This window comes from Hipposideros armiger, unplaced genomic scaffold (assembly GCF_001890085.2).
Source record: "Hipposideros armiger isolate ML-2016 unplaced genomic scaffold, ASM189008v1 scaffold_184, whole genome shotgun sequence".
In the NCBI taxonomy this organism is placed as follows: Eukaryota; Metazoa; Chordata; class Mammalia; order Chiroptera; family Hipposideridae; genus Hipposideros; species Hipposideros armiger.
The window spans coordinates 1,175-145,353 of record NW_017731534.1 but is presented as its reverse complement, the minus strand read 5'-3'; the positions used below and the strand labels follow the sequence as shown (position 1 = coordinate 145,353).

The 144,179-nt window shown below is 39.3% G+C and overlaps 2 protein-coding genes across 2 annotated transcripts; both read right to left on the bottom strand.

The window, feature by feature from the left end:
* Positions 1-13,963: 13,963 nt before the first annotated feature.
* On the bottom strand, positions 13,964-16,234 carry LOC109388164 (NKG2D ligand 4-like). Its single transcript, XM_019652665.1, has 4 exons — positions 16,193-16,234; positions 15,285-15,548; positions 14,756-15,032; positions 13,964-14,087 (listed from the first exon to the last, which is right to left on the bottom strand). Exons 2-4 carry the CDS (start codon positions 15,535-15,537, stop codon positions 13,964-13,966), a joined length of 654 nt encoding a protein of 217 aa, XP_019508210.1. The 5' UTR covers positions 15,538-15,548; positions 16,193-16,234.
* Positions 16,235-39,523: 23,289 nt separating this feature from the next.
* LINGO2 (leucine rich repeat and Ig domain containing 2) lies at positions 39,524-138,580 on the bottom strand. The gene is made up of 2 exons (XM_019652664.1): positions 138,525-138,580; positions 39,524-41,690 (listed from the first exon to the last, which is right to left on the bottom strand). Exon 2 carries the CDS (start codon positions 41,653-41,655, stop codon positions 39,835-39,837), a length of 1,821 nt encoding a protein of 606 aa, XP_019508209.1. The 5' UTR covers positions 41,656-41,690; positions 138,525-138,580; the 3' UTR covers positions 39,524-39,834.
* Positions 138,581-144,179: the final 5,599 nt, after the last annotated feature.

Below are 144,179 nucleotides of genomic sequence, written 5' to 3'. Positions count from 1 at the left end.
GACATAATATTGCCAAAAAAAAAAAAAAGAGTACAGAACCTCAGAAATTCTATCTGTGTCCTCAGAAACAGCCTTATTGCATTTTATTTTATTATTATTATTTTTGCTCTTTCAGCCATTTATTTTTATTTACAGTTTGTGTTCGATGCAAATCAATTTCATAACATGAGAAGTTACTATGACTCAAAGCATAAATACACAACACAATATACAATCCAAAATAGATGTACAGCATTCAGGTATGAAACTAAAGGGAATGTTCATTCACACACACAGGAGCTTGTGATCTGTTGGATATGGCGTTCCTGTGTAGGTTTCTGAAGATGAAAAAAAAATGACTTTGGTTTCAAGATTACTGTGGCCATATTAGGTGCTGGAATATCTTAGCATCAGTATGTGACCATGCGAACAAAAGACTTGAGGGAGTGTCTATTTTTAAAAAGGTTTCTGTGCATTGAGGCAGTTGTGAAAAAATTTACAGAATCAAGCCCACATTAGGCTTAGGATCAGGTTCTATTAAAAAATAATGAATGAGGACTGGCGGAGTGGCGCGTTGGTTGGGAGCTGGCTTGGGGCGTGGGAGGGCCCCAGTTTGGATCCCACATGTGAGGGCTCGTGACTGCTGCCCTCTGCAGCTGGGATGCGGAACAGCGGCTCAACCTGGAGCTGGGCTGCTGTGAGTCGCTGGCGACGGTGTGGGCTGCGGCCCCTGCTGCAGTGGGTTGTCATGGGCTGCCGTGTGTGGCCAGCGGCCTGCATGAGCAGCCTTCAAGCTGCCGTGAGCGGCCGTCCAGAAGCTGGTGACTGATCTGCCTCGCCCAGGAAGAGCACAATGATGGTGCCAACTTGGGCCAGTGAAGCAGCGTCCTCCACAACTAGACTGAAGAACAAAAGGACAGCAACATGTCTGTTCCCCTACCCCCAGTCCCCCAGTCCCCCAGCTCTGTTCTCATCCCCAAATTCCCCAATAAAAATATTTTTAAAAAAATAAAATATATAAAAAAATTGAATGATAACAAAGTGTTCCAAATGTGGCTATTCTGATTCATAGTTTTTTTTTAAAAAAGTATATACACAGAGAAAATAAAAGTTTTTCTGAATTTAATTAGGTAAGCTTCTAGTCTTCATTCCCCAAATATCTGATTTATAGTTTTGGCTCTTTCACATATTCACCTCTTCGATTTTAAGATTTGTCAATTTTACCTTCAAAACATACTGTTTTTTAAATTGTGAAAAGTATCCAATGTATGCAGAAACAAAAAGCACTTTGAAATTAGTTGAGTTCAGTGTATGTCTACTCTTTGGAATTAGTTTAGCTAAATGAATCCAGCACTCTTGAATAGGAATAAGCGATATGTATATATGCAAAATTTATTCATTATACTTGGATTTGGGGTACATTCCAATCCATCACTGCTCTGGCACATGTCAATTACTGTATAAAAAGTCAAATGCAATGTCCAATCCAAAACCTCAAAGAGTTCAGTTCCCAAGAGAACAGAGATAGTTTAACAATGTAAAACTCAATCCAGAGTTACAAGCACACTCAATTAGTACTGTGACACAATACACCGAGGATTTGCCAGAACACCTGGAATTTCCTTCTAATGTACATATAAATGGAATCAGGGGAGCTTTTTGCATTCCCTAACTGTTTTATGGCCTTGTGTCTTTAATGAACCAAATGAAAGCTGAATCTGTTCCAAATCGCATCCTTTTTCTCTAGATAAGATACAATCTATTTGTAAGGCAGTTTTGTGTGTCCATACTTCTTAAGCCACATTTAAGGAAATCATCTCTTAACTAATACTGGATGTGTCTCTCTTCCTCTCCAAGAAACTCCAGCAGATTTAATATTGGCAATCATGTAGTCAAGCCCTGCCCATTCTCTTGAAACCAATGAAATCTGAGATCCTCAACATTTCCTGTGTCAATAAAACAAGGTGTGGAATTAGCAGATTCGAATACGACCTGTTTTTTCCTAATCACACTTGGTGTCTAGATGCTATCATTGGGTTGGGTTTAGAAGATAGGAAAGTACAGATGTTTCTTGGCCTGAGCCTCTTAACAGTAGAGATGGAGGAGGGAGACCGAGATCAGGAAGAGACTGGCTGTTGACTGCAGTGACCAGCGCTCCTTGCCTTGGTGGTGGCATTCCCTGGACTTGTGGTAGTGGAGGTATTGTGGGAGGGGTTACTTGAAGGTGTTACAATAGTTGTTTGATTTGTATAAATCTGTGTGGGTAGGAGCAGCGCCAGAAGAAGCAGCCCCAGTCCAGCCTGGCTACCATCGCTCTGCCCATGTCTGCTTAGTCGCTGGGCCACACAGCTCACTGGATGTGGGGTGTGTGGAGAACCGCCGGCTCACTGCATTTTCAACAGAATGAAATTATGTTTATGATTGTTTCCTTCAGTAACTTATTACCCTGTAGTGATTTATATAAATATCTCTAAAATCTTAATTACTTTGGAGTTTTGTTTTATAACCTAGTAGAGAATTCAGGGCATTTCACTATTCTTGCATGTTATAGGGTAAATATTATCAGTGATTCTGCTAGATTTCTTGTGGAAACATCAGTTTTAAGGATCACTCTTAAGTTAATAAGTATCATGTGCCATTTTTGAACATTATCCTGATACTCTGCACACAAACAAATATCTTGGGACTTAAGCAATGACAATCTTTCTGATTTTGCCTCCATTCCCCCACCCCCAGCAGTGACTTTCCTGGGACTGCCCCCCCCCCCACCACCACACACACAGACAGTCCCCTTTTCAGTGAGAAGTCTTTACCACAGAAACATCTATACTTCTCAAAGTTGTTTTATTTCCCCATCGACAAAGGATCACTATTCAGAACAAATAATGAGCTCTTACAAATAAATAATAATACTAATTCCCCTAAATTTGGGTGAATGCTTTGGGCTGTTCACAGATAGTGAATAAGCCTGTGAAAAGACTGAACGTGTTCCATATCATCAAGATAAAGCAAAAGAACAATGGATACCCTGACACACCCATCACACCAACAAAATTTCAGTGTCTCTGTAAGAAATGGTGTACAGGAATGAATGGAAAACAGGAGTCCTCTGACATTGTTAGTAGGAGTAAGAATTGAATCACTCCTTTCACATCTATTTCACCACATCCCAACAGGGAATGAGGGTTTATCCTACAACACAGAAATGCCAGTGTTGGTCCCAGGCTGGTAGACAAGGACCAAAAAGCATGTAGGTATCTGGTTGTTTATTCTAGTGTATCTGGTTGTTTATTCTAGTGTATCTGGGTTGTTTATTCTAGTGTAGTATGTCATTGCAAAAAAATAAGATATTCTACAGTGACTCACCATGCCGATGAGGGAGAGGAGGGAGAAGCTGGCAAAGGCTGGAAGGACATCACGAAAAATGGGGGACATCAGTGTGACAGCACTGTCATAAGGTTCAGGAAGAGAAGTATTTTGTACAGGACTCACAACTTCTGTATCAGTTTATGATTTTTTTCAAAAGTTTTTATAGTTAATAAAAGTGGGAATTTAAGAAAATGATATTTTCAGAATTTGACGTTAGAAGGTAAATAGCTCAACAAAAACAACGTAGACCCTGCCGCTCCCCCTTGTTCTCTTCTCACCCTTCTGTGCTTCTCCCTCTACCTCATCAGCGTGGTCAGCCCAGGCCCTTGTAGAGACACAAGCATCTCAGGTCTGGAATGGGAGGTGTGCAAGTTCACTGTTAATAGATCCTGACCATCACTGTGATGCAGGAGCTTCCAGGTAACCAAGTCAGAGAAGAGGGCTTAGCAGCTCTGAGACAGATCAACCCTCTAAGCCCACTGTGTGTGTGTGTGTGTGTGTGTGTGTGTTCCTAATGACTTTCCTGCTTGAAACTCATGACTGCCAGAGGGGTTTTCCATACAGTTCCCTCTCTGTCCCATTTCAGCTCCTGAAACCTCTTCCTCTCCAATACTCTAAGGTCAGGCCACTTAGGCCTATCCGCTGGTTTCCACCATCGTGCCTGTGGACTTTCTGTTGTGGCCCAACTCTGTCAGGTGTCTGGTTCCCACTGGCCAAGAGCCTGTGGGTCTGAAAAGATGGGCACAAATATCACCTCCCGTTAAGCCTTCCTTTTCCTCCTGTTTTAGACTTGGTTCTCCAGGGAAACAGATCATGACGATGTGGCAAGATAGACATGCAGATGCGTAGATTTATTATTAATATAAAGTATTGGCTCATGTGATTATGTAGGCTGTCAAGTCCAAAACCCGCAGTGTAGGCCGGCATCCTGGAGCCCAGGAGAGCCAGTGGTGCACGTGAAGTGTGAAGGCAGTCTGCTGGAGAATTCCCTCTTCTGTGGGCGGTCAGTGTTACTGTTCTTTTCGGGCCTTCACCTGATTTGACAAGGCCTACCAACATGATGGGGGCAATCTCTACTCAAAGTTCACCCATTTATTACACGTCCGCAGGCTAAATTAATGATCTCTGCTCCCCTCCCCGGTGTTCTAACACTCAGGTCTATGGTAAGGGTATCACACTTGGTAAGAGGTGCTTGTACATTGGTGTGCTCCACCGATCCTGTGTTCTTTGGAAATACAATGTGTCCCTCTGTCACATTTGTAAAACAGTGTCTATTCCATGCTGATGATCAATCACCTGTCATGAGCTGAATTACCTTGGGGAAGCTGAGGGAAGTTTCTCCTCATGCATGGGGCTCACTGATACCACAACCATCTGTGGCAAACCATCCCTGAATCCATGGCTACAACCCCACTTCCACTCAGTTTATCACTATGATCACTCTGGGCATCCCTAACACGTAGCCCCTAATGGATCTTTGACTTTGTCCTTATAAAGGCAGCGGGTATTGTGGGCAGAAATGAGGTTGGCGTCTTGTGGCCACTGGCTGCTGGGGAGGTCTTAGCCTGGTGTGAGGACTGGAGAGTCCCTGAGTCCCACTGTGCCTCCGTCCAATGAGCCTTTTCTCCATTAAATGAGCAAAGTAGACTAAGAACTCCTCTTCCACACTTTCTCCATGTGAAGATGATGTGCTCAAGTGACAATAAGTCCCCCTGTCCTAGGCTGTGGGCAAGTGTTGAAGGCCTATGCCAGGACACAGGGCCTATCTCTACTTGAACCCAGGGAACTGGATAGCAGAAAACTGTAAATTAAGGTATAAAGGAGATAGAAGGTTTTGGATTGATTCACTAGAGTCTCTATGCAGGAGGGAACTGTGCTGGGTGATTTGGAAGACAAGAGACACAGAGAGAGTGGGCAGGATTCAGGATTGGATCCGGCCAGATTTTGGTGGGTCCAGGTAATCTGCATGTAGAAAGAGAGTCTCATGCATACTGATGGGGGTCAGGAGCCCAGGTTGAATCTCTGGGAGGGAGTAACCAGGAAGGGCCTGGTAGGCTAAACCCATGAGGCTGGGTTAAGTAGACAAGTGAGTGGGAGAACACGAGGAAGGCAGAAGCCTGACATTAGAGACTGACAGGAAGGCCAGAAAGAAGGAGAATGGACCTCTGTGGACACCTGGGCATCCCTCGCTCACCCTGAGTGCATGCTTCTGAGCCCCCAACTCCCAGCAGACCACAGGAGGTGGTGCAATTGGCTCCTGAAGCGATTTTAATGGAGGTGGACTCTAGATCATATTCCCAGAAACAGAAATCATGTACCCGGATGAAGTTCTGGCTGATGGGTCTGTGCTAGTTTCTGCATCTGTTTCCACAGTTGTAACATAGGAAACACTACCTCAAGGAATGAAAACAGATTAAGGAGATCATGCCAGTAATCCTGAGCTAGCATGTGCTGAGGACCACCACAGGTCTCCTAATTGTTCAGTCTTCCCAGAAGCCATGGGCCAGGGTCTTTCCTGATGAGATGGGCCATGCACTGCAGGCCATAGTACTTCTTCTGTCACTTGAAGTGTCTTTGAAAATGCAGAAATAAAACCTATAGACGAGGACCCGCTTAACAGGAACCAGGCGAGTTTTTCAGACTCAAGAGGCAATGGTTTTCCTGTTGATTACAATGATTATTCCCAGAGTAGCCTGATGTTTCTTAAATGTTGGTTGGATGATGCATGAATGATTGAAATAATGAGACAAGTGTGAGCATGAAAAGGTCAAAGAGGCTAAAACCGCCATTTGCAGTTCTGGAAGCCTTAAGTGCCAGGTGACCCTTATTAGCAGTCACCAGGTGGCAGGTGGCACAGTGGGTGTTTTGGAGTCTTTGTCTGCAGGAGAAACTTGGAAATATAAATTCTGACCTCTGTACCCTAAACTTGTCCAAAGATAAGTTGGGAAGGGGGTGGTGCAACCCAGAGGGTCGCAGGCAGGGGCGACACTTGGGTTTCATTTCCTCCTCGGACCATGTGGACATGGCTCTGCCCCATAGGAGGGTCGCCTTGGGCTCCAGGTAGCGATAGCGTGGGCTGCGGGCACCAAGTTTAGTCTTATGCTCCAGGTCCCACTACCACTACTCGATTATATCTGGGCAGCACTGGACAGAGTTCGTCCATGGACGTTGCAGGGCGAGAGGGGCATTAAGACCGACAGGGTCTGGGTGCCCACCGGGGTTGGGGAACCTTCCTGCCTGGTGGCGCCGCCTGCCCCCACTTCAGTCCGCTCCGCGAGCTTGTTTTCTTCTCTGCGGCCCATGCGGCGCCGGTTGTCACCCACCACAGGGAAGGAGAGGGTAGATAAGAGGCCACACGGTAGAAAAATTAATGTTTTCAGACGGGAATGGAGGGAGTGAATGGCGGGAAATTCTGTGAGAGCACCCACTGTTCGTATCTTGCACTTCTGAGGAGGTGGGAGCCTCAGCTCCAGGATCCCGAGAGTCAGGACAGGGGCATTTCCGCATGGTCATGGCCCGAATAACCGTATGACCCAGTGGGGACATACAACTGCTTGCACAACTTTTTCACACAGACTGCATTATCCCACTGCTCTCCAAATTTGAACTTCCCAGTGCATTCTTTTGGGGATCACCAAAATCGCAACACTAGGTTCTCACTACACCAGACACCCCTCGGCCACTTCCCCTCGTAAGTCACTGCACCTCCACCCAGCTCAGCAAACTCTTGCACTGTCCATTTTACCCTGTCCCCATGAACCCCAGTGTCTCCAGCTCCTTCCCATCTCTAAGTGGCCCTAACCCCTTCCTCCACCAAATGGCACCTTATCCCCCTGCCCTAAGGACATGCCCAGTGAAAGCCTCCAAACCTGCCCCACAGAACCCAGAGTAGGAGGGACAGGAAGCACAATTTCCCAAATTGTGACCCTGGGAATGATGGTAATTGGGACACTCTGACTTTACCCTTGGGTTCCAACCATATTTTCCACCTACTGGGGAGACAGCATCATATAAAGTTCATAAATTTAGGCAGGAATTGGCAAACTTTTTCTATAAAGGGCAGATTGTGAGTATTTTTGTCTTTACAGAGAGAGCTCTTGGTACCTGTCTCTGTATCAGCTATGCACATCTGTCTGTGATGCAAAAGCAGAAAAGACAACATGCAAAGGAATGGGGAACCAGATTTGGCCACTGTCCTGGTTTGCTGACTCCAGATGTAGGGTATACAGGGTGTCCCAGATATGGGTGCCCCCATCCCTTAGAGAATCACCTCCTCTGTTTGTTGAAGAGCCAGAAACGTGCCCTATTCTGCCTGTGGGTTCTGGGTGGAGTGAATATGATGGGATGTAAGTCCCACAAGTATGGACTACTGCTAATCCTTTCTGTAGACTGGATTCCTTGCCCTCAGGGGGCCTTTGAGACACTGCATGAAGCCATAGATGTGTCCTGAGGGTCATGCTGGTGCAATATTTCTGGTGTCAAGATCAGGGCCACCTGCTTCTGTATCTCATTTGGTCCCTGTGACCCTGCTCATGCCAATTCCAGAAAAATCACTTCTATCTTATGACCTCTGGGCCTACCTGACCCAAGGACTTAGTGTGCTGACGAGCCCACCTCATGATGGGCAGCTCTGATATCCCATGAATGGAGGCCTCATCTCTACCAGGCCCCAGGACCAAACCAGGAGCCACTTTCAAATGTGTAGATGCCCCTGCTGCAAGTGGCATGGCCCTGCTCCTGACCGATGGGTCTGTGATGCGATTCTCCACTTAGGATGCCATGAAGTCCACATAGCACCTTGTCCTACCACTGATACGTCCAGTGTCATAGGTTTGTGGAGCATGGACCCCAGTGGCAGGTCCAGCCACATTCATTCATGTATTGTGTACAGATGCTTTTGTGCTGCAGAAGAATGGAGTAGCTGCTGCTGACTTAGGATCTGCAAAGCTTAAAATATTTAATAGATACCCATTTACAGAAAGTTCAGACGAGACCACTATTAAATGGGATGAGAATAGGGCTTCTGCCTCTGCATCCTTTAGCTTAGGGTTGCTGCTAATCTCCATCATTTCATCCAGGATATGATACCACACTAGGTTCAACCTGCCTCAGAAGTTCTGGATTATCTGCTCCATGTAGTGTAGCCATTCTTTTCCCCAAAGTCCCAAGACCCATCCTAGTAGCAGATAAGCACCATCTCCCAGGGCTGTGCTAAATCCCAGGACCCATAATTGTCAACTCTCCCTTCTCCAACTTTTGGTTCTCTCCTCACCCTACACCCACCATCATCCAGTTTCCTCAGGAGCAGCCTGGACACCATCCCCCCAGAGGGCATGGGCTAGTTTCTGACAATCCTGTGGCATGCTCAAGCCAGCCTGGCATGTCCCTGCTGTGGTTATGAGCTGACTCATGCTGGGTGTTGACCTGGTAAAAAGAGAAGACATATCCTGTGTGGTTTTTTATCAGGCAGACGCCTCCTCATCCTGCTCAAGCAAGGGAGGGGCACTAGCTTTCAACTGGTGAAGGGAATGGCTGTACTCTACATCCTGTGACCACATAAATATAGATATAGATGATATAGATATAGATATAGATATAGATATAGATATATAGATATATTGATATAGATAGTTGGTCACATATATAAAATTATAGTTGACATTCATTATTATTCAGCTTCAGCTTCAGGTATACACTACAGTGGTCAGGAATCTACACTGTCCGTTAAGTGGTCTCCCTAATAAGACAAGTGTCCATCTGACACCCTACAAAATCTTTACAACATTATTGATTATATTTTCTGAACTATCTTTCATATCCTTGTGGCAATCTTGTGGTTACTGATTATGTTTTCTAATCCCCTCAACCTCTCCCTCATCCCCACCCCTCCCCCATCCAGCAACCCTAGGTTGTCTCTCTATATCTCTGAGACTATTTCTGTTTAGTTTGCTCATTTATTCAGTTCTTTAGATTCCACATATAAGTGAGATCATATGGTATTTGTCTTTCTCCGTCTGACATATTTCACTTAACATAATGTCCTCTAGGTCTATCCATATCGTTGCAAATGGTATGATTTCATTCTTATTTACAGCTGAGTAATACTCCATTGTATAAATGTATCACAACTTCTGAATCCAGTCGTCTATTGATGGGCATTTTGGTTGTTTCCAAGTCTTGGCTATTGTGAATAGCGCTGCAATAAACATAGGGGTGCATACATTTTTTTTCGAATTAGGGTTTTGAATTTCTCTGGATAGATACCTAAGAGTGGAATTGCTGTGTCATAAGGTAGTTCTATTTCCAGTTTTTTGAGATACCTCCATACTGATTTCCATAGTGGCTGCACCAGTCTGCTGTCCCACCAGCAGTGCACCAGGGTTCCCTTTTCCCCACAACCTCACCAGCACTTGTTTGTTGATTTATTAACGAGAGCCATTCTGACCAGGATGAGGTGGTATCTCATTGTGGTTTTTATTTGCATTTCTCTAATAATTAGTAAGGTTGAACATTTTTTCATATGTCTGTTTGCCCTCTTTAGAAAACTGTATGTTCTCTTTAGAAAACTGTCTCTTCATATCCTGTGCCCATTTTTTAATTGGGTTGTTTGGTTTTTTGGTGATGAGTTGAATGAGTTTTTTAAAATAAATTTTGGATATTAACCCTTATCAGATGTATCATTGACAAATATCTTCTCCCATTCAGTAGGATACTTTTTTGTTTTATTGATGGTTTCCTTTGCAGTGAAAAAACTTTTTAGTTTGATTTAATCCCATATGTTTATATTTTCTCTTACTTCCCTTGCCCAAGGGGAGAGATATCAGTAAAAATATTACAAGGGTAATATCTGCAGATTTGCTTCCTATTTTTCTTCTAGGAGTTTTATGGTTTCAGCTCTTATATTTAAGCCTTTAATCCAGTTTGAATTTATTGTTCTATGGTGTAAGGAGGTGGCCCAGCTTCATTTTTTTGCATGTGTCTGTTCAAATTTTCCAGCACCATTTATTGAATAGACTGTTTTTACCCCACTGTAAATTCTTCCTTCCATTGTCATAGATTGAATGACTGTATAGGTATGGATTTATTTCTGGGCTCTCTATTCTGTTCCATTGATCTATGTGTCTGTTTACATGCCAGTACTATGCTGTTTTGATTACTATAGCCTTGTAGTATAATTTGATATCAGGTATCGTGCTACCTCCCACTTGGCTCTTATTTCTCAAGATTGCTGTGGCTATTTGGGGTCTTTTGTGGTTCCATATAAATTTTAGGATTATATTTTCTATTTCTGTGAAAAATGTCCTTGGTAGTTTAATAGGAATTACATTGAATCTATATATTGCCTCAGACAGTATGGACATTTTAACTATATTAATTCTTTCCTTCCAGGAGCATGGTATGTGTTTCCATTTATTTGTATCTTCTTTAATTTCTCTCTTCAGTGTCTTATAATTTTCTGAGTACTGGTCTTTTACGTCTTTGGTTAAATTTATTCCTAAGTATTGTACACTTTTTGAAGCAACTGTAAATGGGACTGTTTTCTTAATTTCTCCTTCTGATAGTTTATTATTGGTGTATACAAATGCAACTGATTTCAAAATATTAATTTTGTATCCTGCTACCTTACTGAATTCATTTATCAGTTCTAATAGTTTTTTGGTGGAGTCTTTGGGGTTCTCTATATACTGTGGGTTCTTTTTAGGAGCACAGTAGCCATAGGTGTGTTCTGCCATCCTTCCTTTCCCTCCTCACCTCCTGACATCTCTTCCTCACTGCACATACTTTTGGACTACTCACTGTGGATTTCCTGCTAGCCCCAAACATGAGGAAATCATAGTGTTTCCAGACCTTTTCTTCTTATTGTTCTCTTTTCCAACAATTATTTTTTGTTTTCATCTCACCTGGTCTATTTCTGGAAATCCTTCAATTCCACCTCAATATCAGCTCCTCAGAAAACTTCTCTACCACGTTCCTCCTCTTCTGTCACAGCAGCATTGGCAGGTCATATTGTAACTTTTGCTTCCCCCATTAGCTCTATGACCTCCCTGAGGACAGTGTCCAGCCCCTCTATCACTGGTCCAACCCCAGGGCTTGTCCCTACAGCTGCCACACAGAAGAGGGGTAGAAACTGTTTGCATTGTTGGATTACCTGAGGCAGCAGGAGCTGAGTGGGTATCTCCTGAGATTCAGGATCTGGACAAGGCTGTCACTCTTGTGCTTCCATTTCAGCTCCCACCATCCATGTTCCCAGGCACAGACCAATCTAAGGCCAAGTCCATTACACCCAGAGCCTGAGTCCCCTGAAATCTACTAACTTGCTCAATTCTCCTTGGCATCCTAGGCAGAGTGCTTTAGAGTACCAGCTACTTTGTGCAGAATTGAGAGGGAAGCAAAGGGAAGACAGTCTGGAGTCAGGATAGGAAAGGTGAATTCCCAGCCAACCTCTGCCCCATTACCTGACCACCTCACCCTGGAAATTAGACCAGGGGAGTAGGAAGTATGAGTCAGTGTTCTCCTGAGACACAGATTCAAAAGGCGATACAGAGCTAGAGCTAAAGTACAGATAGAGATATAGTTACAAAAAAATGTTATGAGGGATTAACAATGAATTAGATATCTATCTGTGAAAAAAAGCACCTTTGTGGGTGTAGTGGGATCTGGCATCATATGCTAAGGGACACAGGAGAAGTCTCACCCACCTGTGCATCAGGCCGAGGAACCCCTGGAGACTCCTCTTTCTGCAGTTGGGGAAAAAAAACCTTGGAGAGTGCTGACCTGTGTAGGTACCAGTGGAGGAGAGAATTTGCAGAAGTGCAGCGTTCCCTTGGGTGGACTCCAGCACTTATGGGTCCTTCAAACATCCCTACCAGGCGTGTGTGGAGATTGGGAGAGCAGCCAATGGCTGCTGTTTCCTGCGGGTGGTAGCCAGTGAGCCAGTGTGTTTGAGGTGCCAGGCCTAAGCCTTAGGCAGTACCTTGAATCCACATGAAGACATAAAGAGCACAGTAAAGGTAACTACACAATAAGTATGAAAGATAGTACAAATGTAGGTTTCTTTGCCTATCTGATGGAAAAGACAACTGCATCAGGAAACATATTAAACCTGTTTGATGGGTTTATAATGTATGCAGATGAAATTTGTATGACAACAAGCACAAAAATCCATCGTTTGGGATTTGACAAACTCTTGGAAACCATTTTCTGCTTCTTGCTGGTTGTGGAAGTGTTATCCCTGCAAAAAGTTGTCAAGATGCTTGAAAAAGTGGTAGTCGATTGGTGAGAGGTCAGGTGAATATGGTGGATGAGGCTGAACTTCTTAGCTCAATTTGTTCAACTTTTGTAGCATTGGTTGTGTGACATGTGGTCGGGCATTGTGGAGAAGAATTGGGCCCTTTCTGTTGACCAATGCCGGCTGCAGTTATTGAAGTTTAAGGTGCATCTCATTGATTTGCTGAGCATACTTCTCAGATGTAATGGTTTCGCTGGGATTCAGAAAGCTATAGTGGATCACACTGGCAACAGACCACCAAACAGTGACCACTACATTTTTTTTTTTTTTTGGTGCAAGTTTGGCTTTAGAAAGTGCTTTGGAGCTTCTTCTAGGTCCAACCACTGAACTGGTCATCTCCAGTTGTCATATAAAATCCACTATTCATCACACTTCACAATCCGATCGAGAAATGGTTCATTGTTGCTGCATCGCGTAAGATAAGATGGCACTTCAAAATGATTTTTTTTTAATTTGCGATCAGCTCATGAGGCACCCACTTATCGAGTTTTTTCACCTTTCCACTTTTCTTAAATGCTAAACAACTGTAGAATGGTCTACACTGAGTTCTTCGGTAACCAATGATTGCTCTCAATTGGTTGTTGTCAACTTCCGATGGCTGGCCACTATGCTCCTCATCTTCAAGGCTCTCGTCTCCTTTGCAAAACTTCTTGAACCACCACTGCACTGTACATTTGTTAGCAGTTCCTGGGCCAAATGCATTGTTGATTTTGCGAGTTGTCTCGCTGCTTTACGACTCATTTTGAACTTGAATAAGGAAATCGCTCGAATTTGCTTTTTGTTTAAAATCATTTCCATAGTCTAAAATTTATACAAAAGAAATAGCCAGTAATAAGTCATTAGCAAAAAAACATAAAGTGAGAAATGCACATTAAATTGATGTATAACATAACCATATTCAAGAATGTATTCCAATATCAAAGGCAAATTTCAACAATGCAAAAACTGCAGTTACTTTTGCACCAACCTAATATTTTTTTTCATCAAAAGTTGATGCAAATCCTGAGTTACATTGAGGCAAGACAGCATCCACCCCAGGCTTTCTAGACCTCTGTTCCTGCCCCACACAGGAGCAGGGACTTGGTTTTACCTTCCCTCATGGCACTATGGGGCTGCCTATAACTACCTCCTCTCCCCAAGCACAGAGTATCCCCAATCATACTGTGGAGTGTGGGAGCTCAGCGCAAAGAAAGTGCATCATTTCTACATATAAATGGATCAAGGGACAGGGACAGGTGAGACCAGGGCTCACCTCTTTCAAGTTCTTACCAGATTACATCCTGCTCCATGGCCAGAGTCAGTCTGCTTCTAAGCTTCCATGGTGACTTATTTCCTCCATATCTCTTGACAATGAAAATTAAGCCTGAGCAGATGATGAGTGTTGAGAAGATCCATACAATTGACTTGATGAGTGAAGACTGTTGGGTATCTGGGGCCTTTAATAATGGTGCTAAAACAAAGAAAAAAACCCCAAAACCTTGTCAAACCTAAAAATACACCTTCCTTAGCATCTACATCCCCTAGTCAGCACATGTCAACCCCATATTTACTGACTTATTATGTGACAGCCCCTCGATTAGGTCCTGTGGTCTAAAGATGAACAGGGGTTGTGCCCTGTCCTCAGGGAGCTCACATTTCTACTGAGGGAGACAGCAGTTGTCCATCTGATTATCACGTAGTTGGACATGTTTATGTGGGTAGACCTCTTTGAGGGTGACAGAATTGGGGGTGCTTAATTCTGTCTGAGGAAGGAACTGAAGGCTTCATAAGAAGTGACATTTGAGCTGGTTGAAGAATAACTATAACAGAGGAAGAAGGGAAGGCCTGGAAGCATAATGCATAGGGATTTGGGGACCATCTAGCAGTCCAGGATGACTGGATCATTGGTTAATTGGAGAAAGGGGACTCCTATGCTGAGGGAGGTGGGATGGGAAAGAAGGATGCTGGGAAATTGATTGTATGGCAGTTGCTGACTCTCCAGACAGGAAGTCCATCAAGAAATCAACCAGTCGATCCAACCATAAAATTTCCCATTTCACACACATACTCACACCCACACAGAACAGGCATTAGACCATTAAAGAGAGCTACTGCATCCCCCACATCCTGCTCAGTTACCTGTGGGCTCCAGCATTTCCCCCCCAGTGTTCTAAGAGATCTTTAAGCAAGTAACAGCAATCTCCCCGTGAGATCTTTTTGAAATTCTCTGCCAGGTTCCTGTTGTTTTCCCAGTCCTCCTGGATTCCTCTGGCTCTAGCATCAGTGACTGTCCAGTTCATGTTCATCGTGTCAAGGAGAAGTGCAGTCTGTCCATTGAAGCCAAACTGCCAGGACGCACCAATGCATGCTCCTGACTCATGCTGACAGGACAATTTGGTCTGCAGGGTGGGAGGACCTGCAATCCCACACACACAGACGTCATCCTGACCCTTGAGAGCTCTACCGTCTCCCAGTAGGCCAAGTGTGTCTCTGCACAGTTAGGAGCCTGTACTGTCTCCACGACTTGCCCTTTATTCCCATCAGGTCCACCGTGTCTCGGGTGGGACCAGAGTTCAGTTCCTTTACCCAAAGCCCTTTCCCTGCCTGTGCCCCACTCCTTCCCTCTCCTGCTGACTGTCTCCATCTCCCCGCCCCTCCCCTCACTTACCCCTGTTCCTGGTTTTCTCCAGTTTGATGTCAGGCAGGATCATCCTGAGTTCTTGTCCCACTTCCTTCAGCATGTGGGTCAATTCTGTCCATGCTTTGGTGGCATTTACCTTCTCTCCCAGGTAACCCAGAGATTGGACCTTGTTGCTGTCACTGTCATACTGAAGGAAAGGCCTTTGATCCACTGAGCCCTGGACTTCACACCAGGGCTGTCCAGGTCTGGATTGCCATTTGACAGTGAAATCAAGGCACATTGAGTGAGCACCTGTGAAAGAAAAATGCAGGTGTGGCCCTGGGGACTCCCTCTGAAGGGCCTGGCTGCTGAGGGAGGGGGCCTGCATTTCAACCCCCTCCACCTTCTGCATCCTTAGTCCTGTGACACCTTTAACTGTCTGAGGTAGTAAAATAGTCTGATGCTGCCATGGACCCCAGGTGCACACACTGTTACCAGAAGGATTCATCTGACATGTATTTAGTGACATCTACCAAAGTTTGAATTACAAAAATACAAGACAGTGTCTGTGCTCCTGGGACTTAATATCTACGTGAACAGGCAGGACTTTTGAGGGAAAGGGAGGAAAGACCCCATAGGACACATGCCAAATTCATGATGGGTCCTGGGTATTCAGGACAGGCTTCCTGGAGGAGAAGCTGGGACCTGGCAGGAGAGGGAGAGCTGCCACATGTGAGTACAGGACCAGGCTCAGTACCTTAGTCTGGAGCCCCTTGTGAAATGGGGGTAAGTAAAATCCTGGGGAGCCAGCCCACTATACCACGCACTTACCCACCTTTAGGAGGACCTGGTCATGCACCCACTTTTCTGGAAACCTGCATGAAGCCCCTCACCTTCAACACCTGCTCACCTCCCCTCCCTCTCCAAGCCAGGTCTGGAGATTTCAGAACACTCACGTAAATCTGAGGATGTTCTACCAGAAGCTTCTACCAGGAGCAGTTGTGGCAAAAGAAGACAAGCATTAAGAGATGGTAGCGGTTCTTGTTTAGCCTGTTGTGGAGTTACCTAGCTAGGTGTGGCTGGGTGTATACAAATATCCTCATCAGGGCATGCCCAAAATCGTCACTCCCAGACTTATGAGAACAGACATGCTGAAATCTTATCTTGAATAGCAGTTTTGTCTCGGGTAAGTTTTGCAAGTATTGACAATACAATTACTCATATAAAAAAAGGTTAATTCACCTTGAATATTGGAATTTATCATAGGCTTTCCAGCCTGCCCTCCTTTACAGGAATAATCACAAACTATAAAATATGCAAGGATTGAAACAGAGTGTATGACACTCATATAAAGATGGTTGTGATTTAAGAGACAGGAAATGTAATTATGTGCTGCTGAAGTTCTTGTCCTTCTGAGAAGGGCACAGTAAATATGAAGTTCCCACAACCTAGGCAGTGTACAGTGTTGCTATAACTTGTTGGAAAGATCTCAGGGATCCAGCTTGATAACCACCTTTCCTGACATCGCTCTTTGTGAACTGCCGTAAATAGATTTATATTTATTTTGTGTGTTGTTGAATCAGTGAATAAGTGAATAAGTTCCAAAACTCATGCGGAGATAATAGGTTACCTCTGTTCTTTACATCCAGGATTTCTGGGTAATGTCTCTTTCCTCTTTTGTTCCATCATGAATCCACATCAATGTTCTCCAATTTATGGAGCTAAATGGGAAACATAATCACCAACAATACACCTAATATAAGTATTAAGGGAAAAGAAGAGGGAAGAGAAGCAAGCAAGGACACACAAGTAGACGTACCAGCTTGTTTCTCGAGTGAGTCACAAGGCCACAACTGGCATTTGCTGTTTTCATTTGTTAACCCTTCTATAGTCCTTTTTCTCTATCCAATATCTCATACAGTCAAGGTTCCTTGCCTAGTACAGTAACCTAAATATTATTTTTTGGAGAAGACAAAATTTGTGGTTGTCCTACCTATGTGTGGTTTGAGAGAGTCTGCCCTTAACATTGGTAGAGAGATACAGGAGGTGGTTTAAGGTATCCTCTGGGTTCAAAATCCTTGTAGCCCCCACTGTGTAGCAGCAACAGTATTTCCTGTTATTGTCAGTATCAATCACCCCAACCAACACCATGACCACCTTATTTGCATAAGGTATGCAAAGGTCCATACTGAAACTCAGCTTTCATGTAGTGGAAATATCTGTGCCCTAGTAGAAATGTCCCTCCCATAGTTATTAAACCTGTGAACTATTGGAGTGCTGAATATTAGATTAAGATATAAACATTTTAAGTACGGACCATTAAATGTATCATCAACAGTGGTTCAATTCCCAGCCCGAGCTGAGCAGCAGCTGAGCTGCCAACAGGTGGCAGGATGGCTCAGCTTAAAAAAAAAAAAAGGAAGAAAAGAAGTACTATCAACACTTCTGCTTCGTTCCCATATGTGTTATTTTGATTGTGGGTGAAAAGACATGATATATTGGCCATTGGTTCAGCCGTATACATATGCTATAAGACATCACTCCAACTCTAAGATATTTCCTCCCAGCTGGGACTATATCCATTTTCAATGACCTGGTTTAATATTCTTCAATATTAGCCTCTTTTGGATAATGAGGTATGTAATAAGACCTCTGGCTTCAGACAGGGTTTAAGAGGGAGAGGCTGGTTGTCACAGAAGTCATCTCTAAGTGATTTAAAATTGATTGAGTATTAAATCATGAGAAAACATTTGCTAGATAAAGGGAGGGAGGGGCAAGAGTGTTCCAGGTAGAGATTGTGGTGGGAGGAAGGATAGTGTTTTCGAGAAACCTAACAGTGAAAACAGTATAGTGAAGTACAAGATTAAACCAAAGAGAAGTATGACTTGAGGGAAAAGAGGGTGGAGATATAGGTGGGGACCAGAGAATATAGAGCCTTATAGGCCATGGTAAGTATTTTTGGTATTTGTCCTAGGATGACAGGAAGCTATAAAAATGTTCTGTGTGTGTGTGTGTGTGTGTGTGTGTGTGTGTGTGTGTGTGTGTACAGAAGTGAAAACGTTTGACATCATCAGATTTGTTCTATAAAACATCCATTTTAGCTATGGCATGGAGAACACTTTTTAAGGGTGCCAAAGAGGTTATAAGGAAACTAGTTGGGGAACCACAACAATAGTATGAGAAAAATGGTGGTAGATTGGTGGCATGAAGACTGGGATGAGTAAATGGAATTCAGGAGATTTTCAGAATGCATCTGAAGACAGCAATAGATGCATTGACCCAAGGAGGGAAACTAAAGTGGGGACCAAGAAATTAAATTTGAGGTTGAAGATCTTAAACAGTTAACAGTGGAATAGAGGAGGATAAAAATGTATAGGAGGCTGATCAGAGAGAGGAAGGAGGAAGCCAGAAGTGATTTCTGTCATGGAAGCCAGGGGAGTGTGTTAAGTGATGGGTGTGGTGGGCAGTGTAAATGCTAGTGAGAGGTAAGGGAAGATAAGCACTGAAAAAGGTCCTTGGATTTAGTGCAGTGAGGCATTGATGATTCTTAGCAAGGGCTGCTTGGTGGATGGATACAAGTGGGAAAATGAGTGGGAAGTGAGGAAATAGAGATAAAGGGATAACAAAAAAAAATTCTGTTGCAGGGGAAGAATGTGGTTTAGCAGATAGTGGTGTTGTTTTACTGGGAGACTTTTGTGACAAAGGACCCTTCATAATATAAATTTACTGAAATAACAGATAATATTTAAATAAGGAGGGGCTGGAAAGTTCTCCTCTTGTGACAGAGGTAGGTGGGTGTCCCTGTGGAAGTACTAGAAGTTGCATAGCAGGAAACTGAGCAGTTCCTGTTTGATGGCTTCTAATTTCTATTAAGTGGAAGTAATCTGCTGAGAGTGAAGAGTAATGGGGAAAAGATTGGAGATTTGAGAGGAGTTTTGAAATTGCTATTAGGGAGAATGGAAGAGTGAGATGATCATAAAAGGGAAAAAAGAACCATAGTAGGGCTGCTGGGCAGTGTTGGTAATTATGAATCTATAGTTAGTACCTGAATGGGTAGGCTGAGGGCTAGATTATCGAGACCCAGAGCTAAATTACAATGTATTTATCTAGTCCAGTGATTCTCAGACTGTGTCTAACAGGTCTTTTGTTAAATACCTAAAATGTGAGTAGGCATATTGTTAAAAACAAAACAAAACAAAAAACCAAAAAAAAAAAAAAAAACCAGCAAGGGCCTGGGAGGAACTTAAGGAATTCTGCCTCGGTCTCCTTCACTTGTAAATTCATAATGTACTGCATGGTCGGTGAGAAGTCTTAAAACGATTAAACTTGGGGCGGCTGGTTAGTTCAGTTGGTTAGAACACAGTTCACATAACACCAAGGTTGCCGGTTCGGTCCCCACATGGGCCACTGAAATGCTCCCTCTACAACTAGATTGAAACAACTACTTGACTTGCAGCTGAAGGGTACTGGAAAAACACACTGTTCCCCAATTTAAAAAAAAAGCAAACAAATAACAAAAAACCGACTCACCTTACTAATCTGCATTTAAACCAATTCCACAAAGAGAGGTCTTCATGTCTGGCCCCTGCCTGATGACCTTGCCACTTGTCAGTCTCCCAGCCCACCCCTTGCTCCCCATTCTCCTGGACCATTTGCATTTCTTTAAAGTACTCAGGCCCTTCTCTTCTCAAGTCCTGTGCACAGGATGTTGCCTTAGTCTGGAACATCCTTTTCCCCACCCACATTTCATATGACCCTCTCCAGATAGATACCACTTATGTCAGAAATCCTTCCTCGAATCTCCCAAGCTTCATGTCAGCAGTTTGTTTATCTGCTCTCCTGTTGTGAGGTCATATCACCCTGACTCCCTGCTTGCTTGTACTTTCTCCACTGGACTGTAAAGTAATTGAAGCAAAAAAAAAAAAAAAAGGCCTTCCTTAGTGCTGTCTCCCCAGTACTTAGCACAAGGTTCATACATAGGACACGGTGACTGGGAGCCAATGATGAACGGGCCTTCCTTGCACCTTGGGCAGGGGTTGGGGGCATGCGTGATTGCTAGAGACTCCACATCAGGCGGATCTGGCCCGGGGTCAGGTCACTGAATCCGCAGGCTGTGTGCTGGTCCTGGAGCTTTCTATTTCTGTAGTTAATATCTGTCACTGTTACTCTACACACAACAACTGATATGCATGCACCCACACATGCATCCCTGAACGTATACCTATGTCGATACACACATACGTGCACACAGTTTTCATTCTCTCTTTCCTTAGCTTTTATTTCCGTCTACTCCATTCGCCCCAGATTCCGTATGAAGTTATGGTTGCTTCCACCGTCTTCATACTCATCTTGATCTCTTTCCGTCCTCTTACAGCACTTCCCATATCCATTCCTCTGGGCCTTTTGCTCTTTCATTTTCTCTTTTATTTCTGCTGCTTCTTTCCAGGCTGCTTCAAACGCCTCCCAGCAGACTTCCAAGAGGAATACGCATGCTCGCTTGAGCGGTGCAGATGTTACACAATGGCGGCGGTCGGTGCTTTTTCTCCCCCTACAGGGACTAGATGCACACAGTGTTTCATTGCTAGTTCTTTGTAATAGTAGTGCACAAGCAGAATGTTCATCAGTTATAGCAGCAGAACTAATTAAAAGGCATGCATTATACATCTTGCGGACACATTCTTCATTAGCATAGATTCTCAGCATTACACATTCATGTCAGAGCAAATTAAAAGAAAAAAATTAAAAATAAAAAGACATACTTAAAGAGAACCGGACATTTTGGTTTCCCAAGGCTTTTGTTGAACATGTCCTTGTGAATTCAGAAGTCCTTTTAATTTATATGAGTCATTTTAAAAGGAAAACACCATGCCCCACTTTTATATACTAAAAAAACCGCAATGATCCTTAAAATGATGAAGTTAATCATGTACTTACCCCCTCAAAAGCTTAAATAGTGTTCAGAGAACAGGTTTCTGGAAACAGAAATAAACTTTTAATTTACCTCTTCTGTAATAGCTCCTAACAGACATTTGATTATACCAGGGGTGCCAAAAAAGTTATATACACATGACTTGTATTCATCTTTTGTTATTGGTATATATTGAGTATTACAAGTTTAATAGAGTTTTTTCCTTTCGTAAAATGTGTATACATTTTTTTGGTACCCTGTTTATATAGTTCAATAACTAGACACTCATATTTGCAATGCTGTTGCTTTCAACTCAGTTCTTATTCCAGAGCCCTGCATGGTCAATAGCAAGATCTGCCTCAAGTCACTGGAAAAGGGCACCTCAGAATTTCCCTCCAGCCCCCTCCAGCAATTTGACTTCTTCCTTTTGAGGATACGGTAATTCATGCTTTGCATGACAGTTTGGTCCAGGACTATATATCATCTTTGTTGAAAGAGTTGTCTTGTGCATTACCAGTTCTCATAACTTGCTTTATAGGCACCTTCACATGGAAACTGATCTGATAGATAGCAGAAGTGATGATGGTAGGGGTGGCCAGGCATCCTTAGTCACTGAGCCAGGTAATGTAATGATTGGATTCTGCTTTTAACCATGAGTATTCATATCACTTCTAAATTTCTTGCCTCCTTCCAAAACAGGATTCAAGAGCTTGAAATACCTAGTTGCCTACACTATTATAAGAGCTTTTCAACTTGTCGCCCTAGTGTCAATCTTGACCCATAATCAATTTTCCATGCAACAATCCAAGTGAGGTTTAGAAAATGTAAATCAGATCACATCACACCTCTGAATAAAACTCTCAAATGCTTCCCATCATTTAGAAGAAAATGCAAAGTTCTCTAAATGGTCTACCAGGCCCTACTCGATTTGATCTCATCTCAATCTCATTTCTTACCACTATCTGTCTTTTCTGCTTTGCTGTAGTTATACTGCCATTCCTGTTGTTCTTTGAACATATCAAGTTCCCTTCCTTCTCAGGACATTTACATATGTTTTTCTTCTTTTTTCTGGCAGTCTCTTACTCCAGATGTAAGCATGTTTTGATCAGTCAGTACTACCAGCTATCTATTCAGGTGTCTCCTCAGAAAGGACTTCCCTGATTACCTTATTAGAACATCAAGTAGCATGGCTATTATATTGTATATTTAAATGTTTTCTCTCTTCTCTATAAAAATATGAGTTCTTATGGTTAGGGGTTTCACCTGTCTGGTTCAGTGTTTTTATACCATGGTCTGGAAGAGTGCCTGTTACATTAAAATTATTTGCTATGTATTTATTGAATAAATGAGTGAATGTTCTTGTCTGCAGTCAAATGAGTACTGGTATTTGGATTTGACCAGTCATTAAACTCAAAAGGACCTGTTAGGCACATGTAATGTGAGAGCCTGAGAGGAAGTTACACAGGATGATGAAAAATATTGCAAACAAAGAGTATAGTAGTATTGTAGAATAATGATGTGGGGTCAGGTGGGATCTGAGTGTATTTCACATAGAAGGACAGAGTGACAATCTCCACTCTAGATGCTTTTATTAAAACCCAGAGTGGTTTATGAGGGTTCAGGGAAAAAAATCCTTGCCTTTCCTATTACTCAAACTGTAAATTATACCTCTCTGATATCACTACTTATATAAAAAACCTCAAAAAGTTACATTAATTTTTGACTCAACAATTCCACTTCATATAATTTAGCTTATGGAGGTAATTATGAACATGAGTAAAGATTTATCTCCAAAGACTTCTAGTACACTGTCAATTATAAGAAAAAAAATGGAAACAACCTAAATATCCAACAATAGGGCATCAGTTAGCTAAATTACAGTACAGTTAGACAATGGAATTCTGTGCAGCCATTTAAGATGGAAAGAGATTCATAATAAAATCTAAGTGAAAAAGAAGTTTATGAAACAATATGTACATTATATATATGCTTATATTGAGTTAACCACCTAAATGTTAACAGTAGATAGCTCTTCATGTTAAAGTTATTGGAAATTTTAAGTTTTCTGTTTCCTATCTATTTCTTAATAGTTCTATCACAAATATTTATTATTTGTGTTATTAAAAGCACACACCAATAGACCCCACAAAAGGTGAATGATTTGTTAAAGAGCTTCATGCAGGTAAGCTACTACTCCTTGTCTATAAATATACCTCCTCATGATATGTCCTGTCTTTTAGGTTAGACACCCATTTGTCCAATGCATTGATGGAGCACCTACTCTATGCCAAACTCTGTATTCGGCTGTCCCTCCACCGTGGGATGTTGACTTCACACACCCTTCACAACTATTGTAAACATTTCCATAGGGCAAAGGAGAGACTCTCACATATTACTTGATCTCCTTTTTCTTGCAGATACTTCTAAAATGGAAAGTGTCTGTATGCCAAGTCGTTTCACTTTGGACAGTCCACTGTAACAAGATTTTTTTTTTTTGGCCTGGGAGAGCTGCTCTTTGGTAGTAAAATCGAACCTTTGGCCTTCAACAGTCTTTGTCTGAGGTCTTCTCCTCACTATGTCACTAGACTACATGTTGTGCCCAGCGTCCCAGGTCATAGCTGAACTGCCTCCCTAGTTTTCTACCTTACAAAGTTGACCAAGGTGGGAACATAAGGTAACCTGCTAAATGGCTTCCAGACAGAGCAGTAGCTAAGAAATAGGCAGTGACTTGGTATCCCCTTTTTCAGGTATCTTATTTAATACCAGATCCCCAGAGCCTAGCGTATTAGCTGACACAGGGTAGGTACTCAATAAATCCTTGCATGAATGATTTACAGAAAGGCCAGCTATCAGCTCAGTTGTTTCTAATCTCACTGAAATACCCAAGAGTGGAGCCCTTTCTATGGGTTACTCCATATACCAACCCAGGGACGTGTGAAAATATAAGGCATTTGGGAAGCGTACTGTGTGTAATAACTCTGAGAAATGAAAGTATACTCTGACAAAATGACAGAGATGAGAAGGCACATAAATAATCCATGTTGCATTGTAAGATGGCAGAAGCACCCAAGGAAAGTCGGCCTTGTCCATCCTTAACATGCAGGCCTCTAATTGGAAACCTCAATCATATATTATGCTTTCGGTGTTGGAATCACTCTGTCATTCTGCTTCTCTGTCCCCAAGTGAGATGAATTTCCAGTGGCGTGCTTAGACTGCTTTACCGAACACCAACAGGCAACCACTATTAGTGATCTTTATTCTCCTGGTAGTTGGAAGGGGGTTTTCATCCTCCCGGGGGTGACGGCAGTGATGATTGGGTCAGACTGCCTGATGGTGTCCATCTGCATCGTTAACCTTTAAGAGGGGAGAGCAGTCTCTCCCCCTCTCTTTTCCCACTTAACAGAAGTTTCCAGCCTGACTCAATACCCAGAGTTCCCAAATTAGGCAAATAAGCTCCTGTGTTTCATTAACCCCAAACTGACCTCTCATCTCAAAAACAACTGGAGTTCTGCAGAACAGACAGAGATGATTTGGGTTCCCTCTACCTACGGGTGGCACAGTCTAGTTTTATCTTTTGTTTTAACGTCAATTCTAGGAAAAGCCCATTCTCATGCAGAAAAATATGTCAGAAAAAAAAATCCAGACAACTCTGTTGTATTTGGAGCTCCTAACCCATTTCCCAAACAAGCTAATAAAAAGAGGCTTTATTAATATGAGAACAGGAGAGTTTTGCAGGTGATGAGGAGCAACAACCTTTTTCCCTGCGGTGGCTGTGATGGCAACCACTAGCTGATAACTTCAGAGGAAGAAAAATGCCCCTTTGCCCTTTAAGACAGTCAATAAGCTTTTACAAGCAGGCATCCAAAGAGTACACTGTGCTATCATTCAGTTTTTAATTAATACCAAATTACAGCTGCACTTTCAAAGCATCCCTTGTTAGGTCCACATTAGCAGTAAGAGCGTTCACCAGATAGATGGATGTTATTGCAAAGGATACCGGGGGAATGAATAAGAGATACAGGGTGGTGGTGGTGGGGAGTGTATGATGGGGGGAGGAAGCACAAAAAATGTAAGGAATTTCAACTAACAGCAAGAGGGCACTGGAAGATAGTTAGGGGCAGCCTTGTGAAATGATTTAAGGTTTTGCTTTACTCAGGAAAGTTTCAGAGTGGAGAGGCAGCATGGCCAGTGGAAAGAGGATGGATTTTGGAATTAGACAGCACCAGGAAGAAATCCTCTCAAGTGGTAAAGATAGTACTCATTTCTGTGGCTTCTGGGACGATTAATGAGCTTGTTCTTGTAAAGTTCCAGGTACATGGTATCTGGTAATTGGTAACCATTACTGCCTCTAGTTTGGGTGTGTAAATTTCAAGGAGGACCATTTAGACTGACCTGAGCAAGAGACTTTTTTTTTTTAACGAAGGTTAACATTGAAGGATATAATTCCATCATGATCACTACAGAGGGTTTTCTCAGAACCCTTGTCTGAGGTCCTGAATGAGAGGGGTGAGGGGGGAGGCAGGTTATTTCTGCTTTGGGAGCTATTTTGCTGGCACTTCACAAAAGGCCCTGGAATGTGTAATGGAGAGAAAAAGGTAGGAAGGAAAGGAGAAAGAGGTGGAGGACGAGGAGGAAGAGCGGGAGTAAGAAGGGATCTTAGTGGGAGCAGTGAAACATTTTAAATCTCTATTTTAAAACCTAGTTTATAGTTTTGAAAAGACCAAGAGGAAATATGCTGTAATAATAACTGATTGCTTTAAAAGATGGGAATATAAAAGATTCCTTTCCCAACCTTTCTGTATTTTCCAAATTTTCTGCAGTGAGCCAGCATATATTACTTTTATAATTAGAAAAAATAAAATGAATGACCCCTTGTTCATTACTTCAGCATCACATGTCTTGTTCTGGACCTTTGCATGAGTAATGTTTGAGGAGCTTAGCTAAATGGTCAGAGGCACACAAATAGGATGCGAGGGCTTTAGAAATTCAAGTGTCGGCCTCAGAAATCACAGCCAAGACAGCCTCCTGACCCATTTACTGTTCACAAAAGGTAACGAACAGAATGTTTCAGATGAGGGAATCCAGCTTAGTGCACACAAATCTAATCTTTGAAAAAGGAAAGTTGCTTTACAGGGGAACTCTGACTCTTTCTCCCTGAGTTCTCCCCGATTTTTGCAACATTTTATTCCTGTATGTCCTCTGACACAGCATTTTGGTTCCCTGGGAACCTCATGAATAAATTGGACAGATGCTGGCTTATCACCCAGGGTATGTATGGATCTCTGGTTGTGCGCTATCTGCAAACCCAACAGCAACAGCTGCAGGGGGACTTGTGGGCACCAGGAGCAAGTTTGCATTTAGGCAGCTATCTTCTTCAGACAGACGTTTCATTCACCAGGACTCTTCAGGTCCAGCACATGGTCTCAACGACTGCTGTAATGCTTGTTCAGACAAGAACACATCGATTAACATTTCCACATCAAAGTAACCATGGAGCACAAGCCCAGAGCCCATCACTTGGCTCACGTGGGGAGCCAGGCTACACACTGAAAATGACACAGTTGGCCTGGAATGTGAGCACATTTTGAATCATGAGGAGAACACTGTCATGTCTTTTTCCTTGGAAATGGAATCTGGATAATGTTTTCATTTGTGGGTGGGGTAGGGAACTCAGTCAAAAGATAACTTAGTGTTTGAGAGGAGGACCAGATGAGGGATGGGGGTCCCAGAAAGAAGTAAGTTAATTAATGATATTGAATAAGAGAGAAAGAGATTTAAGAGGTTAAGATTTTTGAGAAATGAGAACATAGCTCTTTGGAGGATGTTGTGAGAAATCAGATGGCACAGCTCTTTAAGGGTTTTAGTGATGTAGCATGAACAATCATATGTAATTGCCCCCAAATTAGTGACAATTGTGCCAGAGCCTGGACGAGTCAAGGAGTAGTAAAGCAAGTAAAACAAGGAGCAGAATCTTTGCTGGTTGTTGAAATCCTTTTTCATTTTATTTTGACTTGTTTATATTGACTTCCCTAACATGCCTTGCTGATATTATATACTGTCTCTTGTGCTATGGTGAATAAAGACATGTAGCAATTTGATTAATATGCAGAAGCTAACTGCTGTGGACTGAATTGAGCTTCCCCCCACCCCCAATTCATATGTTGAAACCCTTGCCCCCAATGTGATTGTATTTGGAAATTGGACTTTTGTGTGTGTGGGGGGGGGGGCAGGGATTAAGGTTAAATGAGGCCATGGGGTGGGGTCCTAATCTGATAGGATTGGTGGGCCTTATTAAAAGAGAGAAAGGAATATCTCCCTCTTCCCCTGTGCATGCACCAGGAAAAGGCTATGTGATGACACAGGAGAGAACTCTCACCAGACACTGACCCTGCTGGCACCCTGATCTTGGACTTCCCAGCCTCCAGAAATGTGACACATTTCTGTTGTTTAAGCCACCCAGTCTATGGTATTTTGTTATGGTAGCCCAAGCTAAGATACTAATGATGTTTGTTTTCTTTTAAAAATTAAAGTTTCTGTAAATTACCACAGCAGAATCTTGGCCAGAGATTGCTATTATAAATCAAGCTCAATTATCTTCATCTAATTTTTAAAGTTTTCTAACTGACAGAAAGAATATCTCCTGGTTATTTCCCATCACCAAGTGACACTTTCCACCCGAAAAAAAGAAAGGTCATGTTACCATATACCTTGGGTGGCCTATTTCTTCACACCCATCTGTCTATGTAATTCCATGGTCAGCATTGAATGCTGCAGGTCCCCAGAATGGGATCTTTTTTACTTTTTTTCCATTCTAAATCTTGAACAATTTCATTTTACTTTTTCCCAAGTATATATAATAAAGAACTGAGCTATGCCGATGAATGTAGGAGAAGAAGGCTAATCTTCTCTTATATGATTAATAATGCAACGCTATTAATGAAACATTAAAAAGATGAAGAGAAGAATTAATGATGTTTTAGGATACTCAAAAACTAAATACTATTTTTTTAGGAAAGTATTTTATTTTTGTGTCTCAACAATGAAATTCATAACGTTTTCTGATAAGACAATTTAAACATACAAATCAATTACAACAATGTGCTTATCAGCTGCCCCCACCACCACCCCTGTATTTTAAAACAACTGACAGTTTTGAAGGACACCAAGACAATAGGGCTTAGCTAAACAATATGGCAATTAAAAATGGCCCTCTAGGAAAATAATTACAATAGTCGTTGAAAAGAATTTGTCCTTTGAGCAAAACAGACTGCATGAAAAGAATCATCATGAAACAAGGACTGTAGCTTCCCTTCCCATAAAAGGGAAAGGAGACGTATGTTAAAACAATGGTAAAGAAAGCTGGGGAGTCAGACTGAAAACAACAGAAAGCCCTAGGCAATAAATTTCTCCAATAAAATGCATCCCCTTGAAGATATCTATTCAAACTCTTGTTTCATATTGAAATAAATAATGGTTCCCCCACCCCCAGCACCTGGAAGTGAATCATTTTATTAATCTTTCTTAAAATGAGCTTAGTAATTTTTTTCCAAGCCAGCATCTCTCAAAGAGAAGAGGAAATTTGTGATGAATCGTGTAGATTTCATGTAGAGGTCATATTAAAGATAAATCCAGCCAACTGATGGTCAAGGCTGTTTTAGATTCTAATAGTAAAGGGACTAGACATATCCTGGCAGACCTGGGGCTCCAGAGGGAGAGGGGCTCCTACCCAATGACTTTGTCTAACCACTCTAAGTCCTGTAGCACCTTTGGAATAGGCCCCCAATTCCACATACCATTCCCTCATGCTTTCACGGTAAGCCTCACAGTACCCTTGTGAGGTAGGTAGTGTTATGGTCATTTTGAGAGATGGGGATGCAGAGATGTTAAGTAGCTTGTCCATAAAGAAACATGAATCCAGTGACAGAGTCCTGGGGACTCTTAATCCAGATACTTGTCTTCTTAGTACTTATAACTATTCTGACTCCCTGAGAGTGGATTATTAAAGCAGGTAGGTCTTAAAGCCAGATTAGTGCCTGGCCAGTTGGACACTAAGGCCCATCTCTAAAACACATGATTTGGATGACAGAATGAGAAACAAGTTGTAGGCAACATGGAAGCCAAAGAAGTTAATGTGGAGAAATGCAAGATTAAAATTTGGACCATAATTTGAAACAACCTCATTTACTGATGTGCTGTTAAGATGCTACAAATAATAATGGATACTCACAGTACATGTTGCATGATTAAATAGTGGGATGAATGAATGAATGAATCAAAATTGTGCTTGGATAAGTGGAAAATTAAATTTTCTACATATTTTAATATAGAAGATGGAGAAATCTGATTTCCAATTTCTAATCAAGAATAAGAAGGGAAGAAAGAGCTAAGTAGATTCCTGAATTTTCTATGGGCATGAACTTAAACTAATACTTGCAGCATTTAAAAGGATATAAATACACAGCTATTTAAAATAAATTTTAATATAGAATTTGTATACTTATTGGTTTGGAACCTAAAGTATGAAGGTCTATATTAGAGGCAGCGCTGCATACATAAACACCATCCATTTTCCTTCACAATGAAATTCTCTTGCATATACCTACTTTCTCATTGCCATTCATTTGAAAATCTTGTGCTCTGCAGTTCTTATCAAATGCTATTTTGAAAACATACTCTACTAAAACAATGAACTATTCTTCTCTTGGTTCACCAGTCAGGGTGCACTTTTGTTATATTTCATTTCTGTGGACCCATTTTTTCACTCCAGAAGACTCAGGACAGAAAAAAGCTGCTGTATATTGAAACCGCCTTGTGTTAATATGAGAAACATTCTTATTCAGTGCCTTGGAAGGCTCTTAAGACCAGGAAAGTAGAGGCAACTGGATTCCTCAGGTGTTGCTAAAATAGAAGAGCTTATATAAATCAGGGTGATGGGGCTGATTTGGTAATCTCTCTGTGTCGCACGCTTGTTCTGTGCTTAGCAAATTCATTCCCAGTAGGATGTTTGAACTGATAGTGAGGCTTAAAGAAACTCTGGAAGCAACGGTATGGATTTATATGTGTGTGTTTAAAGAAGTGTTTATCTAACTTTCATGACAGCCCTGAATGTATATAATAAATGTAACCTATTATTCTTTCGTACATCCAGCTAATAGCCCGTAGCTAAAGGAATAGATTAAATGTAGCGAATTGCTTCTGTGCTATGGCACTAGCATTCTTGATCTTTTGTGATTAAAATATGACTAGTGATATTACTAGTGTAGTTAGAAAGGGTCATATAAGTGTTACCTCTGTGGGGTCTGCTAAACAGAGGTATCTCACACTGTGACAGTGAACAAAGTTACTCAATGTAGATCTAACTTCTGCAATCACGTACAAGATTTAGGTCTTTCAAGCAAAGAGGTGACCTATTTAGCAGATTGTTAGTTTTTCGTGGAGACTCTCCTTGGGTTTTCATGTCTCAGCTCCTGACTTCCTAGGGATTGAGTTCTGTTATAGTTTTCCTTATTAGAAGCCAAACAGAACAGTGAGAATCTGTAGATAAGCAACATATTTTCCATCTGCCTCTTCTTTTCCCTTATTTTCTCCATATAGTTCTTAGTAACACGTGTGTGTATGTGTGTGTGTGTGTGTGTGTGTTTGTTTGTGTGTGTGTGTGTGTGTGTGTGTGTCTGGCATTAAAATACTCATACATGTACTGCTTAGAGCGATTTACTGACATGTCCTGACTTCCCGATTTACCCAGTTCAGAGTACTATGGAATGAAATAATGCCTACATGGCTATTCCAAGGGCTTTCCTTCTCAATCCAAATTTTTTGATAGAGGGTCATAAGTTTTGCATTTGGTTGTTTGTAAGAGTTGATGAAAGGCACCAGAGTGACAAGTCCTAGAAGGCAGTATTTTCCAATTTTCCACCAAACTGGCAGAATTCCTGGGTGAATTTCCCCTCAGGAATCCTATTAAGCTTTCTCTATTTCCTCCTTCACTTGGCCTTCTTCCAGATTAATCTGCACATCCTGAGTTTTAGGTCTGACAATGAGGTAATTAGGAAAAGAATATTGGGTTCTATAATAAACCTATCTGCATTCAAGGGAGTAGGTCGGAACCCATAACTTTTATTTTGATTCCATCAAATGACACGGAAACATTAACAGGCAGCTAGTTGGAGCAGTATGCTTGTGAGGGAAACATGGGGAAAAACAAAAACTCCCAGAAACACAAAACTATGAGGGGATTCTAAGTTGATGAAGCAGCAGCACATGGGCAGGGTGTCTTTATGAGTACAGAGCTAGAAGATATGCTGCTGAGTTAAAAGTATGTTGAGCTTTCATTTAAAAATCTGACTTCATTATATTACCTTTTCCCCATTGTTTAAACCCTGAAGTATTGGAACCACCTTCTCCCTTATCATTGAGTTTACTGGACAACCTAACTTGTGATATCTCCATTGGCTGAGTTGTATACCCAATACATTCAAAACTGCCATAGTTTGCTGTGTATAATGAGCACTTTTTTTGCCCAAATTTGTGAGGGAAAAATAAGGATGTGCATTATACACAGGTAGTATTAATTCTGTTTCCCTGAGAGTTTGGGCTAAAAAGCTGGGTGCGTATTATACACGGGAGCACATTCTACATGGCAAAATACGGTATATTCATAAAAAATTGATCTTTGTTTTAGTCATGCTAGTTTAGTAGTATAAAATGAAAGCCCACTGTCAGAGATGTGACTCTTACCCAAGCAGCTCTAGCATTACCAGAAAGTCTTCAAGGGGAAGAAAATCCCTCTTTGATGGCAAGCTCTTCATTTTGCAATTGAAGAATAGCTCAGGGGGGATTTTGTGAATCTCTTGCTAGTGGTCTCAGCATTTGAGTATTTGCTGCTGTCTGGAGGTGAGTCCAGGCTTTTTTGTCATTTATCAATGACAAACATTTCCAGTACCCTTCTTGTGAGCTTTGTACTTCCTCCTCCACTACTCTCTCTTCACTGGAATGCATGTAACAAGATACGGTGTGTGTGTGTGTGTGTGTGTGTGTGTGTGTGTGTGTGTGTGTGTGTGTGTAGATGATACTATAGGATGACAGCTACTTCAGCACATCTCCCTAAAGCCCATTCCCTTAAGTACCAAAAGTAAAGAGAGAGCACCTTCGCTGTCAACAAAAAGATTGCAAATGTGTTGTTTTTACGTTAATTCTTTTCCTCTTCAACACTACACAACCTTCTTTCCCCCTTGTTCCCAGTTAGCCTGAAGATGAGATAAAAGATTTTTCTCTTATTTTTTTGTGCCTTCCTATCATACACGATTGTCTTGAATCATTGGTAGTTGAATAAAAGTTGGCTGAATAAAAGCCAACTCAGAGAGAAAAACTAGCTGCTGCTGATGGATGTATGTCTTGCTGAGCTTGTCTTCAGTTCTTGCTCAAATATGTTTCAGGCTTAAAGTCATGCCCATTACTTGTTCATGAAACCAAATCAAAAGAATTTGGGATAATTGTGCAAGTCATACAGGATTCATCTTCACTAAAGTAGAATGTCTTTATGGTGTGGTTGCTGTTACCTAGAGTTGGATATCCAGCAGGTGAAACCACGGTCCCTTGGTAATTTTGTCCCAGAAGAGCCTGATAGCCTGACCTCTCGACCCTCTGAGTGATCTCCACCCACCATACATCAGATTCAGATTCTGACTGGAGATTATTTGTAGATGATTTGATCTAATAATAGTGCTGAAGGCAGATAAGCAACCTCAGGTTCCCAGAAAGGCTCGCATAACCTACCTCTCTCAATAAGGAATTATTTTCTAATGTATTAACTCCAATTGTCTTTTATTATGTTTCGTTTCTTAGTAATACCCCAATATATTTAACTGAGATGTCAGATGCTTAAGCCCTTTACATCAGTAAAGAAAACATGTTTTCTTAACTTATTTTACATATTAATAAAATAAGTTAACTTATTTTTACATGTTAAAAAAAACATGCCCACAACAATAAATCATTAATAACAGTCAATGAGACACAAATTTAAATCAGTATACTTTTGTCATCAGCACTAATTTTTTGAGAACAAAAACAAGCTAACAGGCATTTAAAAAGTTTTGTAGTTTGTTGGTTTAGTAGCTTTCAGTCATGGGATGTTCCCAGAATAAGATTTGATAAAAGACATCAAAGAAAAACACAGACACACATTCTGTTTCTTCTTTTCCCCATCCTGCTCAAGCTTATCAATGTTTAAAGCAGTTACATTTTAAACACCTAAAAAAAAATCAAACCACCCTCCCCCACGTATTTATATATGTATATATAAACAATAGCTTTTTAATTAATTATGATTTGGGGCATTCCACACCAAATGAAAAACAAAGGAATACAACTGACTTGGGTATCAAGCAACCCGTGTGTGTGTGTGTGGTACACCTGATTTTATAACTGGGGAGGAAAAGAGCATATTTTCTTACAAATAGCATCTAAACAAAATTTGTTCATAACTCAATTCCTATCTCTTGCTATTGCGTAGATATGTATATGAATCAGTGTGTTGCTGGACACACATTGTTGGTAAGATTGAATTTTTTTTGCAAGTCTTAATAACTTGCTTAATCATTATTTGTTAATTATGTGGTATTGTAGTTTATATGGATTATGTTGTGGTGGAGATTAAAGGCATTAAAGCAATTCAGAATAGGAGGTATGCAATAAAATGAGGAATGTTAGCATGGCAACCAAATTTCTACTTTTTTTTTAAGTTTTTTTTTTTATTGGCCCTTGTAGAATAGGCACAAAATCTTTGACCCATTTTTCAGCTCGGAAAATTATCTTTTGAACTTTATTGGAATTAATATAGTTAACCAACTGACTAGAATATAAACTTGCATTTTTGTTGTCTTTTAATGTATATATTACATATTAGAAGTCCTTAAGATATGCAGGGCTCCATGATTATGCCAGCTCCTTTCTCATTCTGTTAAGGCTATAAATAAAGCTGCTATTTAAGGCTGGCATTATATCAACCCACCTGCTTCTAGGAGAGGAAAAATCAGAATCATTCAACCTGAAGATTGCTGTCAGTTTGTGATTATGCGAATAGTAGGTCTTAACTTTTAACGTGTTATGTGAGATAGGCTGGAGGTGTTTTTTTTTTTTTAAAGCAATTTCCAGTTTAAGTTACCCAAGAATTTCTGAGTACCAATGAAAGAAGACTTATCCCTGGAGAGAGCCTTCATTGATGAGGTATGACAGCAGCTGGAAGGTGACAGTGGTTAAGGCAGAGCTGGAGAATGACGGATGGGGAGATGGGGCAGGAATGAGGGGAATACCAAAGCTCTCCTCTCCCTGAGGGCTGACTCAGGAGAGCTAGCAGGCTCTGCTCTTTTCCTCCTCCTGCTCAGGATGTTCTCCAGGGAGACGGGGTTGGCGATGGGAGAAGAGATATCAGAGACCTTGGCAACAGGAGAAGGGCAGTCGGGGGCACATGTCAGCTTGTTTTGATCAGATTCCCATATTTTGAAAGGGGAACATCAGCTCCATGCCTGTTTTAGAAAAATAAACTTTTTACAAACTTCTTACTCATATCTTTTTCCCCCCCTTTTTCTGCAAATATTTTTTATTCTGGACAATCTGCTGAAAAGCTCACACAAGATAAGCAGTTTCCAGTCCCTAATTTTTTTTTTAAATATGCAGCTACATTTACTGTTCCCCAAACAGACAAAGCAACTTCAGATTTGAAAACCTATCATTAATTGTTAATTTAAAGCATAGTTTATTTGGCTAAATCTTACATGTCTAGGCTTGTGGCCTTTTGACCCAGTTTTTGATTGGTAATGTAGCTAAATATCATAGCTAACAAGCTAGCATTGTGATTTTGTGGACTTCTGTGAAGCTATGGTTTCCCTGTTGTACTTGTGCTGGAGTGAGAATGAGAAGGCTCTTTGGGGAATGGCTTTTGAAGGAGTTAAGGGAAGAGTAAACTACGAGAGTCATGTCAAGTGTTTGCCAAAGTACCAAGAAGCACCCTCTGTTGCCTAACCAAAATGTGTTTTAAAATCAACAAGTCAGATACTTCATTCCTCAAGGCAGAACAACTTCAAAACTCCTCAGTGAGAAAATATCACAGATTTTATCAGAAAGGATGAAGTTTCCAAAGCAAAATGTTGGAAAGTCAATAGGAATAACCAGGCACATGATGTCTAATGCGGAGTGTTTCTAGGACCTTAATCCCAGTAATAAAGATATTTACCTAATTACTGAGTAGAATGAATGGCTTTGGCCCCAAAGGTTTCATTACTAGGCTCACATGCCACAAAATCCATTTGGAATAGCTCATGTGAGTTACATAAAGGTGACCAGGATATAGGGAATAGGTATAAAAAGATACTCAGGAAAGTTAAAGAAAAACATAATCTCCGACTTTTCTTCAGTTTTTTCTTCAGTTAGAAAAGGTTAACTATATAAATTAGTAATGAAGGGAATAGGATTAAAATGGATCCAAATGTCTTCCTCCAACCTTTCTTTAAACTCTTGATATGTCTTTTTGTCAGGTCCCAACCTTCTAAGTTGAAAATGATATATTTTTTTCTTTCCTAGAAAGCCTCAAGACATATTCTGTGTTGTTGAACAGCTTCTAATCACAATCCCTCAAGTTAAAATAAATGTCTTGACATAGAGACGAAGAGAGACCCTGGATGGGTAAGTTAATTTACATGGGGCACTACTCACTTTTTTGTTTCCAGGATCAGATCCTTTCCTTTGTACCTTCTAATATATAAATATATTTGTTCCTACTTGAGTCATGGAAAGTAATAAAAGTCAGGTTTCAATGCAGGTGAGATTTAAATAATCGTTGTTTTTTTTTAAAGTCATAGAAGATTGTAATTCTGGGCTCCTCTGAGAACTGAGGAGAACAGAATATTTGGCAGAACAATGGAAAAAGAACCTGCCTTGAACCAGTAGACCAAATTCTGAATGTCTTTGTACTATTGGGGAGTTGGCGATAAGCAACATTTCTGAGAAACAAGCAAAAACAGAGTTCTGACAAATGTCCTCAGGAGCTAGGAAGTACAGATCTTGGCAATACTTGGTTTACATCTTCAAACTTTGAGAATATTTGGAAAACTTACAAATACAATGAAAATGAAATACGTTAAAAAATGTAATGTGAGAATTGGAAAAGCAGAAATCCCTCGCCAGGAGCACATTAGGCCAAATCATTTTGTGAGTTGCCATACTCTATTGACATGTTTTTCAGACATTTGGGGACGTGGATCAATTGTCTCAGACCACTAGGGATCTTAGTCACAGAATTGTTCTTTTTAGAGATTTAATGTCTAGAGGGAATAATACTTTTCTAAAAATGCTTGATATACACAGACAAAGAACTGGTCAACCCAGACACTAACTGCTGAGCCAAATAGCTGTATTTCTTCTTAGGCGGCAAATCCTCTGGGCAGAAAATGACTCAATGATGACTGCTAAAGGGAAAATTTGGCCCATGTGCTGGTCTGAGCTGTTAGTCTCTACCATAGTCTAGTTTGTTCTAACAAAAAGGTAGAAGCCATAAGACAAAATTTCGCTTGTGAAACTGGATACTAGAGCCCCAGAGCTACAGTCAATGGAACCCAAGATCAGAGCCTTGCAAATATATTAATATAAAAGAACCCAAGATCTGCATCAATAGTGAGAAAGTGAAAAAATTAAGTGGCCATTCAATTACCTATAAATACATTACTGTGATGCTTCAGGCAGAAAGTAGAAGATTCTCCTAGAAATACCTGGCCAATACATTTTGATGATCAGGTCACTTATACAGGGGGTATGTTCTTCATAATCTATTGGAGCCCAATTCTAATACATAATTTTACTTTTATTAGAAACATTGGTTTAAGAATACTTTAGAGTAGTACTACTTTTGTCTATTGTTGACCAAACTGGGTTCCGCAAAACTCGTTTTTCAAGATGTTAACAGTTACAATATGAAAGAAAATGCTTCATGCTTAAATAAGTTGAGAAACCACAAGGCAAACAATATTAAACAGAATTCTTGTTTACAGGAGTTTTCAGAGGATTTATTAGGCTCATAAAGACTTTGAATTTCCAGGAGGTGTTTACAGAATGCAGCCCCAGCCATTTTCCAACTTATTAGTCTATGGGATCCTCTTTTGGAAGAATGCTTATTAATGTCTTAAATAACTCTTTTTCCATGGATCAGAGTATGGAAACCCCTGAGAGAGTATAATCTCTCTTCTTCCAATGGAATAATAATTAGCTTTTTAAACTAAATCTTTTCACAGATGGGTTAACTTTAATCCAATTTCATTTGACTAAGCTATTTTTGGTCAATTTTATTTTGACAGAAAATAGCAGTTAAATTACAAAGCCCTTTTAGCAATTTCTCAATATTTCCTTTTTTGTTGTTGCTCAATTAGTTAAGCACTTACTCCGTACAATATTGCAAAATTTAAAAAGTATTTTCTATTAACTTTTGGAAGACTATTTCTCCACTTTAACTTAGTTCTTTTTGAATTTGAAAGACCCATTTCTTTTGCACACAAGTTGTAATTTTGATAGAATTTACAGATCTTGATTTGTATTGTTAGATATAAATAAGGTAATTGCCACAGGTGGAAGTGAATTTGTAAAAGATATATGATAATCATCAGGAAAGTCAAATGGAAAATGATTTAAACAGGCAATTCTTTGATCTTTCTTATCTCATTTCCCACCCTTTATTAAGGGAGAAATGGGTTTAGCCCTGCTGCTATCCAATTGGCAAAACAATTTCTAGACTTGTCACTTTTTTATTGGGGCAATTTAATTTTATTGAAGTTGCTCACAATTTTAAATATTAAAACAAATACCAGCTTTTTGAAAGTCAAACCTCCAATCTGATATGTCAAGGAACAAACCCCTTCTATTCCAGTTTATGTGCTATCTGAAAGAGGGCTCATTTTCAGTTCCCTCACAAAATGTGCAAAGTGTAGAAATTTCCTATCTGTTCTGTGCTGATTAAATAGATCACATTCCATGAATACACTCTATATTCAATGCTTTCTCAGGTCATATGAATATATATGCTGTGAAAAGCATTCACTCAACATTTAGCCAAATGGAATTAATTATGTTTCATTTGAACCAGATCATTGGTGGCAATGGCATGCCATTTTTTTCTAACTGTATTTTAACTTTGACTAACAAGCATTAATACAAATTGAATTAAGCAAATATCCTTGGGTTGGAGGGGTAAACGTGTCAGCACAATTGAACGTATTTATAGGGGTATTATCTTAGTTTTTCCTCATTAGGGAAAAAAATTGGTAAGTGCTTTTTAATCCACCTTGTTTCACCTCACCTCTTTAAAAACAGGACAGATTCCTCTTGGTCTACACAGGACAATTTTCAAAATAAAAACCAATTATCTACTTGATAAGAAAGCAGAAGAAACCCTGAAGTTGCAGATTCAGGGTAATGCTTTGGGTACAGTATTTGCATGGACATCAGCGTGGCTAGATGTCTCTTTTGACAGGTACCAGTCCAGCCTTCAGACAGCTGCCATGTTTTAAACAAATTCTTAGCTGCCTGGATCCCCCGGTTGGTTATGCATGGGTCCCCATGGCTGGTGCTGGCATCTGAGAAGCACCCCTCCTTGTCCAGAGAGTTTTTGAATTTCTGAATTCTTGATCTTAACTATGATGTGACCATTACCCTATGGTATATAACAGTTATCTCCTCTCCCATTTTCTATGAACCCCTTAGCAGTAACAACTGAGGCAAGTGAAATCGAGTTGTTGTTAAATGGATCGTTCTCCTTAACACCTACCTTGCATTTTACAGGTATGACTAGTAGCACACCACCTTCTGGGGAAATCAAGGGCTTGGTTACAGTAAACTGGTCCAGTGTGATATCACAAGTATAAAAAATATTCCATTCTGTATCAAAACTAGGCACATGCCTTTATTTATAGTAACAGAAGTTAACAGAGTTGAGCAGTTTTGCCTTGGGTCCTGTTTCTTGGCATCCTACATGAGACAAATGCATCTTTCAACATATCTCCTCCCACGATTCCGGGGATCTAGTCTCAGGGTTATCTGTATATAAAGGAAGGTGAAATCACACTTGGATCGATAGTGGTGAGTAACGAAAAGCACAACCTCTCATTCATATTGCTTTAAAACATATACAGCATATATGTTTCAAAAAAAAAAAGGAAGAGTAGAGAATATATTGATTTCTTTGTGGTGTTGAACCAACAATATGGTATGATGCAAGGATTTAACAAATAATCATAGATACAAATTTTTTTTGTAGAGTATGTTTTAGACAAATGTGTCTTTTTAATATGTAAATCCTACATTGTAGGTTGTTCCTTTTAATTTTTTCTTTTGTTTCTGCAGTGGTAGAAAATGTTGAATAACCATCCATGAGCATGAGCCAAAGGTTCAGGTTTGTTACTGAGATCCCCAGAAGGCCAATATTTGCAATGCAAACAATTAGTATCCTATTGTGTGAAGGGCTTTGACACATGCCTGCCTGCCTTTAGGTGGAGTGTCTCCATAAGAAGTCCTCCTGCTTCTGTGGACCCTGCTTTGACACAGGGGCAGCTGCACTAAGCTGCCTTTTTAACCTAGTAATTTCCTGTGTCAGGCTGTCCTACTGGTAACCGACAATGACACAGAAACCATAGCGTGAGTGGTAGACCCTCAAATCATTTTCATGTTGAACCTCCTGGCTCCAGCCACCTCCCCTTCCACAACAGCACCATTGTTTTTTCGGGGCACATACTCAAGGTCAATGCTGTTTTTGTGCTTGCCTTTCCCTCGGCTCCACACAAAAAGGAGGAGAAAACAAAATAAAACCACTCCCAGGAATGTGAAACAGCCCATGGCTGTAGACACCAGTATTGTTTTAAGGTCCAGGGAGAAAGTATTGGCATTGGTGCCATTGGAAACGGTGTCATTGGAGTCCGTCATGTACATAGGGGTCCTGTTCGCATAAAGGAAGCGGTCTGAAGTGAATCCTTTCACAGTTAAGGAGGCTGTGAAGGTGTCGTTCCCAGCAGCGTTGCTAGCAATGCAAACATACATCCCACTGTCTTGATCCTGGGCAAAGCGGATTTCCAAAGTGCCATCGCCCAACACGGTGGCTCTTCCATTGGACTTGGTGGTGATAAAACGCCTCCGAGGCGTCACCCAGGAAATCACAGGCTGAGGATCTCCGTCAGCATTGCATTCTAGCTGGACCGTCTGTCCTTCATCCACCAGCAGATGCTGCAGCTTCTTTTCACGGATTTTGGGTTTTTTGCAGGTGAAGTAAAACGAAAGGGCAGTGCTATGGAAATCCTTGAATGACTTCTCACGGATGGTGTCTGGGCCAGCACACATGGGCTGCTGGCCCCCGAACTGCAGAGTGGGGTGCCGCTGCAGGATCCAGAGGAGACGGCAGTCACAGGCCAGTGGGTTGTTGTTAATGCTCAGGACCTCCAAAGCCCTAGGGGAGGAGAAGACGTTCTCTTCCAAAGTTTCCAGTAGGTTCTGAGACACATTGAGCACGCGGAGGAAGCGGAGCCCTTGGAAAGAGTGAGGCTCAATGGTGCGGAGCTGGGCCCCCACGATGTGAAGCTCTTGAAGGCGGATCAGGTCAGAGAACATCCCTGCTTCAATAGTGCTGATGGGATTGTAGGAGAGGTTCAGGTGGGTCAGAAATACCAGGTGTTTAAAGGCAAGGAAGGGGACAGTGGACAGGTTGGTATTGGTGATCGAGAGAGAGGTGAGGTTGAGACCATAGAGGCTATTGGCAGGCATCATATCTAGTAAAGGCCAATAGTCAATCTCCAGGTGTTTCAGGTGGAACAATCTTTTAAAGGCATACACGGGCATATTGTTGATATTGAGATGCTTCAGGTGCAGGCTGATGAGGCTGCGGAGGTGGGAAAGGGCTTCTGTTGGTACCGCGGTCAGGTTGCATTTCTCCAGGGTGAGCTGCTCCAAGCTAAGCAGCCCACTGAAGGCCCTGTGTGATATATACACCAAATCATTGTCCCCTACTTCTAGAGACTTCAGGTTATGCAAATCCTGGAACATGTAGTCCAGTAAGATGACTATCTTATTCTCACTAATGTCTAGCTTGGTGAGGTTGGACAGTCCCGTGAATACCCCCAAAGGGACCAATTTTAGGCGATTGCCTTTTAGGCGGAGGGAACGCAGGTTAAAGAGATTGTTAAATGCTCCTGGTTCTACATTGGCAATGATGTTGTCACTTAAGTCTATCTCTTCGAGTAGAGGATAGGATATGAATTCTTCAGGGTTGACGCTTTTCAGTCTGTTCTTGCTGAGGTCCAAGATTTTGGTCTCGATGGGAATGCCCTCCGGGATGGCGATCAGCCGCCTCCTGTGGCAGCTAACAGATTTGTTTTGGGCAGAGCACTCGCAGCGAGCCGGGCAGCCAATGGTGGACCCCATGAAGACTAACACCACAGCCAGACCCAGGAACGGCTGCCAACATGATATGGCCGTGTGAAGCATGACTCCACCTCTTCGTCTACACCTTGGTCACGGGCCTGCAGGAGAAGGGGCAAAAGAGGGAGGAGGAGAAGTTAGGACATGGAGTGGCAAAGGGTCATAAATAGGGCAGCAAGTACAATGGAAAGGACTCTGGATTTGGCATTACATAGATCTGGACTTAAACCCCAGAGCTGCCATTATTAGCTAAACGATCTTGGATAAGTTACTTCACCTTCCATCACTTCAGTTTTCTTGGCTATCAATGGAAATAATGGGATGATAATAGTAGCTTCCTAGAGTTACGGCAATTGCAGTATTTGACAACTATAAAGAGATTCATACAGCATCTGGCACAGTTGGTGAGGCAAAACGGCATACATTTCACAAAAGGCGCTATTTTGAACTCAGGTGACAAAAGCAGAGGTCAATGACTAAGAGGAAACCTATTCAGTTTGAATCAGTGCCTGTGTCTCTAATGTTTGGGACATCATCCTCTGTTCAAAATGAAGCTAAAGAAGCCCCATTGAACATCAGACCATGAGGTTCAAGGGACAAAACAAGTTCTATTCAGTGTAAGAGGCTGGGAGGTTTTTCATATATACATATATATACAATTTTAAAAAAGAACTTCCAATTAGAAGGCATACCTCTTTCCAAATTCAGCAAATTCTGAATTATGAAAGGATTTTTTTCTGAGGGAAACAAAAATCCTCAAAATCTCCCTGTATTCTTTGTGTTTATCAATCATAGAGATGAGGTGGAATCAAGACACCAAAATAGCTATGGTGATGAAAATGCTTTCTTTAAGTTTTTAGGTTAAAATATTCAAGAGTGGGAAGAATCCTAATTTTAAGGACCACAATGGTCTTAACTAATAAATGAGCTATCATTGTTTCATATGCAAATTCATAGCCAGTGAACTCCTTAACTGAAATTAAATAGGTATCAAATGAGATCAGCAGTGAGTATGTTTTACTTTTTTTTTTTAAGCTGAGCCATCCTGCCACCTGTTGGCAGCACAGCGGCTGCTCAGCTCGGGCCAGGAATCGAACCGCTGTTGCTCAGAGCTCAAACCCTTGAGCAAGCTCTTAACCAACTGAACCACGTGGCCAGCCCAGAAGTGAGTATGTTTTAAATGTAGGTAGTTAAGCACATGTGAATTTACTGCTCAACTGAATAAAAAGAGGTGCATTGTTGAGCTGTGCTTCTCAACCTGAGATCCCCAGGGGTACACTTCATCCACAAGCACCATAAGTTTAAAACAATGCTATTAGATAAAAAAGTATTTGATAAACTTCAGTGTTCACTCCTGAATTGTAAAAGAACAATTAGCAGTAGTATAATTCTCCAATCACAGTGTTTACATATGTCTATGTCAATATGTATAGCTATAGCTAGCCACATCTAGAAAAATCTATCCATAAAATAAATACCTAGGACCAACCTTAATGGTGAATAACTAGAAAAATGCCCCTTGAATGTAGAAACAAGGCAAAGATACAAAGTGCTAGCAAAATAAATTATATAGGGACCTATATCAGAGTGACAATTATTGGAAAAGATGTAGTAAAACTATTATTGTTTATAGACCAAATTAATGTGTGTCTTGAAAACCAAAGGAAATCAACTGAGAAGTATTAGAACAAATAGGAGAATAAATGAACATGTTATGAAATATAATTATTTTCTCATATATAAAATAAAGAAAATATTATTGTAAAAAATGATTTCAGCCACAGCATATCTGAAAAATAAAAATCAAATTCCTTAGAATAGTTGCATTTAGGAATGCCATTTTGCTATTGGCTATTTGTCACTTACATTTTTTATTCCTTTCTTATCTCATTCTGTTTTAATCAGTTTTTAGTATTGCATTTCAATTCCTCTTTTGATTATATGTATTTATTTACATTATTTTTATTTGTTTCTCTAGGAATTACGATGTACATCTTTAATTTATCACAATCTATTTAGTGTTATTACCAAATTGCTCCAGGTAAAATATATTGTAGACTTGCAACAGTGTATTTCCATTTACACCCTCTGACCATAATCCTTTGTGGAAAGAGGTATAGCATGTTCTGTGCAAAGAAAACAGTATATACACAGGGCTGGAAATAATGGAGAACACTCTGATGGGAGAATTAAAGTAGTCCAGAATGGTTGGAGCAAAAACAAGAGAGAAATCGAGAGAATAGAGGCTGAAGAGATAATTAGGGGAATGATTTACAAAAGGTTTGTAAATTGTGATAAGCAGTTTGCACTTTGTCCTGAGGGCAACCACAAGCCATTAAGGTGTTTCATGCAAAAGGATACAATCAGATTTACATTTTGGGAAGATTAATCTGACTGCAGCATGAGAATCAGACTTGCAGGAGGAGAAAACTTGAAGCTAGAAACTGAGGAAGTCTATTGCACTAATTCCAGCCAGAGTAAAAGTGGTCACAGGCACAGGCACAGGGGTGGGTAAATGGACAGATTCGAGGGGTATTTTGAAGCAGTATAGAAATGCGTTAGTTATGGATTGGCAGTGAGGAGAGGAATAGGCGAAGATGATTTCTAGCCTTTTGTCAACTGGATGGGACCTGGTGTCATTGACTGAGATAGCAAACTTAAGAGCAGTAACAAAATGAGGAATTCCTGGTGCTCTCAAATATGTCCCTCACTGGGCCAAGATGTGTGGGTTCCCTGGGCAGATTGATTTTATAGTCCTTGAAAATAATATTTCTCAAATAGCTTTTAGCATTTCTTTGGTAGGTAGGGCAGGGCAAATATATTTTCTATTGCAATCATATGACTCTATGTTCAAGATCAAGATTTTATTATACACTGTACTTTTCAGTTTATTTTAAATTGATAATAGCGTTTTTCTTTCAATAGATTCCACCGGAGGGTACAGTCTTCTCTGATAGTGTTTGCTCAATCTCCATAGCACTTAGATAAGGAGATAACTGACATTCTATTTCTGATTTATTTCAGTAATGATTTAGGGAAAGGTTATTTTATTGTGTAAATCTGGCGCTGAGTGTTTCTAACTAACATGGAGATGACATTATCTAATTCAATCATGGCTTCACCCTAAACAGAAAGGCGTACAATTTAGGTGGATAGTATCTGGTATTTTTTTTCCTTAAAATTTGGTTATTTTGGTTCCAGTCAAAGTGAAGGACCATCATGGATAAGTATCCAGTAAACAGGCAGCAGACAAACTCTCTTCAGATCTGGAATACCTCCCCAGTTTTACCACTGTCTTGGCTAGGCAGAAGTTGATAATTGGGGCCATAGCTCATCATGGTTCTTTGATGTAGTTTGGAAACTGTGTAGGAAGGTTGTGCTTTATTATTCTCATCACAAATATTTCTCAGTTTTAGGCTAGAAGGGCAAACTGCTGACTCCATTTAGCTTTCACTGTCAGCAGAAGTCGTGCAATCAAAGCTTTCTCATAATGTCTGACTGTGACCAAGGTTTGACAAGCTGAACTTCGTTTCATTAAGAATAGAGCAGGAAACTAAACTCTGTAGGGAGCTAACTAGAGACTTTTCATTGATTCTGATCAAAGGGACTCTCAGGCACAATAATTATTACCTTTTTAAACCTAGCATGTGAAGTTGGATATTTTCATACTTTTTTTGGTGTGCTGGGTATTTATTTTATAGCCCATCCTATTAGTGAAAGAAACACAAACAAAAATGTCAGGAAGTGGACTTAAAGAAGCAACGGGGAAGAATAGAACTGCAAAAATTTGGACTCAGAAATACCTGGCTCAAATTCTGCGTTTGACATTTGTTAGCTGTGGGACAAAGGTAGGCTGATGACATCTATGATTTTTATCATCTCCTGTTAATTTGTTATAAAGCAGGGTAAATGTGAGGATTGTAGGTGGTATATGTAAGGTGCTATGTGCATAAATATTACTGCTGGTTTTTTTTTTCATTTACAGTTGACAGCCAACATGATTTTATATTAGTTTCAGGTGTACAGGACAGTGGTCAGACATCCACATAATTTACAAAATGATCCCCCCAATAAGCCTAGTACCCACCTGGCACCATCCATAGTGTTGACGAAAAATATCCAGCCTAAGAGATAATTTATAAGAGTTTATTTGAGCCAAACTGTCAACAATTGCCAGGAAGCAAAATCTCAATGGATTGAGAAAATGCTCCGCAAAATGGCAGCTTGCAGTTTATTTTATACATAAAGTCAAAAGAGGAAGGTTACATGAAATCCATTAGTGATAGATTAAGGGGGTGGGAGAAAGCAAAGTGGGGAAATCTTCGCGATTGGATAAAGGTACATTGGAGAGACAGGTACTCCTCCCACACAGGTGGGTGCAGGATAGCTAACAGTTCCCTTCTTACAGCACATAGAGATGGTAATCAGGAGACAAGCATGATAATGAGGAATTTTGCAGTTTCCAGTTCTGGTCTGGGAAAAGGATTAAAGATGTTATCTTAGGTGCAAAAAGACAAAGAACAGGCCCTCTGAAAAGGCACAGATTAATTTAATGAGGAAGCTCCAGATGTGACTTTGGCACCACGGCCCACCTTAGTTAAGAATTTTTATGTTCACACCATCCTCTGTGGTTCTTTTCAGGCTCCTGAGCTTGTCAGATGTCAACATGTGGCCCCTTTTCCATCCACAATAGTTATTACAATATTATTGACTATATTCCCTATGCTGTACTTTATACCCCCATGACTATTTTGTAACTACCAATCTGTACTTCTTAATAAATAATGGCTGCCAATATTATAATTTTTTATGTGGTAATGGTTTGGTATGTTGAAGCAATATCCAGTAGGACAGAACACATGGCAAAGAAAGATGTGTCTTTCCTCTGAGGACAGATTAAGAGAACACTGGAGAAAGGAGGTCCTCGAACAGATGATCAGTGATAAAGAGAAATAGATTGGTAGAATGGAGAAAGAGGAATGGAGAGTTTCAGACAGCCATCATTTCAAAAACCACAAGTAAGAAAGGAAAGAGGTAACGGCTGTTTTGTGTTGTTTAAAAAGAAAGTTTAGAAGAGAAACAGCTGCTTTGATGGATGATAAGGTAATGATAAATTGCTTAGCCTGGGAATTCTATGATTAATTTAGTTCTCTGACTGGCAACTGAACAAGGGCACAGAACAATAAATGGATAGCACAGAAATCTCGTTAAACCTTCACACTAGCTAATGATAAGACTTTTTTTTTCAGTAAAGCTATTTCCCAAATGGAGAGAGGTCGGTGATGAGGGAAGTGAGGTGGGGGCGGGGGAGAGGAAGTTAAAGATTTAATGAGTAAAGGTATCCAAAATACATTTGAGATGACTTCTAGGTCTCTAAAAGTGTAAATTCAGAAGTACTGGCCTGTGCCTCAATCAGATAATGGAGAGTTGTGAAAGTTTTATAAAACTAAGAGAAATCAATTTTAGTATGAGGAAGTCTTGAAAGTCACCAGGGTTATCTAAGTTCTTTGAAGAACCCAAGCAAACTTGAGATTGAACCCCCAAATTCCCTGCCTGGTGGGAAACATTGGATTTGAACTATCTTTCTATAGAGTAAAATTTATCATTCTACATCATTTCCAGTTACCCTCCAAAGCATTGTATTTTTTACCTTTTTCTCCCTCCTCATTTTTGGTTAAGGAGGAAATGAAAACTTTCAATAGTAAGGCTCAACTTTAAGAACATTCAAAATGGAGACAGAAACAGCCAACATGGAAAGCCAGATTTGGAGATCATCCAGTGGGTTTTACATCATAAGAAGTTATTTTTTAAACAAAAATTACAAATGTAATAATAAACTTAGTCAGTGGGTCATGTAGGTAGGTAAACCATTACCCACTATTGTAGATACCTCGCCAGTAATCATATGCAGATTACCATTTCTGTACATAATTGAAGGTAGCATTTTGATTTCTAGTTACTTGGATAGGGACTATTAAATGCTTGCAAATCTCACTTGGTTTGAATCCTATATAGATAACGTTAGATTCTATCTGTATGAAAATTAGCTGTTAATGTGTTTTAATGCAATGAAATTGATATAACATGGTCATGCAACTAGTAAATTGAACAAGCAGGACTCAACAGATGTAGGCCAGTAGCATTTGAATTTTTCCTCTATTCTCTATAATTTATTGGGAAGAGATAAGGAGATCAGGAGAGATCGTATTTAACTGGAACTCTCATAGATAACTTAGAGTTCTCTGGGACTGGCAGATTTTAAATCTGATTCCTTTTATGGGGCAATTTCTGGGGCTCTTTGGAGCCCAAAATCAAGGGCTATGTCATTGGTGGTTCCCTTGATTTGTATGAGTGAATCGCTACTGTGGTTTGTGGAGTAGTCATTCCACAGTCCCTGGGAAGACTCACCTCTAGCTACTATTTGGCCTTATTACCCTCCAAGGTGATCTTATTGAAAGGACCTAAGTCATCTCTCATACTGGCTCTTTCATGCAGGTTGCCTTCATTTAGCATGCGGAATATTCATTGGCCCAGAAGAAAGCCTGTTAATGCAGACCAGTCCCAATACAGCAGCAACTTCTTTACTGTGCCACAAAAGAGGCTAACAAACCTAATATTTTTTCTCTGGATTTCCCTGGAAGAAGTCAGACAAAAGTCATTATGTGCCCTTAACTATAGTGGAAGACTGAAGGACTCCACAAGTCCCGTTAAACTACTTATCTCTCAACCTCAGGAAAAGGGGGAAGCACCCTTCTTCCTCGTTCAGTTATTTATCTAAGGTTACTTCGAGTCAGTAATGGAGCCAAAATTTCTATGCATGCTTTTTATTTATTTATTTTTTTTTACTTCAAAGGCAGAGCTCTCAAACTTGACCGTGGACTTCTTCCATCCTTTCTTATATATTATCACAGACTACAACTCATCTCAAATAGCAACTTAACTATTTTTTTAAAAAGGTGGTTTTTTGTTTGTTTGCTTGTTTGTTTTGGGTTTTTTTTAGTAATGCTTTTTTTTAAAAAATAGAGAAAAAATGAAAATTCCCCCATCTTCCCTCTGGGGTATGCTCTGGTATCTTTTTTACACGGATCCAAATCAGCATTCTAATGGACTGTATCTACTTCAAAACATGAGTTCATTTTGTATTCAAGTGACTAGTAAACAATTAGCAAAGCTTGTCCTAAGTCATTAATTAATAGTTTCTGTTTAATCTTTCCGGAAACTGGAGAGCCCTCTGTTCTTGTATTTATTTTGATCTCTTTGAAATGCAAATTATTTGCTCTTCTCTTACAGTTCCCAGTCTTCCTTTGGCCTACATAGAAATACTTGGACATATAGTATGTCTATTCCAAGTAAAGGTTTTAAAGATGAAAGTGGTTTTTGTCTAGCTTTGAGATATGTCTCTTTAAAATTAATATTAATTAAAGGGTAGTTGGGTGACCTCATAAATGTGATATGCAATGCTCTAAATCTGTAAAGTCCTATAAGGTAATGAATAAGAACATTGATGTGCAACAATAAAAACGTATTTAAATCTTAACCCTCTCTTATTCTCAGTTTTCTTACCTCTAAAATGAGAATAATAATAACTATCCTATAGGCTTATTGTGGGAATAAAATATGATAGTGTATAATAAAGGCAGAGCTCTATATATGTTAGTTGTTGTTATTTAGAGAAATGGAAATATTGCAAATGATGTCTCTCAGATATAATATCTCTTAATTGAAGGGAGTACTAAAAACCTACTCTCCTAGGCAACCTCTAGGCACTGGATTAGTCTATCAAGGTAGATATTAAGGTCTGTTAAGAATCTCATAGTACAAATGAGAAAACTGAGGTAACTACAACCAAGGGCAAAAATTCCTGTCAATAAGTTATTTAAATCCCTCTGAAGACAGAGTTAGGAAAAGCTATGAAATATGTGCCTCGTTTTGCAGTCAAAAAAAAAAATAGGTTGTCTGCTTTTCTGTAGTAATTGCTCGGTTCTCAAGACCCAACCAGGCCCATCTCTGTGAAAGGTGTGACCACAGAGGACAACTTCTTTTCTTTCATAAGATTATTAAATTTTACTTGGGACAGTAAGATCAAATGAAGGAGAATTCTGTTACATAGTTTCCCCTGCAGATTCCTGACTTCTACCTATTGTTCTATGAAAACTGTACTCTTTGAAGTGTGGGTATTCATGAATGAATCTTTCTGGGGATTACCTGGTTTTAATTAGTTGGTGCTGAAGGCACCTAGACATTTTAGCTTCTTTCTTGTTTAAAGCTGCTCAGAAAAGATAACTGTTTTAAAATCCCATCTGGAACACTCTGGAAATGAATATAAATTTCTGCCAGCTTTTGTAACAGAGAAACCCTGAAATCTCAATGGCTTAAACCAATAGTATATTCTTTTCCATGAAAATGCTAAAGGACCTGTGCCTATGTATTTTCTGGCTCCACCCCCTTCTAGATCTTTGAAGTCCTTTCCATTTCATATGGAAAAAGACAAAGAGAAATTTGGGCAAGAGTTAATCATGAACCAGACCTGACAATAGCACTCATAATTTCTACTCATACTTCATTAGCCAGAACTCAGTCATGTGGGCACACTTAACTGCATGGGAGGCTGGGAAATGTAGTTTAGCTATGAGGAAGAGAAAATAGGTTTTGTAAGTACCTAGCCATTCTCCGCCAAAATAAATATAAATTGGTATTACGTATCAACCTAGTATTATGGATATATTTAAGCTTCTATAATCTGTTTATGTTATTCCAGAAAGGATTTAGGCATCTGGAAATTTTCTTTACCACCTATCTAAAATATCACTGATACAATTCTGCATTCATTTTTTTTTAACACATTAGAGAAACAAACGCAATTATATCTTGCCACGCTATGGTTCAACTTTGGCATTTATTGATGTAACCATCTTTGCCAGATAGAGAATTGTATCTGAAGTTCCCATTTACATGCCTGTTCTTAATTCATACTAAGTCATTATTAGATTCCTAGGGGACAGAAATTTTATTATTTTTCTAGCTACTTTTCAGATGAGTAAAATGAAGGCAAGATGGAGTGTATTTTTTGTTTTGTTTTGTTTTGTTTATAGCTATACAGCAAACTAAAAACCTTTCCTGATGTAAATAGTCACCTCCAGGGATGGGCAATCTGTGGGCGCTGGATCAGTCTAAGCAAGACATGTAATTCTTTTCATCCCAAGACACTCATAACAGATTTTTGCCTCTAGCTTTAGTAGATATCTGGGGACTTTCCCTTATTTTAGCAACTAGTGGTTGACAACTAATTGCTTGAATTACTTCCAAAAAAGAGTGGGAAATTATCAAAGAAGAAAGTATATTCAATTTAGCACAATAAACACAAACTGATTACCCTCTGTGTGCAAGACAGAGCTGGGGACATAGAGATGAATAAATACAATTTTGTTCTCAGTTAATAGTCTCGTAGGAAAACTCTGTCCAGTAAACAAGTTAATGACATTAATATCATTTTCCCAAATTGGAATGTAAGTATAACTTTGAACATCAAGGATACATTCTATTACATTATTTAATATATTGAAATAGTGCCAAAAAACAATGTCCAGTCATAGAGCAATAATTACATTATCTGTGATTCATCTCCTTAAACTGAATATTATGTAGGGATTAAAATTAAGGTTATATGAGATATTTAATAACTTGGAAAATTTTTACATGAAAACATGTTAAGTGAAAAAAGTAGGATATAAATTTCTCTCTCTATTTACATGATATACAAAAAATAAAAATCCTCAAAATGGGTTAAGGGCTTAAATGTTAGATCTGAAACCATAAAACTCCTAGAAGAAAACATAGGCAATAAACACTTTGATATCTGACTTAGCAATATCTAATTGGATATTTATCATTGAGCAAGGAGAACAAAAGAAAAAAATAAACAAATGGGACTACATGAAACTAAAAGTGTTTTTGCACAGTGAAGGAAACCATCAAGAAAATGATGAGATAACCTACTGAATGGAGAAGATGCTCAACAATGACATCCGATAAAGAGTTAATATCCAAAATACACAAAGAACTCATACAACTTAACACCAAAAGTAATAACAATCCAATTAAAAAAATGGGCAGAGGACCTCAATAGACATTTCCCCTAAGAAGACATAGAGATGGCCAACACAGAAAAGATGCTCTACATCACTAATCAGGGAAATGCAAATTAAAACCACAATGACATAGCCACATCTCACACCTGTCAGATTGGCTATCAACAATAGATCAACAAATAACAAATGCTGGCAAGGATGTGGAGAAAAGAGAACACTCGTCCGCCATTGGTGGGAACGTAAATTAGTGCAGCCACTATGGAAAACATTATGGAGATTCATCAAAAAATTAAAAATAGAGCTGCTATATGATCCAGCAATTCCACTTCTGGGTATTTAGCTGAAGAAAGCAAAAACACTAATTTGAAATGATATATGCACTCTTATGTTCATTGCAGCATTACTAGTAATAGCCAAGATATGGCAGCAACCTAAATGTCCGTCAATAGATGAATGGATAAAGAAAACACACAATGGAATAATATTCAGCAGTAAAAAAGAATGAAATCTTGCCATTTGCAACAACATGGATGGGTATTGTGCTAAGTAAAATAAGTCAGACAAAGGCATATACTGCATAATCTCATTTATGCAAGGAAAGCAAAATAAATAAATAAAACAAACAGACCCATAGATATAAAGAAAAAGCTGATAGTTCTAAAAGAGAGATGCTGGGGGTTGGGAATTAAAAATGTAAAATTTTAATATAAAGTAAATTTATACCCATATTATGAATATAGTTAAGGAAAAAATACCCATGCACATCAAACAAAACACTGTAAAGAAATACACCAACATGTTAAGTGTTAGATTGTGCTACAAGTAGTGGAGATTTATTCTATCAGTTTTGGTTTTTTGTTCATTTAAAAAAAATGTTTTCAGTGCACATTATATTGCACTAATTTTGAAAAACACACAGAAGAACATAAAAATATGACAAACTCGTGAAATCCAATCACTGGAAACCTCTGTTCTAGGGGATAACTAATGCAGACATGACCTGCCACGTCTTTCATCAATTATTTAACTGGCCATATTACCAAGTTAGGGCAAAAGAGAAGTACTCTTTTTGGTTACTATTTCTATTTCACCTGTGAATGTTATAGCTTTGTTACTACCTTATGATTTCCTACCATATCTTGCACTTATCTGGTCTCCTAAAATCTCTGCTGTTTGAGTTGGCCCCTGTGTGCCTATATGGAATAGCAGTTCTCAACCATGGTGCCTCCAAACCACAAGTGGATGAATCCATGGGAGAGAAAGGGGTCAAGTCACAGGTGCTAGAAAGGGAACTACTTATCAGCGTCAGCCTGTACGATCTGTGCAGTAGGTCTTTTCATATATGAAAGTGCACTTTATTGCCTGTTTGTGCCCTGAAGGAAGAAAGGTAGAGAAGAATGAGTGCTCTTGTGAGCAACACAGTACCTTGATCAAAGTGGTAATGCTTTATTGATGGGTAATAATAATAGCACAGCGTTTTCAAATAGTTCTTTGATACCAGTCATGATTTTTGTTGAATCTGTGTATCACCTGCACTATTATTTACTTGTTATTTTTAAATCAACTCATTCAAAAATCTAAATACCCTAAAAGGAAAAATTTACGATGCAACACATATATGCACACTATATATACACCATTTATGTGTATATATATATATATATATATATATATATATATATATATATATACATACATACATACACACACACACACATACCTATACTAGGAAAGCTTGTATATATTTGCTAGTTAATTTGTATTTTGGTAAACACGTCTAGAATCACAGAGAATCACATTATCTTAAATATTATGTTTGCCTTTATGCAACATACATGCTAATTATCCTCATCTGGATAAATTGTCTTGAAAGAAAACCAATAAATGGCTCAGCAAACTGAGATTTTTCACGACTAAAAATGAAGGTGAAAAACAGATAAAGTATGAAAGAGCTCAGAGAGAGTATAAAACAGCTTTCATAAAGAAATAATTCTAGCAATTCTAACTTAATTTTATAGAAAACAATGTCACTTGAAGTCTTAAGTCAGCGACTTCAAGGGTATAATTTATATGTTTATGTGAAACCTTCACTTCAGGATTTAAAACAGGTGAAAATAGTTTGGTTTTCAGATAAGAAAGCTGTAATTTAAACTAGGCCTGTTAGTACCTCATAATGTGTGGCAAGTAATAAAGGCAATATTAACAAATTTCAATTATAAATTATTTATAGACCTTAGTAATTATCTTTCCAAAATGTATTTCAAAATAATAATAAAAACATTTATGACAGGATTACTTCACATACATTATATTATTCAGTCCTCAAAACATCCTTCTCTGAGATAAAAATTGTTCTCGCTACCATTTATAGATGGGGAAACCGCATCTCTAGGTTAAATATATTTGTACAATATCATGCATCAAAGAAGCGGTAGAAGTGGCATTTAAACTAAGGTCTTTCTGGCTCTAAAGCCCAAGTTACTCTAGTAAAAACAACCCTGAGTGGTATGTGGTATCCCCATATCAGAACATGCAATTAAGGTTTAGGGAGGTCCCAACAACAAGACCAAGGTCACTCATGTAGTAAGTGGCAGGGCTAGGATTCCAACCCAGGTCTGTCACTGACCCCATAGCCTAGCTGAGCTGCTTCTTCCCATTTTTGCAAAAACACAGACCTGCCATAGCAGAGAAACAAAGAAGTATTATCTTTCAACAAAATACATAAGGAAGCTATACAAATATTTTTGTAAATTACAGAAGCAGAGTTTCTTATATGATTTATTGGTTTTAGCTTTACCTAAGTCTATATATAATGTGTTACTATTGCATGTTCTCAGGATGGCAAAACCCAAGGTGGGAAGGAGGAACAGTTGTGTCTGCTCTGATGTTGTAGGTTTTCTATAGGTAGAGTGACCATAGAATATACCATCCGAACCAGGGGACTTCTGGGAAGGGGTGGGGGCACTATTCATAATAACCCTGGGCAACCAGTGAAAACATGACTGTCCCAGACAAAGGAGGGTGTGTGCTCACTACCCTGAGAGCATGTAGGTTTTCTTCCTGATAGTCAGAGGCTGGTGTTATCCTTGGGTTCATGGGTTGTTATGAATATTTGCCTGGATGCTCATCTCAAAAGTTATTGAGAAATTTCAATGTAAATCTGAAGAAAGATATATTTCTTTGATTTTAATTGATTAATCTAGTTTTAGGGAAAAACGTGTCTAAGGCCAAGTAAGAGGTCTGGAGTGAGAATTGAGGAAATTCTCCTGCCTTTTGGGAGCTTTGCTATCTTTGCAGCCGGAAGACTGTAACAGTAAAGAGTGCATTTTGACCCTAAGTAAAACATTGATTTTTGTGTTCCGTTTTTGCTGTGGGAAGAGTGATGCTTATGAATTCTATTAATCCGTGAGGAAATACTGCCTTTGACTCAATCCTTGTTCTGAATTCCAATGTGAGAACTTCTGTACAGTAGACTGTGCTGTTTTTATATTAACAATGTTTAATTGGGGGCTGAGTTCATGCTTGAAGACTTGGAATCAGCAACTAATTATCAAGAAAGAAATTAAGAAAACAATCCTTTTACAATTGCATCAAAAAAATTTTGGTTAAACCTAGGAATAAATTTAATCAAGTACCTAAAAGATCTGTACTTAGAACACTAAATATAAGACACCAAAGAAAGAAATTGAAGAAAATAAATGAAAGGATATACTGTGCTCATGGATAGAAAGAATTAACATAATTAAAATGTCCATATTTATTACAGCAATCTACAGATTCAATTCAATTCCTATCTAAATGCCAATGGAATTCTTCTCAAGAGCTAGAACAAATAATTCTAAAATTTATATGGAATCAGAAAAGACCACAAATAGCCAAAGCAATCTTGAGAAAGAAGAACAAAGGTGGAGGTATCACACTACCTGATATCAAACGTGATATCAAACCTGATATTACTATGAGGACATAGTAAGCAAAACAGCATGGCACCGGCATAAAAACAGACACATAGATCAATGGAAAAGAATAGAGAGACCTGAAATAAAACCACATGTATATGGTTAATTAATCTACGACAAAGGAGGCAGGAATATACAATGGGATAAAGACAGTCTTTTCAGTAAATGATGTTGGGAAAACTAGGCAGATATATGTAAAAAAAAAAGAAAATGAAAGTAGACAACTTTCTTACACCATACACTAGAATAAACACAAAATGGATAATAAGACTTAATGTAAGACCTGAAACCATAAAACTCCTAGAAGAAAACAGGCAATACACTCTTTGATATCACTCTAGCAATATTTTTTGGATATGTCTTCTGAGGCAAGGGAAACAAATGAAAAAGTTAACAAGTGGGGCTACATCAAACTAAAAAGTTTTTTCACAGCAAAGGAAATCATCAACAAAACGAAAAGACACCCTACTGAATGGGAGAAGATGTTTGCCAATGATACATGTGATCAGGGGTTAATGTCCAAAATATATAAGTAAGTTATACAAATTAGCACCAAAAAACCCAAAACAATATGATTAAAAAATTGGCAGAGATTTCTCTGAAAACCTGAACAGACATTTCTCTGAAGAGGACATACAGATGGCCAGCAGCCATATGAAAAGATGCTCAAAACCACTAATCACCAAATGCAAATTCAAACTACTATGAGGTATCACCTCACACCTGTCAGAGTGGCTATCATCAACAAATCAAGAAACAAGTGTTGGCAAGGATGTGGAGAAAAGGAACCCACATGCACTGTTGGTGGGATTGTAAATTGATGCAGCCATTATGGAAAACAGTATGGAGTTTCTTCAAAAATTAAAAATAGAACTACCATATGTCCCAGCAATCCCACTTCTGGTTATTTACTAGAAGAAATCCAAAACACTAAATTGAAAAGACGGTGTAGAGGCCTGACCACCACACTGTATTTCTGAAGCTGATGTTGAATAACATTGTATGTCAACTACAATTATATATACATATAGTCAGGGGATGTGGAGTAGAGTGTGGGAATGGAGTCAATGGAATTGTAATAGATAAGTATGATATCGAGGGTGGGAGGGCAGTAGATGGGGGAGGGGGGTTGTTTCTGTGTGAAGGGTGAAAAGGATAACTAGTGCATTGTTTTGTGCACCAGAAACTAATAATAAAAAAGGAAAAAAAAAGAAAATATTTGTGTACCCCTATGTTCATTGCAGCTTTATTTACAATAGCCAATTTATGGAAGCAACCTAAACGTCCATCGATAGATGAATGGATAAAGAAGATGTGGTACACATATACAATGAAATATTACTCAGCCATAAGAAAGAATAAAATTTTGCCATTTGAAACAACATGGATTGACCTAGAGGGTATTATGCTAAGTGAAATAAGTCAGAGAAAGACAAATACCATGTGTTTTCACTTATATGTGGAATCTAAAATAAATAAATAGATAAATAAACAAATAAACAAAACAGAAACAAACTCATAAATACAGAGAACAAATTGATGATTACCACATGGGAGGAAAGTTGGGGGACTGGGTGAAAAAGGGAAAAGGATTAAGAAGTATAAATAGTCACTTATAAAAATCATCATGGGCATGTATGTAAATTACAGCATAGGGAATATAGTCAATAATATTGTAATAACTATGTATAGTGCCAGGTAGTACTAGATTTATCAGGGAGATCACTTCATAAGTTATATAAGTGTCTAATCACTACATTGTACACCTAAAACTAATATAATATTGTATGTCAACTGTAATTTAAAAATAAATTAAAAAAGACATCATAGACATAACTTTATGCTGTGGCAAAAAAGACAATCATGAAAATAGATAGTATGGAAAGGAATACGAAATTTTGGACAATCATATCTGGCTTGAATGCCTGATCTTGCAACTGGTGATAACTATGTTAATTGTGGCATGTAAACGCCTCAGTTTCCTAATGTCAAGGATAATATCTGTATGTTTCAATTATGTGTTGAGAATGTTAAATGAGTGCAAGTACACAAAGTAGTTGGCATATAGGAAGCAAGCCCTCCACGCCTCTCTTTTCACTTATTAATAGCCAAGTCACACCCCCAAGGTCTGTAACTACACTGTAATTTTCACATCAATCAAATAAAAATCACCATCTGTCTTTGTTTTTCCTTACTTCCTTCCAATTTCCTTTCATTTTCTTTCTTTTGTTCTATTTTTCCTTCTCTTTCTTTTTCTACCTCCCTCCCGTCTTCCTTCTCTCCGTCAACTTTCCCATCCCTTCTCCTCTTATTCAAAGATTTAAGGTGGCTGAAGTATTGTAAAATGCACATACATGAAAAGTAATTTGAAAGAATTAGAAATTTGACCTTTTAAAGATTAATTATTATGAAATTATTTAGCCATTTCATCAAGTATAAGTCAAGTTTGTTTACAAGGCCCTTGGTGAAGGATTTCAATGACCACATCTTTTATGAAGCAAACACTTACAGAATGTGCAAAATGATGACAACACTTTTCCTCTGGAGGATAAAATTCTCTGTGGCAAATAGACACATGAATATTGATGTCAGATCAAGTGCTCTTCAATATTAGTGTGATTCCTTAACACCAAATAAAAACATTACACTATGTAAATATTTAAGTCTCTTACAGCCCTTAGACAGCGACTTCTGTGGTAGTGTTCATGTTTGTTTTATTCTTTTCTTTGACTCTTTCCCTGTGGCCTTCAATAATGACCCTGGAATGGAGCCAAAGTCATAAAAAGGGTTATAAAAAGGGACTGAAGGCATGTGGGTCAAAGAAAGAGGAGGAAGTCAAGGCATCAAACTCCTTTGTCAGTTTAGGAGATGGTGAGGGCATCTAAGGATTTATTATATGAACTTGATTTTTCAGTACTTTTTAGCATCAGCTGCTAGGTTCCAGTAATTGAATGCTGATCACTGCATAAAGACATGAAACATAGACGTTAATTAGATAAAATTGTCTGAAGAGAACAGCAGCATTTGGGAAACCTGGGACAGAAGAAAGACTTGCTGCAAGTGCGTTTAACAAGGGAGGGTTTCCCAATCCTCCTTTCTCTGTCCTCTTGGTCAAAAGTGCTCCTAAAAATCCTCTAATGACCTCTCTCTGCCAGGAGGAAGTCACTGTTCCACAGTGTGGGGCCTGGGGTAATGCTCACTGCCCTGTGCAGTGATGGAAACCTTGTGATTTGAACTTGGTTCACCCCCAATCCTAGATCTTTTCACCGATCAGGCCAATGTAAGGAATAAAAGGCTTTACAGTCTTCCTCCTGCAAGTAGAAATTTCTAGGTATTCCACATAGGACGGCATCGAGGCTTACAGCAGGAATCAAAACAAATTTTTTTTTTTAACATGGAATGCTCTTCATTTCTTCATACAGCTTGTTCCCTCACTTTCGTCAGCACAGCCTCGAAGAACTACACAATTGTGAGGGTTAGCTTAAAGCGCGGGGCTCTCAAATTTTAGTGTATCAAGGAGGGCAGGTAGTGGGAAGGGTAATTGTGATTCACACTAGGTTCAGGGAGTGCCCATGGGTGTTCATGTTTAATTAGTACTTTCAGGGGATTCTGATTTGGGTGATAAGTGGACCACTCCCCCAATAGAAGAGTGTAGCAGAAAAACTCTGTTTTCAGGAATCACACTTCCAAGGAGCAGGTAGAATTTGTCCTTGACTTACACAGACAGTTGAGAGATTGGAGTTCTGAAGCGTTTAAGGAAGGAAACCACCCACAGGAAAGGTCAGCATATTGCCTCGGGAGGAAACTCCCTGGAGACTCAGCCTGCTCCGCCCCCTCCTTTGGGTTTTCAGATGTAGAGTCTGAGGCCCTGAGGGACTGAGAAGGGATACTTGAAGATAGATCCCAGTACTGCTGTATAGCACATTCCCAGAGTGTGGGCCCGAGACATGGATAAAATATATTAGCAGGAAGTCCACCCTTTTCACTTTTACTCAAGAATGCCAATGGACGCATGAGTAAGTAAAAATGATGCCGTTATATGGACATTGATTCACTCTGCTTGTTAATATGGTCAGCCATTCACAAACTTCCACACTTGTGCTGCAATAGGTGAAAAATGGCTTGCCACTCCCCTTACAACTGCTTTGTGCACACACAGCACAGGCCTTTGATGAGGGAGCTGGCTTTGTCCTTTCTGGACCCGGGAGGATGAGGGTCCCAGCTGGCATGGTGGGGGTTCAAGCGAGGGGCTGTTCTGAGCTGCAATCTTCAATTACCTCCCATCTGGGCCCCTCCCCACTCTTCCTGAGACTGAGGAAAACAGCTCCAACTGAATATCTTTTATTTCTCTGCACTCTTTTATTAGAAGTCATACAGATCTTTAGGAAAAGCTTTTGAATATTGAGGGGTGGGTGTAGTTCTGAGGAATGGAGTGGGTGAAACATAGGGCAGTCACCTTCTTACTGACTCACCGAGGACCTGCAGGGACTATTGTGAGAATGTGAAAGCCCTTGGAAACCCTTGCACAACATCCTCACAAAGCCAGTCACCAGGGTGTGTTCACTGCCACATGGTATTACACACATTTATTCAGGGATAGGCACTAAAAATTCCCAGGGACAATGCGTTCCTCTTTTCTCTTTACTGAATGAAATTTCTGACCATCAGCAGTTGGGTTTAACAAATAGGGAGTAAGTCATTGAAAGAAAGGGTCAATAGGGCAATTGTATGAATAATCTCAGTTTAACTGGGAGAATTCCAAACCTGTTTAATGCTAGAAAATTCCAAATGCTCCTTGCTTTTAGGAAACATTTGCTACAAGAGTCAAAGACAGGCGATTTAGAAGTACTATGCTAACTTCCCAAACCTGCCCCAGACGCGCTCCACAGAGTTCCTGCTGCTTCCCGAGGAGTTAATAACTATCTAGGTGTCTATTTCGCATTCTAGGACTGTCAGAGTGAGGACCTGGGCGCACTCCTTTCCCATCGTGTGCTTAGCTTTAGGGACTCTCACTACAGAAATAATTATGTCGATCCTTAACAGCTGAGAGATAAGTTCTGCGTGTCTAACCCAGTTTTGGTTACTGGCAAAAATGCAGTCATTAAAGTTAAGGCAATGCTGTGATTAACATTCTATGTAACGTGACAGTCTTAGTAATGTATATACTATTTGAAATAGCTTTCTTTTTAAAAGTCCTTATTAACTAAACGGTGTGTATTTGGTGTAGGATGCAATACCTGATGAAATAGTGGTATGCTGGTCAATGTGTAGCAGCCAGTTCTCCAGAGGAAAAAAAATCCCTGTTTTCTAGCTTTTGCTGATTTCCACAGTGTCAATACTCCCACCACAGCCATCTAGCTAACATGATATCAGTACATTGATAAAATTGTGAAAAATTTATAACTGACTCTTGCAAAGCTGGTATGAGTTGGATCCAATGCATATTGTAACAGGACCCTCCTGTTTTGAATTAAATATCTCCATGCATATTGAATAGGGCAATATTTAAATGTTTATAATTGTGCATATAAACTATGTAATCAAATGTGGCAAGAAATTCACTGTATTTTTATACATTTGTTTTTGGGTTCAAAATCCTGGTATGCCTCATTTTATAAAAGTATTTGTTTTTGTTTGTTTGTTTTTTTAAGCTGAGCCATCCTGCCACCTGTTGGCAGCTCAGCGGCTGCTCAGCTCGGGCCGGGAATCGAACTGCTGTTGCTCAGAGCTCAAACTCTTGAGCGAGCTCTTAACCAACTGAGCCACTCAGCCGGCCCGAATATTTTTAAAAGTATTTGTTTTTGAAAAGCTGCAAGTGAATTGAAAATTTCTCAAATTTGTTACAATAGAAACTAACAAAAGGAATTTTATTTGCATGACTTGAATGAAAATTTCTTCTGTTAAAAATGTACATTTAATTTACCTTTTGTGTGACTACCTTCTTCCAAATATGAAAAAGTACTAATGTGAAAATGTAAAGTGAGAGAGGCTCTTAATCATATTTGATGCTTATGATTTGAAACAAAGTGTTTATTAGGTTTCGTCTTGAGGACTGAAAGGCAGCGCAGACTGATGGTTAAGCCTATGGGTTTACCACTTACCCTTGAATGAAGGAAGTTGGGGAAGTTACTTAACCTGCCTACCTTAATTTTTCCTCTGTAAGATGGGATAATGACAGTACCTACCTCATAGAATTGCTGCTCAAACAAGCTAATATATGTAAACTGGTCAGAACAGTGCCTGCAATCTTATAAGAACAACAGATTCCTGTCTTATGGTCACTGATAATGTATTTTGGGAAGGCTATTAACGTAAGCTGTGAGTGTAGAACCTAACCTTTTCACTGCGTTAATTGATTTCAAGTTTGCTCTCCAAAATGTGTCAAAAATAATTATAGAATTTATATTTCTAAGTAAATACAGCTAAGGTGCTACATTTTATTAAAATAAATGATTACTTTAAAGTATACAAATTTCCTATTGTTATTCAATTCTTGAAAACCACAAAAATATAGAAAAATGTACATCTGCTTTCCTAAACTTCTTTAGTGGAACATTGAACTCGTGGGGTAAAGTTGAATGCCGCAGTCAGCAGCATGGAAATATCATTCGACTATAGGTAAACATTGCAGCAAAAAGGTTTTAATAAATACGGCCTTAGATTAGTGGTTCTCAAAGTAGGTGCGCTCATCAATTTGTGCTTTTAACAAGCCCTGCAGGTAATGTTAATGCACACTAAAGTTTGAGAAACACTGTTTGAGATCACCACTAGGAATTTATAGATTCTAGAAGAGTTGACTGGTCAGATTGCCTGTATCAGGTCACCTGAAGAGTTTGTTTAAAATGATCCACATTTGTGTAAATTATGAGAAAATAGTTAACTATGCATTTGCTTATGTGTGAATATGATAGCTCTAAAAAAATACAAGGATAATATTGGTTACTTTAATGGGTAGATGAGAGGAAGAAGTGAGAGAGAAAAATGTTATTTTATCTACTCTTGTCTGTGTTGGATTTGGAATGATATGCAATTAAAAAATGTTTTAAATATTGAAATTAAGAGATATAATTCTATAATAAATATATAATGTTATAAATTAAATATGTTTATATTTTTTATTTAATTGATTAGTTTATTTAAGTGTATATATATATATATATATATATATATATATATATATATATATGAAATACAGATCTGTGGGTTTTACCAAAAGCAGACTAAATCAGAACCCAGAATAGAACCTGCCATATCAGAATCTTTGTGGTAGATTCCACAAGCTCTATGTAGTTGCCTTGGTTATCGTGATGAGATACAGGTAGAACCCGACCCATTGCTAATGACCATGGTGTAAATATGCCCACTATGGCCCACTGCTAGTTTTGCTGGTGGTTTGATGTTGCCTGAATGACTCTCTTCGTTATGCCCGCAGAAGAAAGGCAGCATCTCCGTACGGGGGGAGGTGGAAGGCCATTATTATGGCTGTGGCCCCTGGGAAGCCTTTATATATGGTGGGATAGTGTTGGGACTCTGAGGTAGGAGACTTGGGTTCTCATCTGGCCCTGCCATTAACCGAGTAACTCGGTAAGACCCTGAACTTTTCCATTTTTCTGTTTCCTTCTCTATCAAGTGGGGACATTAATGACTGTTCTCTTTACAGCACTGGGTCAAATGGGATCAGATCTGACACCATTTCTAAAGTGTGAAGTTAATAAAAAAGGTAATTAAATCTGGCTTTGATAGACTGATTTCACATTTATGACATTTTAACAACATTTCTAATTTAGTTGGCATGGAAATCTCTTACACAGCAAATAGGACATGAGTTGCTAAATTAATTTAAAAATTGTACAAAACTCAGGTCTAAAAATCTATTTTCCCCGATAAGAAAATGCAAAGGAGATTAATTGCCTGTCTTTCATCCCATTCGGGTTGTACACAATATATGGATCTTATAGTATCCCTAATACTATGAAAGAGTTTATTATTCCGAGAGACCTGGACACATTCAACTTAAACTGATCTACAATGCCCTTGCTAAAAGAAAAGCATTTGTTTTATGTGAATTATTATTAATTACCTTCCCGCAGGCTGTAAAATTGCCACATGTGAACCTGCTCAAACATAAAAGGGAAGTAAATGAAGTGATGGCTTGAGCAATGAAATAAAACAACACGGGAAGGTGATTTCCCTACTGGCACACAGTCTGCCTCTCTGCCCTTTGGTTACAGTAGAGAAGCCGGCATCTGAGTTTGTGCAACGTGGAGAGCTGCTTGGCGTCCCCACAAAGGGTGCTGTCCTCAGTGCCCTTCCCTGAAAGTCAGCCTCCGGGAAGGAAAGTGGACTCACTCTCACAAGACATGACTTTCTTCTCCCGTTTTGAAGCAGAGTCCCTTCTCTTCTTTGCAACAGCATTGGCACATTGCAACTTAGACTACTTCTTTCTACTTAGGCAGGTCCCGAGTTTGTTTTTCCACAGAATCATTTTGAGACCAAAGGGCACGAATCAAAGCAAACCCTTACAAAATAATAGCTACAATCTACATGCCAGACACTTTGCTGGATTCTGTGTATCTTCTCATTTATTCCTCACAGCTCAAGGAATGAAGTCTTGCTGTTGATCCCTGTTTGACATATGAGACAGTGCAGCCCTTAAGAAATGTACCCAGTGTCACATGCTAGTAACAGGTCTGGCTCTGTCATCTGTACTTGTATCCCCTGCACTATAGGGCTCCCCTTTTTTTAAAGGGAGACTACTGAAACATTTTACCTTCCTTTTATAAGGGATTAAGTTGTAGAAAGGAGATTCCTTAAGTTGTAGGAAGGTACAGATTTAAATGTTGTACCCTTTATATGGTTCCCAGATGAGCACATGCTGGGCCAGGAGTCAGCCTAACCGGAAAAGAATTATTTGTGTGACAGGAATGTACTGTGAGCTGGAGCGCTCCCATGATATTTTGCAGAAACTTCTGTATAATTTTTTTTATCTAAGTTTGGTTCCAAGCACATAAATCTCTGTGAGAAATCCCGAGAGGAGATTCCAGTAAGGCAGCAACAAAGGCTCCTGTTCCGATCGACTTTTTATGTATATGGAAAAAAAAAAAAAAAAAGAATCAGAAGCAAACACCCGAAAATTCATAAGATGCTTTTTCTCAATAATTATGCAATATTCATGGAAACAGACACTAGGAATCATGCTAAAATGTGGACTTTATCTATGTTTTTTCTCTTTCAAAAAGTGGAAGGCCAGCAGGGAGAAAAGGTGCTCACAATGATATCATAGAGACAAAGACAGCGAGAGGCATTTCAGTCACTTCTCACTGTAAGTACCTGAGAACTAAACCTCCCGGACAACCAGGAAGCTTCGAGTGCTGGGAATATTCACACCCTTCTAGATGGCTGATTCATTACTTCAGGAGACAGAGCGCTCTAAGAGGGCCCAACAATTTTTTTCTGTGGCTTACTCTTATCTCCTCAAGAGAAAATTATTATTTTTGTTTTTATTTTTGCACTTCCCCAGGTTACCATGACTCCCCAGCTACTAATATCAATGAAAATAAACTATTCAGGAGCATCTATTACAAATGATAATATTCTAGGGAGAGCTCTTGACTGCATTGCCTCAGAAGACAAGTTTTATTGGGAATAAAAAAGGAACATGAGTATGATAAACAGCAGCACTATCACTGTACACTTTTTAAATATTTTACTGCTGTGTTAGTAAAATATTTAAAATGATTATCTGAACTGCTCTCCGCATCACATGGGAGCCTGAATATGTCAATACCCAATACGACTGTCTGACAATCTCATGTTAGCACAATGCTTTCCAGAAAACAATTCATGCTCAAGAGTGACTGCGACTCTTTTTATTTTTAATAGGAAAGAAAGAGATCTAAAATTAAGTAAGTGCTGAGACTAGGCATGAAGAGATGCAGCAAGCTGTTTGCCCCAGATTCAGGCTCTGCAAAACAAGCCCCAGTAGGCCTCGATGAAAACATCAATTTGGTTCAGCTGAGTGTGTGCTTGAGTGCTTTTAGCTCCCTCTTCTTGGATAGTGTCTCTGGAAAGGACATCCAAGAGAAGAGCTCAGACCTGGCTGCTCTCTGCATTATTTGTCCTTTGTACCCTTTGCTCCCAGGATGAGCTATAAGAGCACTTCAGCTCCAGATTCAGCTTTGGCACTGATTCTGTCCTGAATTCTAAAAACTTTTCAGGCTTCTTTAGACTCTAATGAGCCATCTTTAGTTGGCCTGAAATTCAATGCAACGGATACCTTGGAGGGACATTGAGCATGTGGCTGAAAATGGACCACACAGGTCATTAGACAGCTAGATTTTATTTCTAGGTGGAGTGCTCCTAGACTGATTTAAAATTATCTTTAATATAGAACCTAGCACCAAGGCCTAAGACACCATCAGGAAACTCTATAAAACTCTCCCACACACATTTTACTAAACCTAGTGCTGCAAAGTAGGAAAATACAGAAAAGTGGTTGATTCTTTTGGACTAATAATTAATACTATTGGAGTTTACTATATGCCATATAGTGTACTAAGGAGTTTACACATCATCTAACAACCCTAAGAGGAAAAGAGCATTATCTCTATTTTACAGAAGCACCCAAGGCTCAGAGAAGTTAAGCCACTCATTCAAAGTCACACAGCTAGTAGATGGTAACAGCAGAATTTGAACGTGGGTCAATGTATTCTAAACACCATGCGCTAATTGCTAAATCAGAAATAGGAAACATGTCACACTGTGCAACAACCCCATTCCATTGGAACGGCTACCTGAAGCGCTGGGTTGAGAGGGCCCCTGGGGCTGCGTGTTTGGCACCAGGAAGGAGGACCCGGTCAATGAGCAGGGTACGGTGAGTGGCAACTCCCCTGCCAGGATTTGCCATCCTCACTTCCATTTTACTCTCTTAGTCACTGATCTCTATTTCCTATTTTAGTTTCCTATGAATTTAATACACGTGGGAAGGAAATGCAGCAAGTGGAAAGTCCTAGGATTAGCACACTCCTGCTCTATGTTTCACTCAGTGATCTTGGGGTCAACATTTCCCCTCACTGTTTTTCACATACAGTAGTCCCCCCTTATCCGCAGTTTCACTTTCCGAGGTTTCAGTTACCCATAGTAACCCATGGCCCATATTATTAAAGGGAAAATTCCAGAAATGAACAATTCAGTAGTTTTAAATGATGTACCATTTTGAGTAACGGGATGAAATCTCCCGCCCTACTGCTCCGTCCCTCCCAGAAATGGATCATCTCTTTGTTCAGTGTATCCATGCTACGGACACTCCCCATCTGTTAGTCACTTAGCAAGTACCCTTCTTGGTGGTCAGATAGACTCTCAGAGTATCACAGTGTCTGTGTTCAAGTGACCCTTATGTTCCTTAATAATGGCCTGCACATGCAAGAGTAGTGATGCTGAGAATTCAGATAGGCCAAAGAGAAGTCATGAAGTGCTTCCTGTAAGTGTATCGGTAAGTATGTATAAAAAAACCCCAGAATAGATAGGGTTCAGTACAATCTGAGGTTTCAGGTATCCACTGGGGGTCTTGGAATGGATGTGAATCCTGATGATGGGGGTGGGGGGGACCACTGCATAATCTGAAGGAATTACATTGGATGGTGTTTGGGATGAAAGCCTTTATGTGTAAATGTATATTTTAAAATTATTGTATCTACTAACTAGTTTTTCAATTATCTTGTGAATTTTGTTTTATATGCTTCTTCTGATAGTAATCTACCTAAATAAAATTGAAAAATACAATAGAGGTATGATAAAATATACACTCTTTACATAAAACAGAATTCTGCATTTGCTCTCCCTTTAGTTCACTTCTTCAATGCCACCAAAATTTGGATGAGCACTCGGACTGTGATCCTTTGATATTAATGACAATACTAAAAGAAAAGATTTCCTGTTATAATAAGTGGAAGTCCTCTATTATCACACATCAAAGGACAAAGGCCTACAAAGGAAAACACTACAACCATCTCTTTCTCAGAATTAAGCAAACCAAACCCTTCATGTAAATGAGAACCCATGAAAACCAGTGTTATTTTATGTCCATAAAAGTGTGCTTCTTCAGAGGAGGAATTACATCTCATGCGGGTAGTCATTACCTCTCGCTAATTAAGGAGGTTGGATTCTATCCCCATCCTGTGCTGAGATATGATGGGGAAAGGGTCAAGTAGTGCCTATTTCCAGCGTCAGCTATTCACAGTACATTAGCTTGTACTTCACTTGGTGGCAAGAATTTTATCTTGATATTGAGAGGCAAAGGCACAAAGGAAGGATTCCTGTTTAGTCAGGAGAAATAAAATAATGTTTAGTAATGAAGCCAGCCTGAAACAGAGGTAGAGAAAGGCATGACTGGCTCTCATGCCCTCAAGCTTGCAGGATGCCATGTGCCTTTCTATTCATTCATTCATTCCCTGGCAATGAACAAGCAAGAAAGCATTTGATTAATAATCACTTGGCAGGTTAAATCTGAGGGAACTGGCTTTCCAGAAAGACATAGCCACTGGAGGTACATCATCCAGGATTTTGGGAAGCCAGTATTACACATTAATAATTTTTGCTTCCAAGTCCAAAATAATGTATTGCCATTGCCTTTAAAGGGAATATCTTCAGTGTTTTGACCACCAGTGACGAAGTGATCAGCATGCCCTCAGCCATCTTTATGAAACAACAGATGTTTATCTTGGTGCTTTTCCAGTCCTCCTTGTGCCATCAAGCCTAATATTTCTTTTTTATTTCTTGGTGTGCTGTTTATTTCTGATCCAGAATGAGGAGGCTGCTTCTTGGTCCTGCCATGCGGTTGCTTTGATTGCAGATATAAGAGGTTGGCCTACCTGGGTGAAGATACTCCCTTTGCCTTGCACGGATCCTCTGTGAAGAGGTTTGGGCAGCTTGGTGCCTAAGGAAGGCAATAGGAGAAGACCTCCTTAAGTGGTCCTTTTTCTTGATAAGGACCCCGTGTTCATGTTTAGGTTCTAATGTGACATGATGAATTATGAACTAAAGGTTAATTGGAAGATGTGTGTCCTCTGTACAGAAGTTTGATGTATATAATGTATGAAAGCTAACCACTGGTCAATTAGGAGAGTGATCAATATTTACATTGTTCTCTAATGAAAGGAAATAACCCTGAGATTTTCCTTGGGATTGCTGATGAGTATGTATTTGTAGTCAACACATGGGGCTTTTCATTGATCGCAGTCAAATTAAAATTTTATTAACAAGTCAGACACACATCTGTATTTCTCCAGAAGTTCTCATCCTCTAAAAGCCAGTTAACACTACTGCCTTCTGTTTCTTCTCTCTCTCTCTCTCTCTCTCTCTCTCTCTCTCTCTCTCTCTCTCTCTCTCTAATATTTAAGTACCTGGTAGGTCCCAAACACTTTCCCATATATTATTTAATTTAACCCTCTTAATAGCATTGTAAGGTCATATTTTTATCTGCATTTACAGGTAAGGAAATTCAGGCGAGTGAGGCTCATTAACTTGTCTTTTATCACACAGGTAAGAAAAAGCAAAACGTGGACTCAAACCGACCTGTCTTTCTCTGCCCTGAAGTTCAGGTTATTCCTGCAACCCCATACTATCTCCCAGAGGCAGAATGAGGGTTGTTTTGTAGCATGGCCTTCTTTGAATGCAGATGATGGGAAAAGGTAAATGGTGAGGCTGACAAGGAAATGCACATGGAGCACTTGGCCTATCAGCAGCCTTAACCCACCAAGGAGGGCCTGAAGTCGCTGCTCTGCCTTGTTCAGAGAGCACAGCTTCATGTCCACCTACATTAGCAAAGGGCCGGCAAGCCCTACATGGCACGTCCAAGTCAAGAAGAGAATTGAGCCCGTGTGACCCTAAAATCTTTTGAGACTCAGTTTGGTCCCTTGTTTTTTGGTGGCTATAAAGCAAATACAGCAGTAATTCAAACAATATTTCCACTCCCTGACTGTTTGGATTGAGTCTCCTCACTCTGCTGAAAGGCTAGTTTTAGACATCCAAGCAACATGCACCACACAAGATAGTTTGAGATGTAATCAATAAAATTGACTAGGAAAGAACTCAAAGCCACACTGCCCGCTCCCATGCTTGATGCACTGGGCAGACACTCAGTTCTCGTCTTGTGTTTGATCTACAGACTTGCCGTGCAAACTGGAACTTTTCCTTACTGCATGAAATTTTAAATTACAGCTTGCATTGTGCTCTGTGGGCTGCAGGGTGACAGCAGCAGTCAGCTCCGGAAGCATTGGGATTTCATCTGAGAAGTGTCGTAAGGAAGATTACATTAGAGGTCAGAATTTTGCCTCGGCTCCACTTCTACACACAGGACCCTGTTCCTGAACGGATGGTCCGGTGCTTACGCAACAATCTCCTCAGAAATATGCTACACACAATTTATAATCAGGCTGCCGCCTGGAATCAGCTCTTTTGTATACAGGAAATGAAATGTACTTCAGGAGCTAATATGTGAGGAATTTCCAGAAATGTGACAAACAATTCAGTCTAGAGACACACACACAAGAACATGCACAGGCACGCACACACGCCAACACTAATGAAGTGCTTCCTACATGCCCGTTCCAGCTTACCCATGTTATGTTCATGAACTCAATTCCCCTAACAACCCAATGTAGTAAGTAATAGTTTTCCTTCCCACTCTGAGAATGGGAAACTGAGGCAGGAAACTGATTTGCTGTATTTAGCTCACACAGCTAATAAGCAGCAAAACTGGGGTGCTAATACTGAGCAGTTTGGGTGAAGAGCCTATACCCTTAACCACTCTACTATCCTGCTTCAAGATTTGTTCTGAGAGAAGAGAACTTCGGAGTGGATCTCAGCCCCAGCTCTGTGATCTTGGACAAGTTGCTTAAATGCAGCTCAGCCTTTGCTTCCTATCTGATTAATAATAATACCAACCCTGCCTGATAGTTGAGAGGAGTTAAACAGAAATTAGGGTGTTCTGGAAACTGTAAAGTGCTACGTGCATGTCATCAATCAGTTGTGGAAACAGCACATAGTATACAATGTCTTTCCTACTTGGTTTTCCTTTGTTGCCCTGAATCCATCCTACAATGGACCAGAAACATAAAAACACATAGCACTTGAAATAACAATTTCTAATTAAATATATCCAAGCTATCCTTGAAACATCTTCATAAATTATGATACTAAATAGTTAATTGTATGAACACATCATTTTGTGCCTCAGAGATAATGGGGAATTAATTTCAGGGCAATGGAAACAAATTCTGCCATCTAGTTATGGAAAATGCATTCAAGTTAGAGGCTCTATAAATCTAAATACTAACTCAAAAAGTATTCGTTAATAGTAGAGATATTATCATCACCAAAACGATGAAACTGTTGAAGACTGGTATTCTGCAGCATAAGTGCATAGACTAGACGTGCCTGTGAATTATTGGAATGATACTGGAATGACAGTATACTAGCAGAAAAGAAGGACAGTGATTAGATGAGATACCAAGTGAGATAGACCACAGAGCATTGGCTCTGGGTTCAGAAAACCCAGGTCTAAGTCTTCCATTCTTCCGAAAGTCATTGAATGCTTACTCTGTGCCCGACCCTGTCAGATAGGTATAGCACATAAAGACATCATTCTCGCCTTCATAGAGCTCTCCTGCTCACCCACTAGCCATGTGACCTTATGTCAGTCATTCACTCTTACTAACAAAAGCCTTCAGTCCCATGTCCATAAAAGGGAGAAAGTGCAGAATCAGAGATGTGAAGTCACATTTTAAAGCTCATCCAGCTAATTAGTGCCAACAAAGGACTGGGATGAAAACTTCAGACTTCCAGTTCAGTGCTTTCCACAACTGGGTCTCATTATTTCTTTTGCAAATTGCAGCAGTTTGTTGCATTTACTTAACTTTGGCTACAATATGCCAAGATATAAGTAATTATTTGTTTCACATACTGCCAAAGCTTACTTTTTATTGTCATATCACTTTTCCCCCCAATATTACAAATGACTGCTCTTTGAAAGATATAGTTTAGAAAAAGATAAGCTACAGACTGGATACATTTTTGCAAATATATATCTGACAAAGGGTGTTTGTCCACTTTATGACGAATTACAAGTGATTATTTTTTTTTAGTTTTCCCAGATTTTTTTCTCTGTTTACCCACTAGAGTTTGGTGGCGAGGTGTACATCAGAGCCTTTCTCCGCTTCCTTTCCAAGGTGGGTGTAGGTTGGTCAGTTCCTGGTTTGTGCAATGGAGGGATGACAGACAGCAAAGGCGGCAGGCTAGAGGGCAACATGGAGGGAGCAATCAAAGGCTGTAGGAGTCTTCATGGGCTTGAGAAGGGGAGCTGTACAGTGTGGGGTAGCAGATTGGGAAGAGCCCCAAAAGGGATTTTAACATTTACTGCTGGGTATTTCCTGTCCCTTTAATCATGCTGAGTAATGCTAGTTTGGGCTGTTTTAAAATTATTCTTGGTTGCTAGAACTGTGTTCATGTAAGCGCAATATGACTCTGAAATTGGTCTATGAGGGGCACAGGTTTATGAGCCTTTCTACCACCACTGGCTTTATCTCACTGCAGTGGAAGGCTCCATGTGGACCTTCACAGTGCAACTCCAATGTGAGAACCAGCAAGGTTTGAACAGGTGAGTCATGGCTGTAGCGCAACTGGCTGAAATCTACCAGGGAAAATGGTATCAGCAACTGGAATCAGGTCTTCTGAACAATTGTCTTGTTAAGTACAAATACGCATTTCAAAACTTCCTCCAAAGATCTGAGATAGAAGGGAAACATGCCTATGGTTTAGCATTTCATTATCGCGCCACCTGGTGGTTGAAAGTAGCAGTGAATAGACCTGAAGTTTGGGCTCTGGATTAAGAAATGGGAAGTCTAGAAAGAGCATAGTTCTTTTCTGGGCTCAGGAGGTGGCATTCTAGTACAAGTACTGACAAAATCAGCATAATGGTGAATCTACTTTCTGTGCTCCTAGCCTCTGAAGTAGACATCATCTAGCTCTGTCCTTTAAAACTTTACATTGCAGAAGCAGAGTAGTGTAAGGAGATTGGCCTTTACTGAGATCTGCTAGTTTATTTTCACCCTCTATTACTTTTTAAAATCCTTACAACACCCTATGTGGTGGTATTAGTAGTATTCTCATTTTACAAATGAGGACAGACTTAGCTTAAATGATTTGCTCAAGTTGTAATTATCACAGTTGGGGAGGAGAATTTAATTGGGGCATTTAATTATAAAATAAAGGCTGTAAACAATGGTGTTTTGATGGGGAGAGGTTAAACTGGAGTAAGCTTTTCTGTTTAAAATAAGAAATTAGGCACATGTGTCTCTTGACTCTCTGAATTATTTTAGTTGACAGCTTAGATGTGATATAAATACATGGAAATGAGACAACAGAACTGTTGTGACATTCTTTTTGAATGAGGAGGGAGGGCGTGTCTACCAGTAGCTTCACACTCTTCGAGATGAGTGTCATAACACATCAGCTCTGTGTATCATGTACACACAACATGTATTTATTTTTCTCCCACTTCTTTTTGGTTCTGAATCTGCTTTGATGTGAAAGTGTGATTGTTTTAGTTAGGCAAAATAGCACTGCAAAATTTAGTTATACAGGATGAATAAGCTTAGAGATCTGCTCTACAAGACACTGCCTACAGTTAACAATAAGTTATTGTGTACTTAAAAGTTTCTTACCAGGGTAGATCTCATCGTAAGAGTTCTTACCACAAATCAAGCAAATAAAAAGCCCAAAAGGACAGAAGAAAACTTTTGGAAGTGAAGGAAATGTTTATTACTGGGGAAACATTTATTACCTGGATTGTAGGAATGGTAACATGAGTGCATACATACGTCCAAACTCACCAAGTTGTATACATTAATTATGTACAGGTTTCACACATCAGTTATACCTCAATAAAGCTAGAAAAATAAATAAATGTGATCCTATTTCCCTCTTTAAAGAAATTTAGCAGCTCTATAACAAGGCATGAGACATATAGTTCACAGTATGCATCCAACATAAAAACTTAGGATGCCCACTATTTTTCCCTCTTGTTCTCATATACAGTCAAGACACTGCACTTGGGTTCTGGAAGTCCTTGACTGCATTCTGGCCTGAACAGTTAGCTGTGAATATTTTGGGAAATTAATGATACCAACTCCCTGAGTCTTTGTTTCTTCATCAGTAAAATGAGGATGATAACACGCAAGTCTCAGGAGTATTATTGATATTAATTCATAAAACATGATAAAAAATTTTGCACATGTAAGGCACATACTTGTAGTAAGTGGTAAATATAGTACTCAAATTAGTGTTTATTATAATCACTTAATGACTTTTATTATTTCACTATCATTCTATTTGCTGAGAGAAAATAATCTGCATATGCAAAATCTCCTTGTAATTTTCTAACACCTCCCTGAATATTCCAGTAAACAGAGTGGAAGAAAAGTAGATAAAATATCAAGTGCAAACATATTGTCGTGAGGTAAAAATTGCAATGGTGAGAGGTTGATGGTAAAAACCAAACTGAACACATTCTTTTGTCATGCTGACTGAGTAGAACTGAGACAATTCAATGCCCTCTCTAGCTTGAGAAACTTCTTTCTACTGGGAAACTTTCAAAACCATATTTATAACAGAGGAGAGACAATGTCATTCTCAGGAATGTCTCTTGAAAAGGTGATTGCATTTTTTGGGAAAGTATTTTGCTGGTTGGTAGATGGGGAGACACTGAGGTGCCTGGTTTGGCAGAATTATTACGTACCTGCCTTGGTTTGGAACTGGCTTCTGGTAAAGGAGAGAGGAAATAGCAAGAGAAGACAGAGGGGCAAGTGAGAGGACAGCCTGCTGCCTGGTGTGACATCTAGTGACACCTCCCCCCCCCCTCCCACCATCTTCAGTACATCCTCTAGGTAAAAAAAGAGAGAAGAAAAAAGAAGGAAAGAAGAAAAAAGGGAAGAAACAGAAATGGAGGGAGAGAAAGGCAGAGGAAAGAAAGAAAAAGGGAAGAGAAGAGAGAGCGAGACTCCGGCAAAGGGGCAGAATGCTTCTGAAGTCAGAGCCTATGACTCATAGAAGCAGCAAACGGGCAGAAGCATGCGGAGGTAGGCCATTCACAGTCATTACAGGAGTGAGTTTCATACGCTTAGGCTCTACATTGGGTGTTTGGCACAACTGAACCAGAGTGGGGCTTTCTGGTAGCATTCATGCGTTCAGCAATATTTACTAAGGGCCTATCATGGGCCAGAAAGGCTGAGGTCCTCTCTGCCTTAGCACAGGATGCACAGGAAAGCAAGGAAATGCAGGCCTGACGGAGGGGCAAGCAGATCACAGCTGGAGCAGCCAGAGCTTCCTCCTTGTCCGCTTTCTCCCAAAGTCTCTGAAATGACTCTTCAAACGATGTAGAACGCATGCATTCTAAAAGCAATATTTTAAAGGTAATCTGTGATATGATTTTTTACAAATATGGTCAAGGGGTCTAGAGGACGAGATATGTACAAATGTAGAAAATGTGTGGCACCTTTTTTGGAATGCTCTCCCACCATCTAAGAGGATAAGGGTCCCCTGGAGATCACATTCTCAACTCTAGCCAGGAAGACCTGGTTTTGGGGGATATTTTCTACGGGATGCAGGTGGGCAGCAGTAATTCCCACTTTTTCACGCAATCTCACTTATGATCATCTTGTTTTGTGAGCCTGGGGTCACTATTAGCCTTTCTACATCTCAGTCTCCTACTCAATAAAACGGAGTTGAAAAACCCACCTGAAAGGGTAGTTCTGGAGATAAAGTGAGATGACTTTCACAGTGAGCCAAACTTTTGTCATACCAGGTCTTCTTACTAGGTGGATTTTTAGTTTTGAATCTGAATTATAAACATTTTCGAGGGGGCGAAGTATGTCTATAGTCAGGGAACAGTTTCTCTCTTTAAACATTGATTGGCTTACATATGGAATAAACTTTCAACTTTAGCTTTATATGTACTATGCCCCCAACATCTGAGATAATAGCTCTAGATCACTGTTACAGTAAATAAACAAGATATTTGCTTTGAAATTGTTTAGTTTGAATGCAAAAAAAAAATCGTTTGTCTGTGGGAGAAGTGGCATGACATGTAGGCAACTCCTGGCTTTACACATGAATACAGCCTTGGGAAGAGTCCATAGACTCATGTGGAGCTGTACAGTTCCACTTACAATGGAATGAGGTGCTCAGCTTCATTTTGACTCTTTCTTTGAATATCAAAAGGACCCCCAAACCCAACTGACCTCCCCCAAATCTGCTCTTCCCGACTCTTCCCATCTCTGTAAAAGGCACAACCCAGCATCCAGTTACTCAGTAAAAATCAACAGCTATCCTTTATTACTCTCTTTCTCACACACACCTCTCCCAATTGGATTGTTTGCTCTTTCTTAAAAAAAAAGAAAAGAAACACTATTTTCACTACTCCCACTACTACCATCCTGATTCAAGCCAAAATTATCTCTTGCCTAAATGACTGCAGTAGCCCCTTTATTGCCTTTCTCTGTAGGGGCTCACCCACAGGCCTTTCTAATTTTCATGCAGCACCCAGAGCGGTCAGGTCACCCCTCCCCCACTGTTTACCCTCACTGTTTCCAAGTACACATAAGAAACTCTTACATATTTTTAAACCAGGTTACAAGGCGTATATGTCATTTTCCTATTCTCTTCCTTATTCTTTCTGTAGCTACACTAGCTTTATTGATAGTTTTGAAAGTTGCCAGATCTTTCCCACTTTGAGACATTCACAATCTGTCTTCCTTCTGCCTGGGGAGCCTGTTCCCAGACCATTGCACGGCTGATCCCTTCCCTAAATTCAGTCTCTTATCAAGGGTCCACTTATCATTTTTCCATTAACTTTGATTTATTATTGTTCAAAGTCTATTTCACTCCCTGGGATTGTATTATATGTTTATTTGTTAATTTTTGATTACGTAGTTTCCTACTAAAATATAGGCTCCATTTATAGGGGAACTTTATCCAATCCATTGTCTCATCTTCAAAGTATACGAGTACAGTGTGTTTTCAAAAGTACTTGTTGAATGAATGACAGACTGAACTGTGTGTGTGTGTGTGTGTGTGTGTGTGTGTGTGTGTGTGTGTGTGTGTGCAGGAACTATAGAAGGAAATATACCATGAATAGAAGGTTCTGGCAGGCATCAGGGGCTGAAATGCTCTGGGCAGACATGAGATCATTCCAGAATGCCAGCATCATCATCATCTATCCAGCAATTATATCATCATGTGTGTCTGGAGCCAGAGACCCATGACCAGAACCAAAGGACACAGATAACTGAGGGTCAAACACTGTACTGCACACTTTCATGTACATTGTCTCATCTAGTTCTCACCCCAACAAGACTGATGTTTTTCTCATTTAGGTGAGATGCAGAAATAGAGACCTGGAAAGGTAAAAATCACTTGATCAAGCTCATACAAGAAAGTGGTGGAACCGGGATTCGAACCCAGGTTTCATGACTTTAAGTCTGTTGTTTTTCCCCTAACCTGTTGCTTCTGTGTTGTTACCAATGTTAGGAAAATGCAATAGAATGAAATAGAAGAGAAGAGAGGAGGAATGAAAAACAGTCCCATCTTTAGAGTCCTCAATCAAGTCTCATTTCTCCATAAAAGCACCCCGATAGCTCCAGCATTATTAAGTAGCCACTCTCTTAAATGAATAGTCAATAATTCTCATTTAGCAAACAGCACATGCTTCCTTCTACTCTTAGGATCATATACATTGTTCAATCATTAGGATGAATCTTACAAAACTGTTTATATTCTACCATTTTTGACCCAAAAATAGCAATTCAGCATGATTCAACCTAATAGAAGGAGCATCCTCTGAAGGCAGGAATTACATCTATTATCCTTTTGTTTCTACAACTTTCTGACTGGTTAAGATATGTTTATAATGATAATAGTGGAAATACAATGGCCCTCATGTAAAAATGGAGTGAAGAAACGATGGCCTGTTTTTCAGCACATTGAGTATATTTTATAACTATTACTGAGCTTCAATTACTCTGCAAAGCACCACACCAATGGCATCAATATCCCTATTTCCTTTACCTTAATAGAGAATTTCACCTACTGAAGTTTCTAGTATATATTAGCCAATTAAAAGAGTTGGAAGCAAGAGCATTTATAAAAAGAAAAACTCATAACTACCATTTACTGTGTTCCAGGCACTATACTAAGCACTGTATGTATAGTTTCACAATGAGTCTTTCTAAGAATCCTGTGTGAAGGAATACTAGTGCCATTTCATAGATGAGGAGATTAAAGCATTCAGTGTTAGAATAAGTTGACCAATGTTATTGGCCAGCTTGTACAGGAGTCAGGATTAAAACTCAGGTCTGTCTGACACAGAGCCTGTGTGCTTAACCACTCTGATATACTACATCATTCTGACGAAGAGGCATTAAATGCTTTGCTCCCTGTAGGAATAAGACATTTGGGGTGTCATGAAAACAAGCGTCACACACTAACTCTGCCACAGGTATCCACTTTCCCTACTGTGCCTGAAAACACAGAACTGATTTTGCTCTGCTTGAAGAAGCCAAGGAGACCAGGATTGCTGGTGTAAGAAGCCACTTTGAAGGGTAAGCTGCATCTCTCAGCCTATTCCTACTGAATACATAAATACAACTGAGCAGGTAAACCTCACACTACACAGAGGAGCCAACAAAACAGCAAATATCAAGGAAAAATAATACAAACTCTAATGATTATGCCAAGCTCTGTTTTTCTTTCTCAAAGTGCTTATATTCAGTCACACCTCTACATAAGGAATTTGGTTAAGAATGATAAATACACAAATTAAAGGGTTTCTCCGCATTGAGGTGAGCTATTGAGCATGCCCACAGCTTTCTCTAAAGAGCTTAGAGAGAAGGTAATTTTTCCTGTCTGGAAGGATTCACTTGTGGCTTTGGTCTTTTTACCTCAGAGCAAGCAAGTGAACAACTAGGTAACCTCCAGGATTACCCCACAAGTCTCCAAGATCCATGCTCAGATGATAAATTCAAACAAAGATGGTGCAGAGCTTCTTCACTCGCATTCTTCTTCGCCGGCAGCCATAATTAGTGTATTGGGTTGTCGGTAAAGTCATGCCATATTTTGTCTATGTTTTTCAAAGGTCATTTATTTATATAAAGAACAAAGCTCAATCAATGATATATTGCCCGTTTTGTTTGATAACCTTTTGCCATCTTTCAGTGAGTTTCATAATTCCTTGTTCATAGAAAGACCTGTCTTTATTGGCAAAAAACTGAACAAGGTGCTGATTTACAGCCTCATCTGAAATGAACATTATACCACGCAAGGAGTTTTGAAGAGAGTGAAACAAGTGGAAGTCTGACGGCATACGGCGAGGCGAGTATGGTGGGTGTGGCCACACATTCCATCCAAGCTCTAATAATTTCTGACGGGTGATCAGACTTGTGTGTGGTCTCGTGTTGTAGCAATGGAACACAACTCCTTTACAATTAACAAGCTCTGGATGTTTCTGGATGATGGATTCATTTAAACTGTCCAATTGCCCACAGTACACATTCGAATTGATTGTTTGGTTCCTTGGTAGGAGCTCGAAAAACATGACACCTTTAAAATCCCACCACACTGAGAGCATAACCTTCCTCTGATGAATGCCTGCTTTCCATGTCATTTGAGGGGAATCATCACATCGGGACCAAGACCATTTGTGCACCACATTGTTGTAAACAATCCACTTCTCATCACCAGTTACCAGTCGCTTTAAAAAGGGATCGTTTTTCTCACGTTTAATGAGCATACTGCAGATGTTTATATGCGCCGTCAAATGAACTTTTTTGAGTTCATGCAGAACCCAAATGTCGAGCTTGCTTACGTATCCAAGCTTCTTCAGGTGGTTGTGAATGCTTGAATAATGGATGTTCAATGTTTCTGCAATCTCTTGTGTCATGTAACATGGGTTTGACTCGATCGATGCCTTTATTTTGTTGTCATCAACCTCAGTGGGCCTCCCTGACTGAGGAGCATCGTTGAGATAAAAATCAACAGCACAGAATTTCGAGAACCATCGTTGGCACTGATGTTCTTGTAGAACATTGTCACCGTAAACTTTATGCAATTTTTCATAAACTTGATGCACGGTCTTCCCTTTATGGAAGTAAAACAGTAAAATATGGCAAACATGCACAGTTTGGTATTCCATTTTCAACTTGTTGTAAAATCTACAAAACTCAAGCAAATCACTCAATTTTTTTTTTTTTAGGATGAAGCTAGAGCTTTCATCTGTCAAATGACATAGCAATAACATAGATGAGAATGACTCTAGTACTTCCAAAAATGAACTAGTGCCATCTGTTGCAAACATGCGTCATGACTTTTCTGACAACACAATACATAAATTATACTATATTGACTCGAAGTAATATATGAATTTTCATTAATTTATTCAACAATTATTTATTGAGTCTATATGCTATGCCCTGTGCAAATTGCTAGAGTAGAAGCAAAGGAAACTATCTCTTGGTGGAAATAGTCCACTAGATAGGGAAAAGGGGGGGGGGAAGGAAAGTAGTTACATAATATGGTAAATGTTACAATAGAGGTGAGAATATGACACTATGGGAGAAGAGAGGACGGAGTGATCAATGCAGCCAGAAAATAGTAATTATAGAAGTTTGTGTAGCAACTAGAAAAGAGTTTAATGATGTAAGGTGAAAATGAATAAATAAAATTGGATTAATACTATGGACATATTATATACACATATGGACAGGTATTGAAAGGCAATAAGAAGGTAAAGTTCATAGGTTGAGGTGGCAGTTTTCTCATTGGTTTTTGTTTTGCTTTCTTTTTAATTTTTGTAGCAAGTGAAAATTTGGTGAGGAGACATTCACTACGTATATGAAGGCTTGTGTGAAACATCACTTTCTAAGATGGATCTTGCCCAAATAAGAGAAGGCACAAAAGCAAACTGATGAGCTTCCGATGATAGGCACATGAAGTTGATGAGTGGATCAATCTCAACGTCACTGAAAAGGCCACTTATAAGAGCGATGGAAACAATTTTTTCCCTGTAAGAACTGGAATATATTGTCATTAGACAGAAAGCCAAATGTAGAATCGATAATTCTCCAGATAAAAGTCATTTATCACTTGACCATGGTTAATGCAAAAGATTTACTGACCGATAGGCTACATTTATGGATGATGCTAACATTTGCCCAATTTTCTGGAGGTAGGATTAATGTTTGAAGTACAGGTGAATTTAGGATTGTAAGATCATACATTGTATTTGGTGATTTTTTTTGCCCCTCTTTCCCTTTGCTATTTCACATGTATCCTAGGTTAAGAAATAGTTTATTTTCTTTTTTTGGTAACAGTAGTATTTTGAGGCTGGATTGTGGATAAATTTTAGTATTATCCTTGGTTCCTCATGAACAATGTACTGGTATTAACTCTGACTTCTTCATATTCAAATCCTATTTATCATTAAAAGTCTCTATTAAGGTACTGTACATTCCTTCCATGAAAACTCTCCTGTCAACAATGGACCCTAAATAGGTTTATTTTTCCTTTCCTTAACTCCTGCCTCTTTAAGCATAGGTTAATAATTGATCCTTTCTTAGTGTCTAAATATTTATGTGTGCTAATCTTCACTATGCTACTTAATTGTAAATTCCTTAAAGGGGGTAATTTTATCTTTTACTACTTATCCCTAGTATCTAGCATAGGGCTGGAAACATAGAAAGAGCTCAAGAAGTGCTTGTTTTTTTTTAAAGATTGATTTATACTTTCACAACACACACATATCTATTGTTTTCAGATTTAGTTGACACAGGTTTCAAAGAACCTGATGTGTAGAGATATGTCAAAATGAATCTTTAATCTCCCAAAGAGGAATTTAATATTCATATACTTACATTCAGCAAGATTCCTTGCAAAACTATCAGTTACATCTGACACATAATGGTTCTTCCTGGTTTTATACCATATTTACTCAAAGCCCAGGACAACTTGCTGTAACATCTTTAACTGGGTGAACTACACAGGCTACTCAACATCAGGGCTAATTATTCATATTTGTACCCACCTGGCAGTTGTGAAGATATGCTAAGATATGCTAGTATTCATTAATTGAGGATCAAGCTGTTCACAGCAGAATTCAGCAAAACTCCAGCTGCAATATATTGGCATTCATTTTGAGGTACAATTCCCAGGTCATTAAGCACTTTAAGATGTGATTCTTTCTGTAGTGAGTGGGAGGGTTAGAGACCGGATGAGCTCCGATCTGGCCGTCTTCCTAAAAGCTGTGTGACCTTGGGCAGCTCTCTTCCCCTTGCGGAACCTCAGACTCCTGCCTATAACATAAGTCTGCTCAGACTATGATTCTCTATTATTTAATTGACTACTTAGAGCTAACTTTTACTGAGTACTTACCACGTGCCAGGCAGTATGCTTTTTTGATTTTGCTCTACGTACTAGGCTGAAATTCAGCCATCTTTGGTTTAACCAGAATGAAGATATCTTTGCTAAAATATAGCTATGTGCCTTGTCTGAAAGCTACTGATAAGCCAGCAGTCTGTTCTCTCTCTAAGACCTAATGGTTTTAAAGCAAGTTTGGTCATTTTCCAGCAACCAAGTAACTCATTCGTTCCCAAATTGTGTTCAGTGAAGCAGCTGATACCCCTTCAAACTGTAGGCGTCTATGGTATTCTAAATGGGTCTCAAGAAAGGAGTTCACACAAGATGTTTTTCCAAAGTGGACATAAGTCTATGATTCAGGCATTAAAATTGATTAGGTGTTAGTTTTCTAGAATACAACTTACTTGAGACCCACTGCGGGAGCTTGTTTCCAAGATGGCAGACCTCAATACCTTTTTTTCTCCTGTGCACAAGGTGATTCTGCCCTAGAAAGGGAAGGGCCACTTTTCTTCCCTCTTGAATCTAGCCTATGACTATTGTGAATACAGAGAAAGTGGTGCTGTGTGACTTCTGAGTCCAGGTCCTACGAAGCTTTTCAGCTTCTACTTCAGCCTTTTGGAATGCCCACTTTGGGGAGGCCAACTGCCATGGAAGAAGCCTAACTGCTGTTCAACCACCATGCTGTGGGCGACCCAAGTTAGATGTGAAGAAGCTTCAGGTAGAGATGCCTAAGCGCCCTCAGCTGTTCCAGCCATTCCAGCCCTGGCATTAATGAGGGAGCTTTCAGACGACTCCAGTCTCAGCCAGGTGTACGAGGTGTATGAGTTCTGAAGTCAGTGCTGCCCAGCTGAGGCCAATACCTAACAGTGCATGAGAGATACGAATAAATTATTTTAAGCCCCCACATTTTGGGGTGGTTTGTTATGTCAGATAAATAGAAAATACACTCAGCTCAGAAGACCATGGTAGGTAGCAATGTATTCCTTATATGCCTTGAGTACCTTAGATTCTACTAGAACATGCAGATTAAAGAGTCAGCGTTCCCTGTTACATTTTGTGCTGATTAAAATCTTGGCAGAATCAAGAATTTTGGTGTACTTAGGAATGCAGAATCAAGACTCAAAAGGTCCACAGAGCCCAAATTCCAATGTATCTAGAGGAATAAAGACACATTGAGTTCTGGATCTCAGGTTTTAGGTTAGTGCACCTGATGAAAAAATCAAACAAAGAAAACACAAAACAAAAAACCTAAACAGAGAAACCAACATGGCTTAGGAAGGCCATAATCAGAAAGCATAAACCACCTAAACTACATATAATGGAGGAGTGCATGGATGAGAGACTCTGGTGGAAAAGAGAAAGCAATTATGCTTTGTACGTAGGTGCAACCTGCCAGCTGACTGACACACTGACTTTACAGACCCCTTCACCTTAATCACAGTGTCTGATTGTGAGAGTGTATGTATGTTTGTATGACAGCATGCACACACATGTGCATGAATGCTTAAGGGGGGGTGGGGCCTCCATGAAGTGTACTCATTGGGCATCTGCCCTGGAGACAATATATTTATAGTGGATGACTTGTTTGCTCTGCTGTCTCCCTGGAAGAGACCACCATTTAGGCTCTGGAATGCCCTGCCACATGTCTTCCTTTGAAATATTAGAGAAGTACATGATCATGGTTATCTTTAAGTCCAATAAAAGACAGACCGTCCAAAAGAATGTTATCGCTCATTCCTTGGGAACTCTCAAACATACGCTATGCAGCATAGATATAATGGAAATTGTATGTAAATAGTTGGAGGGTAGAATGAATTTTAAATGACACAATTCTCTCACTCAGTATTAGATCCTCTATACATGATGTCAAACAATTGTTGTTACGGTACTTGAAATGAGCTGTTGAGGGGACTGGATTGTTTCCTAAAACCTCTTTCTCAGATGTGCAACAATGATGTGATATTGATTTTAGATACTTAACAGAATAAGCTCAATGCAAAGACCAGGCGTGAGTGAAAGAGAACGTGAATACTATACATTGACTGAAGAACTCGTATGGAGGGGATCATACTAAAATATGGGTGTTAGGAACAGTGTCAAATTACAGAATGACACTATTCCAAAATCAGATTTTAAGTCATTTTTTCTAATGTGCAATAATATGATTTTAACTGAAATGATATTATAAAGTATAGTTAGTTTTACTGGGCAGCCTTCAGGAAACTAACTCAACATATCAGGGGGTCAAACGGTGGTATCAATGGCCTAATAGAAGGAAAAGGAAGAAAAAAAAGCAAGATTGGGGGTTATTTTCCTTCTGGTTCCTTCATTACAAATGTTCAAATCTGAGTCAATGAGGTTTAATTGGATTTTTAAATAAAGATATTGTGGAGAATCCTTCCATTACACACAGGACTTTTGGGTGGCTCTGCACTTGTCAAATGCCTAATTTCATTTGCTAGAATACAACCTCTGTATTTTGACATCTTATTCTATCAGACGATCACTTATTGAGCACCATCTGAATAGCCTAACACTATGCTAAGAGCTGTAGAGCAATAGTTCTGACATTTTTGGGCTTCATAGACTTGTAGCATTTTAAAAGGTGGGGGAATCTGCTATAAAGTTGACAAGTCTTTTTGATTTACCAAGAAAGCCCACATAAAAGAAAACAACTGCTATCTATTCTCATGATTATTCTTCACCGTAGACTGGTGGAAACTTTACCCAGGCTCTCAGCTGGAAGTCACTATTCTGTGCAGTACCTAAAATTAATATAAAACATTTTCCCACCTGCCTGGTCTCCCCCTGACATGTCAGCTTAATTCGTGGTTGAACAGAGCTGATACTCCTCTCAAGAAAATTGCAAATTACTTTTTAAAAAATATTTTCGATTGACTGACTGTTACATAGCAATTCAATCTCTCTTAATTATACATAATAATCTGTTTAGGAGCAAGAATCACCATCTACACTTTTACACAATTTTAAAAGAAGTTTCTTAATCTAGTGCAGAGGTTTTCAAAACTTCTTTAAAGGAATCTTAGAAACCTTTCTTCAAACAAAATCTTAGTCAGAAAGACCAATATCTAAAATAGATCAAAGAGAGTTGTTCTGATTGAAGCAGTCTGCTTGACTCCCCTTCTCCCCATTCCCCACGCCACACTAGCCCCCAAGGCACCTCCACACAACTCCCAGGGCTCCACAGAGCAGTCTTGAATAGCGGCTGATCTAACAGAGCCACAGACTCATAGAATTCCTAAGCCAGGGTATAGCTTAGAGATGATCACAAATACAGAATAGCAGAGCAAGAAGAACCATAGAGCTCAACTGGTTTTTTCCCCCTCTCAACTCACAGATAAGGCACTACGAAATACAAATTGATAGTTAATACAGTATGGGGAATATAATCAACAATGTCGTAAAGATCATGTAAAGTGCCAGTTGGGCGCTGGACTTATCGAGGGGATCACATCATAGGCTGTGTAGATGCCTGACCCATGTGCTATATACACCAGAAGATCTGAAGTAGAATAATATTGAATGTCAATTCTAACTAAATATATAGTTATATATAGTCACAGGGTGTGGAGTACAATATAGCAAAGATAGTCAATGGAACTGTAACAGTTATATAAAATGTCGGAGGAGTAGCAGCTTGGGGGGTGGGTTATCACTTTATTAGGGGTAAATGTCTAACTATTATGTTGCTTTGTACACCTAAACTAATAAAAAAATAAATTTAAAAAAAAACATAATTCACACACACACAAAAAAGAAAGAAAACTGAGGCCCAGAATGGGTGCAAAATATCCCCCCCCCACCCCGTGTCACATCCATTGCTACTTACTTACTTGCAGACACACGACTAAAAATTAGGCCTCTTTTGCTTCAGTCGAATACTTTATCTTATTGCAACTCTCTTGGAGGTATTTTGTACAGGCAAATGACAGGACTATTTGGAAAAGAAATTATTTAAAACAGAGAAAGTATCTAGCAGAGAAGAGGAAGCACGAGAGAAGAAGAAAAAATAATGGACGAGTGGATCTTATCTATTATGAATTCTTCTCAAATTCAAAGGAAGCAGAAACTGAATCATTGTTTCCAAGAGGTTTACAATTTAGTTAAGAAAAAAAAAGTGAGGTACAAAAAGAATGTTTATGACTTGTGCGATGTTCTAAGAAGACCAACTCCAAGTGATAATAAGAAGTTACAGAAACCTTGATAATTAATACATTGGAGGTGATGTATTACAGATGGATGAGGAAAATTTGCTTCCCCACAGTGGGTTAAAAATTAGAAATTTAGAGCATAACCTGACAGTCGCATTTATAAAAATTTGTTGGTTTCCCTATAGCAAAACTTTCATATACTTTGGGAGGTGGCACTTGTTGCTTCACAAGACACAGAGCTGAGGTGGGGCACAGCTTGCCCCATCAGTCAGACTGAATATTACAGTGTGAGCACCACCAGCGTGAATAACCCATGAACACAGATAAATGATTCAGGGGAGCGCACGGCGTAGGCAGCTTTATATACCAGTATTATCTCTGTCCACCCTGAACTCACACAGTCAGTGCTCAACAGATACAAATTCTCTCTTCCCATTCTTGCATTCATTCCTTTTTCCTTCTCTTTCATACTTCAACTTGTTTCAACTTGTATATATTTGCACGTATGTATGTATGTATGTATGTATGTATGTATGTATGTATCTGTGTGTGTTTACTAGATAGAAACTCACTATGAATTTCCTAATCTTTAGCAGCAATTTAGATTCAAATTTTTACTCACATTTAAGACAATGGCATACCCATTCCTACAAAATTCATTTCATTAGCAAGTGGTTCTAAATTAGAAAGCACTACAGCTGAAAGCAGAAACAGGCTTTCTAATTGTGTCAATTCATTTATTTTTCTACTGTTAGAAACCACTAATAACATAAAAGAAAATTTTTCAAAAAAGGAAAAAGTATCATTCTCATCTTTGTATAACTGTTTCCATTTGTCTGTGTTCCCATTCAATCTGGGTTTATATTCTTACATATTTTAAAAATAGTTGAAATCATGCTCTGTCATGTAATTTCACTTTCTGTTCTGATCACTTTGCACATTGTAAACATGTGTCCATGTCGCTATCTAATGTCTTTGTCAGAGTAAAAACCAAGCCAATGTCCATGGAGAGATGGAAGTACATGAAAACTAGCCATCTTGGTTGGGATCTAATTTCTCTCTTTTGAACACCACTATCTGCAAACACTAAGGAAATGAAAATGGTGCTGGTTTCAAAGTATTTTTAAAAATTTTCCATCTGAAAAAAGGGTGAATTTGAATCCATTGAATGGATAATTTAATCCAACACTAACATATATGCATATATTTTTAAAGACGATGAAATAACTGAATTTGCCTTCAGTATGAGAAATACAACTTGTACAATATCTATAATGAGACGCTGGGATCATTAGTTCTTTATTAACCCAGCTTTTGATAAAGTACATTGTCTTTTAAAACATGAAGTATTTACCTAATGCTCTGTAATAGTAATTAATCATTTCCTATGATAGGTTCTTGAATCCTTTATGTTTTTTATACAATTTAATTTAAAATACCAGATAGAATAAATTAAGGAGTACTGTTTAAATTTAACATATTTGTTAACAGAGAACAGACTATTAGTTCCTTAAAGGTAGGGATTTTTGTCTGATTCATTTTTATTTTCCTCACAACTTGCAGCACGGTGGTGTACAAATGGTATATGTGCAATAAAAGTGTATTGAATTAGATTGATTTTAGCTTCAAAATAATTAGTTACCAGGGGACATGTCTTCCTGATAAATCTAAGCCAGTTTGTAACCTAAGTTTTGACACTTATCAGATGAGTCATTTAGGGCATTTACACACGAGAATGTGAAAAGCTATTACATTGAGTAATTCTGCCATTTCAGTCGTGGATGAAATCAATTAACTGATTTCTGACTCCAGGAGGATTTAGACCATGTGGCCTTTTATACTCTGTCACTTTGTTTAAATTCAGTTTGAGTTTGTGCAAGTCATTTATAGTATGAAGAGCATACATTATATAACACCCAGGTGTGAAAAGAATTCCAAATTAGGTTAGCTGCTGCTGCTTTATTCTCTCAGAGCCCTGGCTCCCTCGTGTACCTACTTCAGCATATAATTATATGTTTGTGTGGTTATCTGATTAATGTGTATCTCTTTCAGAGTCTGTAGTGACCACGAGACCAGGGGCCTGGTCTGTTTCTGTGTTACTTTCTCTCCAGAGCTTAACACAGTCTGTGGCCCATAGTGCATATTCAAAAAAGGCAGCTCAACCAATTACTGAAAACCAAGAGAAAGCAGAATTTGAGTTGAGTTTTGAAGACAGGTGAGAGAACCAACTTACCAAGATGAGGACACCAAATAGGGTGATGACTTGAAATGGGGGCATGGCTGGGGGTAGGAATATTGGTGGAGATTCCTGAGGAATTACACGTAACACAGAGGGGACCCCTCTGTCTTGGTAGCAGGTAACACAACAATTCCTTTCAGAAACAGGTTTGTGTTTTTATCTGACATGATTTCTAAAACCGTCAAGAAGCCCAATAATATTGAACAGTCACGGATATGGAAGGCTTTTTTTTAGACACATGCAGTTGGATTGCCTTTGTTAGGCAAGAGAAGGAAAGGTCCATGATGTACATAAATAGGCAGTGTTTCTGAGAGCTGCAGGTTAGTGCTGTTTTCCTCACCTGGAAAAGTAAAAATGCAACCAGTTTTCCCAATAGCACATGACTTTCAATTGGGTAAACTTATTACTTCCCAGGGGCTATGATCAGCTGAGGTTATACAAATTCAGTGTCTCATTCAAATAGTCATGTCAGACATTTTCCATTAATCTATAATGTTCTGTGTCCACCGTGGACATTTTAGAAGTTTAGAGCATGGATAGCCATTTTAACCATAGGGGATTTGGTTACCATGTTTCTTACCCTGGTCTGGTGAGGGAATATCATATATGTCCTTCCCAACTTCTCCAAGATGATGTCAGATCAAATGACACAGGACCCCTAAGTATTCCTCAGGTCCCTCTTTTTCTTCCTTTTCCCTCCCTGTCTCTTGCCAGTTCTGTTTCCCATCTTCCTTGTTCCTCACAGCTTGTATCTAATGCCACACACATCCCAGAACAGCTAGTGTCCAGTCTCCCAAATTGGTGTGCTTATTTTGTATGTAGAAAGGTCAACCTTTATTTTTTCTGAAGATTTATTCAAAGAATGTAGTTGCTCCCAAGTGTCCTGTTGGGCTGTAAGCCTGTATATTTTGAGTGTGTTATGTTTGGATCATTTCTGTCTGAGATTCCTTTCAGCTGCTGAAAGAAGTAGAATCCAGCGAGTTTGGATATATTTTTAATATCTATTATTTTGATTGTAGCTTTGACAGAAATGCATTTTGCAAATCCCCAACTCCCCAGGGCAGCCAAGTCAGAGCAGAGAAAATATAGTTTCATGAGAAAGCATCCAAAAATGCAGAGATGGCCTTATCATTTTGAGATAGTTGCCCTGGCCCAGTATTCCTTCTTCGGTTTCTATTAAAGCTATTAAGAATGGATTCAGTGGATTGCACTTCCTGCCTATCTTCCTAGAGATGTAAACCCTGGTGGCATCAGAACCGTATGAATAGGCCTGTATGTACTGATAAGCAATTATCACTGGACTAAAAAAAGAATGATAAGGTCTAGGCCTATCACAGAGCAAAGACATTAAGATTGATTTCCAGTGTTATCAGGAGAGCTTTACTACCCATGCAAAGCTCCTTCTAGGAGGAAACAAAGGAAGAGAAAAGCATAAGGGGAGATTTTATTTCTGGCAAACATTTATCAATCAAAACAAGAAACTCTGAATGGAAAATTGAAGCACAATCACAAGTCAATTGTAAATTGGGGGGAAAGCCACAGAAAACATGGGTTTTGTGAGGATTAAAAGAAGAAATCCTTGCTTAAGAGTAAAAAAAAAAAAAATCCTTACTGGAGATCAAAATAGAGAAGGTCTGTCACAGGGAGGAATTGTGAAGAGATTGCTTTTACAAATGATTTGGGATTGAAATAATTTATACAGCTTGTATTCCACCATTGAGAGCAAGATGGAAAACTTATGGAACTGTGTAAAGCAGCTTGCGTTAGAACAGAACTATAAAAAATAGAACAGGAGCTCAGCTCCAGGGACTCAACAAGATTTTTTTAAATTAGGAAATCCAAGTTGTCCATGGAACACAGTTTAAATCATGAACTTGGTGATGTATAGTAATTCTAACAAACCCTTATAACCACAGTATCTTTTGCCCCAGTAGGTGTACAATGATTTTTCAAGGAAAGATAAAAACTCTATTAGGGAACATTTCCTATTATGTGTTCTTTCTTAAGGGCTTCCTGTCTGAAATGCAAATTTCAAGGAACCAGCCAGTTCAGGAGCTAACTAGGAGATCAAGGAATGCTAAAACGATTTAGCACAATCAATCTCTATGGTTCCATGTTTCAGAAATGCCTTCCACTAAAATGGAGCAGCACTGCCCGAGAAATATTTATGAATGAACAAAGTTAGGTAACAGCTAATCCACTAATACCAAGCTGGTCTCATTTATTTTATTCATTCATTCATTTATTCAGGCAACAATTATTTACTGAACACCTAATATGCATTAGGCACTGGACTAAGTGCTGGGATGCTGACGTGAACAAATAGATGAGACACTAGCTTGTATTTAAATTGTTTTTTTTATAACCAAACTTTTTCAAACAAAATAATTTAAAAAGCATAGAATAATAGACTCTTAGAAAGGAGCTTAGATATAGAAAAAAAGGCTCAGAGATAGGTCATCTTGCACAACTCCTTAAGAAAGATATAAAATCTAGAGTTACTTGTTCAGGGACTTATAGTCTATGTCACAACAAGGCCTAAAACCCAGCAAATGTTCATATGAACAATAAAACTGAAACTTAACAGAATGCTTTTTAGAATTGAAAATAAGCATTGGTAGAAGAGGTAGGCAGGAAAAGCAAAAAGACAGAGCCATGCAGAGCCATGCATGACAAAAGCAAAGAAACTGCCCAGCACCTAATAGAGCCTTCAGATCAGTCCTTCAAAAATAAGCAGTAAACCTGACTATGAAAATGTCCTTTTAGTTATTTTCTCTCAAAAAATATAACCCCACTTATCTTTATTTCAGAAGCATTGAAATGGCTCTATTGAGAGTTAAAATGAAATGCCCTTGGAGGACCCTCTCCCAGTCACATCTTAGATGCCCTTATGAATAGAACAAAATCTTGGAAAAACACAAAAGGAAATGATTTCTATCACTTTTACACCTAACTTCCAACAGATTAACTCCTATCTAATAAGAGTCTGTACAACTGAAACAGCCACACTTGAGAGCTGCAGAGCAGCATATGGTTTCCTAAGTATTATCACCTTTTCTTTTCTTAACAACCCTCTGACAGCTGGATGGACAACCCCACCAGTTTCAATGCTACTGATGAGAACACTTACGTGACTTGGTCAAAGTCAAAAGAAATCAAGATTATAGACTAGGTTTTCTGGCTCCCAGTTTGGTTTTCTTTTCATTGTATCATGGTGCCACTCACAAACAGCCTAATGTCCAAATGGTTCAGCAGGTGGGCCCCTTCTCTGCTTAGGAAAATATTCATGTTGCATCTTTATGAGCTTGGGCAGTGCAGATGCTCAATGCTTGAGTAATGATCATCTTTTGTTGAAATAGGGTTTTTTGTTATAGGATATAATGCTGCTCCCAGATTATAACACCTGTCAGTGGATTTACGCTACCTTACTCTCAGGACAGGTCTGCAAAGGTGGGCAGGCTCTCTGTGAGAAGTGACAAAGTAGGGAGAAACTCAAACAAAGATTATTCTGTTGAGTGGCAAACTGATGGAAAATACTAAAGTGTAACCTAATTCTCATCTGATGCTTCTCAGCATTCTGGTATGTATCCACCCTGTAACCATAACTTGTATGCTCTTACAAAATATACATCTATCTTATACATATAATATAATATATGGTAAATAATGTGCATAATATATAATGTAACCTATGCAAATATAACCAGGAAGGCACAACTGTACCCTTCCAAATCACAGTGAACATGTCAAAGTTAAGTATAGCGCTACTCTCACCACTGTTGGACCTTGTAAAGGAGTTTCCATCCAGGACAATTAGGCAAGAAAAAGAAATAAAAGGCATCCAATTTGTAAAGGAAGAAGTAAAATTATCTTTCTTTGTCAATGATATGATCTTGTATATAGAAAATTCAAAGGAATCCACCAAAAAACTATTAGAACTAATAAATGAGTTCAGCAAAGATTCAGTATAACACTATCAATATCAGTATACAAATATCAGCTGTACTTATTATATCCACTGCATGATCTGGAAATACAATTGCAAAGAATAAAATACTTAGGAATACAAAAGAAATGCAAAACTATAAATATTATTGAAAAAAATGAAAGACCTAAATAAATGGAAAGTCACCCTATATTCATGGATTGGAAGATTTAAATTGTCAAAATGGTGGTACTCTCCAAATAACTTACAGGTTCAATTCAATCCCTATCAAAATCACAATTGCCTGCTTCGCAGAAATGGAAAAGCTGATCTTAAAATTCATATGAAATTACAAAGGACATTAGTATCCAAAACAATCTTGACAAAGAACAACAAAGCTAGAAGACTTTCATTTCCTAATTTCCAAACTTTCCACAAAGTAACAACAGTCAAAACACTGTGGTACTAACATAAACATAGACAAAGAGACCAAAGATGGGGAGAAAATATTTGTAAATCATGTATATCTAATAAGGGACTTTAGACTATACAAAGAACTCTTATAACTCAATAATAAAAGAATTAGAAATGGGCAAAGGATATGAATAAATACTTCTTCAAAGAAGATATAAAAATGACCACTAAGTATGTGAAGGGATGTTCAACATCATTAGCCATCAGGAAAGGCAAATCAAAACCACAGTGAGATATCACTTTGCACCCACTAGGATGGCTGTAATTAAACAGACAGACAATCGAAGTATTGGTAATGAGTGTAGACATGGGAGCCCTCCTACATCGTTGGTGAGAATATAAAACAGTGAAACCTCTTTGGAAAACAGATTGGCAGTTTCTCAAAAAGGTAATGTGGTAACATAGATTTACCATATAACCCAGAAATTCCATTCCTAGGGTATACACCCTGACAATATATATCCACAGAAAATCCTGTATGTGAATATCGATAGCACCATTATTCATAATAGCCAAAAAGTGGAAACTACCTAAATGTTCATCAACTGATGAATGAAAAAATAAAATGTGATATGTCTATGTAAAGGGTTATTTTGGGCAATAAAAAGAGATGAAATAATGATTACATATTACAACATGGGATAAACCTTGCAAATATTATGCCAAGTAAAAGAAATCAGTCACAAAGACCATACATATTGCAGGGTTCCATTTATATAAGATGTCCACAGTGGCAGAAAATGGGCTTGTGGTTGCCAGGGGCTGGGCTGGGGGATGGGAAGGTGATAGCCAAAGGGTACACCATTTTGGGGGGGTGGTGGTACAAATGCTCTAAAATTGATTATGGTGATGGCTGCACCTTTGTGAATATTCTAAAAACTATTAAATTTCATATGTATGAATATGTATTTTTTCCAACAAATTTTGGCTATACATTTGTTCAAATTAAACAAAAAGTTAAGTACAGGTATAACTGATTTCTAGGCAGGTAGTTTACCTGAGTTGTAAGATCCATGAGTCAGCAAGATTCTGCCCTAACATAGTTTGACACCTGGACACTGAGACCTCATTTTTCTGAGTCTCAATTTCCTCACCAACACTATACAGGTGATTGTGTGTTAAGCATTACAAACTTTTTTGTGTTGAATAAAATCCGACATGGAAGTTCCATCCATAAAGCAGAGAAATGCCCTGTTTCCCTGGCTCAAATGGGGTGGAGATCCCACAGCCCACCCTCGCAGGTTTAGTCCTGAGTTGGCGCCTGCGTCATTCTCAAGCGTCCAGGACACTGTGGGCTCCACAGAACGCTGTTCAAAGGCAATCAAGATGGGCTCCCAGGTGCCTTCCGACCTTACCACTGTTCTGTCCCCCACCCACCATTCTGAGGTTTGGGCGCTCAAGCGGGTGTGACCCCTGCTGCCAGGAAGAACTGGGTGAAGATCAGGGACATTAAATCAGTCAGCTAGCTGGTCTGGGGAGAAGGGGTGTGAGCAGGGAGGGTTGTCATGGAATGAGGAATAAAGTGAAAAGTAAGGAACCAGGTCAAATTTATGTTCAGATCAGCAGTGAGGACCAACGGCTGGATTTTTGTGGCATGGAAAAAAACAAAACAAAGAAAACCAAACTGGTCTGATGGAGGAAAATATATTTGTTTAGGAAAATTCCTTCATAGGTCCTCTGGGAATAGAGGGTGAGGCCCCAGGGGGGACTTTGAGGGAAAGAATAAAAACTGTAAATTGATCTGCACTGTAGACTAGCCTGAATTTAGGATGGGGGAGGGGCAGAATAAGAATCCCTGACTTGGGCACCTGGGTGGAAAGCTGAAACGCTTTTCAGAACAGGAAGAAGCTTGCATTTCTGTGATGCAAACCACTTTCTACTCCTCCAAATCCCGACTTAAATTTGCTACACACACAGATGCCTGGTGACTTAACAGCAGAAGGTCAGATCTATGGGTGAGCTTATATAGGTCATTTTGGGAAAGCAATGAACCCAAATTGAAATAATTCTGGACTGGTCATTGAAGAATGATCTGTGGAGTAAAGGGGCTTTAAATAAGCAGTCTAGAGGGGTTGGCAAGAGACCAGTTGAGACCAGTCATTCAGGGATCAATCCATCAACAAATCAATCAAGTAGTAAACCATACAAACATCCTGCAAACACGTGGGTTGACTCTTTTATCAGTACTTTTAATAGCTATCAAGTACACCTGTGCAGTGGAATGTGGAACAGATGGGTGGAGAGTGAGTAGAGACTGACAGAAACTCTACTATTAGTTTTTGTTTGTTTTTATTGGGGAAGAGTGTGTTTTTCCAGGACCCATCAGCTCCAAGTGGAGTAGTTGTTTCAATTGAGTTGTGGAGGGTGCAGCTCAGTGGCCCATGCGGGGATCGAACCAGAAACCTTGGTGTTATAAGCACTGCGCTCTAACCAACTGAGCTAACCAGCCACCCCTACTATTAACTTTTTAATATCTATATTGGATTTCCATTTTGAAAGCTGTCCCTGCTTTATACTGGGGTTTTAGCTTGTTAATAGAGGCTTCTCACAAAGAAGGGATTTATGTTCTTTTTGATACCTAGATTTTTACTTGGAGTGGGAAATCAATAAGTTCAAAATCATTTATTACCTTCATCCTCTTAGCACTGCAAGTTGGTTGATGATAAGAGTTTTAACTAGTCTTCTGATTGTTAGATGTAAAGATATTTCTAGCTAAAGAATGGGGCATTCATTGCCCTTAATTTTCTATTCAGTTCTTTCTTTAACCCCGAGAAAGACTTGAAACTAGTTATATTGTCAAGGTGAAGAGGTACGAGCTCTGGGATTCTGCTCTGGGATTTCTTCATGTTTTAACATCTTGCAAACCCACTAACTTCCAATAGTCATTTCTCGCATGTACAGCCTTCTTAGCACCACTATGTAGGATGTGGCTACCATGCAGAAATTATAGCAAGTGAATCCAAAGGCTTTATTAAATTATTCTCAGGAACACATTGAACACAGTTGGTGTTCTCAAGCGTTTGAAAAATTAAATTATTCTTTAGAATTAGCCTACTGAGCTAGAAGAAAATGAAGAACACTCACCAAAGGGGAGGAAAAGTGACAAAAATTTCAGTGACTAATGGTTTTTAATTATAATTGCATAATAGTCTCTTGATACAAGTGCTACTTACTGTTTAGGATAATTCCTGCCACTGATCTATTAGGCCCCTTCATACATGTGCAGGCACCTAGATGAGAGCACAGAATATCAGACCATTATCTGCCTGAACTCAAGTGCCTTGAATTAGATCCATTTAATGCTCCTCCTAACCATTCTACTTTCAGCAAATTCTGGGAGTATGAGCAGTGATAAGCAGCTTACAACTGATATATTAGTTAATGGTTTTATGCTGGGATAGAAAAGAAATAGAATATTAAAAAGGTAATACTTATTTTATGATAATATTTTATTTTTTAAGTTCCTGATGATTATAAATAATGCTGCTACATTCATATACTAGTTTTTATGTGAACATAGGTTTTCATTTCTCTAGAATAAATTCCTAGAAATTGGATTGTTGGTAATCAGGGTTGAGAGGGTTTGATTTCAAGGGGTTGCCATGAGATAATTCTGTGATGGTGGTTATAAGAATCTAGGTATGCATATATATATATATATATATATATATATATATATATATATATAAATACCCATAGAATTATGTCCAGAATTGGAGCCCAGAATTTTTTAACAGAGAATTAAAAATTTTAATTATAAAAATGCATAGGACAAGCATAGTAGGACAATAATGTATTGAAAATTTTAAACTCAGAGTTTTTACTGCCAAGTCCGTGAATAGCAAATCATTAATGAAATAATTTTGAGATTTGCTGTTTAAATAAGAAGAGTGGGCCACTTCTCTTTATCTCTAAAATTCTAGTGTGTAAGATTGTCTGACAAATTTATATTGATAAATATTACTTGTGATGTTGGCATTTTTCAAAGCCCTCATTATAGTAGAAAAACAGGTCTTAGAGAGTATCAGAGAGCACCTTCATGAAAGGGCAGACACTAAACAAAGTAGTTCTGCTTTTAATAAATACAGTAAGTCAGAATATACTTCTTGAAAAACAACAAGAACCACCAAACCGGAGCTGTCTTTGTCCCTTTTCCATTCTCAAGAGGAGCCATCACTCAGACGATGATCCCAACTTACTTAGACTAATGCTAGGATGAGAAGGGCATGGGAAGAAATCTTGAGCTCCTACTCATTGTTTTGTTCATTTAACAAATATATATTGGACACAACTCTACCCTATGAATTGTGCTGAGAGTTTGGGTTTCAGTGTGAGCAACTTGGACTCCAACTTGACAAAAGAAGAGGTCAAATAATCACACAAATATTTAATTAAAAACTGCACTAACCATTTTGTAGAAAATGTAAAAGGGATCTCCAAAAGATACATCAGGGAAATTTTGGGGAATGTATCTTTTCTGAAGTTCAAAGAAGGCTTCCTTAGGGGTGCAGCATTTGCTCTTGATTTTGTGGCCAGTGACCTGCATTTACAGATTCCAATTTCCTTTTTCCTCTGCATTCTGGCTAATATCTATGAATGATAATCTCAGGGTATTTGCATCAGGTTTCAAATGGGACCTAAAATCACATTAAAACTTGGCAATGGCTACAATGGCAGGAGCTTAGGTGGCACTCTGAGCAGAGGCCTGGCATTATCCCCAAGGTTTCTGATGAAGTGCCCACTGCTGCCAAACATTTACACCAGACCATCTGAGCTACAGCCTGCATTGCAAATCTTATCTCATAGGTTACTTTGATGCTCTGAAAGAAGGGTTTAATTCTTAGATGTGGTATTTGGGAATAGGAAGAAAAACATGATCTGTATCTGACAAACATGACATTTTCAATCAGAGGCAAAAGCTCTTATATTGAGAAATACCAGTTTCCAATTTATGGGACCTAGGAGAATTTTTTTTTTCTCACTATTTAGCAATGGATTAGCAAGATACACTAACAGCTTGCTATGGCTAGGGAGCACTGAGTTAAGAGCTGTGGCAGGAAACAAAGGAAAAATAGAACCTTGGTCAGGTCCTTCATGTTACCGTTTGAGAAACACAAAACTCACCAAGTAAACAAAGGCAATGACAGAGAATATTATAAGTGATAAATTATATAATCAGACATTATGAACTTCAAAGCCCCTCAAGGGCACTTCTTCCTTTTTGTTTGATTTTGAGATTTCCTTTTGACTCTCAGTTTCCATTCCTCTAATTACATTACCTGTCTGTTCTTGCATGTCTTCTACATTTTGCTTGAGAGCTTTTAGCATATTTATTTTAAGCTCTCTGTCTAATTCCAAAATCTGTATCATATCTGAGTCTGATTATGATGCTTGCTTTGTTTCTTCAGATTGTGTATTTTCTTTAGTTTTAGCATACCTCGTAATTTTTTTATTGAAAGATACACATGATTTATCAGGTAATAGGAACTGAGGTAAATAAACTTTTACCTACAAGTTTAATTTTTATCTGGCTAGATAAAATTTGTCTGGTTAAATTGTTTTTAATGTTGACTGTATCTGCAGGTACCAGAGACTTCACATTCCTCTAGTTTCCTTGGTTTTGCCTCTTAGAGTCTATGCCTTGCGGATCTTTTAACTGCGATCCACTGGAATTACAATGTTAAGCTGGTAGGGTGGTGGTAATGTGTGGGGAGGGGAAATACTCTGTAATCTCATGAACACATCTCAGTCATTTAGTGGAGCTATGTTTCTTGGCCATGACCTTCACATCGATTTCTTAACTTCCTTACCCACCAGGTGAAACAAGAAAGCTAGAGTGCCAGAGTCAGAGAAATGTTGTTCCCCCTGGTGAGCTACAGCTCTGGTAAAGTCTTTTTCTCTGGAGAGTTGACATTTACTATGGAGAATGCTTTGGGCACAATTCACTATCATTACTTTTCCTCTCTCCTTCTAGAACTGAGAGATCTTTTTTGGCTCTTCAGTGTGAGAATCTGGTGAGGTCTCTGAAGGGAAAATCCACAAAAGTATGGAGGTCCCCTTAGACTGTGGTCCCGAGGAATTTCTCACTCTTTAGCTGGTCCATACTCAGTCTCCAGCAATTCATTAGAATTAGCATTTAAGTTTCAAATTTCAACTGCAACTCTTTGGTTTCACTTGTGTTATGGACTGAATGTTGTGTCCTTCTAAAATTCATATGTGGAAACCCTAACCCCCGATGTGATGGTATTAGGAAGCAGTTAGGTTTAGATGTAGTCATGAAGGTACAGCTCCTATGATGAAATTAATGTCCTTATAAGAAGAGAAAGAGATAGAGATCTCTCTCTCCACTGTGTGAAGATACAGCAAGAAGGCAGCTGTCTGCAAACCAGGAAGTGAGCCCTCACCAGACACCAAATCTGCCAGCACCTTGATCTTAGACTTCCAGCTTCCACAACTGTGAAAAATAAATGTTTGTTTTTTAAGCCACCCAGTCTTTGGTATTTTGTTATAAGAGCCCAAAGTAAGGCAACCTGTCTCTCCAGATTCCAGGGTGGTAGTTTGCCCTTCATCTTCAATTCTCTGATGGGTCCAAGGCAAGTCATTGATTTTTAATTTGTTTACTTTTCTAGTTGTAAGAATAGGAGTGACCACTACCAAGCTCTTTAAATGTCATAACTGAAACCAAAAGTGGCCCCTTCTTTTTATAATGATGTACATATCTGGTGATGCCTTTGAGCAAACTATGATTTTAAACATTTAAGTCTTCAGGGCTGCTGACTGCAGTTGTAAAGGTGGAACTGTACATAAGTGCACCCAGGCGAGCAGACAAGAAGGGATGGCATTTAACTTGTACAAAGGTGCCCCGTGGGCTGGCAGCTGACCCTGATTTGCAGGGAGATCCCTGCCTGAACTCGTCAATTACAGCCAGCCTATGAAGCTATCCAGAGGCTATTCTCAGCCCAGTTTGTGAGGTACATTCAGACCTAGCCTTAGAATTTCTCCACCCTGTTGAGGACTTGATGGAACAGGATAACCAGCAGACAGTCCTTTCAGACCCTTCCCTAACTTCCAGCCTCACTCTCTGGGAAGGTCAGATCCTCCATTGGCAATTCCTTCAACCTTTACTGTGTCTCCTGCTGCTTCTCGCCCGCCTGGAGTCTGGTTGACAACCAACATTTGAAAACAACAAGTGTGTCCCTGGGTTCCACATTCACAGCCCCTTAATAGACACCCTCTTTGTTCTGGGGAGCCAAGTGGCAAATGTGAACTTGAGTTAAGAGGAGGCTTGTGTAAGACAGCCAACTTCCCCAATGTGGAGCCAAAGCTTCCCTCTAAAAGAGGGTATTTGAGCAGCGTTTCCCCAGCCTTGATAATTAAATCAGGCCTTTACTAGAGGGGAGGGGTTGCAGGCTACAGAACCTGGCAATGCTTCTGGCTCTGCACTAATAGCAGGCAGCCCTCATTTGTTTCGCCGCCCAGCACTGGGCCAACATCACTGTATATTATTGCTGAAAGGCAGTCATCATTTCATATGACGTGAAGATTTTTTTTTCGCTCAATTTACTTGCATGCTTTGGGCTGATGAGAATAATAATCGTGTGTTGATTACTGGTACCTTGACAGATGACGCTCAGAAACACAGGTCACTGCTCATTCCTTCCCCTCTTGCCCCTTCAAACACTGAAGACTGTGATTTGCAGTCTCCCTCAGTCACACTTTCACATCCCAAAGTTTCTGATGCCGAGAAGACCAAGACAAAATAATTCTGTCAGGGGCTCCTAATTCCTGCAGTCTGCCCTATGGGATAATTTATGCTGATTTGTTTTAAAGAGACAGGCATACATAATTCATGTCCTGTGCATTGCAGCTTTTGGCCATTGAAAATACTATCTCTCTTTTGGCAGTGCTTGCAGGAACTAGCTACAATCAACATTTCATACCTCAGTAGACACTCTTTTCTCGGCTAATAGGAGCCTGACTTAAATGTAGACTCCATCATGAGAGAAGCGTATTTAATGGTGAATTCAGCTGAGCATTTTTTTTTCCTTCCAGAGCATAAAATGAGCTTATTATCAGTATCAATAGTTGGTTTTTCTCAAAAGGAGTCAAGGTGTGAATGGGTATGAAAGGGAAATTAAATTGAAACTCTTGGTGGTTTCATGGTTGGAAGCCAGTTTAAGACTCAAACTTAATAACTGCTTTTGAACCGGCCTGGAGAATTTTAAGGTCAGAAAAGCACGCAGATTTGAAGGGAGGCCTCAGAGCTGAGCTTCCCACCACCCACGAGGCAGAGGGCCCGACAAACTGGAATCTTCCGTGGGTATCAGGGGCTCTGCTAAGGACGGCTGAATTTACACCGTATAGATTACAGTGGTATTAAGGATAATCTACACAAGTAGAGCCAACGCGGTCTTTGAAAAGTGCCAGTCCCATCAAGCTGCTCCTTTCCCCAGCACCTTTCAGTCCCTTTTCCGTTCCATGTGGACTTGAGCCACGGGGCGGCAGCACAGGTCTCCGCTACTGCTCCATCCACACCCAGTCCCCGTCCCCGCCCTTCCTGTGCTCCGCTGCGGGGGCCTCTTTTCATTTGTCCACAGTTGTGTGCGTTCACCTGGGACACTCTGCTCTTACTGCAGAATTCAGCCTAAATACCGCTTCTTCAGGGAGCTTGTGCTGTTTATTCTGGTGAGCTTAAGTCCTCCTATTCAATGGGCTCATGCACTTTTTTGCGTCTGTGATTTTCTGATTATTTGAAAATTTTGATGTTAATATCCTTCCACTAGCCTGGAAGCGCCTGAAGGGCAGCTGGACTCTGAAGGCCGAATGTAACCTCCAGGGCCTATAGTCAGCCCGCTGGAAGGAGTTGCCACATCCGTGAATGAATAATAGTCATGGTTCTCAGCCACTTTGGGCAGCAGGTTAAGGCACAGATTACTAGACCCCTGGAAGTTCTGATTCATGGGGGTGGGAACCAAGAATTTGCATTTCTAATGAGTTCCCAGATGGCACGAGAATACACAATGTTGGGAGCCCTTTCATAATTACATTCTCACCACTGGGGCCCCAAGTCAGAAGCCTTGCATTCTGGATCCATCCAACCAGCGGGACGTCCTTGAGCAATCCCGTAGGCTTGCTCCCTAGTCAGTGAATAAATGCTGTTGCTTCGTCCCTTGCGGTATCCCTTATATGCCTCTGTGCCTTCCCTTTTGCTGTATTTCTAGATGGGGATGTTATCACCTCATATTTGGATTACTATAACCACATCCTAGTCATTGTCTTGGCTTGCACTGTCTGCCACCTGAGTCCCTCATTTACGTTACTGCCAGTGTTAAGTGCCCCAGAGACCACTGTGACCATCCCTGATCTTATCTAAAGTTTTGCTGGAGATATCATTGCGCAAGGCTTTTCACAACCTGGACTTCCTGCTATGTATGCCACCCACCTGCCCTAAATGTAACGTGAAACTCCTCATAGCTTATTGCACTTACATAACTGATCATATTTCCTGATGAGCTTTCAGATGCATACAGGCAAGCACCACACCAGTCTTGTTTAACAAACTTCACCCATAGTAGTTACATCATAAAACATCACTGACAAAATACTTACTGAGCACTAGATTTTCCCTTCTGCATAATAATAATAATAATAATAATAATAATAATAATAATAATAATCCTATAAAGCACTTAATTGGGGTTACTCTAGTCCGAATTTCTCCTCATCTCTTTACACATATAAATTTACTTAATCCTTACAACAAGGATCCCCATTTTATAGATAAGGAAATGGAGGCACAGAGAAATAATGTGTCCAAGGCTTTACAAGCAGTGGCTCAAGGATTCGAACCCAGGTACTTGGCTATGCTGAGGAGTAACCCAAATGGTGCCTAAAATTACCTAGAGTACCAAGAATCTGTGCCAGTTTACTGAGCTACACATAATCTCCCTCTCTCTCTCTCTCTCTCTCTCTCTCTCTCTCTCTCTCTCTCTCTCTCTCTCACACACACACACACACACACACTTGTTCAGCACCTATTATGTGTAGGGAGCTAAGACATACTGGGGAGTCAAGCAGGGTTGGTCTATAGCACATAAGGTGAGAGGCAGTCTAGTACTATAAATGGAGTCAGACAAGCCATATTCCACCACTTTCTAAGCTGTGTGACATTGGGGGAGTTACTCAACCATTCTGTGTTCTGTTCCTTATCTTTAAAACTGGCGGGGGGGGGGACTCTACTTCAAAAAGTTACTGCCAGGATTCAATGTGAAAGATGTACGTAAAGCACTTATCACAATAACAAACACACGGTACCTTTTTAGTAGATGAGAGTATCTATCACCTTTCCTCTGCCCTTGCAAAATTTTTTATTTTTTCAGTAGTCATGAATTGGTAGTGATACTCTTGGGTGAAGAATTTAGCGACTATAAATAGTGGCCTCAACATATCCAAGATGGAACACCATTTATGTCCATGGTAGGCCCCAGACACTATATAGCAGCGGTTCTCAACCTTTCACAGGGGTCGCCTAAGACCATCGGAAAACACGTATTTTCGATGGTCTTAGGAACCGAGACACCGCTCCTCTATCCGTCTCCAGGCCCACATGCAGATAACACCCACATACAAGTACCCGGCGACCCCCCCCCCATGAAAGGGTTGTTCGACACCCAAAAGGGTTGCAACCCACAGGTTGAGAACCGCTGCTATATAGGAAGGGTGCGTAATATCTATCTAAAGAGGAATCCAACTTAAAAGTCATAAAATTATTCACAAATAAAGCTTTTCTTTAACCATTCACTTATTTATTAGTTAATTATTGAGTTTTAAGGTGTGCTAACCACTAAGAGTTCAGAGGAAAAGAAAATAGTATTTGTCTCTTTTCTCTCCAAACTGTTTTCATCACCCATGTTATGTTTGATCTGGTATTGGCCCCCTTGACCACTGTGTTAAAAAAGATTCTGAGGCTGAGTTTAGGCTCACATAGAAAACATGCTTAAGAACTTACATTTGAACAAAACTGGAAGGCTTGGGTAGGTGGGTTCTTAACATAGTGTTTCAATAACTAGGCAGGTACAGTACAGCCATATAAATGCTATACTTCATCCACTCTCATCTTCCACTATCTCAGCTTTTTAAGCTACTCTGTCTGCCATAGCAACAGAGTTATAGCATAATGACTTGATAGGATATTATAGACATTTAAAGAATAAAAAGTAGAAGTGGGATTTGGGTTTCTATATATATTTGCTCACATACACATGGATATACTTAACATATGATCATTGAAAGTAATTCCTGCACATGTACATTTGTATGTAAATCTTACACACACATGCACACACATACACACACTACTCAAGACATATTTGAATAATCCAAAATTTGCCTCTTTTGGGCCTATGGGACCAATTTGATCTTGGTGCAGCAGGCTCCAAGGCAACCATCAAACACTGCCCAGATAGGTACTCATTAGATGCTTACTAGGAAGGCTCACAGCTCTCAGAAAAAGGACTGGGAGCCTAGATGGGAGTCAGTATATACAAGACCCTCTATGTAGAGAAACTCCAGCATTGTGTCTTTCTCCCTATGAAGAAATTTGTTTCTTATTTTGTCACATGATTTGAAATGTCCAAAAACTAAGGCCCCTTTAAGAATGAAATGATAAGATAATTTTTTTCATGTAGAACAGTGATTTTCAAATTTTATTGCATATTTCTATCACTAGAGACTATTGTAAAAAGGCCAGGTCAGACCCACTGAATCATTTCTTGAGGGTGAGATCCAGGAATCTGAACTTTAACAAGCGTCCCAACTGCTGCCTTTGATCAGTGGCCACCACACTGAGAATCACTAATATGTAAATGAAAAACAGGCAGGGCACCCCTTGCACTGCTCAGAAGACAGGAGAAAGGCCCTCAAGGCTCCTGGATCTGTTTGGCAAGAGAAATGGTTAAGCCACTTCAAAACTGAGAGGCAGATAAGGAAATTTAGCACTTAGAATCAGCAGCCAGCAACAGCTAAGAAAGGAAGTACACTTATAATACAAAAAAAGGGTCAAAAAGAAGGTGAAGTAGATGATATCAGGAGATAGGAAGAGTGACTTGATATAGGCAATAATAAAAGATAAATTGAAAAAGCATGTATTGAGATATTCAAAACTTATAATAATTAGTAAGTAGGTAGTAGGTTATTTAGATTTTTGTTTCTTTTAAAACTTCTCCAAATGGTAATTTTCCTGCATAAAAGTAGAAACACATTTTTCTTGCTGTCTAAAGAAACCTTTTCACATATACACATGACCACATATACATGCCTATGGAGGTTACACACCAATTTCATCACGGGTTAGCAGGACTTGTTAGCGATTTTAGAGATGAAGGATAAATTTCACGGGGTGCTGTGAAGAGTAAGTACAATAGTGGTTGGGAAGCCTTTAGAGCAATTCCTGGCAAGTAGACATTATCCAACAAATTGTATTCCTTTAATTATTCATGTGCAATTACATGACCCTGAGAGCATTTCCTGTTGGTTGGATCAAGGTCAGAGAGCAAAGATTAAAGCCAAATAATTCTATAGTCTCCGGAGAAGTAGCAAGGTTTCTATTCAAGGAGAACAAAAATCTCAAGTGATGAGCTCAAGGAAATGAATGTGGAATCCAGAAATCAGAGAGGACGAGACAGGGCCGTCAGAGACCAGAAGACAGAAGTGAACCTAACCTCTAGGGAGAAGGTTTTCTGACCTCTAAAATTTCCTTTATACTTCAGACCGTAACCAGCTGTCACTGAAGTCACTGGTAAAGCCAAAAATTGTGGGGAAGGAGGGGTAGTGGTAGGTGTGAGCTTGGGTATGGATGACTCATGTTCAGCATAAACTGGGAATGAGAAAACACCTTCCTTGGCTGAGGCCATTTCAGAGATTCTGGCATAGAAAGTATAAAACCAAGTGCATAGTTACTTTTACCTTAATATCTTTTTATCAAAAAATGTTGAATTTGAATTAATCAATATATTTTATATGAGAATATTAACTAATAACTATAACACCCTAAACTAATAGACTCACTTGTATTTAAGGAATTAATTTAGAAAAGCTTGCAAACCTCATGACAAATATAAAAAGTTCCCTATTACACCCAAGATGAAACAAAAGGGCCAGAGACACGTCCCTCATTTATCAGCTAATTATCTGGCAAACACAAATATATAAAATGGCTTGGAAATGGGAAATACAGAAAGTATGTAGAAAGAAAGCACTGAGTAGCCAACATGCATTAAGCATCTAACAGCAGATATTAAGTAGCTGCCCAGGGTCCTGGTGTCACAGTGACCCTGCTGTAATGAGCCATCACTTCAGTCTCAGGGAGCAAGTCACTCATACGTCTCTGAATGTAATTAATGCTATTTGAGGAGACCCTACCACACATTATAAACAACAGGCAAGAACGTAGTTTCATCAGGTGGGACTGGTAAGAGCAAAAAGTGATAGGGACTCGTTCTTTAGAGATGGAGAAAACAGAAAGTCTGTAAAAGGTAGACATGGATTCAAAAAGACACTGTGACATCATTTAGTTACTATTTCTGAAACACTGTAAACTCACATCCTTTGCAAATTCACATCCTTTGCAAACTCACATCCTTTTTAAAAATGTGGAAACAAAGAAATGGGCCATCGCTCCGTTTTGTTTGCGAACAACACAAACCCACAGAAACTCTGATATGTACATAAGGGTTCATTATGAACCTGCTCAATTCATAGATCAATTAATTAGGCAGGATTTTAATAAGTGCCTGCTAGGTGTTATGCTGTCTTTTAGGAGCGGGACATACTCCACGGAACAAGAGAAAAATCTCTGCCCTGGTGGAGCTTATGTTCTAATGGGTATATGGGGCATCAAAATAAGTAAGCCCCATATCTAGTCTGTCAGTGATAAGCACTGTGGAAAAAATAAAGCGGGGAAGGGGGAGAGGGAATGCTAGGTTGGGGTGGGGGCAGCAATGTTAAGTGGAGGCCAAGGAAGGCCTCGCTGTGAAATGCCACTTTAAGCAAAGGCCTGAAGGGAGAGAGACAGAGCTAGGGTGACATCTGGAAGAAGAGCATTGCTAAAAGAAGGAACAGCAGATACAAAAGCCAAAAGATGGAGGCATGCCTGGCGTGTCTGAGAAATATCAAGGGGGCAGCGAGAGCACGAGGAGGAGCGAGATGAGCCAAGTCATGTCTGTCTCGGTAGGCCATCTGACTGGCATTAGATGCAAGACCATTGCAGGGTTTGACATGTCCTGTGATTTTAAAGGATCACAAGAGATTCTAAGGCAGCAAGGGCAGAAGCAGAGCTTGAGATGGCTCTGGGAAAACTCCAGATGAAAGATCATGTGGCTCGTACCAGATGTGGAGGCAAAGGCGAGAAGTGGTCAGGTCCTGGATACAGATGGGAGGAGAACTGACTCTGGGTGGTGAGCACACAATGCAATATATAGATGATGTGTTACAGAATTGTACACTTGAAACCTATACAATGTTACTAACCGGTGTCACTCCAAAAAATTTAATACATTTAAAAAAAAAAAGACTCAAGTTTGATGCCTAGGTTTTGGGCTGAACAACCAAAAGGATAAAAGAAGTCAGTACGTTCTGTTCAATAGTGCATACAAACAAGTGTGCTTCATCCACTGGAAAAGATTTCAATTTAGAGTGGACACTATAAAACTGGGTTTGGTGCTTACAAAGCGATGGATTTAGGTGGTTGGAAAACTGTCACAGGATCCCCTTAGTCCCCAAGGATGTTGGCTAGAAGAAGCACTGCTGTCCTGCACAACAAGGCCCTTCCTTTTCCTTTAAAAGCTACCGGGTCCTCCTACTTCATACTGAATGGTGATAGTCCTCATGGGAATTCAAATCCAACTGCTTCCTGTGTGATAAGACTACTATTTATGTGGCAATTTACAAACCGATTTGGTCTATACAGTACAGATTAGTCTGGAGTCATGTTATTCAGAGGACATTGGATATCATCTGGTGATTCTTTAATCCTCTCTCCCCACCCCAGTGCTGCCCACGTGGTCTTAAACATTCATGAATGGAAAACATTTGACCTCTTGAAAAGAAAGAACAGAATTAAATTTCTATGGCATTTTCTGGACAGGAATCATATTTCACACACCTTTAACTGTCGGTGCCTAACAGTGTCTGACATGTAGGATGCACTCACTATTTGCTTCTTGGTGAAATATTTAATTTGGGTGGGGCATAGGAGGGCCAGGAGCCTGTCTGAACCAACGGAAAATCTGAATTACAATAGTTTTCCTAAGATAGAAATGCTGTTCCATGTATTTAGCAATAGTGACTTAATAAAGTTGTACCTAAGAGAGGTCCTCAGAGAGCAGGCGTTAATGATAAGAATGGCTTATAATTAGTATATGAGTCATTTGCATGTGAATGAATGCTTGAAAGCAATCTATTCTCTTAAGTAGCTTAAATATTCCACTGTCAGTTTGTTTACCCTATAATTTGCTTGGCAAACATTACCTTCTTAGTGGGTACAAAGGTAAACTTCAGCCACCCTCCTATCCTCATTAGCAGAAATTCTGAGTCCCATATCTACTGGTACATCTTTGATAAGCTGCTGAACTCCCCACGGCTGCACTGTACTGAGAATGACGGAGGAGAGAGAAGAGAGGGGAGAATGATTTCCTGCGTAACTCTTCCTGGAGACTGAGGCCATATGGAGGATGCGATTTCGCTGACATATTCAAAATATCAGTTGTGGGGTTTGTGTTATGTTCTGGAGACACTTCTAAATTGAATGGGACCCTCTCACCAGGTTCTGCTTCATTTGTTTTGTTTTGCACAAATTGAGCAGCCTGTCTACATTTGGACCCACCTCAGTTGAAGTAGATGGATTTTGATGGAGTTCATGGGGACCAGGGGTCTGCCATGTAGTTGCTGCCTAACCTTATTTACTTAATCTTTCAAACACTCAGTTTCCTAACCTATACAATGGGGACAATGCAATACCCGTCACACAGGGTTGTTGTTGGGGTGGGCGAGTTAAGATAATTATGACCTGCTGTGTCAGTGGTAGCTAAGATTATCATCTGTCCAGGGCTATGCGGTCCACCTGGGGGGATGGTGCCTGCTCCCTTTCAGTGCTGCCCTGCAGCAAACTGCCCAGAACATACACTCACCCAGCAAGGAAGACAGGGCATTACAGGGAGATCTTGGCCATTCTATTCTTCAACCTTTGAGCAAAACCACACTTCGCCATAATCCTCCTTAAAATACATGCAATCTGATACTTTACTGTGGCAGTGAAATTCGTGGAAGGCAGGCAGTACCTATTAAAAGTTATTTGGAGATTAGAACCCAGAGAACAGCTGGGTACCTTTGTTACCGGCAGGCTGCTGACTCAAAATGATGAAAAAAATAATAATAAAAAACCCTCACTGGGATGAAGAGAGGAGAGAAAAGCTGCAGAACTGGGGGGGGNAGAGGGGAGAGGAGGCGGGGTGGGGGGTAAGGGGAGAAACAGCTTTGGCCTTAGAAAACAGATTGCTCCGCTGTCCTGTTAGGACATAGGTGTGTGAGCATTCACAAATCCGCACAGGGCCTAATCCAATTCTTTTGGCAAAAAAGAGAAAGGAACATGATAAAAACCCAGAGCCAGGTGCAAGCTGTTTTCTCTTGGTACTCCGTTTGAGGAGGCATTTGTTGCTTTATTTATATTATCAAAGGGTGCACAGTGCCCACTCTCTCACTACTCGGGCCCCTGTCAGCCTCCAGGACTGCAGAAATGCTGACCACAGAAGGGCGCCCACCAGGGCATGCAGAGGGAGAGCCTGCCTTTGTTGACAATTAAATACGGTTCACATAACTCACTGCTCGTGCCTCATGATTCCAGGCACTCAGCTCTTTGTGGATTTAGTTATAACATATGGAGAGTCAGGTCACAGAAATATCTTTCATCTCTCGGTACCTGGAGGCTCTCTTATTCAGCCTTTAAAGTAGTTTGCCGAGGCAGGCAGAATGGATTTCCTTAGCCCCTTTTCCAGATGAAAATACTCAGACCCACAGTGGTTAAGCAACCCGCCCAACGTCCCAGAGCCAGCTGGTGGCCGACCTGGAATCCTGGAATGAGAACCCATAACCCTGAACATGCGTCTACACAGGCAGATCCTGCCAGAAACACTCTCCAGGTTTCTTGGAGGTAACAATGCACTCCACGTCATCCACAAGTGTCATTCTGCTTTGCTTTAGCTAAGTTATCCAGTCAGTGGCGCCATGACGAACAGTGTACAGCAAAAGGCATTCACTGTAAACATGAGCTTGTCCACCAAGCTTTGCCCTCTCTTTTTGAGAAAGAGATTTGAGCCTGAAAATTTCAGGAGAGAGCACCCATGTTTGGCCTCATCCTTTCTCTGCTTCTTTATCCAAATGAAATTCTTGCAGCTCTCAACTGAGATGAGCAATGTAGGAAACCAGAAGCTATGGCCCAGAGAAGCTAGTATTACTGCAAGTAATAATACAAAGCCTGCACCATTTTGCATTTGCTTCCATAATTCCTTTAGTTATTTACGATGTGTCAGATGTGTACAGGAGGATGGATGTCTTCTTTCCCTTTACACGTGTCTGCTGGGCCCAGCACAGTGTGTTACACTAAATAGATCTTCATGAATTCTTTTTAAAAATGCTCATTGAACTCCTAACATGTCCTCAGGATTATATTTATTCAATTCTTGTAGCTGAAAGAATCTCAGTAATGATGGAGAAAGCTGGGAATAGGGAAAGAGTCAGTGCCCTCCGAAATGGGATAGTGTTGGAGACACAGTGGCAATTTTAGGAGGATCTCCTGTTAGGTACCATCAAAGGTTCTTGCCCATGGGCCCTGACTCACTGCTCTGCTGCACTGAAACCCAGGCAAGGCGCTTCTGTTAGTGGTGGGGAGAGAGAGCTGTGGCAGTAGGGGTACGAGCTGCCATGTTATAATTTGAAACAGGCTCCTGGAAAGCAAATACATTAAAATATCAATTAGGTAATTTTATCACGGACTGATTTTTCTCTCCAGGTTTTTGTTGTTGTTGTTGTTGTTGCTGTTTTTGAGAATGGATTTCTTTCATATTGACAAAATTCCAACAATTACATGAAAAGTTTTGAAGTGTTTCCTTTCCACCTAGAATTAATACTACTCTCAGTGAGCTGATGTTACTTGTGAAATATTAATAAATACTAAGAAATAACCAGGATCATCTGCTGAATGTATCAGGAAGACAGCAGAAGACTTGGCTGAGTTCAGGGAGTTAGAGCTTGGTGTGAATTAAGCCCAAATCCCATGCTGAGTCTCCTTGAAGGGCATTTGTTTGGCAGATAATGATGTCATCCCACCCCAGCCCATCCCTTTCCTCTGGGCCCTTGAGAGTTCTATTCTCATTAAACACAACTTCAAATATCACTTGCTCTAAAAAGGGCCAGCTTATTTTTATAAACTTCTGTAGGTCTTCCTTCTCAGAGATGCCTTCACGAAGCGTCACTTGCACTGGAGGTCTTGGTTCTCCCCGCAGTCTACAAGGCTCCCCCTCAGAGAATCAGCTTCCTTTCTCCCTTTTGCTCTACCTTAAACCTGTGAGGTGTTTGCTTCCTGGGGCCAGGGCTTGCCAGGGCATTGGGCTGCCTGCATGCCAGCTGCTTCGCTACTCCCCAGTGCCCACCTTGTAACAACACAGCTCCTTTGCCGGTTGTTGAATAGTGCGAGGGGCAGCTGTGAAGGGCAGAGAAAGCTGATTATTCATTTTTTGTTCCTGTGGAAATTCTGCTTTGGGATCCTGCTCCTGCTTAGAATGTTTCCCCAGAAGCTCATTCCATTTAGCTCTCTTGCTAGGGAGCATTTTCTGTCAATTTTCCAAAACGTATATATTCCCGGCAGTTAGTTGGAGGGCTAACATATATCCTAGTTCGGAAAGCTCAGCCTGGCTTTTCTTTGTTTTCCAGAAGCATAGAATTTTAGCAATTCACAAAGAACTCAAGCATCCTTATGTGTGATACTTGAACGATAGGGCTTTGCAAGTCAGCCTGGTAAACAACGATAGCATCTCTCTGCTATGAGACTACATCCCACCCTGATTTGGAGGGCAAGGATTTATCCCCTAGAACAAGTTCTCAGAGATGATAGCCAGTTACCTGCCATTTTCTCTTACGAGCTGAAAAAACAATATTTAAACTAATAATTGCTATCTTCTCTTCTTCAGAGACCCGTTTGTTTCCTCTGACTTGTTTTGGCTCCAGTATTTAGAAGCAGAACCAAACTACCATTTTGGGTGGATCAGTTAGGAATTGCTAATAAGCATTAGTTGCAGGTTTTGAGTGTACAGGGGACTGTTGGCTAGCTATGAGCTGTAGGAAGACGAAGTGTATCTGTCACTGGAATCCCCATACCACAGCTATTTCAAACCACAGAACTAACAATATCAATGCAATTCCTAAACTAATGTGTCTATTGTGATATTCAACTATTTTCTAAAGAAACAAAAGTTATATATTAGCTTGCAGCACCTGCACTCTAGAAAATTCCACCCTTAGGGTCTTTTGGTGCAATGGTCTGAAGTTGCTTTTATTTTCCTGGTTCTTGTCAGCACACAGCCGCTCGGTGGATACGTGTTCTTTCTCTGTTTTACGATTTATGCTTCAGAGGGATTTGTATAGGCGAGAGGGATAAAGCTATAAATTTCTTAATAGGACATATTTTAAATGACATTACTTAAAATTCAGAACTGGTGTTCTCACTGTGGCTAACAATGCCTTTCTCAAAATAATTCAATAAATAATGACAAGGACAGTGTCTCATTTATGAAGCCCTTTCACAGCTAATATGGCTACCTCAGACATTTATAATAGTCTTTCTGGTATGCTACAGTGTATAACAATTCAGTGGTAGTAAGTATGAACTGGAATGGTTAGAATTTTGGTTAAATTTAACATAATTTGATAATAGCCCACATGCTATTTCCATTACACCTTCACATAATTAACAAATGTTATTCAGGTCTGTCTTCAGTCGATGCATTTATTTTAAGTATTTTGTCGACTTTCCCCTTAACAATTAGATGTATTTAGGGGCAAAATTACTGTGAACATTCTAAGATTGTCTTAGGCCTTAAAATTGAAGTGAAATCAATCTTTCAAACATACAGAGCTGACAGCACAGTAAGGGCATGTATATATATAAAATGTATTGTTACTTATTAATTAGAAGGGAATCTATGAATGTAAAAGCTTATCATAATTAGCTTTCACATACCTTCTTGCTTTGAATTCCTTATTATTTAAATAAGGAAGAAATGTAAACAACAGAAACTAAATAACACACACATACACAACACTTATCTAATGGTGACTCATCAGGTAGTTGATCTGATGCAGTCCTTCTATAGCTATCCTTCAATTCTGAAAATTGATTATTGTTGGAACAGTGCCAAAGATAGGAATATAGTTTATTTACTTACTAAAGTGCTTTGAGACATTAGGAAACCTCTCTGCAGAACGTCAGGAAAAAGTTAAAGAATTTAAATGAGCCCTTAAGGGGTTTTCTATTGCTGAAGCAGCAATTATAATAGAAGTCAAAGAATCACACAAAGAAATAGAATGATTTTGTTTTGTGCTCATCATTTATAGGCAAAAAGAGAAGTTTCGGGAGGGGAAAATAGGTAAAGACCACATAGAAATGATGTGTACTGTTCTGAGGCAGATAATCTGCTTATCAACAACTAGCTAATTAGTTATTCCTTTTTACCAAAAGCGTAGGATACATGGTGTTCCAGATCATGGGGAAAGGAGAGGGGGCACTGTGACATCCTGGGTAGGACAAGCTTTAGCTGGGTGGCCAGGTTCTTTATTGGGGCTCCTGGTTAGCCCAACCATGGTTGTCAGGAAAACTAGAAAGATTGAAGTAATCAATCTAGTTCTAGTAGACCTCTGGCTGAGGGTTTTCCTCAGTCTAGAGGGCAGAGTTTGTAATTGATGAAGGTAATAATCTCTTGGAAAAAAAATGGTTTTCATTATTAGAAAATCTTCCAAAGAAAAAGGGCTCCTTTGGGAAAGCCGCAAAGACCAACAACTGAAGGTAGATACACGTCAGCCCAAAGACTAGTGAAACCTTAACCAAGATGCCGTCTAAGTACTTCATTAAATGGAGGACAGTGGTTCCCTCTCAGCAGTGTAACATGAATGGAAAAACGTAAATAGGCACATGGGTAAGATGAAGGGCAAGACAGGGGAAAAGTTTCTTTAGCAATTTAGTTTAAAAAAAAATCAGAGCAAGGGTGAGAAGCCAGGATACTTCTAGACACAGGAAATGATGATTAGTTTAGTCTGGACAAGAGGTTCTATAGAAAACTTGGACCCAGAAATGAGAAAACTATTAGTCTTTGCAAATGAGAAATTGGTGTTTAAATGAGAAAGATGTAATGCTCATTGCAATTAGTTATATACACATTTTGATATATCTGTGTGTAATTCATTCTTGCTGCTGCTTTGCCTATCTTGGATAAAATCCTGTTTCTAAGGTTATAAACGCAAGTGCTCCACTCAAATGGTACTAAATGTGGGAAAACACAAGTATGGGTGGAAGCAAATAACTGCTTGGTCATAACTGGTGTCCACTCAGGGTGAGTTGATGCCCTAGTTACATTGCCACTGGATATGCAACAAACAGCAGACTTAAATCCATCTTGTTAACAGGGCTTGCGAGGGCATCATGGCTCCTGTCCACTGCTTTAGCACCGTCTCTTGCTATTTCTTGACTCAAACTTTATACTCCAGTAAGACTAAATCGCTTGCTAGGTCATAACTTTGTACATTGTTTACTTTGCCTGGAATTGATTTCTTTTTATTTGCCTACTGGGCAGCTAGTCACCCTTCAACAACTTAGCTAATCTTTCATTTCCTTTAGGAAGTCTTCCCAGGGCCCCTGGATAATCGTAATTAGTCCTGCCTTTGCACTGGCTTTGTACGGTACAGGCTTATTTTATTCTGGTACTTTCCCGCTACATTTTAATTTGTTATGTGTTCATTCCCTCTGTGGTCTGTGGACTCTTTGGGGGCAAAAACTGTGTCTAATTCATCTTCGTGCCACGATTGCTGGCATAATGTCAGAACTACCATGTTGGGGGCTTGATGAATCATCATTCAATGAGTGAATAGATTAATCAGAACCCAGGAACTCAAATGGGGATCATCAAACACGTCACCTTCAATTCTACAACTTTTTACATAGTACCTGCAGGTCGACTTCTTAAACTACCCCTTTTGCGGGGGACAGTTTTCATGTTTGGTTCCATCTATTACTCTGCGAGTTCTTTCCATGAACTAACTCATTTACAGTGTCACTACAATGCCATGAGGTTAGCATTATTAAAATTCTCTGTTTAGGCGAGGAAACTGAGGCATGGGAAGGTCAAATAACTTTCCCAAGGTTACATAGACAATAGGAACTGAACTAGTACCGAACCATGAGAATGAGCTTCAAAGCTGAGCTCTTAACCACCAGACTACACTGTCTTAACATTGAGAGGATTTATGAGTATAGGTTCTTTTTAGCTACTTTGGAAAAATGAACTGCAATTTCATTTTCTAGGATGATGAGGGACATTGTAGGCAAAGCAACTCAACATTTATAATGAATTTAATCTGAGATCATGCCAGGACAGACATTTATCAGGGCTCATTTAAGTAACTATTCATTAAGTGGCTGGGGAAAAGGAAACCACTATCAGACCAGAAGGGACCTCTAATGAGAAAAAGAAAAGGATGTGGGAAGCCAGGAATCTGAGGTATGGGGAACATATATTATAGAAAATTATAGAGACGTGCACATGCTCCCACTCATAAGTTTTAAAAGCATTGCTTATAAAATTATAATTCATGTAGTACACAAGATCACAGAAAAACACTTCCACAAACAGGATGTATTTTCAAAAAAACACAGGTGTTTTACTTGTATTTTTCAAACATGATGAAGGATATTTACAAACAACAGCAATCTATTAAAACTCCTATTTGTTTTCTGTATTTGCTTTCCTTAAACATCATGGTTGCTTGCTCCCTAGCATTTCTCTCTAAGTCTCTCCTGAATGAACCTTCTGAATTTTCCTCTCCTGGGCCACTATTCTTCATTCTTTACCATGAAATCCCAAAAAAGAGCTTGGCAAGGCACGGGAAGCAGTTTAGGGCAAAGCCAGAATCCTGAGAGTAGGCAAGGGGAGGAGAACTTCTATGTATGAATAATTGAGTCTTCACCTCACAGAACTGAAAAACAAGTATAAGCTGCCGGTGGGGCCCTGCAGACTAGACATTCAAGAAGTACAATTTTCTATAAATGTTTCTCAAAGGAATAAGGCTATATATACCCTTAATTTCAAGAAATTACGCTAAAAGAGAAAAAGGTCAATTGAGTTGACTATTTTATTAAAAAGTTTTTAAAGTTCTACATATAAAACTTAAGTGCAAAGATAATTTGAGATTTTTCCTTTGGGAAAAGTGTAAGAAAACACATTACTGCATATACATTCTAACTTATAAATTCCAAAACACTAATTTGAAAAGATATGGGCACCTTTATGTTCACTGCAGTCCTATTCACAATAGCCAAGATATGGAAAAAACAACCAAAATGCCAATCAATAGACAATTGGATAAAGAAATTGTGGTACATTCATACAATGGAGTATTAGTTTGCCATAACAAAGAATGAAATCTTACCATCTGCAACAACATGGATGGACCTAGAGGGCACTATGCTAAGTGAAATAAGTCAGACTGATAAAGATAAATACCATATGGTCTCACTTATATGTGGAATCCAAAGAACAGAATGGACAAACAAAACAGAAATAGACTCATAGACACAAAGAACAAACTGATGGTTGCTAGGGGGTGGGGGGATGGGTGAGAAAGGTGAAGGGATTAGGAAGTACAAATTGGTAGACACAAAATAGTCATGGGGATGTGAAATACAGTATGGGGAATACAGTCAATAATATTGTAAAAACTACATATAGTGTCAGATGGGAACTAGACATATTGGGAAGATCACGTCATAAATTATATAAACGCCTAACCACTATGTTGTACACCTGAAACTAATATAAAATAATATTGACTGTCAAGTATAATTAAAAATATGTGTAGTCACTGGTGTAAAGTACAGCATAGGGAATACAGTCAATGATATTGTAGTCGTTATGTACGGTGTCAGATAGGTAGTAGACTTGGTGGGGTTATCAGTTTGTGAGAGGTGTAAATGTCTAATTGCTATGTTGTTTTATACATCTGACACTAGTAATAAATAAATAAATAGATAAATAAGGTACAATGAAAGGTGGGGAAGGGGAGGGGACATAAAAGGACACTTACCAGAGGAAATGCCATCTAGGCTATCTTGAGGCCTAGGAGGGGTGTGTGTGTGTATAAGAGGATGAGTAGGACACAAGAAACATGGCATCTTACATGTACTCAGTGGAATTGTAACATCTTCAGGGTCCTGTGTATAAACAGCCTCACATCTGGGTGGACCTGTTGTTCACCCCCGAAGAGGGAGAGATGTGAATATTTGTGACTTTAGGGCATGCCCTTTCTGAGGGAGGGCCAACTCAGTCATGGCAAGTCTCCATGTCTGATTTCATTTGACAAGACACTACTATTTAGGTTTTCAATAATCTCCTAATTTAAAACATAGCCTTAATAGACACAAATACCAGTGCCCCACTTATCTGGTGTGGGGCCAACGAGAAAGCCCGTTTCTGCTGTCTTGCCTCTCAGACATGGCAGTCTTTCTCTGACCCGTGGCCTGTGCATTCCACTGGGGCGTCAGCTCCACAGGGACACTCCTTAGAGGAATTTGCTTGCCACACATTTGCCACACTCCCCGAAAACGGAAACTTTATTAAAACATACGCTGAGCCTCAACCCCTGTGCTTCTCATCACAAGATAAGTTGAGCTATTTAATTTTGGTCCTGGGAGACTTTTCAAAACCATTTTGCTACATTCACTGCCTTTAGAGTATAAATCAAGTGTTGAATGATTATCACTCACTTCCTTACAAACTACATTTTTCCTCATTATTTTTTTGTCGATGTTAGCAAAACAGATAGATTCACTGGAAGTTAGTTGTGGCCTCTTCAGTTCTCCCAAAGAATTCATGCAATTGAAGCAAAGGCAAATTACTAATAATTTGTCTTGAACAATATGGCTTGGTGTTTGATTGGGAAGCCTTCACTACCAAAAATGAACCTGGATTTCAAAAATTGTTGAATTGGAGGTTTTTTAGTGATGGCCCAGTGTAACTTTCTTCCCAACTTTAAGGGGTTGTTCAGACGCTTTTTTTTTTCCCCGCAAGAATCTCACTACCTCATAAGACAGATCACTCTTAATTGTTAAAATGGGTTTCCTTGTATTTTTAAATGAGAAAATTATTTCTTCTTGACAGGTTCATGGCAGTCTCTTTCTCTGTTATAATGTGGTTTATAACCCAGATTTTTATAGTGATTTCACTGTTCCAACATTTATTTAGTGCTGCCTACCTCAGATACCACTGCTGCTGGCAACCTCCTGCTGAGCAGCTACTCTTCCATGCCTGCTTTGCCTAAAATGCCTCCAAACTTTAAACAACATTCCAAGTAAGTTTTATGAATCCCACTTTACTGATAAGAGAACTGAGACTCGGAGAATTCAACTGACCTTTCCCAAAACACACAGACTAATTCACAGAACCAGAACTTTAAACCCAGGGACACCTGGCTCCAAAATTTACTATATATTTTTCCACTATGTCATACACACTGCTATTTCACTCCATATCAGACACTGAGCTGGGTGCCATAGCAATAAAGGGATGTCTACAGTGCATACTCTGCTCTTGAGAAGTTATCAAATTGGCAGCAAAGACAGGAACATACTGACAGTATCTATGGTAGGGAGACTTCAGCAAGCTAAGTAAGGGCCTCACTCTCACACTTGGTATAATTAAAGCATAGTACTACTGATAACATTCTCTCTACAGAACCTAGGATCTAAATACAGTGAAATACCAAAAGTTACCTCTGTGGATGGCTAAAAATGTCCTCTTGAAAGATATCCAAGACCTGGCGCTGGGTCTGAATCTAACATCTATCTGCTTTCTACTGCTCCTCATTAACTCTTAGAGTTTGAAGGTGGAGAAGGCCAGGATAGACTCATACCAAAGCATCCAGGTTTCTGGGCTTGGGAACAGATCAACAACCCTCCATGAGTTCACAAGGATGGCGAGAGCATGTGATGGACAGATGGGCTATATTGTCTTAATGTTCAAACTGTGCTGAATAACTGAATGGCCGGGAACTACTCCTTACCTATGTACTTTGTGTATGAAACTGACACTGAATGGCCTTTCCTTGAGTAAAATTAATAATACTAATTGTGTAGGTGTGCTGGGTGTCAGTGTGTGTTTATGTGTGTTTATGTGTGTGTGTGTGTGTGTGTGAGAGAGAGAGAGAGAGAGAGAGAGAGAGAGAGAGNTGTGTGTGTGTGTGTGTGAGAGAGAGAGAGAGAGAGAGAGAGAGAGAGAGAGGGAGAGAGGGAGAGAGGGAGAGAGGGAGAGAGGGAGAGAGGAGGCTAAAATAGAGGGTTGCTTTAAGAAGAGGATATTTTACATCCAACCTAACTGGGCACTCAGATTTTTACAATTTTTGGTTCTGATTTAGCAAGACATAATCTATCAGCTCAGAAAAGAGAATCACAGAAGAAAAAGATAATTTAGACTTCAATCAATTACCTTATATTTGGCAGAGATGATTTGGGCACAGAGACATTTGCTCAGGAGCCCACCAACAGTGACAGATCATAAATTATATAGTTTTTCCTTTTTCATGGCACCTTACCTTGTGACATGTCAGTTTGTAGTTTAATTATGGCAATTTGGAAAAGTTTACAACTTCCTAATGCCTGGAGTAAGGAGTGAAGACATAGGCATCAACCACAAGTGAAAAGATTTCTTCTCTCAAAACCCATGAACTACTTTAGCTCTATCTCCTTTGCAGTAACAGAGTCTGTGCGGTGCAGTAGAAAGAAAACAGGTATTAGATTCAGACAGAGCTGGTTTCAAAGCTTAACCCCAAGACTGCATAGCCGTATGACATTGGGTAAGTTACTGAACTTTAAATTTTCAGTTTCCTTATAAGTGAAATGGAGAGAATAAATTTACCTCTCTACTTGCTTCTATGGATTTAACTAAATAAAATGCATGAAGCACTCAGCTTAGTACTGGTACAAATTTTAGTTCCTGTCTGAGGGTGGTATAAATGGAGTATGCATATGAGTATACATATAAGTCAGGTTCTGCATATTTTATACTTCCTTTTTTCCCATTTGCTTTCAATTAAAAACTGAAGCATTTCCTGATAATGGCGGTTCTTGAAAGAAGTAGAGTAGGAAATTCAACCCATTTATACCTGCTAATCTTCACTACCGTCACCACCTACAACTTGTCCTCTTTAGGTCTACTCTTCAAAACTCAGTATGTCCCATATTAAATTATCACCTTGTACAAAGATGACAAGACCAATGATAGAGTTTTGGGAGTAAAAGATATGAAAAAGACAACGGTATATACTGGGGGTTTGATGATGAGATATGTCTTAGACTGACTGTCATGTGAGTATTTTTAATGACATGTTCCTGGTTTCCTTGAATTTTGTACAAAGACTATGGCAGAGAGAATGACATCATGAAAGGCTGTTATCTTTCATCCCGAATCCTGGCATTAGCTTGTGCAGGGTATGAAAGGAAGTGATAAAATTCAAGGGAATTTTTTTCCTACACATTAAATTTCATCATGTGCCTTATGGAAAAATTCACATCTTTAATCTATTTTTTAGTGTTTTGTCTCCATTTCAGCGTCCCGGTAGACTCTCAAGATGATAATGTACTTGCCTCATGCATATTCTGCAATGAACAATCTCTTACATTCTTACTTTCCTTCTCTTTCTCCCCCATGAATGTTATCTTTGCCCCTTTTCCTCTCTCTTCCTTTTCACAAATGTTAATAATGATATGAATGGCAATTCTGAATAACATTGAGAGAGGAAGAGTAATTAATGAAACGTTGCCTTCTCTCATGTCAGTGAAGCTAGAATGCCCTGATAGCTTGATACCTAGTTTTGTTCCAGGAGTGGGGGAAGGAGGGAGGAGATGAAACAATGTAAACATACATCTACAGAAAACAAGTGCACTTTAGGGGTCTAATGCAATGTGGCTTTAGTACATCTCATGAATCAATAAAACCGGTGCCCAGGTAGCATGCATGCTCGAATTGGGGCACCCTGCCTGGCCCAGCCCCTGGTGTTAATGAGACACTCTGCAGGACAGCTGGACTTCACCAACCAGACAAGTAAAAGGTGTCAGTTTGTGCCTCCCGGGTATTTGAAGCTGGCACTTAGTTTTAAATTTCCTTCCTGCCTGGCAGGGGAAACACTTCCTCAGACACATGATAAAACTGCAGCACAAAGCAGGATAACAGATAACAAGGCTCTGGCAAGTCCTATTTCAGACAGCCACTGTGTTCATCGGCTGTATTGACTGTGTGTCTTCAACACACACACACACACACACACACACACACACACACACACACACACACTCTCAAGAGCATTAACTCTCTTTTTACTCCATACTGAGAAAGAATTTTCATCTGACAAAGCTCATCCAAAAGGAATTTGTCAAGTGATAATATAGTATATAAGAGGAATGTGTGTGGTTAGGATAAGGCATTGGGGAATGGGGACTGGAACCCAAATCATGCAAATGCATGTTTGCTTAATAATATTGGGAAATGAATACTTCCTTGCTTAAAACTCAGCATGCTAGTCTATCTGTTATCCCATTTTTAAAAAGGTTTCTTTATGGAAAATTTCAAACATATACAAAACAATAGGACAATAAACCCCCCTGTACCCATCATCCAGCTTTAACAATTATCAAATTATGGCCAATTTGGTTCCATCTACCCTCACCACCCCCATCCAGACTTCACCTTTACTGTAGACTAAAACAATCATCCTGACAGGATATCATCCACACTAATTTAATATATATCTCTAAGAACTCTTTAAAAGTCAGTGATACCTACAAAATAAATGATAATTCCTTATTATTATCAAATAGCATTTAAGTAATGTTCAAATTTCTCCAACTGATTTTTTTTTCATTGTGTTTGAATCAAGAGTCAACTAAGGTCATTGCATTGCAACTGGTTGTTGATATATCTTTTAGTTTTCTTTTAATCTGTAAGTTTTCCCCCATTTGGTTGGAAATGCCCTTGAATTCCAAGCCCAAGGTCCTTTCACTTTGGAGTTGTAAATCTGCCTTGAAAACAACCTGAGGCAACTTAAATGTTCAAATATGGAGTAATGGTTAAATAAACAGTGCTGTGTACGTTTGGTTAAATGTTGTGCATGATGTAGGCAAAAGAATGTCCTCTCTGTGAAACCTAGAGAAAGTTATTTTTGAGCCTCTATGTATCATTTGTAAAATAAGAATAAAGGATTAAATAAACTCAAGGATTAAATAAAGTATATACATCTCCTATCACATGCTCAGTACACAACACCAGAGCACACAAGGGTATTTTTGATACAAATTGAAAATGTACAATACTTAAAAATTGTAAATGGACCTATTTTGTTTTCCCCTCAAATCATGTCAGGTTGCAGGTGAGCAATGAGGTTGTTGCCTCAGGGAAGGAGAGCATGAGCACAGACTCAGACATTATGGCCCCAAGGATCAGCTTCATCTCAGAGAAGACTTTCCTAAGCATATACCCTCTGAAAGCTAGATTAGGGGAGCGACAGCAAGGGTTTCTAAATTTCAGAGTTTCCCTTTCTTCACATCAAGAGTTTGGCCTTATAAAGGTGCTTTCTGTTTGGTTTGGTTTCATTTTTTTTTGTTTTTTTGTTTTTTAATGCACTGAAAACACAGGATAAACAGTATGGTTTGGTAGTTCTAGCCAGGTAGGAATAGAAAAGAACCATTCTATCCATGCTGTGACAGGGCAGAGTCCAAACAAGATGGGGGAAGAATTAGAGGAAGTAGGTGGGAAGCTCATGTTTTTACTTCTTTAAGGAGATATTTTAAGGGCAGGGAGACTTTTCCATAGGCTAAAGAGAAATCTGAAAGAATGGGGCTGTTTCCTTTTCTCCATTTAGAAGAGTCTCACCTTCAACTGGGGACCACATCTAAAATAATTTAGGAGAGATGGTGTGACACTGGTTGATGAAGATGGCTAGCTAGATGAACATGAAACAGTTTCCTTGGCTCTCTCCAAATCCACCACGTGCTTCTGAGGCCCCCATATCTCAGTGGGCTCAGGAGAGTAGGTGTAGGGTTCCGAGGAGGCCAGTGAATCAGCAGAAGTCAGACATTAGACTAAAGGAAAAAAACCTGAGACGTCTTTCCCCATCACCATGGTCTCACATAAGCCATCTACCTGCCCACTCCAGCCCACCCCACAATGAACCCCATCCAGATGCCATTTTGTAAAGAAGCAAAGGAAAGGAAGGAAATTCGAAAGACTGAGCATTTATCTGCAATAAACTCAGTCATTCATGGGATTCTTTAACCCAATTCTGAAAGAGAGGGTTGAACTTCACTATTTCACAGACACTGTTTATCTAGAAAAGGCTAAGATACCATTAATTGTCAAATTTAAGTTTTCCAATTAACTACTAGGTTGATGAGAAGGATCAAGTTAGATCTAGCCATTTAAAAAGCTCATGTGAGTGTATCAGGTATTTTGGTTCCTTAATATACAATGATAAAGGAAAAAGTAGAATTCAAAATTTCATGCAAAGCATGTTAGAACCATGTAAAATACAGCTTTAGAAAATGGGGGGAAAAAAGGTTGAGAGCCATTACTCTAAAATGTAAATACTAGTTGTGTTTGGGCAGCCTAGGGTTCTAGTCTTCTCTGTTTTATTTAATCATAATTGTTTGAGTTCATATAAAAAACATTTTCAAACCAAGGTAATTTACGACATTAAGTACATTACATTTGATCAGCAATGATTGAGTACTAACATTTCACAGGCATTGCACTAAGCACTATGAAAGATACAAAGATGGATGAGACATGGCCTCAATGCCAAAGGACTCATAACATGGTGGGAGAAACAGATGGGTAAGTGTCAAGGGGAATTCAACGTCTATTGTGGCTTACCTATAAGAAATTAAATTTAAAGTTCTTCCTGATTATTCCAACCCACCTCCAGAGGATGTCAATTCAGTTTGATGATGAAACAGTAAAACTAGGATGATAACTTGAGATTTTTCAATTTATTTATCTGTCCTTTGGAAAAAAATTAGACATACGATGAGGGTGATCTATGCTGTCCCTAGTGGACACAGCTTGGTATATATGGGAGACCTTCAATCATTTATTAGGATACCTGAAGTTCAGCTGAAACAGTGTCTCAAGGTTGACACCGTGAAGCCATCTATCGATGAAACCACTTTATAATGAGGACCCTTTGATATTTCAATAATTAACTTCTCTTAGCTGCAATACACAATTGATATAGTATTGAATGATATAAAAGTGTACTGTATGACAAACAGTAAGAAGAGTTAAACTTTAGAGTTGTCAGAGACATTAGAATTTATCTAGGTTAGTAATTATCAAACTTTAGCGTGCATAAAGTTTCTTAAAACACATTGCTGCCCCATCTCAGTTTGTGCTTCAATGGTCTGGGGCGGGGCCCACTAATTTGCATTTCTAACAACTGTGGTTTCTTTCTGATACATATAGTCCAATTAAAAAAACAAAACAGACACTAATGTAGATCAACTTCCTTTACAATTTAGGAAATCCTTTTCTGTTACCTTTGGCCTCTGCTCAAATACTTCAACAGAATGACACACTCACTAAAATGCAAGGAAGCTAGTTTCACCAATGGACAGGCTAAATCTTCAAAAATTTGTTGGAGCCAAAATCTGTGTCTTTGAAACTTCTGTTCAGTACATGTCTGTACCCCCCTGCTCACAGCAGCTCTTCAGGGTGTCTTCTCTGAGCCAAGCTGAAAATTCCCATCCTTCCAGCATTTATTCTACATCATTTCTCTTTATCATGTTAGTGTCCCCTGACGAATCTTGCAGTTTTAAAGCTTGGGCTGAGAACACAGCAGTCTAGATGTGATCCACTGGCACTATTCCCTTCCATAAACTGACATCCTATCTCAATTAATGCAGAGCTGGATTTCATTACTTTCTTTAAAGCAATCATATCACCTTATTAGTAGTTGGTGCTGTATAAGAGATCTACTACAGCTGAGCTTTTATTCACATTCTGAACAGATATTGGCTTTCATTTTCTTATTCATTTGAAATATTGACCTTAGCACAAGAATTCTGCTTTTATCCTGGCTAAACCCCATTATCTTAACAGCTCATAATTCTAGTTTACTAATTGTAGGATGGTAGGTATGAGCGTGGCCTTTAAAGTCAGACGGTCCTGGGTGCAAATTATAGCTCTGCCATTTAACTGCCACAAGGCCCTGGACAAATTATGTGACTAACCTAAACTTCAGTTTCCTCTGAGGCATTATGGTAATAACCATAGCTACCTTACAAAGATCTTGTATGATTTAATATATAAAAATCACTTAGCATAATATCTGGCACATATTACAAGCTTAGTAAATACTAGTTTTATTTTATTAAAAGCAAAGTGTTTTATCTAAAGCACTAAGGTTTATACTGACCAAGATAAGAGCTAAAGGTCTTTACAGGAACTTATAAACCCTTACTGAAAGTTTTTTAAAACATTAAAATAAAAAGTCAGCGAGACTAACAATTAGAAATCTGCTCACCCCCCAAGGAAATTGACAGATTTAGCACAATTTCAATAGAAATGGCAATATGATTTTTTAGAATTCTACAAAGCTTGCATGAAAAAGGTGAGAAAAGGTGAAACTATAATAGATGATCTAAAAAGAAGAAATAAGGAGGAAATCTAGTTATATCAGGCATTAACCTAATACAAAAGAATGAAAACTTAAAACTGGGTGGTACTGGTGCCAATATAGAAAGGACACCAGCAGGAAAGAGTGGAATAATTAGAAATAAACCCAAAACATGTGAAAATTTAAGACAGTTTTCCCAAATAAAGGGGTAGAGAAGACTTGTTTATTAAGTTGTATTAAGATAAAATATGACAGGGATGTAAATGTCTAATTATTATGTTGATCAGTACACCTAAAACTAAAAAAAAAATAAAAAATAAAAAAACAAAAAGATAAAATAGGACAATTTAGAAAACCAAAGTGTTAGAGCAATGCCATTCACAATACACGAATTCACAGAAAAGACTCAAAGGACATATTACCATGAGTGAATACACAGAAATTGAAAGCCTTTGTAAACAAAAAAATGATGTAAATTAAATTTTTACATAACAACAAATGATTGAGACAAATATTTGTATTCAAAATGTCAGACAAATTAACATTCATACTATATGAAGAGTTCATTCAGATTCAGAATGAAGACCTCGAGGACCTAAAATCTGAATAAACCATTTCATGAACACCAAAAGGAAATAAAGGGAGACATTTTGATGACATTCAGGACATCAAGGGTAATACGATAACAGCTCTAATGGCTATTCCAGAAAAAGAGTTTCAAAATTGCTTTGAAGGTTGACTAGGTGCTGGCATCAGTGCATAGCTTCCCAAGGGAAGTACTTCGAAGGTGACCATAGTGATCTTCAGCAATGAGGTATGTAGCACTCTTTCTAGGATGAGTTCGAGAACTTAATTGTCTGATCTCGTGTAAGGTGATATTAAATTATAATGTAAATACAGCACTAGAGTTATGCTAGGTTACTTTAAAAGTACCAAGAAGGTATCTAATTCTACACAAGAGATAACAAAAGATACTAAGTCCGAGTTCTACAGGATTAGCAGAGTTAGCTAGGCAACAACAATAAATGGTTGCGGGAAAGCCATCACATGCAGAGAGCAGGCATGAAGGTAAGAAGTAGCAGAGCGTGTTGAGACAACCTTGGCAGCGAGGGAAAGGCAAGATTTCAGGTTCATGTTTAAGTCCGGTTCTATCACTTATTAGCTGGGTGATGCAAAATATTTTCTCATCTATAAAATGAAGATCATTCCATCTACTTCACAAATGACATAAGGATTAAGTAAGTCATATACATTAAGGAGGCACTATAATGCCTGACGTGTGGCTGACTGTCAACAAATGAAGGCTACTAATGCCATTTCAAGGGTTTCACTGTTACTGGAACAAAGAGTACAAGGCAGGATGAGATAGGAAGAAGGAGACAGATTATGGAAGACTTCTTTATCAGGCTGGACCACATCCCATAAATCATTGAGGTCTCTGAAAGTTTTTAATCAGGGAAGCAGTATGGTCAGGTTGGCTTTTTATTTTTTTTTTTTTTTTTTTTTTTTTTTTAAGCTGAGCCATCCTGCCACCTGTTGGCAGCTCACGGCTGCTCAGCTCGGGCTGACTCGAACCGCTGTTGCTCAGAGCTCAAACTCTTGAGCGAGCTCTTAACCAACTGAGCCACTCAGCCGGCCCTAGGATTTACTGTTTTTTTTTTTTTTTTAAGCTGAGCCATCCTGCCACCTGTTGGCAGCTCAGCGGCTGCTCAGCTCGGGCTGGACTCGAACCGCTGTTGCTCAGAGCTCAAACTCTTGAGCAAGCTCTTAACCAACTGAGCCACTCGGCCGGCCCCAGGTTGGCTTTTTAAATGGGCCACTGTGAAATCTGGCTTGACGTTGGGTTTGATGAGGCCCACACTAGCATAGCAGTAAGAAGGTCAGTTAGCAGGCTGCTCTAATAGCTTTGAAGAGGGTGATGAAGGCCTGAAATAGCAGGAAATGAGGGAACAGTTGGAGAAATGTTCAGTGAATATAATAGGCCCGGCTTTGTGATTGCTTAGAGGTAGGAGAAAAAAGAGAGAGAACGGAGGCATCAGGCATAATTAGCTTTCTAGCATGGGTGGGTGAGTGGATGGTAGTGCAGCAACCAAAATGATAAATGAAAAGAAGGAACTGATGGGAGGGAAGCTGGTGAGTGATTGGGTACCCACATGTGCCAGGCTCTCTGCTGAGTTATGGGCTTGCGAAGATGAATAAGACGTGGTTCCTCACTGTAAGATGCTCACATGCTGGTAGGGAAGACGGAAATAAGCAGGCAAATAAAATATGGGTTGGTATATAAAGTCACCTATCTTGATTCTTAACAAAACCATTTGATATCTAATCATGAGGAAGTAAGACAAATCCCAATTACAGGACATTCTGCATGACAATTCAACTCTTCAAAAATATTAATGTCATGAAAGACACACACACACACATATATATATTTTATATGTATATATGTTATATATATATATATATATTATATATGAGACAGTTCAGTGTTAAAGGATACTAGAGGCATGACAACTAAGTGCAATGTATGCTCATTGATTGGCTACTAATACTGCCATTCAGGATAACAGTTAAAAGGACGTTACTATGATAATTGGGAAAATGTTAAGTATGGACCATAAATAAAATAACAGTATCATGTCACAGTTAGATGTCTTAGGTGACTAATGTGGTTATATAGAGAAGAGTTCTAGGTATTGAGACGTAGATACTGAAATGGTTAAATACTTGGGGTAACATACCATGATGTCTGTAACTTACTTACAAACATTTATGCTATTTAAAATATTTATATAGTACTTTCTATATACAGATATTATGAGTATACGTAGAGAGAGCACACATTGTGAATGTGGCAAATGTTCAAATTTGGTGATTTTAGGTAAAGGGTATCTTACGTTTATTTGATTACTTTTCAATTACTTATGGATTTGAAGTTTTCAAAATAAAATGTTGGGGAACTACATGAGGTACATGTTATGATAGAGGTGGGTTCAGCATGCTATCATACCAGTAACAAGCGTAGGTCAAATATAAGAAGAGTGTAAGTTCTGTTTTTAGCTACCACTTCACTCCAGGGTTTTCTCCATGCTTTCATTTTCCTATGGGTAATGCTGTGTGAAAACAACCATTTCTGAAGAGTTCTGGCTGTGACAGTTAGGTAAGTCACATTCCATTGTATCAAGGACGTTGACCCCATGGATGCCATCACTCCGGCAGCATCAGCCAGCGTAGATGTCATTTTCTCCAGTGGGAAGACCGAGCCCGTAAGAAAGGGTACAGTTATATGCATTACTAGAACAAGTTCATAAGGCATATGGCAAGTCCTCTACCTCCTGAAAACAAAGTTAATCCATTTTCAAAGTGTCTCTCTACAGCATTCTACATTCTTAAGTTTTTTCTACTGAGTAAATGTTTCCTGTCTCCCATTAATTCTGGAAACAATACTAGCAATTTCCGTTTATTGATTACCTCTATGCACCAAGTACAATAGCTATTTTGCATACGTGATATTCATTTATTCAAAATGTATTGATTAAGTGAATACTATATACCAGGAATGATTCTAGGCACTGAAGATCAGCAGGGAATAAAGCAGATATAAATCTCCATCTACTGGGGCTAGTTACATCTCAGTGCTCTCATTCAAACTTCATTTATGATTTTATTTAATCTTTACAATAAACCTGAAAGGGAGGCTTGATGAGATTTCAAACCTTGCCTAGTATTACAGCTGGATGCCAACCATACTCTTTCAAATTCCAAAGCACTTCATTCTTCTATATCATCTTTCTTCTTTCCAATAACTCAGCATCATTGGAATTTGAAGAATTTGCAAGCTGATGTGGTTCAGCAGGAATCTGATCAAGGATAAAGGTATACCTTTACATAAAACCCAAATTAAAAAAAAAAAAGATATACAGTCTGTCTAAGAATATGCACGATGATCTGGAACGTAGATTTTGCAGAGTAAATCGTTGGAATTTCTTGTACCTAACAATAAAAATAAGTACAGGGTATTCAAAAGCACCATTGCCCTGGGGCACTGTAGGAATTGCCTTAAATTCCATGGTCCCTATGCCTCATTATACAGTTTGGGTTGTCTTTTGCACTGTTCTCCGTGCTCTTATCACTTTAATATGCTAACGAGCTTTGAATCCACAGTGGGTGAATTGGGCCCAGCCAGTGTTCCAGATTTAAATTTTAATTCATTAAAGAAGCACACAGTTCTTTGTACTGAATTGAGCAACAAAATTATGAATTCCAAAAAAGACAGCCGGAGTGCATTCCTATGGTAACTCGATCTTTGACAAAGTCAGAAAGTGCTGCAAGTTGGAGCTACTTAATACTGAAAACGATAATCCTGGAGAATGAAAACTTAAAGTACAAATGTCAGCAAATTAGATGTAATGACTAGTTTATTAGGCTATCATTTGTGCGTTATTTCTGCTTCAACACAAAGCGTCCTGCTCACACCTCATGCATAGGAGGCAGTATCTACTAGAGGGAATAGCTGTGGGACTACAGAGCGTATTCTGGGACTTTTGGCTGTCACTATGGAGTGCCTCCTTTCCCAGAGATACACCAGGACATGCTCTAGCATCATCTGCCAGAGAGACCACAGTGCAGCCCAGAGAGTCCTTTAGCATTCGTTACAGCAGACACCTAATCTTAGAGCATGAGTCTCTTGTGTGAATGTGGCGCGGGTCCTCAAGGATGGGACTGAGAAATCATAGCTCTTACAGCTAGAAAGAACCTACGCTATTCATTCTCAAGCTTTCTGACAGGAAGGGTCTCGCAATTACGGATGATAAATTGAAGCCCAAGGAGGTCAAAGGTAAGTGGAGAGAAGGGACATCCATTAGTTCTCAAGTGCATGAAATTTGGCATGAAAGGGTTACTTCACAGGACAATACCAATTATCTGGAAATTTTACCTGAAAGTTATTTGGGTTTGCCAGAGCTAGATAATTGATACTACAGGTCACCTAACATTTATGTGCAGAAATAAAAATCTGTATTCAAACATATTCAACAGATATTTATTGAGCATCTACTATGTTTGGCACGCTGTGGAAAATGAGGGTAACATATTGACTAATACAGATGTTTCCCATCCTCGTGAAACTTATAGTCCAGAGAACAATGCAGGACAGTAAGTAGGCAACACCATGTGATAAGCCCCAGAAAGGGGAAACATCAGGTGTAAAGGCAGCCACAGGAAGGCTCCCTAACTCGATGTGGGGTTAGGAAAGATTCAGCAGAGCAAATGATATCCACACTGAGTCCTGGAGAAGAGAGAGGAACTAGATGACAGGGAGGCAAAGAGAGTGGTCAGGCAGCAGCAACAACAGAGGCAAAAGACTAGAGAAGGAATGGGACACACCCTGGGAAACTGCTGGCAGTTTAGTACAACTGGATCTCAGGGTGCAAGGACAGTCAAAAGAGACAAAACTGGAATGTTAAGGAGAAGCACTACGACCAATGACTGAAGGACAGATGTTATTTTGGGGAGCATATACTTCCTAAAGGACTTTTAATTGCATACAACATAATAAATGATATATATCTGTATTTTATAAAAATTAATAGTATAGACATTGAATCTGGTAAAACTTTCAAAGAAGTGCTAACCCTATCTTCCAGAGTCTAAAGCCTTACCTGATGAGGATGCTAAATTCTGTATTCCTTCCTGGGATATCATAGTTTGTGGTAGTTCAATTACATTTACCATCAAGGCAATGTGGCCAGTTTCAGGGTGCAAACTATGAGACTAGTGGTTCTCAACTCTGGCTGCAAATTAGAATCACCTGGACAGTTTTAAAATAAATTGATGTCCAGGTCTTACCCTAAGATTCTGATTTAGGAAGTCTATATTGGAATTGGATGTTGGTATTTTTAAAGGGCAGGGATGTAAATGCTAAAGGAAGGAAAGAATCCAAGTTATTTTCTATTCTCAGAGCTGATGATGTCTTCTCAGCTAGACCACGAGCGGCTTACAACTGGGGGCTTTGGCTCCTGCTATTACTATTATTGTTATTATTATTATTATTATTACTACTACTACTATTTATTTAGCTAGCTACAGAACAGATATGCAATAAAATAAAAACAATTATTGATTAACAATAGCCATGGAGGAGGAAGGAAGGCCAAGTGTATAATCTGTGCTTAGTATCAGTTACCAGTTGTTGAGAGTCTCTTATACGCACTGCTGTATCTCTAGCACTTAGCACTTTATGTGACAAAGTGTAGGATCTTAATAAATATATATTGAATGAATGCGTTAATCCCCATTGTAGAGATAAGGAAAATGGAGTTAAAGTTACTTAGCTGGGGTCACAAAATTATGTGATTCCAGATAAGGCTGTTCTCACTTAGAAGGCTAAAACTCTTTTTAGTACAGTATGCTGAAAGTGTTGATAAGGTATGTCCAAAGGCACTTTATCTACAACAATTCTTGTGGAGCTCTTGCCTTTCAGAGCTGTGGGAAATACCTGACCCATCTGCTAGTTTGGTGAAACCTTCATGCTCTCCACTAGTCAGCACTACTAATAAAAAATGTAGTCATCACAAACATCTCTTACCCAGGGCAAGCTTAGCCCACATTCTCCCGCTGACCCAGCACCACTCTCTGCAGAGAGGAAACAGGCTGTAGCCCAGCTGACAGGAACAAAATCCTGGATGTAGATTTGTTGATGTAATAGAGCCATATATAGGTGTTAGGTGAGGGTGGGACTCTGTGATGGGAGATGGGGGGAGTCTGTTATAGAACTGAAAGGATCCATGCTGAGAGGGTCACTGGGGACCTTGGCCTTTCATGCACTTATCATCAGGGTAGTAAGAGAAATGTTGACCACAAGAATAGAAAGAGTGCCAGGCAGACAAATTCATGGAGGACCTGGAAACTTCTCGCACCTTCTTTTGTTTTCCATTCAGTTGAAGCAAAGGAGCTGTGGCTCGTCTTAGTCTTTCCTTGTGAGTTGGCATTTTTGTTGGTTTGGCTATTTTAAACATTTTCACTAAGAGGGTACACAGGGTGTAGAAAGATCACTAGAAGTTGAATGGACAGATATTTGATAAGACCTGCCTTGGTCTCCACATGATATAGCCACACCCACATACATACATAAAAACCTCTTCTTATCTACACCTTAACTGACATAGTATATATTATGGGTTTTAGAGAATTAATATATGTTATATTTATTGGCTGAAGTTCCTCAAACTATATTTATCAAAATGTTAGAAACAAGAAACTTAAAAGTCTTACATCACCCTTCTTTTTTACCACCTCTAAAACAAAATAAAACAAGGAATAGTCAATGATTTGAGTTTGTCTTTCTTTTGGTGAATAGGTTCTATATTCTATGAACTAATTCAGAGAAAATTATAGTAAACAGATTTATAATTAAAAAGCAAAACATCATATTGTTATCATCTATGGATATTAAATGCTAAATAGGTGATTATATTATAGGTTATAATGTCCAAAGACTTATAATTTTCAAAAGTTCCTTCTGTTTTTTCACTAAACCTAAACTTTAGGTTTTTATACTATTTTAGAAACATAGCCTTTTCAACTATCCAAACACTACTGTTATATCATCCTTAGTTTTTGCTTGAATGCCTAATACTCCACTGTGATATAAATGAAAGTATCCTCTCCTTTCCTCAAAAATGTGAATCCCTTCACACAGACTTTACTAAAATATAATTTGCTTTCTGATTAAAACGAATAAAACACCCCACACGAACCTACAATAAAATATATAGGCTCCCAGAAAAAAGCTAGATGTTAATCAAGAATTTCCAGAAACCATAAAATGTTTTACTTATAAAATGTACTTCAAAGCAAAATGATGAAAACCCTTTTCTCTTTTCCTTGTGATTTATCCTCATGTGTGAACTGGCTTAACTTTTACATGTATGCAAACTTAGGTCCTTATGAATTAGGAGAAGGCCTTGGCTTCTTTTCCTGTTCCCTGTACTGGTAAGGTCTTCTCTGTGTTTACCTGGCTTAGCAGTGTCCTGATAGAGCAAGCACAGGAGGCACAGGCGGGGGAAGGCTGCTCAATGAGCAAGTCCCAGACATGCACTCTGAGCGCCAGAACATCACAGGCACTGCCCACTGTCATACTCAGTATTGCATCTCTGATTGGGGTAAGGGCATTTGCAGCAAGACTATTTGCATCAAGCATAAGATCTTATGAAAGAAGGGAAGTAAGCCTCAACTTTAGTAAATTATGAAGTACTGTTGTGGCTTCCACATTAAATTAGACTCTTCATTGGAATGTTAGGGCTTTGGTATATTTTCTTATAATTTTTCATCTGTATCATGGACTTGTATAAAAGAGGTAAGCTTGCTTTCAAGTTTGCCAGGTTTTCATGGAAGAAAAAAATGAAGGAAATTCTCTTTTGTTAACCATCTGCTGTGTTAATTAAAATTTTTAGTTATATTTTTTTAAAAGATATACACTAAAAATTCCATGTTTCTTAAAACTTTAAATGCTGTTCTTCAGTCCTATTTGAAGCCTACGGACATAATTTGATTCAAAAGAAGAGTAAGTTTTGCTTAGTCTATGTCGTTACAACCTGTGTTGGTTTCAGAGTAGGTATTTGGCAAATGTTAAAAGCATATGTTTTTATTCTGTCCTATCACTCTTTCCATAAGAAAACTACCCTTCCCACATTTTCAAATAAATACGCAGAGTTCAAGTGGTTCATCTGATTCCTTCACATTCCAGGGATACCCACTGGTTTGCACGTGACTCAGGCCTGACTGGGCAGCTCTGCTCCTGCCACAGTGAGTGGCCCAGGCCCATCAGCCAATGGCAGGCGCTATCAAGGAAAATGCACTCTGGGAACTGCAACCCAGAGAATAAATGATCTGGGCGCTGCCACGAGCCATTCTGTTGGTGTGTGGAGCAAAGGAACCAGGGCCTATGGCTTAAGCTCAAGTAGTATTTTTGCTACATGCAGTTTCAAAGAATCCTGATCTATGCCGAAAGAAGCTGTGGTGCTGGCATTTCTTTTACAATGAAGTGATCTTTAACAAAACTCATTCAGTCCATTCTTTTCCTATGAGAATGACAGAAATGAAGAAGACCTTAGATTAAAATGCTGCACAATTCTTAGAGAAATAGATTTTATTTTAAGAGAATAGCATGATTTAGGTTAATCTCAGAAGTACTGTCCATAGATAACCCTATATGAAATGACTGAAAAGCACCATGAAACAAAATAAAAATCTACATGATGATATAATGTTTATTATTCTCATTTTGAAACTGCAGCTGTTACACTTACAAGTGGGAAAACTGATAATCCGTCACCAAAAAATTCAAACTAATTGAAACCAATTTGTCTTTGTCTGTTTTGATGAGGTATTGGCTGCACTAATTTTCTCCAATGTATGCAAATTTATATGGGCTGAAATATATTCCATGCCTAACTTCTTTTGTAATCACTAAGTTAAGCAAAGTTAAAGTTTTAATGAATCAATTAATTAAGCAATTACATTTCAGGACTTCTCAGAATTCTATTTATGTTAATATGTATTGTAAATCTACAAGAGGGAAACAGTATTCAGCCTTTCTTAAGCTTATTGAACTATGGCACCATTTGCCACTAAGCATTTTCAGGGTCTAGCATTCTACAAGGTACACTTGGGGAGATTCCAGTCTGTTATTACAATGAGCCTTGTATACAGTACTCGCAAGTTAGTAATGCATATTAAATTAACTATTCAGGAAGAGAGCTCATCTTCATGCATACGATGAGGCAGCATGATGGAAGGTCAAGACTACCTGGATGGAAATGCCTGCTCTTCTACGTACTAATAGCTCTTTAAATCTTTTACCTCTCAGGTTTTTGGTGAAATCAAGTAGGATCATCTCTGTGCCTAGGCTACCCTTCTCCTACTTCTACATGGAGTTAACTCCTTATTCTTAAAAAAATCAGTTGAATCATTCTGCCTTCCCTAATGTTCTCTTTGTGCTCCTGTCTACTGTTACATCATTGCACGTATCACGTTGCACCATAACTCTCTTCTCATTAATTTGTTTCTGCCATTAAACTTTGAGATACTTTAAAGCCAAAAACATGATTTGATAATTGTTATATCCCTGGACACAAGCTTAGTGCCTGACAGTAAGTTCTCAATAAATGACTGTGCCAATTGGAAAGTCATTCTTCTTAGCCACTAACTAATGAGTAACTCCAGCTGCCAGTTGATAGTAAAAGGCTTAATGGGTCTAAATACTTGGTGCTATCATCACTAAAATCTATTCCAGTAGACTCCAAAATGGGATGCTTTCACCAGTGGAGGCATTGACAGGGTGCAATGCAATCACTGTCATACCAAAATAAAATAAAATTTATATTTATATATTTATGGATATATAACATACTCATTGTCATCCATATGTTGCCTGTGTTTCAAAAGGTACCCAATTTATTTTTAGGCCAGAGAGGAAGTGCTATCATACATAGGTATAAAAGTGGTGACTTAATTCATTCCTTGTTTTTCAACATATTACAGTTGCTTAAGTTTATTGTTTCTATTACTGGGCTTAAACTAAATAAGTTTCACAAACTGCATGGACTTAAATCTACTCTATATTAGCTAAAAATAGCTGATGTGGGAAAAGGACATTGCCATATTAAGACATGAAAAATACAGCTTATTCCAATTTAATCAAATCTACTGTTAAATATTTATATTTTCTTAGCTATGCAAAAATTGTACATATGTAATAGTTATTATTGTAACATATTATATATTATTATAATTATATATATTATATATATATATAATATATATATATATATATATATATATATATATATCTTAAGCGTGGGGAATAAATGAAATGGCTCTGAGGTATGAAAGGTGACTGTCTCACTGCCAGAAAGCCTTTAGGACCAATATTTTGTTTGAACTTTCCAGAGAGATAGGCTTGATAGAGTCCAGGTATTTAAGCAATATAGAGAAGGACAAAAAAACCCAAGACTGGAAAAGGAGTGAGATATGGAGTAGTTTCATATTCAGACCTGAAACTGACACACCTCGCCAAATTCCCATGGAATGCAGCCCTCATCAGCATTTCTCTACGTTGCACAGGATTGGTGGCTGCCTTCTGCTCCCTTCTTCTTTTCCAATTATTACATTTCATTAAGGAATCAGCATTTCTCACTTCACATCAGAGTCATACATTCATCAGTATCTATCCAGTTCTAGTGGTGCATGCCCACAGTGTGAGTGTAAATAACAGGCTGTATATATAATAATTTCTAAATGTATTTTTTTGAATAACACCCTAATTGAGATACTAATTCATATATAATACTACCCACCTATTTAAAATGTGCAATTCAATGGTGTATTTTTTTTTCTTCGGTGTATTCATTGGGCTGTGAAGCCATCACCACGTTTTCATTCATTTCCCTAAATGTCTTGTGATCATTAGCAGTCATTCCCCTTCTACTTCCCTCATCCACAGCCCTAGGCAACCACGAATCTACTTTCTGTCTCTATAGATTTGCCTATGTTAAACATGTCACATGCCTAATATATAGTTTAGTACTATATTTACTCCTTATCCTACACTGCAAAATTTTACCTGGCTTCAGAAGAATGTAACAACTTTGCTCTGACACGAGGAAATCATAGAACTAAGGCAAAAATACCTCAGTATCAGGCTGGTTTCCAGAACAATCTAGAAGTTGCAGAATATAGCTAGGAACAATTCATACAATTTTGTGTGTACAGAAATGGAGGAATGTAATACAATATCATCCATTACTACAAATTCTTTTGTTTTTAGCCTTACACATGATTTTAAATCCTTAATACTTCCGGAACATTTTCTGAAATATTAGTTTTGTTGTCCAGTCAGTCTTTTAGTCATACAATATTAATTAAGCCATGTAATAAATTCCAGACTCTACGCTTTATTTTTATAACAATTCTGTGGCAGAAAGTAGGTCAACATTATTATTCCCATTTTAAAGATAAGGAAATTGAGACTTAGAGAAGTGAGTTGTCCCAAACCACACAACTTATACATAGAAGAAACAGGGGTTCAATTTAGGTCTTCACACTCCATCACACACAGTTTCCATCATATTACATTTCTACTCTTCAACAACCACAGTCTTTAGTATGTGAAGATTCTATACAAAAGCTAATTCCATAAAAAATGACTAATGCTTCTCCCAGACCATTTTCCTAAGTTATCTATGATTATAGTTTAAATATTTCTACACTCAACAGAAATCCTTCCCTATATTTGATATTTTGGGCTTGAATACAAAACTTCATTGAAAAGGCCCTCTTTCCTGGTTCGCTGCTTTCCCCCATGGTCCCATATGCAGGAGGGTTTGCATATTTGAGCTCTGGAATTTACCATTCTCCTCATTCACGCCTCAATACACAATATTGTCTCCCAGTTATTAAATCCCAGTGGGCTTGTTGCAAAATAAAAAAATAACGTAAGATGAAAAATAATGTGCGATCATTTTACATAAACAGTCTTGAGTTAGAAATTCAGTAGCAGGGAAAAGAACTGGCAAATTACAAGGTCAGCCCCCATCCACAGCTGCAGTGGCATAACAACATCAGAGAAATGTCTAATCACCTTACCAATCATTGTGGTTTCTTGCTGTGTTTAGTACAGTGTGTTTCAGGGTAGATTTCTGCTTTCCTAGCTTTTAAGTGCCTCCGGCTTGAAGACACCGACATTTCCAGGAGGCGTACCCATTTAACCTGGGGCAGGAATCATCTTCTGCAGTAAACAAGGCTGCCTATACGCAGGTTGGGATTCCAGAGTCCGCTGGCATAAGTCCTCTGTGAGCGGAAATGGGGCCAAGCCAGACAGGACTGCACTGATGAATCAGCCAGGCTTGTCTTGGCACAGTAACCTAATAAGCTCCAACTGTGAAAGGCACCGCTGGTGCTGAGAAACCCAAATGTTCATAGTAACAGGACTTTCTCCAATACAGTTGGTAAGAAATTCAAGTGGTCTTGTCTGCTAGTAATATCGAGGGCACTACCTCATCCATATAATTAACCCCCAGAGAGCCAGCCAAGGAACTGTTCTGATTACAAAATAATGGGTCCATCAGGCACAATTAGTACCCAAGTGAAACCTGGCAGTTTGCAGGAAAGCGACTGAAGTAAACAATACCAGGCCCTGAAAGGGGCTCACTTCCTAATTAACCCTTAGAGGGCTAATCTGTGTGCCTGAACAAAACCTCAGCTTGCGCCTTTGTCAGTTGGCATGTTGGGGGAACGGTTTTTGCATCAGCTTTTGCTAGGAATGGCACTGGTAAATGGAAATGACTAATCCCTGAGGACTTCCACCATAGAACGGTTGGAAAACACCCAGGGCTCAGCGAACGTATTACATAGTGATTTGCTAAGCATTAAAGGATATATTGGGTTGTACGAAAAGTCATGACACATTTTTGCAATGAAACACATAGAAAAATACATCATGGCTTTTTCAACAACACACTATTATGGAGAATGGGTCCCAGAGTCTCAGGAGAATCCTAATTCTTGGAAGCACAGTGTTCCTGCCCTTACTACTGGAGTGCAAGAGACGTTTTCTCTCTGATAGCTCCACAGAGCCCAGCATAACGCCCTGCACGCAGGATACGGACAGGCTAGCTCATGGGTGCGGTTTGCTGTAGCATGAGGTTAGGGGAGATGCAACTGTTGGTTTCCCTGGATTCTAAATGAAATAAATAAACCACCCACTGCCTCAAGATCAATTTTAATGGTCACATTTTTACTCTGTATTCTGATGAGAATTGTATCTTTTTTGGGGGGAGGGAGCTGGGGATGGGGAACAGTGTTGGGGGATGAGGAAAGGGGAACAGACAAGTTGCTGTCCTTTTGTTCTTCAGTCTAGTTGTGGAGGACTTTGCCTCACTTGCCCATGTTGGTATTGTGATCATTGCGCTCTTCCTGGGAGAGGCAGATCGGTCGCCAGCCATTGGATGCCACTCATGGCAGCTCATGCCGGCTGCCCACTGGCCACTCACGGTAGCTTACAGCAGCCCGCTGCAGCAGAGGCTGCAGCCTATGCCATCGCCAGCAACTCATGGCAGCCCAGCTCCAGGTTGAGCTGTTCTTGACCATCTTAGCCGTAGAGGGCGCAGTGTCACTGACCCTCATGTGGGATCTGAAGTGGGGCCCTGTTGCTCAGAGCTGGCGTCCCAAGCCAACTCTTAACCAACGCTCCACTGGGCCGGCCCTGTATTTGTCTTTTCATTGCTGTATCTCCAGCCCCTAGAGCAGTTTCTGGTACAAAGCAGGTTCTTCCCAAAATACCTGTTGAGTAAATGTATCAATGACCTAAAAGGAGGCTACTCTGAATGAGAGGATAGGGGGTGAGCAGCAATCATCCAAAAGCACATATTTAAGAGTTGTATCGTAAAAAAGGCAATGGTTTGATTTGATATGTTGTGGTTGGGTCTTTATTACCTTTAACAGTATATATGAGTGTGTGTATATACACATATATATCCAAAAAGACATATACACATGTGTATACAAAATATGTATACACATTTGAAGAAAGGAAAACTACATTAAAATTTTAATACTCAATATATACTGATAACAAAAGATGAACACAAGTCATGTTTGACTTCTGCAATTACAAAAGATGCTCAAAGTGGTCACCATTAGCATCCAGGCACTTCTGATTACAGCAAGCTACTGCTCAGCAAGATTGACCAAAATGTCCACTTGATTACATTTTTTTGGAACCCCCGGTAGATACTGGAGGTGCCAAGAAAATGTGTACACACGACTTGTATTCATCTTTTGTTATTTATGACCTAATATATATATATATATATATATATATAATTTATATAGTATATATTCTCAAAATATACATCTTCTAAAATTCCAAGATGGTAGGATTAAGATATTGGTTACTAAATAAGCAAAAGTCCTCTATTAATCCCTGGATTTTAAGTCTTCTGGGGCAGCAGTGGACATGTGTTGAATGTAATGTGGTATGACAATAAAACATGGCGTCTTTGGAGCCATAGACCCTGATTTAAAAAATAACTTTGACATACAATATTAACTTCATGTAAATTGGAGTAAAAAAAAAGCCCCAGTAAATGTTAGAGATGATGATGATGATGATAGTGATGGTGATGATAAAGTTTTGATTGTGATGAAAAAGAAAATTGTGGCAGCAGCTCAGAAATTAAAGGGCAACATTCCATTGTGCACAAGTACAATGAGGAACTTTGACTCAGTTGTACATACGCACATACATGTACACATACATGCATATAATGTTTTCAATGATTTTGACAACATACCAACAATAAAATCTAACCAAAGAGGTTATTTTGTGGCTCCGATTATGCCCAAAATAGCATATCAGAGAGGTCTGTCCTGTACAAGGATGCAGCAGTCTGATTTGTTCAAAGCTGAGTAAGTCTTCAGTGTGGCAGAACAGCACCCTGTTACTTTCATTTTCCTTACCTTTAAGCAAATGAAACCTACTGACTGGGTACCACAGGGAGAGCCTGAATTTTCTCCATGATTTGGATTATCAGATCAGCTGACATATATCATAGTCTCAATATATTTGTGATCAGTAAGAAAGAACAAAGCTTGAGAAATACCAGTGGTTGGCTTATGTTCATTTGTGTCAAGGAATACTGAGATGCTGGCTTTTATCTATTTGTTTAGCATGATTATTTAAATCTGTGCTCTGGGGTGGCAGGCACCATGGCAATCACAGCAGGAGGCCATGATCTCATGCATAAGGGAAAGCTTCTCAGCGGGGCTCCTTGTGGTCCTGAAATTGTAACATGACCTCAGCCCTTTTGGGGTTTCCTAGGTGGAAAGCTGTTAGGAGAATAGGAATGCCCCTGAGGACTCAGTCAGGTCTCTCTCCACACTCTGCCCCAAGTCCTGCACTTAGTCTTCCCTTATTGCTCTGCCATTAAATGATAAGCTTTAGAGGAAGGAACATTTATTTCACTCAAGAAAAAAAATCTTATTTTCTTCCTCCAAGGCTGACTTAACAAGATCTTTAAGAAACAGAAGGGGTCTTAAAGAAACCCATTTGGCTTCTGAATACCAAATTTGCTCTAAATTCCTGGGAATCGGGCTAGGCTGTCAATATAATCTGAGCCATAATGTGTTATTCATGTTTTCTAAGGTCATCAATGTCTTCGCTCGCTATTCTTACTATTCTTCAAAATAATGGTACTTAGTGAAGCAATTCCTTCTTAACTTCTACCATGTGCCTACTTACAGGCTATATTCAAAAGGCTATTTTAAAATTCTCCAGCTCATCACCATCTTTCTTCCAGAGATTCAAATATAATCTATACCTCTCTACCCTTCTTGTTATTTGCTTACTAAGTAATATCTTCACATATGGAATATGAATTCCAGCCCTCTTATTTTCTGCCAGCACTCAAAGTTTCAAAATCTGTAAGATTGCAATTTTTTTTTATATTTAGAAGCACAAAACATTTTTTTTATAGTAACAGGCCATTTAAAAATCTTTGTGAAAAATTAAATATCGGTAACATGGGTGCCCTGCCCATCTGATCTCCAGGGACCCCTTGTTAAGCTGCAAGCTTGAAAATGAGTTCACAATAAGAATATTGCACATTAACCAAAACTTTAAGATAGTAGGAACTTTCATAAAATCTCAGCTATTCCCTTCATTGGATTGAATGTGGTAAAATAAGGGAAACTGGATCTCTTTGAAAATAAAAACTATTGCATGTGAAAATAAGAGAGCACAGATGTTTCTGCTTGAATGCAAAGAGTTCCATATCTGAAATTACTGAACGTGTGTTAGGAACCTAGTTATGCCATCGGCAAGCTGTGTGACCCTGTGTGACAATTCACTTTGCTTCTATCGAACAGTTTCTTCCCTGCAAAATATGGCTCATAGGACTGTTGTGTGGATTTGAAAATTAATATTCTCAATAAATTTCAGGATGCTAGGAATTTCTAGCTCAGAAGTAAATCTTGGGTAAGAAAGTTAATTTCAAGAAGCAAAGGATGTGGTACAAACCCTTAGTCTTTAATGGCATGCTGCTTCAAACAATATCTCACATTTTATTGGCAATTAATAATTTATAAGCCATTTATCAACACAAAACTCTTTGATCATCACAACAGTGCTAGGAGGTAGATGTGTTGAGCATTCTAATCTTCATTTTATAGATACGGCAATAGAGGGTCAGAGAGTTAAAGGAACACGCTATAGACACCCAGTGAGACCTCAGCCTCTTAATACACAGTTTAATTCTTTCTATTATGTCCTGAACTTTGGAGTAAAGCTGATCTCAGGAAATATATTCAGCAATGTTATAGCACAGTCCTTTTAAGCATTAATTAATTATCTTGAAAGACTGAAGCCTCTGTTCCCTTTAGAGTGCCTTCATGTACCCTTTAATTGAGTCCCTAAATTTCTTGAACTTCATGGATTCATATTTTTTCTCATTCATTCATTCATTCATTCATTCATTCATTCATTCATGGAGGCTGCCTTACAAAAATTCTAGACTGGGTGGCTTAAACAAGAGAAATTTATCGTAGTTCCTGAGGCTGGGAAGTTTAAGATCAAAGTGCCAGCAAAGCAGATTTCATTCTGGGCCCTTTTCTCTTGGTTTGTAGGTCAGTCGTCTAGCTATGTGCTCACATGACTTCTTTGTGCCCACATGAAGTAGGGTGTGTGTGTTGAAGGGAGCGGGCTCTCTCTCTCTCTCTCTCTCTCTCTCCCTCTCTCTCTCTCCCTCTCTCTCCCCTCTTAAAAAGGCCTAATCCCATCTGCAAGGCTCCACGCTCATGACTTCATCTATCCTTAATTACCTCCCAAAAGCCCCATCTCCAAATATCATCACACTGGGGTTAGGGCTTCAACATATGAATTCATTCAACAGTCATCATTACAGGCTTAGTTGAAATAAGTTTTACCCAATTCATCAGTGAACAAAGGAGTTCTTTTCCATATACATCACACTTATTTGATCTTCAAAAGCAATTCTGTAATATAAATAAAGCAAAAATCTTATTTCCATCTTACATGTTAGAAAGCTGGGTCTCAGAGAGGGAAAGTCAATTTTTTTTTTAAAGATTTTTACTGGGGAATTGGGGGATGGGAACAGCACTGAGGAATTGGGGGAAGAGGAACAGACAAGTTGCTGTCATTTTGTTCTTCAGTCTAGTTGTGGAGGACGTTGCTTCACTGGCCCAAGTTGGCGCCATCACTGCACTCTTCCCGGGCGAGGCAGA

Bases quoted from the DNA above. Each gene is read 5' to 3' on its own strand.
- LOC109388164 (XM_019652665.1), bottom strand. From the start codon at position 15,537: ATGTGCCTTGATTTCACTGTCAAATGGCAATCCAGACCTGGACAGCCC. The intron at 15,033-15,284 runs GTAAGTGAGGGG...GTGGGATTGCAG, and splicing joins GGAGAAAACCAGGAACAGGG to GTCCTCCCACCCTGCAGACC. The intron at 14,088-14,755 runs GTAACTGAGCAG...TCTTTGTTTTAG, and splicing joins GGAAATGCTGGAGCCCACAG to CACCATTATTAAAGGCCCCA.
- LINGO2 (XM_019652664.1), bottom strand. From the start codon at position 41,655: ATGCTTCACACGGCCATATCATGTTGGCAGCCGTTCCTGGGTCTGGCT.